At 34.9% G+C, this 144,179-nt stretch overlaps 5 protein-coding genes, 1 long non-coding RNA gene and 1 pseudogene across 17 annotated transcripts; 3 read left to right on the top strand and 4 right to left on the bottom strand.

The window, feature by feature from the left end:
- Window positions 1-10,196: 10,196 nt before the first annotated feature.
- LOC147383888 (calcium-dependent protein kinase 20-like) lies at window positions 10,197-42,504 on the bottom strand (annotated as a pseudogene).
- Window positions 42,505-50,910: 8,406 nt separating this feature from the next.
- Window positions 50,911-80,212, top strand: LOC147383886 (uncharacterized). 12 transcript variants are annotated; one of them, XR_015172754.1, is made up of 12 exons: window positions 60,453-60,725; window positions 60,960-61,044; window positions 62,426-62,541; window positions 63,197-63,324; window positions 63,809-63,972; window positions 64,116-64,186; window positions 65,461-65,575; window positions 66,150-66,258; window positions 66,365-66,475; window positions 77,689-77,761; window positions 79,655-79,843; window positions 79,977-80,212. XR_015172754.1 is itself a non-coding variant. In XM_086425924.1 (11 exons), the coding sequence occupies exons 1-4, from the start codon at window positions 60,715-60,717 to the stop codon at window positions 63,840-63,842; spliced, it is 258 nt and encodes an 85-aa protein (XP_086282050.1). In that variant the 5' UTR covers window positions 60,427-60,714; the 3' UTR covers window positions 63,843-63,972; window positions 64,116-64,186; window positions 65,461-65,575; window positions 66,150-66,258; window positions 66,365-66,475; window positions 77,689-77,761; window positions 79,655-79,843; window positions 79,977-80,212. The 12 variants fall into 12 exon arrangements, 8 of the variants coding, with proteins under 8 accessions (XP_086282044.1, XP_086282045.1, XP_086282043.1 ...); XM_086425924.1 differs by lacking the exon at window positions 62,426-62,541 and having other exon boundaries at window positions 60,427-60,725; XR_015172753.1 differs by having other exon boundaries at window positions 60,458-60,725; window positions 62,426-63,324; window positions 65,449-65,575.
- Window positions 73,672-77,719, bottom strand: LOC147383887 (calcium-dependent protein kinase 20-like). Its single transcript, XM_086426220.1, has 4 exons — window positions 77,675-77,719; window positions 76,141-76,287; window positions 74,420-74,653; window positions 73,672-73,825 (listed from the first exon to the last, which is right to left on the bottom strand). The coding sequence occupies exons 1-4, from the start codon at window positions 77,717-77,719 to the stop codon at window positions 73,778-73,780; spliced, it is 474 nt and encodes a 157-aa protein (XP_086282346.1). The 3' UTR covers window positions 73,672-73,777.
- Window positions 80,213-80,872: 660 nt separating the features above from the next.
- On the bottom strand, window positions 80,873-83,384 carry LOC147383885 (NAC transcription factor 29-like). Its single transcript, XM_086425915.1, has 4 exons — window positions 83,029-83,384; window positions 82,624-82,847; window positions 81,786-82,001; window positions 80,873-81,214 (listed from the first exon to the last, which is right to left on the bottom strand). The coding sequence occupies exons 1-4, from the start codon at window positions 83,183-83,185 to the stop codon at window positions 81,014-81,016; spliced, it is 798 nt and encodes a 265-aa protein (XP_086282041.1). The 5' UTR covers window positions 83,186-83,384; the 3' UTR covers window positions 80,873-81,013.
- Window positions 83,385-89,031: 5,647 nt separating this feature from the next.
- On the bottom strand, window positions 89,032-89,767 carry LOC147383884 (NAC domain-containing protein 72-like). The gene is made up of 2 exons (XM_086426219.1): window positions 89,570-89,767; window positions 89,032-89,430 (listed from the first exon to the last, which is right to left on the bottom strand). The coding sequence occupies exons 1-2, from the start codon at window positions 89,765-89,767 to the stop codon at window positions 89,032-89,034; spliced, it is 597 nt and encodes a 198-aa protein (XP_086282345.1).
- An 11,124-nt stretch (window positions 89,768-100,891) lies between these two features.
- LOC147383883 (uncharacterized) lies at window positions 100,892-102,401 on the top strand. Its single transcript, XR_015172757.1, has 3 exons — window positions 100,892-101,714; window positions 101,832-101,897; window positions 102,285-102,401. It is a non-coding gene; the product is annotated as an uncharacterized LOC147383883 (long non-coding RNA).
- A 13,543-nt stretch (window positions 102,402-115,944) lies between these two features.
- LOC147383882 (uncharacterized) lies at window positions 115,945-117,619 on the top strand. Its single transcript, XM_086426217.1, has 3 exons — window positions 115,945-116,427; window positions 116,816-117,424; window positions 117,557-117,619. The coding sequence occupies exons 1-3, from the start codon at window positions 115,945-115,947 to the stop codon at window positions 117,617-117,619; spliced, it is 1,155 nt and encodes a 384-aa protein (XP_086282343.1).
- The last annotated feature ends 26,560 nt before the right edge of the window (window positions 117,620-144,179 follow it).

Genomic DNA, 144,179 nt, shown 5'->3' with positions numbered 1-144,179 from the left:
ATCCTGATCAGTTTGGACTAGTTCAAAACTTGTCGAGTTTTAATCGAAACATTAGATTAATATCCTCTAATAATAGTTTGATCAAGTTCAGATTTGATATGAAATCTTACAGATCCCAAAACCTTGCTCCGTTTCGGTCCACGATTAAATGATGAATGGTATTAGATAAAATCTGACTCGCAAACTCAACATATATTAGTCATACATGAAAAAATAAAAAAACATAATTCCACAACGTTATAATGTCCTGTAATGTTTATATTATAATTTGAGCCAGACGTCGGTAATGTTTGAAGTGTTTGTAACCTTAAGAGTGATAAATAATAATAATAAGTTGGGATGCCAATAGCAGTTCTTGATTAAAAACCTTTAGGGTATGTTTGATTGCCTTGAATCTTGGTCCAACTTGGATCATGCTAAGACAATATATCCAAATCCATCGAGTCGTCCTGTTGGATCAGATTGAATTTCATTTCACATTAACGACATCCCTAGATTCGAATCAGTTGGGCAATGGACATTAAACTATATACAATCCAATTTTTCTTTTTTGTTGTGGGGGATATACTCCAAGGATTCAATGCCACTAAATTCAATATTGGGATGACTCTGATTTTTGTCAAGTTGCTTTAACAATATCAGACTTTTCTAGCCACTTTAAATAGACACAATGGAGAGGAGAAATAAAAAATTAACTTAGGGACTACTTAAAAAGAAATCCCTCCGTTAGGGTACTTTAAATCATGGTTTTAAAATTTGGTTTCGCGACTCGTCTTGTCCAGGCCCGATACTAAGTCGTCTCGGACGAGTTTTCGATACGTTTGAGACACCTCGTTCAAAAAATAAAAAAATTGAACATAAAGTATTAAATCTTGGTCAAAAAAGTGACTTGTGAGTTGGTCTCGTTCAACTCCAATATCGAGTTAACTTGGGCGATACGTCTTGGTTTTGAACGAGTTTTAAAACCATGTTTTAAATGGTGTTTCCATACTTATTTGGGCAATCAATGTACCCCTCCACGTTTTGGTGAATATTTGAGATACCCACTATGATGGCATGCCCCATGGTAAGCAAGTTCAAAATAAAAAATGATGTTTTAGGGTGAAATTTGAATGTTGAAGGCAATATATTTTTCCTTTTATATACTTCAACAAATTCCTCTTCCCAACTCTCTCTTTGTCATTGTAGATATAATTACCCATCAGCCACAACACGATTTGAATAACTCCCATTTCGATGCTTTTTCTCTTTCAAAGTGAAGAAGTACTCTCCTATCTCCAAATCTAATTAATTAATTAAACAAACTCTTTTAAAATACAACAAACAGAGAACATGGGACAACTTTGAAATTTTAAAATATTTTAAAAGGCATATATGGGAAGAGTTAGAATTGTAAAATATTTTAACAATTAACACACTTACTTGTTTAAAAACAATAATGTAGAATGTTAAGAAAAAAAAAACTATTAACAAACCCATCACTATAAGAACAGTCATGGGCGGAGATAGTAAGGAACTGGTGGGGCCAATTGCTTTCATAGAACTTTAAGACACCCATATATTTTCAACTAATTATATGCTCATTTGTCCTCACTCACTCACCTCTCTCCCCATTTGCTCCCACACCGTCAATTTTTCGTTGATGACGTTGTCTCTTGACCGGGCCTTCTCATATGCTAATTGAAAATGACCTAAATATCATTTTCTTCAACTTCTAATAAAAAACCTATGAATTTCTCCTTAAAACCATTCATCTTCGAGTTCTTTAACTATACAACTAACCATAGTTTGGAGTATTTAACTTCTTGAACTATTTCTTTAGCTAAGGAAACCGCATAGAGGAGAGGAGTCCTTATTTCTATGAGTTTTTCTCAGTACAAGTCCACATCATTTTATTTTATCTTTTTTGCATGGACTTGGGAGTAAACCTAGTCTCCCCTACCATATTACATTATTTAGATGAATTTTAAAGTCATATTTTTAGTGGAACAAATAATAATTAAGTTGATAATACATATAAGAAAAAAAAAATTATTATAATTATTTGAAATTTGTTTTTCATTTGATTCTTGAGATCCGGAACCAACATGTACTCGTATTTCTTGGTGGTTCTGATTTCAATTTCACTTATTTTAGAATTGGAACCAACCATAATCGGAAAAAAAATATGATGCTTATGATCTCTATGATGAGAAGGTCGTTCTCACAAAAAATCAGCCCATTCCGAAATTTCCAACCAAATCAACGTGGTTTACAAAAAATGGACGGTCCACGATTCTTTAACTTGTAAAGTAGAGTTAGAAGTTTCGGAATGAGCTGATTTTTGTTTAGGATGAACTCTTCGTCATAAAGATCACCCTTAAAAAAAATCAGCCAATTCCGAAACTTGTAATCCTTATTTTGAAATATGTTTGGTACAATGTTTGGCTCTCTTCAAGGTCTCCGATTATACATATATATTTCTTCAACTTTTATTTGATTATTCTTCTTCTTCTAGAGGTTATTTATAAAGAAGAAGAATAGTCAAATAAGAGTTGAAGAAAGTCTGTAATTGAAATCAGCTTAACCCATTGTAAATGAATTCCCGAGGAAAAGAAGATGTATCCTAATCCAAATTTGTAGAAGATAAGGCACAAATTTGTCAATTGATCAAATGGGTCTCTATTGAACCATGATCAGTTTTGGACTAGGTCAAAACTTGTGTTTTAATCAAAACATTAGATTAATATCGTATAATAATAGTTTGGTCAAGTTCAGATTTGATATGAAATCTTATAGATCCCAAAACCTTGCTCCGTTCCCAGTCCACAATTAAATGATGAATGGTATTAGATAAAATCTGACTCGCAAACTCAACATATATTAGTCATACATAAAAATATAAAAAAATAAAAAACAAAAACAAAAATAAAAAAAACGTAATTCCACAACGTTATAATGTGCTGTAATGTTTATATTATAATTTGAGCTAGACATCGGTAATGTTTGAAGGGTGTGTAGCCTTAAGAGTGATAAATAATAATAATAAGAAGTTGGGATGCCAATAGCAGTTCTTAAAAACCTTTAGGGTATGTTTGATTGCATGGAAAGTGACTTTCTATGGAATTTAAAATCCATGGAAAAATAGTTGTGAAAAATAGGTAAGGTTAGAAAGTCAAATTCCATTGTTTGATTTTACTTGGATAAAATCATGAAAAAAATATGAGAAAAAAGAAGAGGAGAAAAAGGGGGAGAGGAAGAAGAAGATGAGGAGGAGGAAGAGGGAGGGGGGATGATGTGGTAGCGATGGCGGTGGTAGTGGCGACGGTGATGGCGGAGGCGATGGCTACAGTGGCGGTGGAGGTAAATGAGGAAGAAGAAGGGAGAACGTGATGATAGTGGTGGTGGCGGAGGTAAGTGAAGAAGAAGATGATGAGGAAGATGGGGGTAAAACATGGTGGTGGTGGCGGAGGAGGTGAGAGAGAGAGAGAGAGAGAGAAGGTGGCCGGAGATGATGATGACAGAGACGGAGATGACAACAGTGACGACGATGGTGACGACGACAATGACGAGGTTAGTATAATGGTGGTGGTGGTACTATAGAAGAAGAATATATAAGTAGGGAAGAATTGGGGATGGAAAATATGGGTGGATTTCACTTTCCCACCCATATAGGTGGGAAAGTGAAATCCATGTTTTGGTGGACATTTTGATTGGGGTGGAAAATCAATTTTCATTTCCATGTGCAATCAAACATTTGAAAAATGTAATTTTCCATGGAAATTGATTTTCCACCCTGTTTTCCATGTGCAATCAAACATATTTAGGGAATGTTTGATTGCATGGAAAGTGATTTTTCTTGGAATTTGAAATTCATAAAAAAATAATGGTGGAAAATAGGTAGGGTTAGAAAATGAAATTTCATTGTTTGATTTTATTTGGATAAAATCATGGGAAAAATATCTGAAGAAGATGAAAATAAAAAGAAGAAGAAGAAGAAGAAGAAGAAGAAGAAGAAGAAGAAGAAGAAGGAGAGGAGGAGGAAAAAGAAGATGAGAGGAGAGGGAGAGGCTTAGGGCAGAGAAGGAGAAGGGGAGGACGTGGTGGTGGTAGTGGTAGTAGAGGCGAGAAAAATAGAAGGAGAAGAAGAAAAAGAGAGAGAGAGAGAGAGAGAGAGAGCGAGAGAGAGAGAGAGAGAGAGAGAGAGAGAGAGATGGTGATGATAGTGATGACGAGGTTGGTGTGGTGGTGGTGGTAAGGAAGAAAAAGATATGAGTAGGGAAGAAGAATATGATTTTTTGGGGATGGAAAATATGAGTTGATTTCGATTTCCTACCTATATGGGTGGGAAAGTGAAATCCATGTTTTGATGGACTTTTTAATTAGGGTGAAAAAATAATTTCTATGGAAAAATGTAATCAAACACATGAAAAATGTCATTTTTCATAGAAATTGATTTTCCACCATATTTTTCATGTGCAATCAAATATACCCTTAAAGTGGAAAATTTAAATTTAACAGCATTTGAGTGCAAAACAAATATGAAAAAGAGGAAAAATAATTTTCCATGATTTTGACACGAAAATTCCTTTCTCACCCCTCCCTTAAGAAAATAATTTGTCACATGACACCAAATTTGGATCTCATAAATCCCCTTATTTTTTATCTTAAAATTTGAAACTTTATCTAAACAAGGTTGTAGACACCCCATTTTTCCTTATACTGAGCCTGAGAGCATCAAAGACTTTTTGAGAAAGTATTCGACTCGAGTCGATTTTCGAATGATTGCAAGAACCAAGCAATGAGCCAACAATTTAATGGAATTTCTGCAATTTTTGGCCTGGTATGAAGGTAACTTACGAACATGCTTAATTTTTTTAGCCTGGCCATAGGTTGATCAATGGCCAAAAGAAAATTTTACACTGGCTATTGGTCACCTAAAGCCAATTCTATTGAAATCCAATGTGCACTCGAATTTGGGAAGGGTCAATTACCCTTTAACCCACCTCCTAATTCACTTTTCTTTCAAGAAAGCTTTCATTTTTTACCTTTTTATTCTTAATTCAATTTCATGACAAATCCACCACCAAGGTCTTCTTATAAACTTCTCTTTTCTTTCAACAATGACCCTTAGTCAATTTGGCCCCCACATGAGTGTAATTACTACCCTAACATCAAGTTGTTAGAACCTAATTTAGGTAATTTACACTTATGCCCCTAGGTCCATCCTCAATTCTAGGAAAGTCAATGTACTTAGACCAAGTTCTACAGGTGTTGACAATTTTGCCCAACCAATAGAATTCTTTAGAATTTGTGGGCAAAGACTAGATTACCCCTAAGTTGCTAGAGAGTTAATTGTACTAGATGACTTTAATACCCAAAGTCCTCATCAATATTTACATGCCATCTAGCCTAATTATCTAGGATTTAACCCAAAGCTACAGACCTAAGACTCTTTTACCTTCTTCAAAGAAGTTTCTAGAAATTAGGACCTTTTACAATCCTACCATCTTGATTATCATGATTAGTGAGACCTTAGGTGAGTGAAAGATCATTAAGTCCAAGGAGAGTAGAGGTCATTTGATCTTCCAATGATGGTTTTGTTGAGAATACTGAGAACTCTATGATTTGAGATAATTTTATTTCCAAGGGTCTTCCAAACTCCTATAAATAGGATCCCTATTTAAGGCAGAAATGAGAGGAAAAAGAAGAATCTAAATTTCTGTCCAACTAAGAAGAAGAAAAAAAGAGTTCAAATTTCCTTCCAAACAAGAGGACCTCAAAAGTGATTTAAAATTCTGTCCAAATTCTCTCAAATCTCTCCAAGCCTTCTCATTATCTCAAAACCTCTTTAAAATTCAAAGAAGCTCAAACCAAGGAGAGGAAAGAAGAAATAGAGAAGAAGAAAGAGAGAAAAAGAAGAAAACCAAGGTGGGGTTGAACCCCTTTCTCTCATTTCCTATCTACCTCTTCTTTTCCATTCAAACTATTGTATATCTATGCTTTATTGCTTATGATAATGTAGATTTTAAGTTTGTCTTGTGAGGCTTAGAGGTAGAGAGTAAGACTTCCTAGAGGCAATCTCCTCCAATTAGTCCTCAATAAGATCTCAAGAGCATTAGAGTAGTTTTTTTTTTATAACAAATTTTAAATTCTTAGAATAACTATTTTATTTTCATTGCAATTTAACTTCCTAGAATAAAACTTTGTTTCATTTCCTATATCAATGGCTTAAGGGCTAGAGGTTGTTTATAAAGAAGAAGAATAGTCAACTAAGGCACAAATTGAAATTAGCTCAATCCATTGTCAAAGAATGCCCGAGGGAAAGAAGATGTATCCTAATTCAAATTTGTAGAAGATAAGGCACAAATTGCTCAACTAATCAAATGGGTCTATATTGAACCATGGTCAGTTTGGACTAAATCAAAACTTGTCGAGTTTTAATCAAAACATTAGATTAATATCCTATAATAATAGTTTGGTCAAGTTCAGATTTGATATGAAATCTTATAGATCCCAAAACCTTGCTCAGTACCAGGTCCACAATTAAATGATGAATGATATTAGATAAAATCAGATTTGCAAACTCAACTAAAAAAAAAAAAAAAAAAACGTAATTCCACAATGTTATACTGTTTATATTATAATTTGAGCCAGACATTGGTAATGTTTGAAGGGTGTATAACTTTAAGAGTGATAAATAATAATAAGAAGTTGGGATGCCAATAACAGTTCTTGATAAAAACCTTTAGGGTGGAAAATTTTAAATTTAACAGTATTTGAGTGCAAAACAAATATAAAAAAATGAAAAAAATAATTTTCCATGATTTTGAAGTGGAAATTCTTTTCTCACTGCTCTCCTAAGAAAATAATTTGTCACATGACACCAAATTTGGATCTCATAAATCCCCTTATTTTTTACATTAAAACTTGAAACTTTATCTAAACAAGGTAATTTTGGTAAAATACTAATAAAATTAGAATCATCGGCCTCTAATCATGGTAGTTAGTTTTCAAAACTACAAAGTCATTTATTTTATTATATAATTTAATCATGATGTTAAATTACAAATAAATAGTTTTGACACATGTACATTTTCTCATATTACCTTCTAATTTAATAATTTTTAAAAAAGAAACACTTTCCGTACTAAGTAACATTTCAAATCTTACAAAGGCTGTTGAGTTCAAATAGATTACCAAACTGGCAATCCAACACCATATCGCTCTCTAGATTTCATGTCAAAACTCATATTTGAAAGATGAAAAAAGAAAAAAAAAGTTGTACTTGATTCAAGGTTTTGAAAATGGATGGCTATCGAACTCCCAACGAACTCAAAATTTAATGTTGAAAAATAAATTTTTTATTATCTTTAACTTTTTTGAAGCTCATATGTATATAGGGCAGCGTTCGGTAGACAAAATTGTAAACAACATTTTAAACAAAATTTTGTCTTATATGACTAAAAAGTCTTGGACTGGGCAGACTTTTTCTGAGAATGATCTATATGATATAGAGATCATCGTCACAAAAAATCAGCCCATTCCGAAACTTCTAAGCTCATGAAAAGTTTTTACAAACTAACAGTAAAACATTAACGGTTCACGATTTTTCAACTTATAAATTAGGTTAGAAATTTCAAAATAGGCTGATTTTTAGTGAGGATGATTTTCTTACCGTAGAGATCATCCTCACAAAACATTGGGCCATTCAAAAACTTGTAGCCCAAATAAGACAGAACATTTTGTTTAGAACTTTGTCTCTCGAAATATATACATATATAAATTTATATGTTTGACGGGTAAATTTATAGAGTTTTGTCTTCTACATCCTTGTGGGATCGGATTATATTTTTGGATGCCACAAGGTGAACTCAATGACCCTTGTGAGATTTAAAATCTTACCAAGTTTGTAAGGCTAAAATTACTAAAAATGAAATCTAAACAAAAAAAAAAACCTTTCTAAATGGGCCTATAGCCATACAAATTATCGAGAAAGTTGATTAAAATTAAAAAAAAATCGAAGTTGGCCTTACATAAATACGGGCCATTGATTAGAGAATGCCTATTATGATTTAGGTTTGAATTTTCGTAGATAAATCCCACAATGTAAATAAAATCGAGTGATCGACATATTAAGTATTAGACCCTACACCCAAATAAATGAGTTAGAATTATCAAAAATCAATTGAATCCTTAAAATTGGATTTGGACAAATTTAACCTTTAAACCAACTAATCAAATCTTTTAAGTCAAAGTTATAATTGGAAAGGTAAATTACCTTAAGTTTATAAATACCAAAGTCTCCCTCATTTGCAAGGAACTAGGTTCACTTTCTCTCAAAAAACAAAAGTTTTCTCTGAATAAGTTTTCAAGCTCTTTTCCAAAGTCAAAGTAAAGTTCTTCATGAGAGACTTGGAGTCCGATTAAAGAGAAGATCAAGTCTAAAGCCTTTCTCCGGAAACCAGAAAAGAAATCATTCTCAGTTGATCAAGCGAGAAGTCCAGAAAAAATAAAGCTAAACATACGTTACCGTCTTTATTTTTGTATTTGACTGTTAATCAGAGAACTATATTAAGATTTGTATATCCATTTTTATCAAATTAATATAATATCATATACAATCTTTTTACACATATCTCAAGGTAGATCTATGAAATTTATTGTCGATGAATTCAATTAAAATGAAAGAATACAAACAAATTGTACGTTTGATTTTTCATAACGTGCTCAAATAGACGAAAAAGTGCCTTGGTCAAAACAGAGAAGATTACAATCTCACCTTATGCTTAGTTACTTTAAAAAAATAGATAAATGTTAATTATCTTTAAAATTAATTTTTTTCTAATCCCTTATTATTAGTTAAAATAAAATATAAAGATGAATTTTACTACAATTATTTTTCTTCTAAATTGAAAAAGCATTATTTGATTGAGGGAGTTGGTTGTGTTGCCTTCTATCAAAGATTATTGAAAACTATAGAAAAAAAAATGCTAAAAAATCTCCAACGCATCGCACATAGTGTGAGACGATTTTGATTAGAACATTGAGTACAACACGTGCCACAATCACTAAAATTTGATAAATTCCTTAATCTCATTTTGTTTTTTTAATCATTTGCATCCTTCATAATTTAGATGAGGGTTACTATTGCCACACCAACTTTTACTAATGTTACACTAACATCTTTCCTTTATAGTCCAAAATGGCCTTGCAGTAAAGAAACATGAGTAGGGATGCAAATGGGTTGGGCTGGGATGTGCAACAAAACCCAAACCAAGCCCGACCTGCAACCCACCCAATCGGATTCAGTCTAGGGCTTTGCTCGGTCGACTTGGGACAATGACTACTAGGGCCTATTTTTGAAAATATATATCGAAAAGTCCCCTTTTATAGAATATGGTATGTAAGTTTTTAATTTCATAATATAAAGTAAGTAAAAATAGTTTAAATATTTAAATAAGAAATTGAAAAAGGGTAATTTGGTATTTTTTAAAAATTACTTCGAAAGCACTTAGACTAAATTTGAATAAAGTGAGTACTAGATGATCCATATTCTTTATGAGAGAATTTTTTGGTACATATTTTCAAAAACACAAGTCCTTATCGTCATTGTCCCTAATTTTGTGGGCGATTTATCAAAAATGTGTGATGAAAATTAAAAATTACTATATTGGCACACTAAGTGTGAGTCAGTAATTTTAGTTTTCATTTTCGGAATTAAACTGTTCTATAAACTCGTATAAGAACATGGCCCATTATGAGTTGATTTAACTAATTTTAGAAGTGGTTATGTTATTTTAGAGGAAATTTTAGCTAAATTCAACAAAAGTAAAACTTTTTTAAAACCAAAATTGGTGGTTTTTAAATAAAGCGGAACTAATCCAACAAACACAAAGTAGGATAAATCTTTGATCAAAAGGGGGTGTAAACCAAATTGAAATATTTACAATCACAATCAAAACCTCCCCAATCTTAGACTCTTTCTTTTGCAATCTCTCTTAAAACAAATAAAGATATAAACATTCAGACACACATTTGACATCCTCACCCAATCCTACTAATTTTCCAGAAAAAAAAAAAAAAACTAAATTAGTAGTCCCAAACAAGAAAAACGAAAGAAGGAAGAAGAAATAATTTTGCAATACCAACAAAAATAAAGGAATTTTTTTTCACAATTAGTTTTCCATTTTTTTTTTTCCGTGTTTCACCTAACCCTATATGTTTACTTGCAAAGATCCATCCTTCATTTACTTCAAGCTGAGACTATTGAATCGTTCTTGTGAATATTGCCTTGACGCTTTCCTCCAATCCGTTCCCGCTTTCATCATTGCGGTAAACTCCTCGTAGGTTATACACCCATCCTGCAAATTGCGGGAATGGGCTCATTATATATGTTACGATGATATACTCTTACGCTCGATATCGGGGACAATTGAACTATACATCACGTTGTCCTCACCATAGGAATCAAAATTGGAAAATTAATCCGACATAACAAACCACGTGAAAAGTTGGGCTAAAATAACGGTTGAATTGGACAATCAAAATTGTTCAACTCTATGTCAACTTTTCATGAGGTTAGAAATGTCTAGGTAATTGATTTAGAAAGTTCTTATTACTCTACCAACTTTTGCTAACACCACCCTAAGATGTGTGCTAATTCTTTGGTGACTTACATCGAGAATTACGAATTGCCACACCAACTTTCTATGTGAAATTCTTTGGTGATTTACATAGGAATTGGTGTGGCATTAGTAAAAGTTGGCGTGGCAATAGCAGCTCTCTTTACATATGAATTGGGGTGGCATTAGTAGAAGTTGGTGTGGCAATAAAATCTCTCTTGATTTATAGTCAAGATGATCTTCATTGTATGGAAACCTTATGTACAGTTCGATTGTCCAACATGATCTCCATAATCACCTCACAAACAAGAGATAAAAGATAACACTAATCTTGTCTGTGTCCACATCGTAGAAATAACATTGATGATGTCCTCATTGTTCGGGTCCAGATATCTCATCACATAGTTTATCAATTTCTATGTACCCGCTTTCATTTCTATCAAAGAATTCAAAGACTTTGTGAAGGTGAATGTAAGGGAAAATAATTGCGCCGTAATCTAAGCAGTGCACATGTCCAAATTGATTAAGTGCTACCATGCGTAGGTTAGCATATGAGTGTTGCCCTTCAAGCAACTAGGTCAAAGCAGAGATCTCCCTAGCCTGGTTTGAGGGGCAACACAATATTAAGTGAAACCAGGCTAGTCGAGCAGGGTAGACCTGGTTATAGAATAATTGTAAGTATGATATGCGCATGTCAATCCCAAAGATCTCGAAGGAGATCTTTGCAGAATAGTACGATCAATTCAAAAGATTCTTGTTTGGTAAACAACCTCACATAGTCAGGGGATATCATAGGATTACTACCCGGAAAGGGAAAAACCCTAATTCGCTGCTAGGGATTGTAAATAGCATAGTAAATACTAATGGGGATATCTTTTTTGGGGGGATCAGAGGTCTAACCAGTTTTCTTAGATTATTCATCCGCTTTTATAATTTGAGCATCAGAGTGATTTTGGCAGGTATCACATCGTTGCGAGGAGGGAGGTGATTGGAGAGACTTCGGATCAGTGAGGCAGATTCCATTAGAGTCATCTACCAGATTTTGACTACACAGTGATCATCATTATTGCCGATCTTTTAAGATGAATTGCAATCGCAACGAACTCTCCATAATCCAGAGTTCTATTCCCATCTATGTCAGCATGAAAAAGGCAACACTTATTACTTCACTATAAACAAATAGGTTCATTGGTTTAATAAAAAAAAAGAGCTACTACGGGCACTCCCAATTTTACTTATTACAACCCAATTTCTTAAATTATTTATCGTACCCAAATTAAAGATTAAGAAACACTCTTCAAACATTGCAAAGGTTTGGCTCAAACTATAATCTCAACATTATAACACTCGTTCAAACATTTTCAGTAGTTGTTTACAATTATGATTAGGCTCATATAAAATCCTAAACCCAAAATATAGAAATCTAGCCAAAAAAATGAGAGAGTTTCTATTGGCACCCCAACTTTTACTTATTCTCAACCATTTACTTATTTTCTTAATTTTAATTGGGGTGTAATAAGTAAAAGTTGGGGTGCCAGTGGCAACTCTCTTTAAAAATACCAACAAAGGTCTTAAATTGCATGTTCATTGTCCTTGAAAGCCGTCGTAGCAAGTAATTTAAAAAACATATTAAATATCATTGATAACATATTCATCAGTAAAGATGCTTAATTAAAAAGAATAAGATTTAGAAAATGACTGCAACTTGGGCGGGCAAAACCCGAACCCGCTGGGTTGAATCCGACTTTGGGTCATGTCTGGGCATAGTTAGCTTGGGTTCAACATTGAGTTTGGGCAAAAAAAAAAAAAAAAAAATGCCTGACTCAAATCGGGTTCGGTGTGGGCACAGGTATTAGCCGACCCGATTTACCCGAACTCGAACTTAATATGATTATAATTTAAAAATATTTCTTATCTTGATTTCTTTCACACCCATAATTCATATTTCAATATGTATGTTTTTGTTTATCTATGTGTCAAAATTAATGTATGATTATTTTCATTAGATAAATAATTGCATTGTTTTCAGTGTAATTCTATATTGTCATACAAATATTATAACTTTAAATGTTTTTTATTTTCTTGAAAATTGCGATTATTAATAGAAAATGATTATTTTAGTTAATCTTAAATTTGCTTATAATTTTATGTATATAAACTTTTGAAACACATTTTTAGGAAACATAATTGTAAATTATAAGTTCTTTTACACACCACTTATCTTTATATAAACGCTTTCTTTTTTTTTGTTGTAACAAAGGGAGAGTCCCATTAACACTCTCAAGTAAGCGTGATAGACTAATCTCCCTTAGGAGCCCCGCATGACATACAAGTTTTAAGGGGACGAACCCAAACCCATTTAAGTGCCCCACAAGGTGGTGGGCAAGGGATTCAAAGACAAGATCTGGGGAGCACACCTAGTCTTACCATCAAGCCCCACCCTGGTTGATTTATATAAACCCTTATTAATACTAAATTACCTAGCATTCATGAGGAATGAATTAAACCGAAAATCCAACTTGGCTAGGGTTCCAATTGAACATTTCATGCCCGAGGTCGGGGGGGGGGGGCAAGAACAGTCATATGCTCTCAAGCTACTAAAATGAGATAAAAAAGCCAGTAAGTAGAAGGAGGGGGAAAGAAAAGAGAGTTTCTATTAACACACCAACTCTTACTTATAACACACGAATTTTATATGTCAACAACCATTTAATTTCAGAAGGATTAGTGTGTTGTTAGTAAAAGTTGGTGTGCCAATACAAACTCTAAAAAAAAACTTTTTTTTGTTGAGTATAAAATGTTCCTTACAGCTTCCATAAACATCCGAACATCGGCATCAGGGATCTGATGGCCGATCTTATGCAGTCCAACTTTCAGCTCTCCAACGGTGATCTTACCATTACAGTTATGTCCATCATTTCGAACGTCTCCTTTATGCCCGCAACTTCCTCTTGTGACAAATGCTCAGTGATAACCTGCTGAAGTAAAATACAAAATCCTTTTTAAAGGCAACATCCAACAAAACCCAATTGGGCCACACAAAAAGCTATTTGGTAGACCAAGCAGAAGCCATCAGATTCTTTGTATCTTTACCCTTAAAGCTCTCTTTTTGAACTTGTTCATCACGCAGAATTGTTTGAGCCTTGCTTTCACTGTTTCGCCTACCCTGTGTGTGTGTGTGTGTGTGTTATGGGAGGGCGTAAGTTCAAACACTCCCCGTCATAAAAATAAAATAAATAATTAAAATTTTTACTATGTTACTGGTTGGGATGAAGATGCTCCCAAGACGTTTTCGGAGCTGCCCAGGCCTTCATCAATGATGTATCTTGGGAATAGTACAGGGGAGAAAAGAGGCCAGACATTTCCGGAGTTGCCATAGATGCACATCCCAAGCATATCCCTTGCCATAGATGTATCTTGGAATAGTACAGGGTTGTCGCTGAAGATTTCAGGAAAATTATAATCATAATTTGGCAAAACATTATCCAACTTCTGGGAATTGTACAGAGGAGGAAAGAGGGGTGGAACCTGGACAACGTTTCTGGAGCTTCCTGAGCCGTCATCAACCCACATCCCTGCACATCAACTCACGGGTTGTCGTTGATGTTTTCGGGGAAATTATAATCAGAATTTGGCAAAACAACGTTTCTGGAGCTGCCCGGGCCTTCATCGATCCACATCCCCTGCACATCAACCAACGGGGGGTTGTCGCTGATGTTTTCGGGCAAAACATTATTGAACTCTTGGGAATTGTACAGGGGAGGAAAGATGGGTGGTTCCTGGATGACATTTTCGGAGCTGCCCAGGCCTTCATCGACAGTGTATCTTGAATCACAACCTATCCCCAGAAAATAATTATCAACACGTGGGAATAGTCTGGGGTAGAAAACAGGCCATTCGTTTTCGGAGTAACCATAGATGCACATCCCTTGCACATCAACCAACGGGTTGTCGCTGAAGATTTCGGGAAAATTATAATCATAATTTGGCAAAACATTATCCAACTCTTGGGAATTGTACAGGGGAGGAAAGAGGGATGCTCCCCAGATGTTTCTGGAGCTGCCCGAGCCTTCATCGACCCACATTCCCTGTACATCAACTGATGGGTTGTTGCTGATGTTTTCGGGAAAATTATAATCAGAATTTGGCAAAACATTATCCAACTCTTGGGAATTGTACAGGAGAGGAAAGAGGGATGCTCCCCAGATGTTTCTGGAGCTGCCCGAGCCTTCATCGACCCACATTCCCTGTACATCAACTGATGGGTTGTTGCTGATGTTTTCGGGAAAATTATAAGCAGAATTTGGCAAACCAACATTTTTGGAGCTGCCCGGGCCTTCATCGACCACATCCCCTGCACATCAACCAACGGGGGGTTGTCGCTGATGTTTTTGGGCAAAACATTATTGAACTCTTTGGATTGTACAGGAGAGGTGGTCCCTGGATGACATTTTCGGAGCTGCCCAGGCCTTCATCCACCATAAAACTAGCTTTGACGACAGGGATCTCTTCATTAATTGATGATGGAGTATGTTTTTTTGATTTAGATTTGCTCTTGCGAATCTTACATATCACCCAGTCCTCCTCCAACTGCCCTTCCTAAAATATAAAAACAAAATTAAGAATGAAAGAAGCAATTAAGATTTTGTGTTCTATATAATATATAATTAATCTCATCATCATCATGAATTAATTACCTACTCAGATGAATAAAAAAGAATTAATATAGAGAGCAATGGTTAGTAATTACCTCCTTCTTGTCAATTAGTTCGTATTCATCCATCCACCAGTGGCTTTCATTTTTTCCTTTTATGTACTTCAACAAATTCTTCTTCCCAACTCTCCCTTTGTCATTGTAGATATAATTACCTATTCTCCTACTGCTCCAATACCCATCAGCCACAACACGATTTGAATAACTCCCATTTGGATGCTTTTTCTCTCTCAAAGTGAAGAAGTACTCTCCTATCTCCAAATCTAATTCATAGACATAGTTAACACACTTACTTGTTTAAAAACAATAATAACTACTAACAAACCCATCAATATAAGAACATACCAGAAAGCTGCTCAGGGTTGAGTTTGTAGATATTCTTTACAGGGATAATATCACAAGGTAACGTGCAATTTAAGATTTTTGGACGGAGATAATCGACTACCAACTCTTTCTCGGTTGGAACAAATCTGAAACCAGTAGGTATTTGAATTGTCATGTCTGATTGAAGATAGAGAAAGAAAATTCTCACAAAATCGGATGTTCAATTGGGATGATGAAGAACAAATTCGAGTATTTAACTTCTTGAACTACTTCTTTAGCTAAGGAAACCGCATAGAGGAGAGGAGTCCTTATTTCTTCAATGTTGTTTTCCATGGTATGTAAAGTTTTTTTTTTTTTTTGACTGAGCGAGCACCACCAGTTGCCCTTGTCAACACAGTCAACGGTGGATTCTTTTTATTTGAAAAATCATTGTTTGATTGAGGGAGTTGGTTGTGTAGCCTTCTATCAAAGATTATTAAAAACTATGGAAAAAAAAATGCTAAAAATCTCCGAAGCATTGCACATTGTGTGAGGAGACGATTGTGATTAGAATATTGAGTACAACATGTGCCGCCATCACTAAAATTCGATAAATTTCCTTAATCACATTTTGTTTATCATTTGAGTTTTAGTAATTTAGATGACGGTTACTGTGGAGGGTATTTCTCGGAGCGATTGAAACGTGGTAATTTTAGAAAGTCGTGACCGATTCTCCAAGTCGAGAGGAGAATACACCGAGCTACATCAAAACCAACCTTCGCAGCACTCTATAAGAGTAGGTAGGAGGCCTATGAAACCTGTCAAATCAGATGTGACAACCCCTATATATATATGGATGGCGTTATTACGACCCCATTACGACTCATCGTTTGTCTTATATAGGCAAAAATGTTTGGAATAGGCTGATTTTTTGTGAGAATGATCTCTGTGACGAGGGGATCATTCTGGCAACCCATTCCAAAACTTCTAACCCCATCAAAATTGATTTACAAAAATTGGACGGTCTAAAATTTTTCAACTTGTAAACATATATATATATATATATATATATAGGGTTGGGTTCCGTAGACCCCCATTACGACCCCCATTGCGACACACCATTTTGTCTTATATGGGAAAAAATATTTGGAATGGGCTGATTTTTTGTGATGATGACCTCTATGGTGAGGAGATCATCCTTGCCAAAAATCAGCTCATTATGAAACTTCTAGCCCTATGTTTACAAGTTGAAAAATTTGAGACCGTCCAATTTTTGTAAATCAATTTTGATGGGGCTAGAAGTTTTGGAATGGGATGATTTACTGCTAGGATGATCCCCTCATCACAGAGATCACCCTCACAAAAATCAGCCTATTCCAAACATTTTTGCCCATATAAGACAAACGGTGAGTCGAATGGGGGTCGTAATAACGCCAGCCATATATATATATATGGGTTGGGTTCTGTAGACCCTCATTACGACTCACCGTTTTGTTTTATATGAGCAAAAATGTTTGGAATGGGCTGATTTTTTGTGATGATGATCTCTATGGTGAGGAGATCATCCTTGCCAAAAATCAGCTCATTATGAAACTTCTAGCCCCATGTTTACAAGTAGAAAAATTTTAGATCGTCCAATTTTTGTAAATCAATTTTGATGGGGTTAGAAGTTTTGGAATGGGATGATTTTTTGCCGGGATGATCCCCTCATCACAGAGATCATTCTTACAAAAAATCAGCCCATTCCAAACATTTTTACCCATATAAGACAAACGGTGAGTCGTAATGGGGGTCGTAGGAACGCCATTCTATATATATATATATGGGTCAGGATCAAGGGCCATATGAAAAAACATATGTAAAAACAATGTAACATTTATAAAATTTCAAAATATAGGTTAGAAGTTTCGGATTGAGCTGATTTTTGTGAGGATGATCTCTATGATGAGAAGATCATCATAGAGAATGTGGACCGTCGATTTTTGCCAATTTTTTTTAATAATTTGTAAATCACTTTTGATGGATGTAGAAGTTTTTGATTGAGCTGATATTTTGTGAGGATGATCTTCTCATCATAGTGACCATCCTCGCAAAAAATCAGCTTAATCCAAAACCTCTAACCCATATTTTGAAAAACCATTGTTTTTTCATATGTTTTTACATATGGCCCTTGAACCGCCCCATATATATATATTCAACTCTTATTTGACTAATCTTAAAGAAACTCTGCAATTGAAATCAGCTAAATCCACTGTAGATGAATGCCTGAGGAAAAGAAGATGCATCCTAATCCAAATTTGTAGAAGATAAGGCACCAATTGCTCATCTGATCAAATGGGTCTCTATTCCACCATGATCAGTTTGGACTAAATCAAAATTTGTCGAGTTTTAATTGAAACATTAGATTAATATCCTATAATAATAGTTTGGTCAAGTTCAGATTTGATATGAAATCTTACAGATCCCAAAACCTTGCTCCGTACCCGGTCCAAAATTAAATGATGAATGGTATTAGATAAAATCAGATTCGCAAACTCAACTGAAAAAAAAAAAAAAACGTAATTCTGCAACGTTATAATGTTTATATTATAATTTGAGCCAGACACCGGTAATGTTTGAAGGGTGTGTAAACTTAAGAGTGATAAAATAATAATAAGAAGTTGGGATGCCAATAACAGTTCTTGATAAAAACCTTTAGGGTGGAAAATTTAAATTTAACGGTATCTGAGTGCAAAACAAATATTAAAAAACGAAAAAATAATTTTCCATAATTTTGAAGCCGAAATTCTTTTCTCACCGCTCCCCTAAGAAAATAATTTGTCACATGACACCAAATTTAGATCTCATAAATCCCCTTATTTTTTACGTTAAAACTTGAAACTTTATCTAAACAAGATAATTTTGGTAAAATACTAATAAAATTAGAACCATTAGCCTATAATCATGATGGTTAGTTTTCAAAATTACAAAGTCATATATTTTATTATATAATTTAATCATGATTTTAAATTACAAATAAACAGTTTTGACACATGTATATTTTCTCATACTACCTTCTAATTTAATTTAATCTTTTTTTTAAAAGAAATACTTTCCGTACTAAGTTACATTTCAAATCTTACAAAGGTTGTTCAGTTCAAATGGATTACCAAATTGACAATCCAACACCATAGCCCTCTAGATTTCATGTAAAAACTCATATATGAAAGATGAAAAAAGAAAAAAAAAAAATAATTGGACTTGATTCAAGGTCTTGAAAATAGACGACTATTGAACTCCTAATGAATTCAAAATTTAATGTTGGAAAATAAATTTTTTATTATCTTCTTTAATTTTTTTTGAAGTTTATATATATATATATATAGGGTCCCGTTCGGCACCCTAAGTTTTACCACACACTTTAACCAACGCGTTTTGTCCTACATGGGTTAGAAGTTTCGGAATGGGCTGATTTTTGGTGAGGATGATCTCTATGGTGAGGAGATCATCTTCACCAAAAATCAGCTCATTCCAAAACTTCTAACCCCATCAAAAATGATTTACAAAAAATGGACGGTCCACGATTTTTCAACTTGTAAACATGGGGTTAAACATTTTAAAATGGGCTGATTTTTGGGGAGGATGATCTTCTAATCATAGAGATCATCCTCACCAAAAATCAGCCCATTCCAAAACTTCTAACCCATGTAGGACAAAAAACGTTTGTTAAAGTATGTGGTAAAACTTAGGGTGCTGAACATTTCCATATATATATATATAGGACAGTGTTCGGTAGACAAAATTGGAGATAACATTCTGAATAAAGTTTTATCTTATATGACAAAAAAGTTTCAGAATGGGCTGATTTTTGTGAGAATAATCTATATGGTATAGAGATCATCTTCACAAAAAATCAGCCCATTCCAAAACTTCTAAGCTCATGAAAAGTTGTTACAAACTAACGGTAAAACATTAACGGTCTAAGATTTTTCAACTAATAAACTAGGGTCAGAAATTTCAAAATAGGCTGATTTTTTGTATGGATGATTTCCTTACCATAGAGATCATAGTCACAAAACATCAGGCCATTCATAAACTTGCAGCCCAAATAAGACAGAATGCTTTGTCTGTATATATATATATATATATAGGGTCGGGTTGCATAGACACATACAGCTATTCATAAAGCTACAACGTTTTTGTCTTATATGGTTACAAATGTTCGAAATGGGCTGATTTTTTTGTGAGGATGATCTCTATGGTGAGGGGATCATCCTTGCAAAAACTCATCCCCTTCCAAAACTTCTAACCCCATAAAAAATGGTTTACAAAAATTGGACGGTCTACAATTTTTCAACTTGTAAACACGGGGCTAGAAGTTTCATAATGGGCTGATTTTTGGCATGGATGATCTCCTCACCATAGAGATCATCCTCACAAAAAAATCAGCCCATTCCAAACATTTTTGCCCATATAAGACAAAACACATTGTAGCTTTATGAGTAGCTTTATGTGTATATGGATCCTAATCCAATTAATCAAATTAATGGGATCAAAATATTATAGTAAAACCTCATGATAGATAATATTTTTCGTGAAATTTATAGCATTCAGTAGGAAGAGAACATTGATTTTATTCGAAGAAGTGCATCTGGAAAGTGCTACATATAATTGGTCATGACTGAATACTGGGGTTTGTAAATCAATGCCAACATATCTGACTGAAAAGGTAACTTTGAAGATGATGGCACAAGCGATATTCTCGAAATAAAAACTAAGTGTTTGATTTATCTTCAGTTAGAATTGGACTTTCAATTATGTGTGTTGCACAACACACAACCATCAATCATGTTCCATTACAAAGTTCATCCTTTGGCGCAAATTTTTTTAACAACATTATTGGACATCTCACTTTGAGTTTGAGCGAGAGCAGAGGTAACCCCGGAGGATCCAATGAGGTCAAATACTTATTTGAATATTGATTAGCATTCATACAATCATTTGCAACTTTTTCCTCCAATTTGTTTGTTGCTAAAAATAGATAGACATTTTTCTTGGATATACATCTAAAGTCATATTGTTGATAGTATCGACATCAACATTACGCACTAAAAGAATTGTCCATTCAATTAGCTAACTTGTTGACACCATTCAAACTTCCTTCAAATGCGGATAAACAAAATCAATTAGCTCGTGAAGACTCCCCACAATTGTGCATTGATGAAGGTAATTAGATTGATTCTTCAGGTGTTTTTCCAATCTAAATAAAATACCAAAGGTAAAATTATCATTTTAATTTTTACAACGTAATTTGCATAAGAAATATTTACTGAAGAAATAAATATTACCTCTATCAAGAAATTTGTGAAAGTAAGATTTTCAGTATTGCCATTGTTCAAATGCATATTTTGCAACAAAGATAAAATCTGAACATGTTTCCAAACCAAATATCGTCTAAATGATGCAGTGATAATTTGTTCCTAAACCCCTATTGGTATAACCAACAAGATTTGTCAAAAATCTCCACCAAGAACGACTGTGATTCTACTAAATGAATTATTGTTACTATAATAAAAAGTATTTGATGGTAAGAATGGCTCATTTTTTTGGAAATAGGAGTTGTCACCTAAGTTTAGGTCTAGGAAACAAAATAACTCTAAATGGATCTAAAACAGTCCTCGGGTAAGACGCTGAGGTAAATAGTAAAGTTACAGGTTTCAGAAGGTGTTAGGCATCAAATTTACCTGATCGAGATGATCGATTTCTACTATGATCCAAGACTATCCTAAGGATAAGAGAACAAGACTAGGGCTAATGCTAATGTCCAATCATCATTATTATTTTATGCACAATTCTTAAGAATTAATTACAAAAATTGTGGTTTGAATCTCTTGTTAAAATGGGCTACCTTGTTGCATTATTGTTGTGGTGTGTAGTAGGTTGAAATATATACTATATACCCTGTAAAAAAAAAAAAAATACACCAATGCTGAAATGACTTAAAAATGATGTTTTCAGTCTAAATAATGATGTGCAGATATTGTAAACTCCCCAAAGATTTTAATGTCGGTGTGCCCATATCAGAAATGAATTTTATATCAGAAATGAATTTTTTATGATTTCTTGACCTTGAGAAATTAATTTTCTCAACCTTGAGAAATTAATTTTCTCAACCCAATATGTCACACCTTGTCCAAATTAACGTGAAATTATCCTTTCCTCATTGTAAGCACAAGTAATTATTAAGTCGATTCCAATACCACATGCTTGAATAAGTTACCAAGTTGGTTAAATATTGTATCAAACAAAAAATTACCAAATCGGTAAAAATCTATCTCAAGAAAAATAATTTCCAAGTTGATCTAATAACATCATATGCATGAACAACCCTTACCAATAGTAAATTACCTAGTATTAATGAAGAATGAATTAACTCGAACAACCCGACTTGGCTAGGGTTCGGGTTGAGCATTTCATGCCCGACTTTTCTCCTTAGTTGAGAAAAATATAATTGTGTGGGCCCCACCCATTATAGGAGAGACATTATGCTATGCGAGTTGTGGATCAATTATTGCTTGGGGTTGGTATGGTAAATAATAAGACTGAAGGATCAGGCTAGTGCAACTTCCTCTAATGACAAATGCTCAGCAATATTCTGTTGATGAAGTAAAATACAAAAGAAAAATCCTTTTTGAAGGCAACATCCAACAAAACCCAATTGGGCTACACAAAAAGCTATTTGGTAGACTAAGCAGAAGTCAACAGATTCGTTGTATCTTTACCCTTAAAGCTCTCTTTTTGAACTTGTTCATCACGGAGAATTATTTGAGCCTTGCTTTCACTGTTTCGCCTACCCAGTCAGTGTGTGTGTGATGGGAGGGCGTAACTTCAAACACCCCCGTCATAAAAATAAATAATTAAAATTTTTACTATGTTACTGGCCAAGACGTTTTCGGAGCTGCCCAGGCCTTCATCGACGGTGTATATCTTGAAACGTAGCCAATCCCCAGCAAATAATTATCAATCACTTTCGAATAGATGAGGGGAGAAATCAGGCCAATCGTTTTTGGAGTTGTCATAGACATTGTCAATGAATAATGATCATAATTTTGCAAAAAAATATCCACCTCTTGGGAATTGTCCAGGGTAGGACATAGGGATGCTTGAAGGATGTTTCCACAGCTGCCCAAGCCTTCATCGACCAACATCGCCTGCCCATCAGCCAACAGGTGGTTGTTGGGCAAAACATTATTGAGCTCTTGGGAATTGTGGACGACATTTTCGGGCTGCCCGCGCCTTCATCCACCGGCAAAACAATGTTTCTGGAGCTTCCCAGGCCTTCATCGACCCACATCCCCTGCATATCACTTTCAGGCAAAACATTATTGAACTCTTCGGAGTTGTCATAGACATAGTCGCTGAATAAGATTTCAGGACAGTTATGATCGTAATTTTGCAAAAAATTACCATTTCTTGGGAATTGTCCAGGGGAGGAAAGAGGGATTCTTCAAGGATGTTTCCCCAACTGCCCAAGCCTTCATCGACACACATCCCCTTGAACTCTTGGGAATTTTACACAGAAGGAGAGATGGGTGGTCCTCGGTGGACGACATCTCCGGAGCTACCCAAGCCTTCATCCACTGGCAAAACATTATTGAAATCTTGGGAATTACACTGGGGAAGAGAGAGGGGTGGTCCCTGGACAATGTTCCGGAGCTGCCCAGGCCTTCATCCACCGGCAAACAAGCTTCAATGACAGGGATCTCTTCATTAATTGATGGAGTTTGTTTTTTTGATTTAGATGTGCTCTTGCGAATCTTACATATCACCCAGTCCTCCTCCAACTGCCCTTCCTAAAATATAAAAGAAAATTAAGAATGAAAGAAGCAATTAAGATTTTGTGTTCTATGTAATATATATAATTAATCTCATCATCATGAATTAATTACCTACTCAGATGAATCAAAACGGTTAATAATAATTACCTCCTTCTTGTCAATTAGTTCATATTCATCCATCCACCAGTGGGTTTGATTCTTTCCTTCTATATACTTCAACAAATTCCTCTTCCCAACGCTCCCTTTGTCATTGTAGATATAATTACCTGTTCTCCTACTGCTCCAATACCCATCAGCCACAACACGATTTGAATAACTCCCATTTGGATGTTTCTTCTCTCTCAAAGTGAAGAAGTACTCTCCTATCTCCAAATCTAATTCATAGATATAGTTAACACACTTGTTTAAAACCAATCATGTAGAATGTTAAGAACAGCATTATTAATAAATTACAAAATATGCACATACCAGATAATTGCTCAGGGTTGAGTTTGTAGATATTCTTTACAGGGATAATATCACAAGGTAACTTGCATTTTAAGATTTTTGGACAGAGATAATCGACTACCAGTTCTTTCTCGGTTGGAACAAATCTGAAACCAGTAGGTATTTGAATTGTCATGCCTGATTGAAGATAGATAAAGAAAATTTCTCAGAAAATTGGATGTTCCGTTGGGATGATTGAAGATAGACCAAGCAGGAGTATTTAACTTCTTTAGCTAAGGAAACCTCATAGAGGAGAGGAGTCCTTATTTCTTCTATGTTTGTCTCCATGGTCCATAAACTGTCTACATGACTACATCCTTTTTTTTTTTTCCGTTGACTTGCGAGCACAACACAGGCAACGGTGGTTGGAACATTGAGCACAACATGTGCCTTATCGACACAGTAAAAGCTGGCCCTTGGTGGATTCTACTTATTTGAAAAATCAAATTTCTATTGAAAATAAGAGGATTCAGAAGAAAAATCTTGAAAGGGGAGAAAAGATGGTTCTTGGCTTTTTGCAACTCAATCTCTCAATGATTTAATATTTTCCTACTTTTAAAGACTCAGGGAGATAAGCATGGCTTTGAAGGGGAAATGGCATTGGAAGTTTGGGACCGACGAAAATAATTTGTGGTGATAAGTTGTAGAAAGCAAATATGGATCGAGTCAGACAGGTTGGGAAAGCGGACCAACTAGGCAGCCCCATGGTTGCGGGATGTGGAAAGGCATCATGAAGATCTCCCCTTTATTCAAAATGAGAATAAAATTCAAGTGGGCCAAGGCAACCGGGTAAGATTTTGGGAAGATATTTGGTGTGGCAACCAGTCCCTTATGGAGGTATTTCCACATTTGTATTCCATATCCTCAAAAAAAGGATGTCCAATCACATCAATTCGACGTCCTATGGGTGAAGAATGGGCATGGGATTTTGGGTTAGAAGAGGACTCGATGAATTGGAAATTGAAGAAGTTGGTAGATTAGTTGATGACACTTCACGTATCATTTTACATACGAGTAGAAAAGATGTGAGAGTATGGATGGGTAGTAAGGATGGAAGATTCTCGGTTCGTTCATTCTATCATTCTTTGTGCCATAATAAAGATGTTTCCTTTCCACACGTCTTAATTTGGGGGTCGAAAGTGCCGAAGTAAAGTTGCCTTCTTCACATGGACGGCGTCTTTACGAAGGATTCAAACAATGGACTTCTTGATGCGGTGTGTGATGTGCGGGGCAAGTTGCTGTGTGCTTTGTATGGATAATGGAGAATCATCGGACCATCTACTTATACATTGTAAATTTGTGCATGGTGTTTGGGCTCACTTCTTTAAGCTATTTGGAGTAATAACATGTTTACCAAAAACAGTAAAGGACCTCTTCACGTGTTGGTCGTCAATTGTTTTCGTGTTTGGTGGAACGATGAGATTGTTGTGGAGTATTACACCATTCGCAATTTGTTGGGGGGTGTGGATGGAGAGAAATAGGCGTATTTTTAAGGGGAAACAGGAAGATTGTACGACAACAATTATGTCCATCTTGGGTCTTATCTTTTGTTGGTCTAAAGTCTATAAGGAGTTTAAGGGAATTTTCTTTGAAGACTTTATTTTCAATTGGGATGAGATTTGATGTATTTCTAGTGAGTAGCGTCATATTTATAAGGTTTTGCTAGGTTGGTCACCTCAATTGGCCTAATGTTGTTATTAATGAAATACTACTTATCAAAAAAAAAAAAAAAAATTACTACATATTATATAAAGTTCTTCAAATTATTATCTAAATCATGCATTGAAATTTGGAGCTTAAAATGAGTAATATCTTCTAAAATTTTATTATTTAGATCAATTTTAAACTCATATTTTAGTGGAACAAATAATAATTAAGTTGATTATATATAGATAAGGAAAAAAAAATTATTATCATGATTTGAAATTTGTTTTTCATTCAATTCTTGAGATCCGGAACCAACTCGTAATCGTATTTCTTGGTGGTTCTGATTTCAAGGGTAAGTCTTGATACCATAATACAAGTCTTCTTCCATAATACATGTCTTCTTCCGTTGTGATTCCAACTTTGAAACTAACCACTTGCACCCCTACCAACCAACACACCCGACTCCTTCGCTCATTTTTTTATTTTTTATTTTTAGGGGTCGTTTCCATTTCAGTTTCTGGGAATTAGAATCATATTTTGTTTTTTTCAGTTCTAGTTACTGTCACCGAATATGAAGTTTATTTTGGTCCTTCTAACTCTTAGTTACTGAAATGACTTAAATACCGCTGTGTGATTCAGGTTTCATGGCCTATTAGTAGTAGTGTAATCTGTTGTCTGTCTTTACTGTTAAAGTTAACTAACACTTTTCTTCTTGTTTAATTTGATTTGTGGTGCAATTACAGCTATCGAAGATGACGGTCACACCTAAGATCTCAATCAATGATGGAAACCTGGTCGTTCATGGAAGACCATATTGAGAAATGTACCAGAAAACATTGTTCTGACGCAGGTTCAGGAGTTGACTTCAACTAGAAAACCCAAGCGTCAACCCACAAATAAAAATATACTAATTTTATGAATAATTAAAAATATTTTTTTAAAATAAAAATATTTGGGAATATTTAAAATAAGTAAAATTATATTAATTTTATGTTGGGGATGATTGACGATGATCATCATTAATTGATTTTTTTGTGTATAAGTCGACTAATGTAAGTTTTAATTTCATAATATAAAATATGTAAAAATAGTTTTAAACATTTAAATAAGCAATTGAAAGGGTGATTTTGATTTTTTTAAAAAATTACTTCGAAAGTCCTTAGACTAAATTTTTATAAAGTGAGTTCTAAATGGTCCATATTCTTTATGAGGGAATTTTTTGATACATATTTTCAAAAACACGAGTCGTCCTTATTGTCATGGTCCCTAATTTTGTGGGTAATTTATCAAAACAAGCCTTGAAAATTAAAAAATTACTCAATTGGCACACTGAGTTAAGTCCGAGTTGGTAATTTTAGTTTTGTTTTCGGAATTAAACTGTTCTATAAACTCATATAAGAACATGGCCCATTATGGGTTGATTTAGCTAATTTTAAAAGTGGTTATGCTATTTTAGAGGAAATTTTAGCTAAATTCAACAAAAGTAAAACTTTTTTAAAATAAAAATTTGGTGGTTTTTTAAATAAAGAGGAACTAATCCAACAAACACAAAGTAGGATACATCTTTGATCAAAAGGGGGTGTAAACCAAATTGAAATATTTACAATCACAAATCAAAGCGGGTGTAAACCAAATTGAAATATTTACAATCACAATAAAACACCCCCCCCCCCCCAATCTTTTAATTCTCTCTTAGACTCTTCTGCAATCTCTCTTAAAACAAATAAAGATATAAACATTCTGACACACATTTGACATTCTCACCCAATCCTACTAATTTTCCAGGAAAAAAAAATAAAAAAACTAAATTAATAGTCCCAAACACGCGAGAAAAACGAAAGAACGAAGAAGAAATAATTTTGTAATACCAACAAAAATAAAGGAATTTTTTTTCACAATTAGTTTTCCGTTTTTTTTTTTTTTTTTTCATGTTTTATCTAACCCTATAGGTTTACTTGCAAAGATCCATCCTTCATTAACTTCAAGTTGAGACTATTGAACCATTCTCGTGAATATTGCCTTGACACATTTCCAATCTCGTTCTCGCTTTCATCATTGCGGCAAACTCCTCGTAACTTATATGCCCATCATGCAAATGACAGGAATGGGCTCATTATATATGTTACGATGATATACTCTTACACTCGATATCGAGGACAATTGAATTATACATCAAGTTGTCCTCACCATAGGAATCAAAATCGCAAAAATTAATCCGACATTACAAATCACGTGAAAATTTGGATTAAAATAACGGTTGAATTGGACAATCAAGATTGTTCAACTCTATGTTAACTTTTCATTAGGTCAGGAATGTTTGGGTATAATTGATTTAGAGAGTTTCTATTACCATACCAACTTTTGCTAACGCCACCCTAAGATGTGTGTTAATTCTTTGGTGACTTACATAGAGCGTTACTAATTGCTACACCAACTTTCTATGTGCAATTCTTTGATGATTTACATAGGAATTGGTGTGTCATTAGTAAAAGTTGGTGTGGCAATAATAGCTCTCTTCGCATATGAATTGGGATGGCATTAGCAAAAGTTGGTGTGGCAATAGAATCTCTCTTGATTTATAGTCAAGATGATTTTCATCGTATGAAAACCTTATGTACAGTTAGATTGTCCAACATGATCTCCATAACGACCTCACCAACAAGAGATAGAAGATAACACTAACCTTGTTTGTGTCCACATCTCGGAAAATAGCATTAATTAATGACGTTCTCATTGTTCAGGTCCATCTCATCGGCAAAAAGATCACGTAGTTAATCGATTTCTATGTACCCGCTTTCATTTTGATCAAAGAAGGCAAAGGCTTTGTGAAGGTGATCATCATCATTGCCCATCTTTCTAAGATGAATTGCAACCTCAACAAACTCTCCATAATCCAAAGTTCCATTCCCATCTACATCAGCCTGGAAAAGACAGCACTTACTACTTCACCATAAACAAATAAGATCATTGGTTAAGAAAAATAGAGTTACTATTGGCACCCCAAGTTTTACTTATTACATCCCAATTTCTTAAATAATTTATGGTACCCCAATTAAAGATTAAGAACACACTCTTCAAACATTACGAAGGTTTGGATCAAACTATAATCTCAATATTACAAAACATTATAACACTCGTTCAAAGAATTTTAGTTATTGTTTACAATTATGAGTAGGCTCATATAAAATCATAAACCCAAAATATAGAAATCTAGCAACAAAAAAAAAAGAGAGTTTCTATTGGCACCTCAACTTTTACTTATTAACAAACATTCACTTATTTTCTTAATTTTTATTTGGGGTGAAATAAGTTAAAGTTGGGGCACCAATGGAAATTCTCTTTAAAAAATACCAACAAAGGTCTTAAAACTGCATGCTCATTGTCCTTGAGTGGGCAAAACCCGAATCCGCTGGGTTGAATTCGACCTTAGGTCATGTCTGGGCATAGTTAGCTTGGCTTCGACCTCAGGCTCGAGCAACAAAATAAAAAATGCCCGACTCAAATCGGGTTGGGTGTGGGCACAGGTAGTGACCAACCCGATTTGCCCAAACCTGAACTTAATATGATTATAATTAAAAAAAAAATTCTTATCTTGGTTTCTTTCACACTCATAATTCATATTTAAATATGTATGCTTTTGTTTATTTATGTATCAAAATTAATGTACGATTATTTTCATTAGATAATAATTGCTTTGTTTTCAGTGTAAGTCTATATTGTCATACAAATATTACAATTTTAAATGTTTTTTATTTTCTTGAAAATTGCAATTATTAATAGAAAATGATTATTTTAGTTAATCTTAAATTTGCTTATAATTTTATGTATATAAACTTTTGAAACACTTACACACCACTTATCTTTATATAAACATTTACCAATACTAAATTACCTAGTGTTAATGAGGAATGAATTAACTCAAACAACCTGACTTAGCTAGGGTTCGGGTTGAGCATTTCATGCCTGAGGTCAAGGGGTTGGGCAAGGGAGCGGGTTGATGCCCAACCCACCCGAGTTGCAGCCCTAGTACAGAACACAAATATAAAATAAAATAGTCACGGACTCACGGTAATGCGCTCGAGCTACTAAAATGAGATAAAAAGCCACTAAGCAGAAGGGAGGAGGGGGGGGGGGGGATAGAGCTTCTATTAACATGCCAACTTTTACTTGTAACACACCAATTTATATGTAGACAACCATTTAATTTCAAAAGGATTAGTGTGTTGTTAGTAAAAGTTGGTGTGCCAATACAATCTCTAAAAAAAATCTTTTTGGTTAAGTATAAAATGTTCCTTACAGCTTCCATTAACATCTGTATAAGGGCATTATTGGTATTTGAACCAATAAAGTCATATTCATGATTAAATAAAATGTTTTCTTTTAAAATGGTGCCTTCCGCGAAGTTTTGTATGACTGTCGAAGGTAGAAGCTAAGAACAAGGAACTTTCGCGCGAAAGGGTCGTCTTGCAAAACCATTATTCATTCTTGCAAAAACCTCTCATAAATACCAACAAAAGTTGCAAACAAATCCTCAAGGAGAGGCAAATCGAACAAAAAGTGCGATTACATTAATTTATAAAACACAAACCTAGTTTTACTTTTTTCCTTCCTCTTTTGGTATATAAGAACCACAAATGCCAACAACATTGTCTGTAGAACCATCTTTGGACCCAAAATACTATACTGTTTAATTCTGATTCCGCTGTATTCGTGGAGGTGAAGTTGAGAGTCTTACAGATTTAATTGGCCGTGTCATCTCTCCTGCGAACAGCCATGAACAATTTAGGAGGAAACTCTCCTCACTATCGTCTACACAAGAATGATTTGGAGGCTGGAAGCAGTAGGGACAAGGATCATGAAGTAGATGATGATGATGAATCTGGTTCGGACCCATTCTATATTGCTTCAACTAAGAATGCTTCGATTGAGCGACTCAAACGATGGAGGGTAAGTTTTTAATGGTTCGTCGATGAACAATTTAGGAGGAAACTCTCCTCACTGTCGTCTACACAAGAATGATTTGGAGGCTGGAAGCAGTAGGGACAAGGATCATGAAGTAGATGATGATGATGAATCTGGTTCGGACCCATTCTATATTGCTTCAACTAAGAATGCTTCAATTGAGCGACTCAAACGATGGAGGGTAAGTTTTTAATGGTTTGCTTTGATATCTTTTGTACAATTCAATATTGTTGTACTTGATTTTATTTGGATTTGATTGTGTTTTAATGGTAGGAATTCCACTTTGAATTGATCCCAGTCATTCCTAGTCACCGAACAATGGAAAAGGATGTGATCTGCTGTTTCCCCATCACTTTTGCAAGAAACAACAGAAGTTCGGTGATATAAAAGCTACTGGCATCGACGAACCATTAAAAAAACTTACCCTCCATTGTTTGAGTCGCTCAATTGAAGCATTCTTAGTTGAAGCAATATAGAATGGGTCCGAATTGAACCAGATTCATCATCATCATCTACTTCATGATCCTTGTCCCTACTGCTTCCAGCCTCCAAATCATTCTTGCGTAGACGATAGTGAGGAGAGTTTCCTCCTAAATTGTTCATCGACGATCCATTAAAAACTTACCCTCCATCGTTTGAGTCGTTCAATTGAAGCATTCTTAGTTGAAGCATATAGAATGGGTCCGAACCAGATTCATCATCATCATCTACTTCATGATCCTTGTCCCTACTGCTTCCAGCCTCCAAATCATTCTTGTGTAGACGATAGTGAGGAGAGTTTCCTCCTAAATTGTTCATCGACGAACCATTAAAAACTTACCCTCCATCATTTGAGTCGCTCAATCGAAGCATTCTTAGTTGAAGCAATATAGAATGGGTCCGAACCAGATTCATCATCATCATCTACTTCATGATCCTTGTCCCTACTGCTTCCAGCCTCCAAATCATTCTTGTGTAGACGATAGTGAGGAGAGTTTCCTCCTAAATTGTTCATGGCTGTTCGCAGGAGAGATGACACCGCCAATTAAATCTGTATGACTCTCAACTTTACCTCCACGAATATAGCGGAGTCAGAATTAAACAGTATAGTATTTTGGGTCCAAAGATGGTTCTACAGACAATGTTGTTGGCATTTGTGGTTCTTATATACCAAAAAGAGGAGAAAAAGAAGTAAAACTAGGGTTTGTGTTTTATAAATTAATATAATCGCACTTTTTGTTCGATTTGCCTCACCTTGAGGATTTGTTTGCAACTTTTGTTGGTATTTATGAGCGGTTTTGCAAGAATGAATCGTGGTTTTGCAAGACGAAAGTTCCTTGTTCTTAGCTTTACCTTGGACAGTCAAGGCACCATTTTGAAAGAAAACATTTTATTTAATCATGAATATGACTTTCTTGGTTCAAATACCAATAATGCCCTTATACAGATGTTAATGGAAGCTGTAAGGAACATTTTATACTTGACCAAAAAGAATTTTTTTAGAGATTGTATTGGCACACCAACTTTTACTAACAACACTAATCCTTTTGAAATTAAATGGTTGTCTACATATAAATTGGTGTGTTATAAGTAAAAGTTGGAAGTAATTCCTTACTTTGTGTTGAAAAACAAAACCAATGAGCTTCAATTGCCACACCAATTTTTACTAACAAAACACCAAGTTGTGTGCTAATTCTTTAATGGTTTCATATGAATTGGGGTGCTCTTAGCAAACGTTGGTGTGGAAATAGAATTTCTCATTGTAAATTGTGATAGGCTGGATTGTCAAACATATATAAACAGTTAAATGGAAGAACTGAATATTACCAAGTCTTTTGCATTTTCAGATACTTTAGGCCAATGGTCTCTCTTAAAATCTATAACCGAACGAATAATTGCTTGTGCAACTCCTTGTTCACTTTCTGCATGGAAACAAAAAAAAAAAGACGGATTTTAAGAGAAGAGAGCATTGCAAAATATCAGGATTAATATGCGCAAAATAGGGTACTAGCATGTTTAATGATCAATTATGCATTGATTTTGCCCAGTTACACTCAGTGAAAAAGCTTTGAATATTAGGTCACCTCTACAAAAAATTTACAAATTAAATTTGTGAGAACTGGACATTTTCAGATCTTCTATATCACAAGTAATTTATCGACAACAAGAATAGGGTGTAACGGATCTCAGATTGAAAAGACTTAAAATTAGCTTCAAACATATATCTCCAGATGATTCAAATGGTTAGTTCTGACAAGCATAGTGACTAAGTCGAGCTTCGGGAATAATTTGGCCAGAGTAAATTTCGACGAAAGTCGAAAAAATTTGATGTAGTTATAAAACGATCGGATAAATTAAAATATAAAAAATAAATAACATTTAAGTATAAAAATTATTAAAAAATGATCTAATATATTAAATGATAAAATAACACTTAAAAAATGCTAAAAATAAAAAAAATAATCTGTGATTCTTCATAAAGCCGTCAATTAAATCATGATTTTTTTTTAAAAATTTTAGAAAAAAGGTGATTTAATTGACAATTATTAAAATCGTAATTAAAAAAAAAATCACAGTTTTTTTGTCACTATAGAAACAAAGTACAAATGGTAATCTAGAAACAGTGGGCCTGAAAGATTTATAGAAACAAACCTGCCCAAAAAGGTCGGACCCCACAAAGTAGGATGTAAAGGATGACTCCAGCACTCAACACATCAACCTCTGGGCCGTAATTCCGTTTTAGCACCTCTGGAGCCATGTAGCAAGGGCTACCAACTATCTCAGTAAATCGCTCACCTGTAAAAAATGCCAAAACTTCATATTTGGTACAAAAACATAAAGATCGACACAATGACACCTAGTACTGAAATCACTATATAAATAGTTTAAGACATTACCAGGTTTAAAGAATACAGACAACCCGAAATCAATTGCTTTGAGGAGAGCCGTTTCCTTCTTGTTCGCAAACAAAAAGTTCTTAGGTTTAAGGTCCCGATGCATCACCCCATGCTTATGACACATCTACAACACAATAAAACAAACTCAATTATTCAAACCCATATCGGCACAGCACGTGCCAAACCCAATATTGCCAGAAACAAATTAAATGAGAAAAAACAACATTTACAATTACAAATCCAATATCAATATTTAGTAGAACCAAAAATGAATTTAACTGTGCGTGGCCCCTAACCAAGGATGGCATGCACAAATTGAGAAATGGTCAAAAAAGTTTGGGCTTAGACACATAGATGAGTTGGTTTGGCACATTGCAAAGCAACTTTGAGGTCATGAGAATTATTAACTGTGAGTGAGAGAGAAAGATTTCAAGTACATGAGAATTACGGACATGGAATATTCGAGATCCTAAGAATTAAATCCATCTCAATCACTATATAGCATCGAGTTGTGACGTGTCTAAGAAAGAAAGAAAGAAAAAATGCTTACTAGATCTATTAGACAATGTGAATCGTGGACCGTCCATTTTTTATAAACCACTTTGGATGGGGTCAGAAGTGTCAGAATTTACATAAAAATTATGTGAGTAAAAAACCACTCCCTGCACACACATGCACACAAAAGGATTCCTTAAATAAATCCAAAATAGAATATAAGTAATAGCACAAATAACATATGTATGATTTAGCTTGAAAATTTTACATTAAATCTGAAAAAATAAAATTAATGGGATCAAAATATTATAGTAAAACCTCGGGATGGATAATATTTTTTTTGCAGCATTCTGTAGGAAAAGAACATTGATTCTATTCGAAGAAGTGCATCTGGAAAGTGCTACATATAATTGGCCATGACTGAATACTGGGGTTTGTAAATCAATGCCAACATATTTGACTGAAAAGTACCTTTGAAGATGATGGCACAAGTGATATTTTCGGAATAAAAACTAAGTTGTCCGATTTATCTCTAGTTAGAATTCGACCTTCAATCATGTGTGTTGCGCAACACACAATCATAAAATTAATGGGATCAAAATATTATAGTAAAACCTCATGATAGATAATATTTTTCGTGAAATTTGTAGCATTCTGTAGGAAAAAAAACATTGATTCTATTCGAAGAAGTGCATCTGGAAAGTGCTACATATAATTGGCCATGTGTAGACACCCCATTTTTGCATCTGTCCAATTCTACAATTCGTCAACCGGTTGTTGTAGATTCCTAATGATGAGCATTAAAGAACTCGATGGTTTGTGAGTACTACTTGATTCCTTCTGTTTCTAGTTTCTTTTCATCCCTCTACTCGTCACGACTCGACATAGAAGTTTACGCACACTTAGGATCTACATCTTATGCCCGACTTAGCAAGCACATACGCATAGGTTCGCTACACAGTTCGATAAGTTAGAGACCTCACTACGCTAGGAAAATATGACTTTGTGACTTAGAAATAATCACGCAGGAACTGAAAGAAACCTAACACTAACATTTGTAAAAAACTGTAAAAATCACCAAAATGACAAAAATACCCCTCATAAATTTCAGACCCCTAATCCACTATTTAGCGGACGACCAGGGTCGAGGCGATTTCAGTGGCGACTTCACTAGGAACCATAGGGTCAAACTTGAACCGATCCAAGACTATCCTTAAGTTGACTTTTGCACCGAGTCAACCCAGTTGACTCAATGAAAATCTTCGATTAGGCTAGATTTTGTCATTTTTTTCAGTGGCATGTGATTATATATGTTTAATTGTTTATTTCTATTGATTGGATTGATGATTATATGTATTTGATTTGTATGGTTGGATATTTACGAAAAACGCCCCGGATGCACTTTGTTCCTTTGCACACACTCACGAGCATGCACACGCATATTTGCATCATGTCATGTCCTTATAAATCCAATAGTTGGATCTAAGCTAACCTGGTTCTTCGGGACACAGTGGACCCCCGTGAACGCTACAACTTCAGTACAGTACCTTCGGGTACATCAAACTGGAACATCACGTACTGCTTGACCAAGTAAAACTGGGATAATATATCGGTGTTTCGGGCTGAAGTGACCTAAGCTTTGTCCTGACCTAGCATCAATCATATAGAAAGCCTATAACTTAGGTGCGGTCCCACTAGGCCACGACTCGAATAGACCATAAGTGCTTCCGGATTGTCTTTCTTTAATATAACCAAAAGGTAAGTGGGTGGATCGATCCACACCGCTCAAATTGAACCCGCAATAACGGTCCAACCCAATAACATAACTATGAGATATACCGATCATTGTCTATTTTAACCAGTTAGCCCAATTAATAAATAGATCTCATGGATCAAAACATGGACTGATTAGACTAATTGACTTAAAAATAGTAGATGAAGTGATTCAAGTAGAATATTCAGATCTATTAGGTCGAATCGGCCCAAGTTCAAATATGTACATAGTCCTAAAATTTTTATTGGCCAATTTAATTCAATGGACTGAATATTTTATAATCAATAAGGTTGAGATTAATAGAAGACATATTAAGGGCTATATCGACTAGCACAACCTAGATTTTACTCTTGGAAGGTCATACAACCCTTAATCATAGTTAAATTTCTAAGATTCCTGATCAATTGACAAATTATCTTCATGCAATTTCTTGCTCAGAATGTGTCATCAGTTAAAGACTTTGAATCTAGGGGGTTAATCTAATAAACGTTATCAAAAGGGACCTTTAATTCTAATTGTTAAAACCTATCCTCGGGTCAGTAACAAATAATCCACTATTGATGGGGTTTCAGGATACTATTGCGCCCGAACATAAGCCTCCACTACCTAGTTGGAGTCGATAGTCAGGTCGTTTGGGAAGAACATCAGTACTAAGCCAACAATCAGAAATGACTTCAGAATATCTCAACATTGCCTAGTTGTTCTCTAAATATCACAGTGTCTCAGTCCTACTGGTTGAAAGCGATGTCTTGAGTTCTCAGTCTATACTCAAACTTGTTGTAGGTACTTGTCTTTAATTTTTCACTAGTCATGTGATTTGGTTTGAGTCTAGATTTCTTTTATTATCAATTTCGCAATGTCTTGTTTTCGTTGCATCTAGTCTAGCTCTTTTGTTTTTACTGAGTCAAGTCAATTTGTCAAGCTTGCAATGATGTCTATCGCCTCATTTGATTTAATGGAATAAAATAAATTTTTGAATACCTCGAGCGCATTAACGAATTAACTGATAATTTTACTTCAGGAGATGATCTTTTAACGAGGAACCCCTTCCCAAATTAAATAAGAATACGAAAGTAAGGTTCAACCTCTAATTGAGGAAGCAAAGGTCATTGACCTCGGAACAAAAAAATAATTTTCAATAAATTCAAATTGAAACTGACTTATCCCCATGTAGACACCCCATTTTTGCATTCGCTTGATCAATCAACTCGTCGACCCGATCGCAAAGGTTCCCAATGATGGATGTCTATTCCAATCCTTTATTTTGTTACCAGATATGTTTCAGAAATCCAGATGAGGTATCTCGAACTGACAAAACTTAGAAACCACGCTACGCTAGGAAAATACGACCCCAGAAACATAGAAATCATCATCTTGCAAACCAAAACAAAGCTTCACGATAAAAATCACTAAAATTACCAAATTACCCCTAACATCAAAAAAACCCTAGAGCCTGCATTACGCTTAGGAAAACCCACTCAAACACATTAAACAACAAATCGAAACCAAGTAAACCACTTCGCCAATTTGCACAAAATTTGACAAAATTACGAAAATACCCCTCATAAAGTTCACAATCATTTCATACAAAAAACTTCATAAATGACAAAAACCAACATTCCCATTAAATTTCTTACGAAAAAATGATTCCAAAACATCCTGAAACATTGAAAAACGACTTAAAACGTAAAAAATCCTCTCCGAGGGCAAAATGGTAATTTCACAATTTTCATAATTAAAAAATTCGAAATTAATAAATAAAACATTAAATAATTAAAGTAAAACATTAATAAAATTAATTTAAAAATTTGAACCTAAAAAATTGATCAATCGAACTTTCGGATAAAATTGTTGAGGGTTCGTGGGATATTTCTTTAAGGACCCCTCCATTTGGGGGTCCAAAGAATTAAAGATATTTTAGAGGGGGGTTCTCCAAAAATTAAAAGTAAATCAAGCAAGACTGAAGTCAAGGTATTAAAGTCAATTAAACAAGACTAAAGTCAAAATTAAAGTCAATTAAGTAAGACTAGAGTCAAATATTAAAGTCAATCTCATAAGACTAAAGTCAAAACCTGAATCAAAACCCTAATCTAAAACTAATCGAGTCAATCTCATAAGACTAAGGTCAAAACCCTAAATCAAAATCCTAATCTAAACTAATCAAGTCAATCTCATAAGACTAAAGTCAAAACCCTAAAATCCTAAAAATTAAGTCAAAACCCTAATTAAAATCCTAAAAGAAACCCTAATGCTTCTAAAAACTTTATAAATAGGAGCCTCCACACCCTATTTTCATATCAAAGAAAAAACCCTAGAAAAAGTAGGTAAAGAAGCCTCCATAACCTCCCCAAAACCCTAATTTTGAAGTCCCAACTCCTTCCCTAACACCCTACTCCGATTTTAGCCCAAAAAATACTCAAAAACCTCTCAAAAACATCCCAAAAATCTACAACAAATTCGAAGTACCCAGATCCAAGAAGGGGATACCTTACCTCGGAGATCAAGAATCAGATCCAGATATAGAACGAAGTAAGGAATACGGTACAAGGAGCCATTCTCACCAGATCTGAGGGAATAACACTTTTGCAGATCAAAAGGTAATTTTTTTTTTTATTTATTTTTAATCTAGGTTTGTCATTAGCAATGTAGATGTATTTGGGATAAGTAGAGACCGGCATTAGCCGGGCGGGGTTGGTGCCTAATACCTTCCAACCCCGTAACATGATCCCCGGATTCAGATTTCTATAGTAGATTAGTTCTTTTATCCATTGTAGGGTCAATTTGGTTCCTAGACCGTAATAACTAGGTGGCGACTCCCAAACCTCAAGGGTCAAAAGCGAATCCGCTCACCCCGCGGATCAAGGGCGCTTTCAGTGGCGACTCCACTGGGGACTATTGAGGATCAAACTTGAAAAATCCCAAGTATGTGAGCATTGCCAAGATGACCTAATTTTTTTTTATTATTTAGTTGGATTTATTTTATTTATTTTTTATCTTGATTGTAGATGATTTTGGGTATTGCATTTTTTTTCTCCAATTAAGGATCACTTTTTGATGACCCCTAAATAATGAAAGATTCAAATTGACCTATGAAAATGATTGAATGATGAAGGTTGGACAGAAATATTAAAACACTTTTAGAGAATATTATAGTGAGAATTAAGTCTGGGAGCCTTTAATAAAATATAGATCTCGTCGAGTAGATTAATTTAGAATCTGAGTTCACTCAATTTCGTTATCGGAAGCCTTAGATATCATCAATGCAAGTTCAATCTGTAAATTTGGAATTATTTCTGAATGAAAGTTGGGACAGCAACGTTAAAACTTTTTTACAGAACATTTTAGTGAGAATTAAGTCTGGAAACCTTTAATAAAACATAGATCTCGTCGAGTAGATTAATTTAAAATTTGAGTTCACTCAATTTCGTTATCGGAAGCCTTAGATATCATCAATGCAAGTTCAATCTGTAAATCTGGAATTATTTCTGAATGAAAGTTGGGACAGCAACGTTAAAACGTTTTTACAGAACATTTTAGTGAGAATTAAGTCTGGAAACCTCTTAATAAAACATAGATCTTGTCGAGTAGATTAATTTAGAATTTGAGTTCACTCAATTTCGTTATCGGAAGCCTTAGATATCATCGATGCAATTTTAATCTGTAAATCTGGAATTATTTCTGAATGAAAGTTGGGACAGCAACGTTAAAACTTTTTTACAGAACATTCTAGTGAGAATTAAGTCTGGGAACCTATTAATAAAACGTAGATCTCATCGATTAGATTAATTTAGAACTTGAGTTCACTCAATTTCGTTATCGAAAGCCTTAGATATCCTCGATGCAAGTTCAATCTGTAAATCTGGAATTATTTCTGAATGAAAGTTGGGACAGCAACGTTAAAACGTTTTTATAGAACATTCTGGTGAGAACTAAGTCTGGACACCTATTAATAAAATGTAGATCTCATCGAGTAGATTAATTTAGAACTTGAGTTTACTTGATTTCGTTATCAGGAACCTTAGATATCATCAATGTAAGTTCAGATTGTATTTTCCTAATTCACAGAAAATCTGAATTTATCTAATGTTGGCACAATTAATGTTCTTGAGAGTGAGCTCATCTCAACCATTGTCATTCTATCATCAATGTAACACCTATTGGAATCTCGATTTATTTTGGATCACCCAAAAGTGATCATTGATTGGACCTTAAAAATTATAAAAATTATGCTTATTGCAATGTTTGTTTGATCATTATCATATGCCATATTTATTGATTAATTTACCATGATCTTGCTTGAAATACATGATTGATGTTGATCGTAATGTTAATGTGCTTATGTGCTGGGAATAATGTGATCTTAATTGAATATTTATATGATTTGAATAATTTTGGTTTTGATTAAATGTATGATTGGTTTGATTGGATCCATAGGCCCATTTGTTTGAAAAAGGTCCCGGGCACACCCCACCCTGTTTTGCACACACCACATGCACGTTTACTGTTTTACTCACTTACACATCCCATTTAGCCAACGTGGCACTAGTGCGTGGCCCGATCTCTTCGGAGATGCGACGTCATTCATGAAACCCACAACTCCAGTCACGTACCTTAGGGTATATCAAACTGGGGGCATCAATACCATCTGATCAGGTGATTCTGAGAAGTATGTTGATGCACCCAGGCTGGAGCGACCTGAGCCTTTGACCTATTGTAAGCCACACAGTCACATGTCCCGATTGCCAACGTAGTACTAGTACGTGGTCGGTCCCCTCGTGGGATGCCAAACCATTTATGAAAGCTACAACTCTTGACTCGTACCCGTAGGTATAAAAGATAGTTTAAGTATATCAATTGCACTTCTTGGTCAAAACCGGTGCCTAAGCAAGATCTTGCCCCGCTGTACCCTACTGTATGAGGGGGATAGACTACGTCTATTCTAGACGAGAGGTATTTAAGTGGGCCTTTGCTCAGCATTGTGCGCCACCTCTCAACTGGAGATCAAACTGACTTTTTGACTTAGAGAAATGAATTGAGGTTTTAGATTATCACCTACACGGTATATCAAACCAAGTCACCACGTATCGAAAGGTATATAGGTGTGCTTAGGCAAGGGTGGCTAGATAAAAATGCATTGCACGTAGTAAGCTTAGAGTCTAGAAACCTTCCCAGTAGGTCACGACTCGAACTTATCTTGGATGTTCCCGGGTTGTTCATTGAATGGAATTTTATGAGACTTTGTGATTGATATGAATGTATGTGAATGATGAGATCAGAATGCATGTGAATGATGAGATCAGAGTGTATGATTGTCCTTAAGGATAAAAAATGTTATTTTTGAAAATTAAAATGGGTGCACCGACCCAATAAAGAATCCATCTCTTGCAAATGACCCAGCCCAACTCGATCCAACAATCCTGATGGACAGGACCATTTAAATCGAAATAGAAATCAAATTTTCAAAGAAGAAAAATAGTTTACAAAGGGAAAGTATTTTCCAGAAAAAATATTTTCTAAAAGAAGTGTTTTCAAAAAAAAAAAAAAGTGTTATTCTCTAGAAAAAATGTTTTCTAAAAAAAACGTTTTCCAAAAAAATATTTTTCATAAGAACAAGATTTTCCAAAAAAAAAAAAAATTCAGAAAATAAGGGACAAATAGTTTACAAAATGATTTATTCTTTCATAGAAAATGACTTATAAAAAAATCTATTTTTACATGGACCTTGGAAATGTACTAAAATACCTATGGATCTAGTTAGTTCGTAGTTAATCGATTGACCTATTTGGACTAAGTTTTTTTTATCAACTTTTACATGATCAAATGAATTAAATTGGTCGTATCACTTTGTCCATCGGACTTAGGTCATTATATTTATTTCTTATTTTGGTAAACCTGGTAATGATGAAGGATGCATCCAGATTTAATAAAAAATGAAATATTTTATTTGGTCGAAATTGCTCTAAGACATTCTACATCATCCTATTTTGTATCTTTACCTCGGTTATTCTGTCAAGTCATCTAACTTGCTGCCTAAGCATAGTCTCTATTATTTGGTCAAATCCTTTGCCCTTGTTGAACGTGATCTCTAATTTGTTTCCGAAGGATTATCAATCTTCAACACGGTTAATCTACGTCAAATCATGCAAGATTTTGTGAACCAGATGAATCATGCTTGTCAATGCCATCCGATAGGGGCATGCCAAGATAACGAAGACAGACATAGAAGGGATTCGACGACTAGAATCAATACTTCAAAAAAATATGAATTACTAAGCATGCCTAAATACGATGGAACTTCCTGTCAAGAACTCACATATGCTCATATGTTGGTGACATGCATATTCGAGATTTAGGAAGTGAACAAATGGCACAATTATTTTGCACCACTCTTAAAGGACCCGCTCTTGAATGGCTTATATTGTTAATACAGTCTCGATTTCATACTTGGGAAGAAATCATGGAAGAGTTTATGAAGCATTTTAGTCTGAAGGTCGCTAACTCAAATCCAACAAAATCGACAGTTAACGTTATTAAACAATCCAAGCCTAGAAGAAAGTTTGATAATCTCGGGATGACTTTGAGTATCGCCTTGAGGATGTTAATAACGAAAGGATTATTACAGCTAAATTCGTACCTAATGCCTCTCAAAGTAATGATGAAAGTCACCAGTTCTGCGAGTTTCACCAAATTTACAGGTCATTACATCGACAAATGTATATCTCTCCGCCATGCTATTCAAGACCTCATCGACGCAGGGAAGATAACCTTTAAGTGAAATATTGAGTCTGTTGGATAAAATATCATTTAGTTGTCCTAGTTTTTCCATTATTTCTTATCTCATTAATTTTCAAGTAGTGTCAAGTTTCAAAGAATATTTCTTTTTACAAGAGTCATTGTTCTAGGTTAATAATGGAATCCTTCCATTCCAATGAAATAAAAAGATTTTTCGATTGTCATGTGTGCAACAAGTCTTCAAATGTTGAAAATGAATTTGATTAAAAATTGAATCTAAGGATAATTCTTGAGAAGTGCGAATCAAAACTGTCCAATCCCTAGAAAAACATGAGAAAATAATGGACTTACTTAAGGAGTTCAGAGGTGTTTTCGCATGATCCTATGAGGATACGCCTAATGTGAACATTAATATTTTTCAACAATGAATCTTAGGTCTAATGATATGGGTACGACATATATCTCTAGAATCAGAGGTGATTCTGACAGTTCGAAGACACATCACATCGCGAGGGAGTCATGGTCAAGAGAGAGAAAATTTGGAGCGTGAATTACACTCAGAAGAACCAAATGTCACCAATGAGTAATCCATCAAATTGGATTAAACACTTCAAGATCACAGTGTTCAGAATTTACCATCCCAGGTGTTAAGGAAATGAACATTATAATGGATGCCAAAAAGTGGACATCAAGTAAGGGGCAAAAATTTTTCCTTTAGAAAAAATACTATCTCTAAGAGCCAGAATCAACACTATAAGAGAAGACCAGTTCAAGTACTCAATGTTAAAAATAAAATCACTCGTTTAGATATTTGATCTCAACTAGGGCAGATCAGTTATCATCAAAGAGACCGTATAAGGCAAAGCATTAACTAACCTCAATCAAATTATGTGATGCCCCATTTAAGGAGGCCTTTCTTTGATCGATGCACTTTTCCCAATCTCACCCTTTTTCAAAAAAAATATATATATATTTTCCTTTGCTAGCCCCTCTATCCAATATGAAAAGATAACCATTTTTTTTTTCAACCACACCAACCAACCAACCTAGGGGAGGGTATTTCGAACTACGTTTAGACCTGATCCCAAACTAAATTGGGGTACATAGACAACTTGAGAAGTTACTTCAATCCCGGTTCAAAAAAAAAAGATTTCTACTCCTAGAAAAAATGAATAAAGAATGGAGTATTTTTCTTTCATCCGAAGTATAGAAGAAAGAAAATCAAGAATGCCAAACTAGGGGCATTTTCTTTTTAAATAAAAAAATCAAAGAAAGAAGATACTTAGAAATGGAGAGTACATTAGACTAGGGGCATTTTTTGGGGATTTTGAACCATATATCCTTTCTTTCTAAACCTTCCTAAGCCCACCTAAAAAGTCCTCCTGGGTATTACGTAAAATGGTCAAGGGAAGTTTGTGTTATCGCTAATAAGGATCTCTTAATGAAGAAAAGTAAAAGCCTGCTAAGTTGAAAATCCGAAAAGGGTGACTTAGGCAAAAACTAAGGCGAGCTCGCAAGGTTGAAAATCTGAAAGGACAACTTTGGCAACAATCAGAGCCAAAAAAAAAAAAAAAGCTCGCTAGATCGAAAACCTGAAAAGACGATCTGGACAAAAGCCAGAGCAAGCTCGTTAGATTGAAAATCCGAAAGGACGGTCTAAGCAAAAAGAATAGCGTATGAAAAAAATTCCTAACCTGCTAGATTGAAAACCCAGAAGGGCAATTCTGGCAAAAGTTAAGCCACCATCAAAGAGGAATCCGAGAGGAGAATCTAAGAAACTTCCTTTAAGGCTCATGCCGCAGTAGAAAGATTAGACGAAGGACAATATCAAGGTCAAAACTCAGAAGACATCGAAATCATCTTTGATTTTCGAAGGAATGTTCATTAGATTAAATGATCTAAAAGGGAGAAAGACAGATTAATTTCAAACTTCGAAAGAAAAATTCAAACTTTCAATGTTCATCAAATTTTGAGTTTTCAAATAAAAATTACACATATGATGCTTTTAAGAGTCTCAGAATTTCAAAGGATGAGGTCACTTGAGTCAAGCATGTTTGTCTATTCTTCGTCATCTTTAAATAAAAGACATTTTTTTTATCTCAGTCGTAGAAGTTCTTGTTATGTTTCATGTGTTCGAATTGTCTGTTGAGCAATCTTGACCTAATAAAAATTAACCATCTCAATAAATCCAGATATTGTCAAACCAGGTTTATTAAGAAGAAAGAAATTCTGATTTAAAGATCATTTTGGAATATGTGCCTAAAGAGAATGAGATGCCTAATATGTTTTGAACAGAAGTTTTCAAGGTTTTTCTTTTTAAACTTTCTTTCCATTAGTGTTTATTCAATTTTTTTTTGGGATAAAAGTATCGCAAAACTGGTTGATAACTCAGATCTTTTCCCATAGATTTTCTCAACCTTTAAGTTTTATTCTACTCAGAATTTATTTCCCAGATTCATTCATTATTTTCATGATTCTTTCCAAATTCACTAATAATTTATCAGATTTATTCATTCCTAGATTCAATCATTCATTTCCAAATTCATCATTATTTCCCAAATCTGTTCATTCCCAGATTCAATCTTTCTTTTCCTTACTTTCTCTTTCCCAAGTTATTCATTTTTTCTTAGATTCATCCACTCTTTCCTAGATTTATTCATTTTGCCAGTTACCGCCAAGGGTTATCTTGGATTTTGCTCAGCCAGTTGCCGCCGAGGGTTTGCTCGGATTATGCTCAGCCAGTTGCCGCCGAGGGTTATCTCTGATTTTGCTCAGTTGCCGCTAAGGGTTATCTTGGATTTTGCTCAGCCAGTTGCCGCCGAGGGTTTGCTCGGATTATGCTCAGTTAGATGCCACCGAGGGTTTGTTCGGATTATGCTCAGCTAGTTGTCGCCGAGGGTAATCTCGGATTTTGCTCAGTTGCCGCCAAGGGTTATCTTGGATTTTGCTCAGCCAGTTGCCGCCGAGGGTTTGCTCGGATTATGCTCAGCCAGTTACCGCCAAGGGTTATCTTGGATTTTGCTCAGCCAGTTGCCGCCGAGGATTTGCTCGGATTATGCTCAGCCAGTTACCGCCGAGGGTTATCTCGGATTTTGCTCAGTTGCCGCCAAGGGTTATCTTGGATTTTGCTCAGCCAGTTGCCGCCGAGGGTTTGCTCGGATTATGCTCAGCCAGTTACCGCCAAGGGTTATCTTGGATTTTGCTCAGCCAGTTGCCGCCGAGGGTTTGCTCGGATTATGCTCAGCCAGTTGCCGCCGAGGGTTATCTCGGATTTTTTTTGCTCAGTTGCCGCCAAGGGTTTGCTCGGATTTTGCTCAGCCAGATGCCACCGAGGGTTTGCTCGGATTATGCTCCGCCAGTCGCCGCCAAGGGTTAACTTGGATTTTGCTCAGTTTCCGCCAAGGGTTATCTTGGATTTTGCTCAGTTACCGCCAAGGGTTACCTTGGATTTTGCTCAGTTTCCGCCAAGGGTTATCTTGGATTTTGCTCAGTTTCCACCAATGGTTATCTTGGATTTTGCTCAGTTTTCGTCGAAAGTTTTCTCGGAATTATGCTCAGTTTATGCTCAGATTATGCTCAAATTATACTCATATTTTACTCAAATTTATCTCAGATTTTAAATCACACACTTGCACAGTTGTTATATCAGTCAATGAGATTTTTTAAATTTAAGGATTTTACACTGCCAGTGAGAGCTCGCGCTCAAGGACCTGACATTTTCTTTTAGTTCGGGGAGAGTTTACCCTCAAGGATCCGAACACCCCGACGAATTACTAAATCAGGCTGCAAAATGAATTGTCACTAGCTTTGGCATTCAGATATCGTACTATCTACCAAAATAGATTTGCTATCTAGTTTGCTTCAACCCTCTGCCAAAGAGGAGCATCTGTAGACACCCCATTTTTGCATTCGCTTGATTAATCAACTCGTCGACCCGATCGCAAAGGTTCCCAATGATGGATGTCTATTCCAATGCTTTATTTTGTTACCAGATATGTTTCAGAAATCCAGATGAGGTATCTCGAACTGACAAAACTTAGAAACCACGTTACGCTAGGAAAATACGACCCCAGAAACATAGAAATCATCATCTTGCAAACAAAAAAGAAGCTTCACGATAAAAATCACTAAAATTACCAAATTACCCCTAACATCAGAACAACCCTAGAGCCTGCATTACGCTTAGGAAAACCCACTCAAACACATTAAACAACAAATCGAAATCAAGTAAACCACTTCGCCAATTTTCACAAAATTTGACAAAATTACGAAAATACCCCTCATAAAGTTTACAATCATTTCATACAAAAACTTCATAAATGACAAAAACCAACATTCCCATTAAATTCCTTACGAAAAACTGATTCCAAAACATCCTGAAACATTGAAAAACGACTTAAAACGTAAAAAAATCCTCTCCGAGGGCAAAATGATAATTTCACAATTTTCATAATTAAAAAATTCGAAATTAATAAATAAAACATTAAATATTTAAAGTAAAACATTAATAAAATTAATTTAAAAATTTGAACCTAAAAAATTGATCAATCGGACTTTCGGGTAAAATTGTTGAGGGTTCGTGGGATATTTCTTTAAGGATCCCTCCATTGGGGGTCCAAAGAATTAAAGATATTTTAGAGGGGGGTTCTCCAAAAATTAAAAGTAAATCAAGCAAGACTGAAGTCAAGGTATTAAAGTCAATTAAGCAAGACTAAAGTCAAAATTAAAGTCAATTAAGTAAGACTAGAGTCAAATATTAAAGTCAATCTCATAAGACTAAAGTCAAAACCCTAAATCAAAACCCTAATCTAAAACTAATCGAGTCAATCTCATAAGACTAAGGTCAAAACCCTAAATCAAAATCCTAATCTAAACTAATCAAGTCAATCTCATAAGACTAAAGTCAAAACCCTAAAACCCTAAAGACTAAGTCAAAACCCTAATTGAAACCCTAAAAGAAACCCTAATCAAACCCTAATGCTTCTAAAAACTTTATAAATAGGAGCCTCTACACCCTATTTTCGTATCAAAGAAAAAACCCTAGAAAAAATAGGTAAAGAAGCCTCCATAGCCTCCCCAAAACCCTAATTTTGGAGTCCCAACTCCTTCCCTAACACCCCTACTCCGATTTTAGCCCAAAAAACACCCAAAAACCTCTCAAAAACATCCCAAAAATCCACAACAAATTCGAAGTACCCAGATCCAAGAAGGGGATACCTTACCTCGGAGATCAAGAATCAGATCCGGATATAGAACGAAGTAAGGAATACGGTACAAGGAGCCATTCTCACCAGATCTGAGGGAATAACACTTTTGCAGATCAAAAGGTAAATTTTTTTTTATTTATTTTTAATCTAGGTTTGTCATTAGCAATGTAGATGTGTTTGGGATAAGTAGAGACCGGCATTGGCCGGGCGGGGTTGGTGCCTAATACCTTTCAACCCCGTAACATGATCCCCGGATTCAGATTTCTATAGTAGATTAGTTCTTTTATCCATTGTAGGGTCAATTTGGTTCCTAGACCGTAATAACTAGGTGGTGACTCTCAAACCTCAAGGGTCAAAAGCGAATCCTCGCACCCCGCGTATCAAGGGCGCTTTCACCCCATAAGAACATAAGGAGATGGTGAATTTATTCAGAAAATTCAAAAGACTTGTTTGTGTGGTCCTATGAGGATATGTTGGGTCAGCCAGCTGTTGTGGATTCCTAATGATGAGCATAAAAGAACTCGAAGGCTTGTGAATACTACTTGATTCCTTCTGTTTCTAGTTTCTTTTCATCCCCCTACTCGTCACGACTTGACATAGAAGTTTACGTACGTTTAGGATCGCTACATCTTACGCCCAACTTAGCAAGCACGTACGCATAGATTCGCTACACAGTTCGATAAGTTAGAAACCTCGCTACGCTAGGAAAATATGACTTTGAGACTTAGAAATAATCACGCAGGAACTAAAAGAAACCTCACGCTAAAATTTGTAAAAAACTGTAAAAATCATCAAAATAATGAAAATACCCTTCATAAATTTTGGACCCCTAATCCACTATTTAGCGGACGGTCGGGGTTGAGACGATTTCAGTGGCGACTCCACTGGGGACAATAGGGTCAACTTGACCCGATCCAAGACTATCCTTAGATTGACTTTTTCACCGAGTCAACCCAGTTGACTCAATGAAAATCTTTGATTAGGCTAGACCATGACTGAATACTGGGGTTTGTAAATCAATGCCAACATATTTGATTGAAAAGGTAATTTTTAAGATGATGGCACAAGCGATATTCTCGGAATAAAAACTAAGTTGTCCGATTTATCTCCAGTTAGAATTCGACTTCAATTATGTGTGTTGCGCAACTCACAACCATCAATCATGTTCCATTACAAAGTCCATTCTTTGGCGCAAATTTTTTTAACAACTTTATTGGACATCCCACTTTGAGTTTGAACGAGAACGGAGGTAACCCAGGAGGATCTAATGAGTTCAAATACTCATTTGAATATTGATTAGCATTTGTACAATCATTTGCAACTTTTTCTTCCAATTTGTCTACTGCTAAAAATAGACAGACATTTTTCTTGGATATACATCTAAAGTCATATTGTTGATTGCATTGACATTGTCACTACGCACTAAAAGAATTGTCCATTCAGTTAGATAACTTATTGACACCATTCGAACTTCATTTAAATGAGAAAAAACAGAATCAATTAGCTCTTGAAGACTCCCACAATTCTGCATTGACGAAGGTAATTGAACTGATTCTTGTAAACACCCCATTTTTGCATCTGCCTGACTTGGCGATCCGTTACCCGGTTGCTGTGGATTCCTAATGATGAGCACAAAGAACTCGAAAGCTTGAGAGAAGCATCCTTCTATTCCATTTTTTCTTCTAATTCTATTTCCTTCTTTTTCTTTGTCACGCGACATAGAATTACGCACGCTTAAGATCGCTACACCATATACTCAACTTAGTAAGCACGTACACTTAGGCTCGCTACACATTTGGACAACTTAGAGACCTCGCTACGCTAGGAAAACATGACCTCGAGACTTAAAAATGATCACGTTGCGATTGAAAGAAACTTCACGTCAAAATTCACTCAAATTGACGAAAATCGAAAAAATGACGAAAATACCCCTCATGAATTTCGACTTCCGAAAAGTCTTGAAAGTACCTCCATTGCACTCAGAATGAGATTTTGAGTCTAACGGGATCCAAATCATTGAAGTCAGAGAAATTTAGAAAAATCATAAAAATGACTGAAATGCCCCTTAACATCCAAATTTGACTTAGAGATCCCAATCCTTAGGAAAAAGCAATAAAAATCGAAACCCAATTAAAAATCCAATCTAACTAAAAATAAAGCTCAAATTAAAAAAATCAAACGATACAAAATTCAAACAATTAAAAGTAAAACTCAAAGTAAAAATCAAACAATTAAAATTTAAATCAACATTCAATCCAAAATTTAATCAACCCATCAACATTTAAATTAAAATTCGATTGAAATTAAAATCCAATCAACCAATTAATATTGAAATTAAAATCCAATCGATCACTCAAATTGAATTTAAAACTAAATCGACCAATCGATATTCAAATTAAAATACAAGCAACCAATCAAATTAAAATTTTAATTTAATCGACCAATCAAGATCGAAAAGTGAAACATAATTGACCCATTAAATTAAATTCAAACCAAAATTAAAAATTGTAACCTAAACCATCAACCAAAATAAAAAATTGAAATTTAATTAATAATCCATCAACGTACCATGGGTTGCGAAGCGTGGGATCATGATCCCATTCCTTTTAAACTCAAAAAGAGAGATATTCTCCCTAGTGGTTCGGTCAAAGAAAGAAGCAAATAAAATTAAAAAAGAAAAGAAATTAAATAAAATCATCAAAAAGAAAATAAAGAGAAAGTTTAGAAAAAGAGAAAGTAGAAAATGAACACTATAAAAAGAGAATCCCATGTTCTCTTGAAGAGGAGGCGGACAATTTCTTTAATCTTCAAAGAGGGGAGAGGTCTGACGTTTTTTTTGGAGAAGAGAGCTTTCTCTCTTGAAGGAGAAGAAGGCTGATATTTCTTGAACAAAACAACTAAGAGGAGAGGTCTTTCTTTTGACAGAGAAGGGACAGCAAAAGAAGAGTATTCTCTCCCCAAACATCCATCTTCTTCTTCATTAATTGGTCCATAGCCACCCCCACTTCGTCTGCACTTCATTTCCTCCATCCCATAGCAGCAACGTCCCTCAACCCCACTCTATTGCACCCCTTTTTTTTTTTGATTGATAAGCTGGGTTTTAAGGGACCCCTCCCTAAAAAGAAACACTTCTAACGAGTGTAGATACAAGATGAATCTTCTTCTACAATTCTTATAAGATCTTGAGGAATATTGGAAATATCCTGAATTATAAAAAAACCATTCGAAACAACCCCCAATTTAGCTAGATAATCCGCTGCCCTGTTTGCTTCTCTCCATTGGAATTCAAAATCACATTCGTCAAACTCTATTGCACCCCTTGCTGCAACGCCCAAGCCATCCACTCCATTGCAGCCCTTGCTGCAACTCTGCCCCCACCATCCTCTTCTTGTTTCTTCATCAACTCAACACCCTTTACGCTCTTTTCAACACTTCACAACACCCCCACATCTCCTACTCTTCCATACAACTAGCCTTCACCTTCACTCACCTCTCCATTAGAATTGCAGCAGCCACGTTCATGTGCAGCCATCTTCTCCTCCAAAAACTTCATTACAGCACCAATCGTGCCATCATCTTCTCCTCTTTGACAGCCACCATGACTGCCATTGATGTTGTCTTCATCACCCAATTGAATACAACCTTCTATCTCCTTTGCCCATATACCATTAAAACCATCCCCTACCATCACATTTTATTCTTCGTTTTAGCCCTTCTTCAACACCAAACGACCTCCACCTGCAGCCTTCATTACAATACCCAAGCCCCCACTCCATTACAGCCATTATAGTAACCCGTAACAGCTACATCGACGGCCTCACTGTAACAGCCTCTTAAGCTGTCCTCTTCTGCTCCAACACAGCCAATACCCCCTATTTTTGCTCTCTTTGATGCCCCGAACGCCCTCCATTGGCAGCCCCGAGTCAGTCTAAAATCAACCCCAATCATTGCTCCTTATCCTTGCAACATAGCCTCCATCAGCAGCCTCATCAGCCATGCCACTGACCTTCTCAGCCTTTTCTCTCATTGTCGAAAAATGGAGCAGCACAATACTAACAACAGCCCCACCTTCATAACCGCCAGATCCTCATCTCTTTGAGTTTCTTCTTCTTCGTCTCTATAGTGTGCACGACTCAGCAGCCACGCTGCCATCATCTCCCTCACGCAATCTCGTCTTTCTCACATACTTTGGCAGCGAGCAGTCGAGTAATTCTGAATGGATTCCGAGTAACCAGATTCTTGCACGTGGTAAGTGTATTTAATAGTTTATTTTATTTCTTTATTTTTTTTTTTTCTTTCTTTTCTTATTCTCCTTTGATCGTTATCTCATGCGTGGATGTTCTTGATGAGCGTTAATACGAGCATTTGCGTGAATGGACTCACTGATTTGTGTGCGTTAGAAATCTAAAATTGACTTGTTTTGATAAAATGGGTATTGAGTTAACTCGCTGATTTGTGCTCATTAGAAGTTTAAAATTGATTTTTTTATTAAGTTGCCACATGAGTTAACTCACTGATTTGTGTGCGCATATGGGTTTGAAATCAATTTTCTTTTTAATAAAATTGCCCCATGAGTTAACTCACTGATTTGTTTGTGCATTAGGAGTTTAAAGTCGGATATTTTTAATAAAATGAGTTGAGTTAACTCACTGATTTATAGTGTATGTGGGGGTTCAAGGTTGATTCTTTCCATACAATTGGCACGAGGCACTCGTAGCGATCCTTTGTTTTTCAAAATAAAAGTGAAAATTGCATGCTCATAGTTCTTTTAGAAAATTCATATTTGTGAGTTACCAAATTTGAAAACCCCATGTTCAGAATGTCTATCCTGAAAAAATCCTTGCTCATAACTTTCCATTTTGGAAAAAATCGTATTCGTGAAATCCTAATTTCTAAATTTATCATATGTGGTAATTTTCTATTTTGGAAATCATTTTTATAGACTTCTAATTTGGAACTCATTATATTTGGAAATTTCCATTTTGAGAAGTTTATTTTTCCAAGTTTTCAATTCGGAAGCTTTTTATATTTTTCTAAACTCTCAATTTAGGGAATTTCTAATTGCTAGTTTAGAAATTTTATGAATTTCCAAATTAGAAATTTCGTATTCCCCAACTTTCCATTTTAGAAGTTTTCACAAATCCCTATTTTAGTCAATTAGGAAAATCTTCACATATTTGGATTTGTAATTGAAATGTTGCCATGTGGACTTTGGAGCATAGGTCGGAATTAAGGTTTTTTCAAATATTTTCATTTTCATGTGGAATTCGAGAAATTATACGATATTTGGGGAATATTAGCCTTAAGATTCGTTTAGCATATGCGATATAATTTGATGATGATTGGACTATAATCTTGACTTTAGTCTCTACCCGTCGACCGTTGGATAGTTTGTACTGTAGTAGAGACCGATCATCTCGAACGGACGGGTTCGATGCCTAACACCTTTCGAAACTCATAATCTGACCCCTTACCCATTTTTCTGATTCGTGGACTGACCCGATCCATTCGAAGTCATTTATGATTCCTAGACCTAAACTAGGTGGCGACTCCCATTTCTCAAAAGTCCCCAATTTACCAATCGAACCCTTATTCGTCAATTTGGTGGAAAACGGGTCGAGACGATTTCAATTCTTCAAGTGTTTTTCCAATCGAAATAAAATACTAAAGGTAAAATTATCATTCTAATTTTTACAACATAATTTACATAAGAAATATTTATTGAAAACATAAATATTACCTCTATCAAGAAATTCGTGAAAGTAAGATTTTCAGTATTGTCATTGTTCAAATGCATATTTTGCAAGAAAGATGAAATCTGAACATGTTTCCAAATCAAATATCATCTAAATGATGTAGTGATAATTTGTTCCTGAACCCCTATTAGTATAATTGGCAAGATTTGTCAAAAATCTTCACCAAGAACTACTATGATTCTACTAAATGACTTATTGTTACTATAAATAAAAAGTATTTGGTGGTATGAATGGCCCATTTTTTGAAAATGAGAGTCGTCACCTAGTTTAGATCTAGGATCCAAAATAACTCCAAATGGATCAAGAATGGTCATCGGGTAAGCAACTGGGGTAAGGAGTGAAGTTATGGGTTTTGGAAGGTGTTAGGCATCGAATCCGCCCGATCGAGATGATCGGTTTCTACTATGATCGAAGACTATCCTAGGGACAAGAGAAGAAGACTAAGGCCAATGCTAATGTCCAATCATCATTATTATTTTATGTATAATTCTTGAGAATTAATTACAAAAATTGTGACTTCGAATCTCTTGTCAAAATGGGCTACCTTGTTGCATTATTGTTGTGGTGTGTAGTAAGCAGAAATACTATACACCCTGTAAAAAAAAAATACACTAATGCTGAAATGACTTAAAAATGGTGTTTTTAGACTTAAAAATAATGTGCAGATATTGTAAACACCCCAAAGATTTTAATGTTGGTGTGCCCATATCATAAATGCATTTTTTTATGATTTATTGACCTTGAGAAATTAATTTTCTCAACCCAATTTGTCACACCTTGTCCAAATTAACTTGAAATTTCCTCATTGTAAGCGCAAGTAATTATTAAGTCAATTCAAATACCAAATGCTCGAATAAGTTACCAAGTTGGTTAAATATTGTATCAAAAAAAAAAAATTACCAAATCGGGGAAGATCTATCTCAAGAAAAATAATTTCCAAGTTGGTCTAATAACATCATATGCATGAACAATTACCAAATTTAATTAATACCATTACATGTATAAATAATTACCAACCGGATTAGATTAACCTTATGTACAAATGGTTTACAAATTGATCCAATAACAACACTAGCATAAATAATTACCAAATCTTTTAAACATTATCATATGCTTAAATAATCACTGAGTTGGATAAATATTATCACACGCATGAATATCGTCATATTGATCAAATAAAAATTAATCAAAATATTCAAACATTGTCCCGAGCATGGTCAAATATCAAATGAACTCAAATGTCACCTTGAACACAAACGACATAATTCAATTTGTATGTTTACATACAGTCGATTTCGAACCACACAATCAGGGAAGGAGCCAGGATTTTGCTTGTGTGGGGGCAACCAAGTGTAGAATTTTTTTTTGTGGGGACAACTAAGAGTGAAAAAAAAATTGTTGGGGTAACTAAGATTGGAAAAAAAAATTGTGGGGGCAATAGTGGTAGATTTTTTTACCCACCACTAAAATTTGTTGCAATATCTCACTAATTTATATAGACTTTGAAAATTCTTGTGGGGGCAAGTGCCCCCACTGTAAATCCGCTCCGCACAGAATGATTCAAAGTCAAATGCAATTGGTTCATCGAAGGTATCCTTATCAATATGTCCAGATTTATAAGATTCTCAAGGACCCACTTAGTCATAAATGTAAGTGTGGAGGGACAAAATTGTTTTTCATTCGGATTGTTCATCTACACTATAAACACACATCCCAAGGCAGACACATGGTATTATTTGAAAAGTATTCTAGTTTATTAAGGAAGAATCCTAATTTAAAAGGATTATTCCCCCTTTTTTTTATGTAATTGATATTTTGGATAAGGGACAATGTGATCAATTGTAATTAATTAGGGTTAAGACTCTAATTAGGGTTTCTCTATTTAAAGGCTTGGAGGCCATTGTAAAGAAGAGAGGGGGGAGAGGGGAAAAATAGAGAAGAAGGTATAGGAAGAGGGAGAGGAAACTATGTAACCACGAGATTATAGTGAAATAATTCCCCGAGCCTGTGGACGTAGGCACATTTGCTGAACCACGTAAAAAATATTTTATGTTCTCTCTTTTTCGTTATTTTTTCATTATTTCTATGATTTGTTGGTGAATGATCTTGCTAAAAATTAGATATCGAGGTCTGCCACAAAATCGATTTCCATACTAAGCCAACCTGCATGTTAAATATATACAAGTGCATGTGTGCTATCCCCTTCCTTTTATATATATAAAAAAGAAAAAAAAAAAAGAAACAGAAGACCAATATGATTTACACCCCACTAATATATAGAATCAGATGTATGTACGTGATGAAGACAAGAGCTGAAACGTGGTTAAAGTCGCAAATTTCATACAATAAAGTGGCTACAGTTTACCGTTTTGGTAAATAGTCAGATATGTGATGCATGTTTGTGGTAAATTTTCCATAAAAGAAACCAAAGCTACGGGCATAATGCCTATGAAATAAACAAATGGGAAACGACAAAACTCAACACTTACTTCCTGCATGTGAGGATGATATTGACATTTATCCTATGACCAAGTAAACCCATTGAACCAATCACAAGAATCGGCTAATCATGATAGAGACAAAAGGACTGGCTTATTAATTGATGTCATTGGTTGATAATTATCAATCACTTGTGAATAGGTCGGGGTAGTAATGAGGCCAGTCATCTTCGGAGTTGCCATGGACGGACATCCCTTGCCAATCAACCAACGGGCTGAATTTTTTGGAAAAATCATAATCATAATTTGGCAAAACATTATTGAACTCTTGGTAATTGTACATGGGAGGAGAGATGGGTGGTCCTCAAAGGACGACATTTCCGGAGCTGCCCGAGCCTTCATGCACCGACAAAACATTATTGAACTCTTGGTAATTGTACATGGGAGGAGAGATGGGTGGTCCTCGAAGGACGACATTTCCAGAGCTGCCCGAGCCTTCATCCATTGACAAAACATCATTGAACTCTGGGGAACTGTACTGGGGAAGAGAGAAGGTTGGTCCCTGGACGATGTTTCCGAAGCTGCCCTGGCTTTCATCCTTGACGAAAGGGATATCTCCATTAATTGATGGATTAAGTTTTTCTGATTTAGATTTGCTCTTCCCATACATATCACCCAGTCCTCCTCCAACTGCCCTTCCTAAAATTAAAATAAAAAACAAAATTAAGAATGAAAAAAGCAATAAAGATTTTGTGTTCTATATAATATATAATATAATATAAAAATAATTTTACCTACTGAGATGAATCAAAGAGAATATAGAGAGCAATGGTTAATAATTACCTTCTTCTTGTCAATTAGTTCGTAATCATCCATCAACCAATGGGTTTCAACATATGATTTATGTTGATGATTTAATTTTTACTGGTAATGATGAAGTTATGATGTCTGAATTTAAAAGCTCTATGTTAAGAGAGTTTGATATGTCTAACTTGGGGAAGATGAGATTTTTTCTTGGGATCGAGGTGCTACAAAACTCTGATGATATTTATATATGCCAAAGGAAATATGCATTGGAGGTTTTAAGAAGGTTTGGTATGATGGAAAGTAATTTGGTGGGCAGTCCAATAGTTCCAGGTTCCAAAATGAGCAAAGACGGAAATGGAGACTTTGTTGATGAGACGTACTACAAGCAGTTGGTGGGTAGTTTAATGTATCTCACTGCCACGAGACCTGACATGATGTTCGTTATTTGTCTCATAAGTAGATATATGGCAAAACCAATGGAGATTCATCTACAGGCAGCTAAGAGAGCACTTCGATACTTAAAAGGGATTGTGAACTATGGAATTCATTATATGAAAGAAGGAGATGATGTGTTGTTGGCGTTTACGGATAGCAACTATGCCAGAGATATGGAAGACAGGAAGAGTACATCTAGTTACATGTTTTTAATGAGTTCAAGTGCTATTTCATGGTGTTCACAAAAGCAACCTATTGTGACTTTATCAACCACAGAAGCTGAGTTTGTGGCAGCTATAGTCTGTGCTTGTCAAGGAGTCTGGATGAAGAGAATTTTAAAAGAGCTTGGACATTCTGATGGAGGTTGTACTACTATGATGTGTGACAATAGTTCAACCATCAAGTTGTCTAAAAATCCAGTTATGCATGGTCGTAACAAGCATATTGATGTGAGGTTTCATTTCTTAAGGAATCTTACTATGGAGGGTACAATTGAATTAGTTCATTGTGGGAGTTGGGATCAGGTGGCGGACATAATGACCAAACCATTGAAGCTTGAAGTTTTACAAAAGCTTCGAAAGCTGCTGGGAGTATGTGAAATTTCTGATATAAACTAATTGCTTCACAACATTTAGTTTAAAGGAGGGAATAAATGAGTTTACTGCAGTTATTTTTGTTAGAATAAGTCCTAGTCTTTAGGGATATCTACTTGTATTTGAATTGTTCCAAGTTTCTGTTACCACTTGGCTTTATTTCCTTTAAGTGGGCTGCTTTCTCGTTTCTGTTAAGATCTGTATTGAATGGCTATTTAAGCCAAAGTTATTGTTAATAAAACGGAGTCATTCAATCCAGCTTGTTGTGTTTTTGTTCTTATTTTCATTTTAAATCAAAGTTCCCAACACAGACGGGTAGAGTCAGAATTGTAAAATATTATAGTTAACACACTTGTTTAAAAACAATGATAACCAACTAACAAACCCATCAATATAAGAACATACTAGAAAGCTTCTTAGGGTTAAGTTCGTAGATATTCTTTATAGGGATAATTGTAGGCCTATAAAGAACAGAGTAGAGGTAGAGTATAACACCTGTGAGTGAGGCATCATGATTAGCGAAGAAGGCTACATGGTCAACCAAATCTATTTCAGCAAATTTTGACACTCTATAGTCCTGAAGCCATGATGGTTGACGCTTGGTATGCTGAGGGCAAGGTTGCTGTTCACTTGGAGTTTGGTCCTCAATTCTAGGGAAGCTTTGCAAAGACGAAGATGGATTTGAGAGCTGATCTGTATCAGAAGCACTTGAATTGCTTTGAGGGTTGGCTGTAGTAAGGCTTTGGGGTTGCAACTCCTCAGAAATATGGAGATCATTACCAATGGCTGTAATAGAGCTTTCACCTTCATCCACATCAAAATCAGCAAGTATTTGCTGCCCCGAAGAAGTAATATTCCAAGGCCACATATGCGTTTCATCAAAAATGACATCTCGGTTGACGATACACTTCCGATTAATGGGACTGTACAGCTTATAAGCTTTAGAGTGTTCACTAATGCCAAGAAAAATGCATTTCTCACTCTTGTCATCGAGCTTTTTCCGCTTCTCATCTGGAATATGGGCGTAAGCAATACACTCGAATACTCGTAAGTCAGCAACGCTAAGCTTCCTTCTGTTCCATGCTTCTTGTGGAGTCATATTCCTTACAGCCTTAGTAGAACATACGTTCAATAAACGAACACTCCATAACACAGCTTCAGGCCAAAAAGTTTTTGAAAGTTTTGATATCCGCAACATACTACACACCATGTTGAGGATGTTGCAATTTTTCCGCTCGGCTACCCCATTCTGCTGAGAGGTGTAAGACGCCGTGAGCTGTCTACGAATGCCATGTTGTGCACAAAAGCTCTTGAAGGCATGTGAGGTATGTTCTCCTTTGCGGTCTGATCTGAGAATTTTGATTGGCAATCCAACCTCCTTTTTCACAAGGGCTTTAAATGTCTTAAAGATAGACAAAGCTTCCGATTTTGCCTACAAGAAATATACCCACGTTTTCCGCGTAAAATCATCAATGAAAGTGATGAAGTATCGATTTTTACCATTGGACTGAAGAGTAATCGGGCCACAGATGTCGATATGAATTAGCTCCAAAGACCTTTTTGCTCTCCATACTTTCCCTTTCGAAAACTTATCACGGTGTTGTTTACTAACAACACAGTCTTCACACAATGCTGGATGGTGGTCTATCTTTGGAAAGCCTTTCACCATGCCTTTGTGATAAAGAAGCTTCAAGGAATTGAAGCTAAGATGACCATATCGTAGATGCCATAACCAAGAATAATCATTGACGATTCTAGCAAGACATGGAAGATCATCAGAGTCTAAATGCAAGGGAATCAAACAATTCTTAGTGATACAGACCTGGGCAAGAAGGCGTTCTTGTGGATCTTCAATCCGACAAAGGCCAGTCTTAATGATGAAAGCATACCCATCCTCTTGAAGCTGACCAATACTAAGCAAGTTGCTCTTCAAATTTAGGACATAGAAAACACTCGAGATAGTTTGAGTACTGTGATCTTTAACCTGGAGTTTCACATCACCAAATCCCATAATTGAAACCTTTGAATGATCTCCAAACTTTATAGAAGTTCGAACGGCACTACAACATTTTTGATATATAACATCGGTTTATAGCTGCGGAAGACTATTTCAACTGCAATATGATATATTTTTTGCAGCGGATCATTTTATCCGCCGCTATAAGGACCCAGCATAGTGTAGTACAGTACATTTTTTACAGCAGATAATTTTATCCGCCACTATAGGACAGTATGGTACATTTTTTGCAGTAGATCATTTTATCCGCCGCTATAGGGACCCAGGCATAACGTAGTATGGTACATTTTCTGCAGCGGATCATTTTATCTGCCGCTATAAAGATAAGGCTTAGCACATATGATACATTTTCTGCAGCGGATTATTTTGTCCCCCGTTATAGGACAGTATTTTCGTAGCGGATCATTTTATCCGTCGTTATAGAGACCTAGGCACAACGTAGTATGATACAATTTTTTGCAGCGGATCATTTTATCCGTCGCTATAGAGATCAGGCATAACGCATATGATAAATTTTCTGCAACGGATTATTTTATCCGTCGCTATAGGAGAGTATTTTTTATAGTGGATCATTTTATCCGTCGCTATAGGGACTTAGGCATAGCATAGTATAATACATTTTCTGCAACGGATTATTTTATCTACCATTATAATATGATATATATTTTATAACGGATCATTTTATCCGTTGTTATAAGGAGCCCTGCATCACCAACTATACATTGTTTTTTAGCAGCAGATGATTTTATCTGTCACTTCACGCTCCATTTATTTACAAATGACAGCGGAAAAAAAAATTCCGCCGGTAAAAAATACAGAAAAAAGAGAAAAGAAAGCCCGCGATTTTTCCCTCTTCCCTCTCATTTTGCCCCTCATTCCTTCGTCTCTTTCACTCTCTCTCTCCAAGAACAGAGGCTATAAACGGTGATTTCTCCGGCAAATTTGTTAAGTTTCAGCCACAGAGTCTCTATTTCTCTCTCTGTGCTTCCATGGCTTTGTCCCTCGCCAAGCTCTCTTCTTTCCCTCTCGCCTTCTCCTCTATATTTGCGTCATGGTCACAAGGTAATCTTTCATCCATAAATCATCTCTCTCTTTATCTCTCTGATATTTCTATAAAACCTTTACACAGCTAAGCTAAGAGAAGAATGGAGAAAACAATCAAAACCCATTCCTCCAGGAGGCACTTATCCTACTAAAGACCTCTTCCTCTTTAATAAAGCTTCCAATCCAAAACCCCCTTCTTTTTTACTTGTAATTTTCTGTATTTTATCTCACTCTACTTCATTTCTTGGTCAGTCAATGTGGTTTGTGCGATACTTACTACATTGCCCATGTGAAGAACGCCTGCGCTTTCTTGGGTGATGGAATGTCTAGGATTGAAGTAAGATCTCAACTTCTAATTTAATTTAATTTTTTTTTCTTACTAGTAATTCTTTGCAAAATTTATCAATTAGGGCATATTTAGAATGACGGAATTCGCCACAGTGAGCGAATTATTAACATTGAGGCTGATTAATCTAACTCTTTTTTTTTGGCCAACAATTTGATTTTGAATTTAATAAATTTTTTGGCTGACAATAATTTAACTCTGTAAAAAAGGTTTTCTTTTTTTGGCCAACAACTTGATTTTGGATTTAGTAAATTTTTTGAAATTATTGAAGTTCTTAGAGAAGTGTGAATCTTTCTAAAGATGGTTGGAATTTTGGTGAAAATGGCACTTAATGTAGCTTTTACTTTATTTTCGGCCATCCGTTATTACTCAAACTTCAAGAAAATCTGTGAGGTTTTCACTAAATAGCTTTGGAATCAAGATCTGATGTAGTCCCCCCTCCTACAAAGGATTTTCACTAAATAGGAGTTTAGTTTCTCCTTCTAGAGGTATATTTTTTTTCTTAAGTTGAAACCCATCATTTTTGTTTTGCTGTTCTATTTTCCCCCCAATATTTGTGGGGAATTGTCACTGGCACTAGTTTGGATTGAAAGAGTCTGGTTATCTTTTCGGATGCCTTGGCCTCCAATCTTGATTGGCTTCTCTAATCTTTGATAATTATTTACACGATTTGATGGTTTCAAAGACAAAATGAGGTTGACCATTTTTACAATGTTGTTTCCCATTTTAAGAAGCTTGTTGAATCTATTCGGAGCTCTCCCTACTCTGTATATGAGTTGGTTGAACCTAATTTTGACTGGTCCAACTCATCCCTTCTTGGGATATCTATTCTCGGAATATGCTCCAACATGTCCTGGACCTAGCTTCTTATTTTTTTTGTAGATAAGGTTGATTAACGTGATACGGGATTCAAGCTTACCGGTTCATGGATCATGGTATAAATATTCAATTTGTAGTTCTGAATTTGTAATTGATCTGCTAACTACAATTGGAATGACTTCCATACCTTGGAGGTTGCATGTTTAAATAGACATGCATACTGGGAAAAATAAAGGTCTTTTAGATAGCTGACTTTCTACCCAACGGTTTTGATTCTTTTGCTGCTTGTAAATATTAACGGAGAAAAATTCATGGCATCCCCCTTGTATAAACTCTAATACAAGGAAAGAATGCCTATATAAGTTGCCAAATCTTATAAGTTTTTCACGAGTCTTTTCCAGATTTCAAGTAATGGATTGTCTTTAATGTTGTAAAAATGCATTGTCTCACTCTATCTCATCGTATCTCAAATTCCTCGGCTACTTTTTTAATTACCGTTTCAGTAAACTAGTACTTCTCCATTTTTTTATGTGTATCATTGAACTGGAAATAGATGGAAAAGATTCCCTTGGATGAAATGAAGAGAGCTAAGATCAGTTGGAATATCAGAAGAAGCTATTGGGGAATTACTTCAAGTTCTGTCTGTCAAGTCATTGTCCCAGTTAGAAGGTTTGCTGTTATAAATCCTTGATAGAGAAGCTATAAAGGTGATGTACTGTTTTATTTTTGGCTACTAGCAATTAGAGATAAAATCTATAAAATAAATCAGTTAGAGAACTTTAGATATATAACGAGGCCTTATGCAAATAGTTTTGTTTAATGCCTAGAAGTTGGGCACGCTCTTTCCACTACGATGCCTATATGAAGAGGGCTTCCTAATATACTTTCGTCATAATGTTGAACTTTCTTTTTTTCAAGTTGCCTGAAATTTTCTTTTGAAGTAATCGAGTGGTGATTGTTAAGATGCCCATTTATGCATACCAATATAGACATTGGTATGGGAAACATGACACAACTTATTTCAAGAAAAACAGGTCATGAATATGAAACTGCTAGTTTCACTAGTTGAAAATTTTGGTTATTCTAAATGGATTCAATTTGATGCATTTGTTGTCAGGGGCCTCGCCTATTACACTGGAATTGTTTTTGAGGTTAGATCTTGAGGGCCAGAAATCTATTACTGTGGTCATGGTTGACCACAGATATAATTCTGTTTGTAAAAGTTATTGTAACATTCAGAAAAAAATGATAATAGGGAAGGAAGGAGGAGAGCATCCACTATTTTTTCAATTCCTTCGTAAATATATAATTTTATTTGTTCAAGGATTTGACAGAGAAGGAAAGTTATGAGCCATTTGTGGTGGTGGGCGATATGATCGGCTCCTCTCTACATTTGGAGGTGATGATATTCCTGCTTGTGGCTTTGGTTTTGGAGATGATGTCATACTTGAAGTAAGAATATAACACCTCATACCTATTCTTCCATTAATGGCTGAAATTTTTTCGGGATAGAGTGAATACTGTCATTGATTTAAATTTTAATATATTAGGCCCTGTATGGAATCTTAAAAAAAAAAAATTCGTGGAATTCTTATTTCTTTAAAGTACTTCAAAAAGAATTTTCTAATGTTTTGGGATTTTCATATGTGACCTTGTTGTCTTCAGTTTCAAATTTCCGCAGTTTATTCTAAGGAGTCGTGATATTCCGACGCCCCCTCTCACAAAAGCCCCCCGACGTGGCATGGGCTAGAACCATAGATTTCCCCCCTCAGGATACACAACTGTACCTCCCCATAAATATGTGCAGTTGTGTATCCCGGAAAAAAAGAACCTATGGTTATAGCACATGTAACGTCAGGGGTGTCAGAAAATCATTATTCTATTCAAAATTCAGTTTCTGCTTGATGAATGATGATGGTGTATGGTTTTGTTTCAGTTGCTCTAGGAAAAGGGGCTTCTACCTGAGCTAAGTCCACAAGTAGAGAATATAGTTTGCCCATTGGACCAAGAGCTCCAAGGGGCAGCTGCAATGGTCACGACCATTCTTAGACAAAAAGGCCAAAGTGTCGACCTTGTCTTGGAAAACAAACCCCTTAAGTGGTATATTTGCATAACTCCACCCTATTTAATTCAGACGTTTTAAGATTTACGTTGATCTTGACCAACCCAAATAGAGTTTCCCCCGTTATCTGGTCCTTTGTTTTATGTTGTCTTTTATTTCTTTTTCTTTTCCCACTGAACAGGGTGTTCAAGTGTGCTGCATGGATCAATGCAGGAAGGCTGATCTTGGTTGGAAATTCCAAGTGGCAAAAAGGTATGGTTGGTGTAAAAATCCTCTTAACCAGTGAACAATACGAGGTTAAACTCGATGAACTGGAGTGATGTCAGTTCGATCTTTATTGATTTTGTATGAGCTATTTATTTTTATTTATTTCAATAGGTGCTTTAGAATTCATGGTAATTGTTGCTTCTTTGATGCGTTTGGGTAAACTTTGCATTATTTAAAAAACTTTACAAATGTCAAACAACGAATGACATATATATATAGGGTCCCGTTCCCCACCCTAAGCTTTATCCTACACTTTAACAAACGTGTTTTTTCCTACATAGGTTAGAAGTTTTGGAATGGGCTGATTTTTGGTGAGGATGATCTCTATGGTGAGGAGATCATCCTCACCAAAAATCAGCTCATTCCAAAACTTCTAACCCCATCAAAAATGATTTACAAAAAATGGACGGTCCACGATTTTTCAACTTGTAAACATGGGGCTAAAAATTTCGGAATGGGCTGATTTTTGGTGAGGATGATCTTCTAATCATAAAGATCATCCTCACCAAAAATCAGCCCATTCCAAAACTTCTAACCCATGTAGGACAAAACACGTTTGTTAAAGTGTAGGGTAAAGATTAGGGTGTTGAACATTTCCCATATATATATATATATACACACACACATATTTGTATTCATATATCTACAATGTGTTTTGTCTTATGTGGGCTAAAAGTTATGGATTGAGTTGATTTTTGGTGAGGATGATCTCTATGATGAGGAGATCATCCTCACCAAAAATCATCTCAATCTGAAACTTTTAACCTCGTCAAAAGTGATTTACAAAAAATGGACATTCCACTTTTCAATGTCTCCTTCGCATAGGGAGGGAAATGCTAGCACCTATTGTTGGGTGGGAGCTTGTTCGACCCTTCTACATGGCTAATGCCTTGGCCATTCAAGGGGTCAATCACCATTTGTTCTTTTGTTTTATGTAATTGTATTGTGTTTTTAGAACATTAGTGAATGGGCTTCACTTTTGGTACTACTTTTGTCTGTGTACTCACCATTTTGACAATATTCTCCAAACTCTAAATTGGTAAATTTTACAAACATCTTCAGGTAGAATGAATTTCAAATTTTAATAAATCAAATCTTAGTGTAAAGTCAAAGTATAGTCACTGTACTTATAAGAAATGAGTTTATTAGAGTTGAATGGCAGATCATAATTTATGTCGTTAAGCCTAGATAGTTCGGATAAGGACATATCATTTATCTAAATGCCCCTATTTCAATATTTATGTCAGTTTCATCCTCAGGTGACGGTTATGGAAGTTGAGGTTGGAGAGTGCCATTGAGGATGTGGAGAGACTGCTCAGTGTGTAAAAGGAAGAGGTTACCCCCCGATGGTGGCTGAAGGAAGAAAAATACAAGGTGAGTTTCTTTCTTTGTCTTTATGTCAATTTTTTTGTTTGATGTTCTATCGGTAGTTATAAAGCATACCATACCTCAAAATGAAATTGAAAATTTTGAAAGTTCAACACTTTGGAGCCATTTGGGTCATCACATAAGCAATTTTAGTCACTTGGACAACTCCATGTGATCAAATATGAATATCAAATCATCTGTAACAATGATTTATCAATAGTAAAATAAGTCGATAAATGATCTTATGGTGTCAAAATTTGCCAAAGGTATTAATGATGCAAGAATAGTAGAATAAGTCGATAATGTTTTGATGATCTTATGCCATTAGGCAAAATATGTTGTGAATATACAAAGTTAGATTGGGACTATGAGGGTTCCTTCAATTGCTAACTCTATTTTATAGTCGTATTTGAAACCAAAACACATGTATTGTGGTTCTAATTCTGGAAGAGAACTAGGCAGATGATGAATCTGGATGAACTATTTCAATTTATCCAAAGACCTATCGTATTGAACTGATAATACATATTTCATGTTGTTATAAATGTTGATTTTATTGGTATGTGAGTTGTGTATGTAGGCAATACAAGTTGGAGTTGCTAAAGTTCTTTCTATGATCTGCATCATTGTAGAAAATTGCACAATCATATTTGTTTGGTGATGTATGCCTTGTTTTAGATGAGATGCAGGTATAGTATTATATTTGAGCTTATTCCATCTTCTTGAGTGTGTAAATACCATTGTCTAAACCAACTATTTCTGATTTAATTTCACTGTCAACTGGTTGTTTTTCAGATTTAAGATTTAAGGTATTCCGTTTATGACATATTATGTGAGGAAACACCAAGAAATGAAGATTTATTTATTACTATTGTCAAACTTCTCACTTGTGCGGCACGTTATCAGGTTGGTTTCTTATATTCAATGATGTTTGGATTATTAGTTGTTCAATTTCATCAGTGGTAGGTGAAATTCTAATATTCATAGTATAGTTCTAATATTCATAGATCAAATATGCTTTTATTTCTCATTTTTGTTGATGTATATTTTTTTAATTAATATTAATTATCCCTCTATAATATTGCCTAGTTTGACATGCCAGGTTCTTATTCATCACCTGCATCACTAATTTGAAGTTTCATCGTTTTATGTTTGTTCAGTTTCTTTTACCTGATGTGTCATTTCCTTTATGTTGGAATGATGACTCAAAATTTATTTTTTCATTATTACTGTTAGAATATTTTCATAAAACTTTGAGTATCACCAGCACCCGAAGTTGTGCAAAATAATACTGATAAATGTTATGAATTCTTAGTGTTCCAGCTTTTGTTATAGATTTGTTTATAGTCAAGCAGTGTTGATCATTTTCTCATAAGCCACTTCCAGATTGCTGCTCTAGCTTAGGCGAATTGAATTGAATTTTTGGTAGATTTTGGTGGTAGTGGCAGGTGTAGTGGTGTGTTTATTGTATATTTGTTTTTAATGTATGCAGGTTGGAGGACATAGGTTTAAATGTATATATATATATATTAAACAAAAAGTGTGACCTATTGCAGCGGATATTAATATCCGCTGCTATATGTATTATTATTATTATTTTTTTAAATGATCTATTGTAGCGGATATTAATATCCGTCGTTATAATTGTTCTATTTTAATTTTTTTTTTAAATTGGCCTATTGCAGCGGAAATTAATATCCGTTTCTATATGTATTCTATTTGTTAAAAATTGACCTATTACAACGGATCTTAATATCCGCTATTATATGTATTATATTTTATTTGTGAAAAAATTGACCTATTGCAGCGAATATTCATATCTGCAGCTAAAGATATTACCTGCAACAGCAGAACAAGTTATCCGCTGCTATATTTAGCGACGGAGGCAACAACGTCGGGTCTTGGTTCCGCTGCTCATAGCCGCAATAGCTTTTACCGACGGAAAAAATACCCTTTAGTAGCAGAAAAATCCGTCACTGTACATAAAAAATGTTGTAGTGCGGTTTCATCCAAATTTGTAAACAAGGATCTATCTCCAGACATGTGATTACTTGAGCCACTATCTAAGTACCACATGTTAAAATGACTATCTTCTACGGCATGATAAGCCATTAAAAGAGCAACTTCTTCTTTTTCAGCGAAATTGGACTTCTCTCCTTTCTCTTTATATAACTTAGCCATACAAGTTGAATTGTAATGGTCATACCTGTGACACCCGTAGCACTTGATATTGGACTTATTACTGGATTTTGATTCCTGGACTCCTACATTGGGATTATCCCTGCCACGTCCAGCTCCATTGCCATGACTAGCACCTCTTCCTCGTCCCCGACCAAAACCTCTCCCTTTAGAATTTTTATGGCTCGAGAACAAGGCTTGTTCGGACATCTTATGTTGGCTCATTCCCTACTCATGAACCACTATAGAACTCTCCAATTCATCGATGGAGAGGGTATCCAAATCATTGGATTCTTCAATGGAACACATCACATATTCAAACTTTGGAGTCATCGACCGCAAAATCTTTCTCAATGATGACAATATCTGTCATTTTATCACCATGAATACGCATCTTGTTTGCAATAACCATCGTTCTTAAGAAGTACCCAGAAGCGGTCTCCCCAGATTTCATACGAAGAGTCTCAAATTCTGAATGAAGAGCTTGAAGATGCGCACGTTTCACCTTGGCTGTTCCATGATACTTTTTTTTTTCATAGAATCCCAGATTTCTTTGGAAGTATCTCTTGCTAGAATCGTCTCCAAAATCGACCAATCAATGGTTTGAGAAAGAAAATTCTTAGCCTTCAAGTCCTTCAGCCATCTCTGCTCTAACTCAGTTTTCTAAGCATTTGTCAATGCTCCTAGTGCTTCTGCATTTACTGGTTCACCGACACCAGATCAACAATGCTCCGATACTCCTTTGACCTCAGAAAATTCTCCATGAGCATACTCCAATGGTCATAGTGACCATCGAAACGAGGAATAGAGGCTTGCACAAAATACGCTCTCTCAGCCATTGAAACACAACAAAGTCGGCTGAACAACAACTCTCCTAGCTTGCTGAAATCACCAAACCTAGCTTTGATACCAGTTGTAGGCCTGTAAAGAACAGAGTAGAGGTAGAGTATAACACCCGTGAGTGAGGCATCATGATTAGCGAAAAAAGCTACATGGTCAACCGAATATCATCACAAGGTAACGAGCGTTTAAAGATTTTTGGATGGAGATAATCGACTACCAGTTCTTTCTCGGTTGGAACAAATTTGAAACCAATAGGTATTTGAATTGTCATGTTTGATTGAAGACAGATAAAGAAAATTTCTCAGAAAATCGGATGGGATGATGAAGAACAAGTTGGAGTATTTATACTTACTGAACCTTTTCTTTCGCTAAGGAAGCCGCATAGAGGAGAGGAGTCCTTATTTCTTCAATGTTTTTCTCCATAGTCCATGAACTGTCTACATGACTACATCCATTTTTTTTCGTTGACTTGCGAGCACAACCACTCGCCCTTACCAACACAGTCACAGCTAAGATGAATTTGCAGCTTTAATAATTTAGATAAGGGTTACTATTGCCACACCAACTTTTACTAACACCACACTAACATCTTTTCTTTATAGTCCAAAATGGCCTTGTAGTAAAGAAGCATGAGCAGGGATGCAAATGGGTTGGGCTTGGATGTGCAACAAAACCCAAGACCAAGCCCCAACCCAATCATATTTAGTCTAGGACTGGGCTCGGGGTACTTGAGACATTGACTATTAAGGCCTGTTTCTTGAACATATGTATATATATATGAGAAATGTTCAGCACCCTAAGTTTTACCACACACTTTAACAAACATTTTTTGTCCTACATGGGTTAGAAGTTTTGGAATGGGCTGATTTTTGGTGAGAATGATCTCTATGATTAGAAGATCATCCTCCCCAAAAATCAGCTCATTCCGAAATGTTTAGCCCCATGTTTACAAGTTGAAAAATCGTGGACCGTCCATTTTTTGTAAATCATTTTTGATGGGGTTAGAAGTTTTGGAATGAGCTGATTTTTGGTGAGGATGATCTCCTCACCATAGAGATCATCCTCACCAAAAATCAGCCCATTCTGAAACTTCTAACCCATGTAGGACAAAACGCGTTTGTTAAAATGTGGTAAAACTTAGGGTGCCGAACGGGACCATATATATATATATATATATATATATGGGAAATGTTCAGCACCCTAAGTTTTACCACACACTTTAACAAACGTTTTTTGTCCTACAAGGGTTAGAAGTTTTGGAATGAGCTTATTTTTGGTGAGGATGATCTCTATGATTAGAAGATCATACTCCCCAAAAATCAGCCCATTCCGAAATGTTTAGCCCCATGTTTACATGTTGAAAAATCATGGACCGTCCATTTTTTGTAAATCAATTTTGATGAGGTTAGAAGTTTTGGAATGAGCTGATTTTTGGTGAGGATGATCTCCTCACCATAGAGATCATCCTCACCAAAAATCAGCTCATTCTGAAACTTCTAACCCATGTAAGACAAAACGCATTTGTTAAAGTGTGTGGTAAAACTTAGGGTGCCGAACGGGACCCTATATATATATATGGGAAATGTTCAGCACCCTAAGTTTTACCACACACTTTAACAAACGTTTTTTGTCCTACATGGGTTAGAAGTTTTGGAATGGGCTGATTTTTGGTGAGGATGATATATATATGGTCCCGTTCGGCACCCTAAGTTTTACCACACACTTTAACAAACGTTTTTTGTCCTACATGGGTTAGAAGTTTTGGAATGGGCTGATTTTTGGTGAGGATGATCTCTATGATTAGAAGATCATTCTCCCCAAAAATCAGCCCATTCTGAAATGTTTAGCCCCATGTTTACAAGTTGAAAAATCGTGGACCGTCCATTTTTTGTAAACCATTTTTGATGGGGTTAGAAGTTTTTGAATGAGCTGATTTTTGGTGAGGATGATCTCCTCACCATAGAGATCATCCTCACCAAAAATCAGCCCGTTCCAAAACTTCTAACCCATGTAAGACAAAAAACGTTTGTTAAAGTGTGTGGTAAAGCTTAGGGTGCTGAATGGGACCCTATATATATATGGGAAATGTTCAGCACCCTAAGTTTTACCACACACTTTAACAAACATTTTTTGTCCTACATGGGTTAGAAGTTTTGGAATGAGCTGATTTTTGGTGAGGATGATCTCTATGATTAGAAGATCATCCTCCCCAAAAATCAGCCCATTCTGAAATGTTTAGCCCCATGTTTACACGTTGAAAAATCATGGACCGTCCATTTTTTGTAAATCAATTTTGATGGGGTTAGAAGTTTTGGAATGAGCTGATTTTTGGTGAGGATGATCTCCTCATCATAGAGATCATCCTCACCAAAAATCAGCTCATTCCGAAACTTCTAACCCATGTAAGACAAAACGCGTTTGTTAAAGTGTGTGGTAAAACTTAGGGTGCCGAACGGGACCCTATATATATATATATATATATAATATATATATATATATATATGGGAAATGTTCAGCACCCTAAGTTTTACCACACACTTTAACAAACGTTTTTTGTCCTACAAGGGTTAGAAGTTTTGGAATGAGCTTATTTTTGGTGAGGATGATCTCTATGATTAGAAGATCATACTCCCCAAAAATCAGCCCATTCCGAAATGTTTAGCCCCATGTTTACATGTTGAAAAATCATGGACCGTCCATTTTTTGTAAATCAATTTTGATGAGGTTAGAAGTTTTGGAATGAGCTGATTTTTGGTGAGGATGATCTCCTCACCATAGAGATCATCCTCACCAAAAATCAGCTCATTCTGAAACTTCTAACCCATGTAAGACAAAACGCATTTGTTAAAGTGTGTGGTAAAACTTAGGGTGCCGAACGGGACCCTATATATATATGGGAAATGTTCAGCACCCTAAGTTTTACCACACACTTTAACAAACGTTTTTTGTCCTACATGGGTTAGAAGTTTTGGAATGGGCTGATTTTTGGTGAGGATGATATATATATGGTCCCGTTCGGCACCCTAAGTTTTACCACACACTTTAACAAACGTTTTTTGTCCTACATGGGTTAGAAGTTTTGGAATGGGCTGATTTTTGGTGAGGATGATCTCTATGATTAGAAGATCATTCTCCCCAAAAATCAGCCCATTCTGAAATGTTTAGCCCCATGTTTACAAGTTGAAAAATCGTGGACCGTCCATTTTTTGTAAACCATTTTTGATGGGGTTAGAAGTTTTTGAATGAGCTGATTTTTGGTGAGGATGATCTCCTCACCATAGAGATCATCCTCACCAAAAATCAGCCCGTTCCAAAACTTCTAACCCATGTAAGACAAAAAACGTTTGTTAAAGTGTGTGGTAAAGCTTAGGGTGCTGAATGGGACCCTATATATATATGGGAAATGTTCAGCACCCTAAGTTTTACCACACACTTTAACAAACATTTTTTGTCCTACATGGGTTAGAAGTTTTGGAATGAGCTGATTTTTGGTGAGGATGATCTCTATGATTAGAAGATCATCCTCCCCAAAAATCAGCCCATTCTGAAATGTTTAGCCCCATGTTTACACGTTGAAAAATCATGGACCGTCCATTTTTTGTAAATCAATTTTGATGGGGTTAGAAGTTTTGGAATGAGCTGATTTTTGGTGAGGATGATCTCCTCATCATAGAGATCATCCTCACCAAAAATCAGCTCATTCCGAAACTTCTAACCCATGTAAGACAAAACGCGTTTGTTAAAGTGTGTGGTAAAACTTAGGGTGCCGAACGGGACCCTATATATATATATATATATATATATATATATATATATCAAAAAATCCCCTTTTTATAGAATATGGTCCATCTAAGACTCGCTCTATAAACATTAATCTAAAAATATTTTTTTAAAATAATTTTTTTAAAAAAATGTAAGAATTACCCTTTCAACAAATTGCAATTGTGAATTGTTTAAGAGGTCCACCTTTTGGTGAATATTTGAGATACCTTTATGTTTTAAATTTGATTTTTGGTGTGTAGGTAGACCAATGTAAGGTCTTAACACTTCAATCTCTGTGAATCAACTCAAAAACTCACTAGTCAACCCACAAATAAAAATATAAAAATATGAATAATTAAAAATAGTTTTCTAATATTTAAAAAAATATATTTGTGAATATTTTAAAATATATAAAATGTTTATGAATAATTTAAAATAAATAAAATTATATTAATTTTATGTTGGGGATGATTGAGGATGATCATGATCATCATTAATTGATTTTTCGTGTATAAGTCGACTAAAGTAAGTTTTTAATTTCATAACATAAAGTATGTAAAAATAGTTTTAAATAACTAAATAAGCCATTGAAAGGGTAATTTTGGTATTTTTAAAAAATTACTTCAAAAGTCCTTAGACTAAATTTTTAGAAAGTGAATCCTAGATGGTCCATATTTTCGAAAACACGAGCCCTTATCGTCATTGTCCCTAATTTTGTGGGCGATTTACCAAAACATGTGATGAAAATTGAAAAATTACTAAATTGCCATGCTGAGTCTGAGTCGGTAATTTTAGTTTTTGTTTTCGGAATTAAACTGTACTATAAACTCATATAAGAGCATGGTCCATTATGGGTTGATTTAGCTAATTTTAGAAGTGGTTATGCTATTTTTAGAGGAAAATTTAGCTAAATTAAGCAAAATTAAAACTTTTTTAAAACCAAAATTAATTTGGTGGTTTTTTAAATAGAGAGGAACTAATCCAACAAACACAAAGTAGGATAAATATTTGATCAAAAGGGAGTGTAAACCAAATTGAAATATTTACAATCACAATCAAAACCTCCCCAACCTTTTAATTCTCTCTGACTCTTTCTTCTGCATTCTCACTTAAAACAAATAAAGATATAAACATTTAGACACATGTGACATCCTCACCCAATCCTACTAATTTACCAGAAAAAAAAAAACTAAATTAATAGTTCGAAACACAAGAAAAATGAAAGAACGAAGAAGAAATAATTTTGTAATACCAACAAAAATAAAAGGATTTTTTTTCACAATTAGTTTTTTGTTTTTTTTTTTTTTTTCCGTGTTTCATCTAACCCTATAGGTTTACTTGCAAAGATCCGTCCTTCATTAACTTCAAGCTGAGACTATTGAACTGTTCTCGTGAATATTGCCTTGACGCTTTCCTCCAATCCGTTCACGCCTTCATCATTGCGGTAAACTCCTCGTAGCTTATATGCCCATCCTGCAAATTACAAGAATGGGCTCATTATGTATGTTACGATGATATATTCTTACGCTCGATATCGGGGACAATTGAACTATACATCAAGTTGTCCTCACCATTGGAATCAAAATGGTAAAAATTAATCCAACACTACAAATCATGTGAAAAGTTGGCCTAAAATAACGGTTTAATTGAGCAATCAAGATTGTTTAACTCTATGTCAACTTTTCATGAGATTAGGAATGTCTGGGCATAATTGATTTAGAGAGTTTCTATTGCCACACCAACTTTTGCTAACGCCACCTTAAGATGTGTGCTAATTCTTTGGTGACTTACATAGAGAGTTACTAATTGCCACACCAACTTTCTATGTGCAATTCTTTGGTGATTTACATAGAAATTGGTGTGGCATTAGTACAAGTTGGCATGGTAATAGCAACTCTCTTTCCATATGAATTGGGCTGGCGTTAGCAAAAGTTAGTGTGGCAATAGAATCTCTTTTGATTTATAGTCGAGATGATCTTCATTGTATGGAAACCGTATGTACAGTTCGATTGTCCAACATGATCTCCATAACGACCTCACAAACAAGAGATAGAAGATAACACTAACCTTGTCTGTGTCCACATCGCAAAAAATAGCATTGTTGACGTTCTCATTGTTCGGGTCCATCTCATCGGCAAAAATATCGCGTAGTTCATCGATTTCTATGTACCCGCTTTCATTTTGATCAAAGAATGCAAAGGCTTTGTGAAGGTGATCATCATCATTGCCCATCTTTCTAAGATGAATTGCAACCGCAATGAACTCTCCATAATACAGAGTTCCATTCCCATCTACATCAGCCTGAAAAAGACAGCACTCAGTACTTCACCATAAACGAATAGGTTCATTGGTTAAGAAAAAGAGAGCTACTACTAGCACCCCAAGTTTTACTTATTACATCCCAATTTCTTAAATTATTTATCGTACCCCAATTATAGATTAAGAACACACTCTTCAAACGTTACAAAGGTTTGGTTCAAACTATAATCTCAACATTATAAAACATTATAATACTCGTTGAAACAATTTTAGTAGTTGTTTACAATTATGATTAGGCTCATATAAAATCCTAAACTCAAAATATAGAAATCTAGCAAAAAATATATAAAAATGAGAGAGTTTCCATTAGCACCTTACTTATTCTCAACCATTCACTTATTTTCTTAATTTTTAATTGGGGTGTAATAAGTAAACGTTGGGGTGCCAATGGCAATTCTCTTAAAAAATACCAACAAAGGTCTTAAAACTGCATGTTCATTATCCTTGAAAGCCGTTGTAGCAAGTAATTTAAAAAAACATATTAGATATCATCATTAACTTATCCGTCAGTAAAGATGCTTAATTAAAAAAGAATAAGATTCAAAAAAGGGCTGCAACTTGGGCGGGCAAAACCTGAACCTGTTGAGTTGAATCCGACCTTGGGTCATGTCTGGGCATAGTTAGCTTGGGTTCGACATCGGGTTTGAGCAACAAAAAATAAATGCCCGACTCAAATCGGGTTGTGTGTGGGCACAGGTATCGGCCAACCCGATTTGCCCGAACTTGAACCTGAACTTAATATAATTATAATTTAAAAATATGTCTTATCTTGGTTTCTTTCATACTCATAGATCATATTTCAATATGTATGCTTTTACTTATCTATGTATCAAAATTAATGTATGATTATTTTCATTAGATAAATAATTGCTTTGTTTTCAATGTAATTTTATGTTGTCATACAAATATTACAACTTTAAATGTTTCTTATTTTCTTGAAAATTGTGATTATTAATAGAAATATTTGCTTATAATTTTAATCTTAAATTTGCTTATATATGTATATAAACTTTTGTAATACATTTTTAGGAAAAATAATTGTAAATTATAAGTTCTTTTACACACCACTTATCTTTATATAAACCCTTACCAATACTAAATTACCTAGTGTTAATGAGGAATGAATTAACCCAACTTGACTAGGGTTCGGGTTGAGCATTTCATGCTCGAGGTTGCGGGGTTGGGCAAGGCACCCTAGTTCAAAACAGAAATATAGAATAAAAGTCACGGACTCACGGTTATGCTCTCGAGCTACTAAAATGAGATAAAAAGCCACTAAGCAGAAGGGAGTGAGAGGAAAAAAAAAAAAAAAAGCTTCTATTAACGCACAAACTTTTACTTATAACACACCAATTTATATGTAAACAACCATTTGATTTCAAAAGGATAAGTGTGTTGTAAGTAAAAGTTGGTGTGCCAATACAATCTCTAAAAAAAATCTTTTTTGTTGAGTATAAAATGTTCCTTACAGCTTCCATTAACATCCGAACATCGGCATCAGGGATCTGATGGCCGATCTTATGCAGTCCAACTTTCAGCTCTCCAACGGTGATCTTACCATCGAACGTCTCCTTTATGCCCGCAACTTCCTCTTGTGACAAATGCTCAGTGATAACCTGTTGAAGTAAAATACAAAATCCTTTTTAAAGGAAACATCCACTACGTGAAAATCGTAAAAATTGTAAAAAAAAATTGTTGGGCTTCGCCCGACGAATTTTAAAAGCTCAATTTGACAGCCAAGGGCTCACGAAATCCAGAGAAATCTGCGCAACTTTTCTTCCCTATATCTCATCTGCGTTTTGTCCCCTCTCTCTCTGGTTCGCACTCCCTCTCTCTGCAATTTTTTCCCCTCTCTCTCTCTCTCTCTCTCTCTCTCTCTCTCTCTCTCTCTCTTTCTTTGTCTCCCTCGATCACATCTCGCTCTATATCTGATCGATCTCTCTCTGTATTTGATCTTTTGAACTCACAACACTAAAAATGATGGAGTGAAGATGAGATCTAGGGTTAACTGAAGCCTTAAAGTGATCTCTCGATAATTCCTTCAAGAGCACTGAAAACCCTAGAATTGGATCCCAACCTTCCACACCTCTGCAACCTAAATCTTCTACTAATTCTGATAATTTCACAACTTCTTCAATTTCGTTCGTTTTTTTACTCATTTTAGAGATCTGATTTAGTTGATTTGTCTTTCTGATTTCGAATTCGGATCCTAGGGTATCATGAATTCTTGTTTGGATTAGTTTTTGTATTAGAGATCCGCAATTGAGAAAATCGGTTGTTTCAAAACGATTCGGAATTTTGATTTTGTCTTGAAGAGACTACTAATTGATGTAATTTTGTTCCACTTATTTCAGGTTTTTCTTCAAGATATTTCCAGATCTAGAAGTTTAATTGTTGTTGAAATCTGGATTCTGAAACTTAGGGTTCATGTATTTATGTTCTTATTTGAGTATTCATAATATAAATAATTTTTGATGATATGTTGAACTTGGTTGGCTGTAAAATTTGGTACAACATGCTTGTTAAATTATTTTTCTGAAAAAATAAGGAAATTGTTACAGGAAAATAACTAATGTTATCATATGGTAGAAATATGCTTGCAATGCTTGATACTAGTGTCGGTGTTGTACAATCTTTGACCCACACATGCATTAGTAGTTAAAAAAGTGTGGCTTTTCTCTTATTCACAGATTTCAGTAGGAGTTTCCAATGTCCTTTAGGGCCCAAATTGCTAATCTAATTAATATAACACAATCAGAGTATTGTAAACTGATTGAACTACCACCCAGGAAGGTACTAGGAAGAATTTGGAACTTCATATCCTACATATAAACATCATATTAGCAATGAGGAGTTGAGAAAACATATGGAATTTTGAAGGCCAATCTTTCTAGAACATTTTGTATCATTAAATTTCCATCTCCCTTGTTTTCTAAGTGTTCACGGTGCTTAGCTCGTGTACCTAATCAAAGCTTTACAGTGATGGATCTTTCTAAGCTTCACACCTTCCTTTGCAGACCCTTGTGCTTGATGAATCTGCTGCCTCATATCTTCCTTCAGATACTGAATAGAGAGATGAAAAAAGAAGAAGTATGTTTCCTTTTGTTTCTCCTCTGTTTTGTTTTGATTTATGTATCATAATCATATTTATCTTTATAATTTTCTCACATTGGTATTTGTTTTTTTTTAATAGCTTCTTCTTGGGTTTGATGTGTTATTATATCTTGTAGTAGACTAGTTTAGATCACTGGAGAGAGTAGAATACACAATTCAAGTTCTAAGCCTACATTTTGCTTTATTTTTTTGGTGTGAAAAAATCCTTACATGTTTCCATGAGTTTAGACTGAGAAATGCATGAATAAAAGTTATGATTTGTTCAAAACCCAAATAGAGTTACTGATGTTCTATTCCCAAAATAAGAACTATAGGTACATTTGGATTTTTATTTATTTATGAAAATTGAGTTTTCTTTGACATTGCATTTGGGTTCTGCTTAAAAGATTAAAAATCTTCATCATTCTTCATTCTTGACAGGGCAATTGTAGATCACTAGAGAGTGTTATACAATAGCTCAAGTTCTCAGCTACAGTTTGCATATTTGGTTGAAATCCTAATAGAGTTATTGATGTCCTATTCCAAAAATAAGCACTATAAGTGATTTTGGGTTTTGCTTAAAAGCTCACAATAATGGCTATCAGAGCAAAGAGAAGTTTTGAACTTGAGTTTTCTTTCACATTGCATATGGATTCTCTGATTGCATTTGGGTTTAACTTAGAAGTTCACTACCTTTATTATTTCTGATTCTTGACAAGGCAGGCGGTTGTTAGGACATAGGTAGGGCCAAAATAGAAATGACATTGTGGCTTCAATTGGGAAGAGAAACCAAAATAGTCATTGAGAGTTTCCTTCAAATAGAGAAATTATAATCACTAAGATTTTGGTACAAAATGAATAGTTTTTGACTCTTTGCAACTGCTTTAAATTTGAGTTTCGAGCATGCTTTAAGGGATTGGTGGATCTCATGTCAAGTTGTCCTTTGGTGAGTCGAATTTGGCTAAACTTTTTTTAACTCGGTTTGACCTGCCTGTCTCACACTTATTTAGTTAAACTAGAATTTTAACTTGATTATAGATATGACTCAATTCCAACTTAAAGTAATTTTTATGTGACTCGGTCTTGATACAGCCTTTGGAATCGCTCAAGATTGGTTTGGGATCTTATGGAACAGTTGATTTGAGTCAGGATTAGTGCTGGACAATCTGAATCCTGATTCTGTTTTTATAAACCATGTGTTTTTGTTGTTGTTGTTGTATTGATAGTCTTAGTAATGACACCATTAATTAAAAGTAATGGCCAGGAAATTCCCAAAATGATCATTTTCATTACCAGAGTTCAATTATCCAGAAGGATGGAAAGATTGGAGGATGTTGTCCATGGAACTAGAGTTTGACGGTTAAAGTGGAGGTTCTTTTCAAGTGACGTGTAACCAATGCATCCCGTCCCGATCAAATCAAAAGAAAACTTTATAAGATGACACTAAGACGTGTCAAGCCTGTCACATCAGGGGTGTTGATTGAGTATGCCATGTGGGTCAGTCAGATTATCATGATTCTTAAAGAAACATGATAGGAGTAGACCCAATAGATGATAAACTATGGGATGGATGAGTGGAACAACTAGAAATGAATGCATTCTTGAAAATATAAAATATAGGAATAGACCCAATAGATGATAAACTATGGGAATGTTGATTGAGATTGCTCTTTCACATGTAATGAAAGCCGATTACAACCTCAATTAGAGGGAATGCGGAAGTTGAAGGTTCTAATTTCTAACAAGAGCAAGAGAAAGATGAAAAAGAAGTGGATTGCAGTAGTGAGATCTGAGATAAAAATACTCTTATATATGTTGTGTTTAGGGTGATGATGATTATTGTACTTGGCACATTCAAAAGTAATGAATGTTATAGTATTATTGTTGCAGGAAAATCTGATTAAAATTTATAAACTATACAATCATTAAGCATCTAACCATTACACCTCATGATGCTGCTGAATCTTGAGGCACCCGTCGACATGCTCTCCGAAGCTTCAATAAGTTTGCAGTTGAGACTAATAACATCAAAGTCGTGCTCACAGTGATATTGTTCGAATCCCGTGTCTCGGGAAAGAGGTGTGTATTTCTAATTATCTACGTTTCCTTTTTCTTCCACAAATGTCCATCTTAATTTGTCATACAATTTTCATGTGACATAATTCCAATCTTTTGCATCCCTGATAAATTCACTGTAAATGACGACGTGTAGGGTGGTGAGCGATGAGGTTCAAGTTGTTGCAGGGGTATGGAAGAGAGGAGGGAGAGAGTAGTCCTACTGTTTCCTCGAATCTTCCTTCAGATATACTAAACTGGATAGTAAAAACAATTTTTTTTTTTGTTTTGCTCCCTTTCTATTTTGTTGTGGCTTCTGTGTCATGTATATATTTATTGTTAATTTTCTCTCTATGGTTTCTTTTGTGCTATATAATTAGGTTCTCTCTCTTAGTCTAACTGATCTTCAACTTGAATATTATTTTTTCTAATAATATATTTTTTTTATGGAGAGGAAGATTCATACTTCGAGGTGCCAATCCCATCGAACCAAAGCAACCTAGGAATGAGTGAACTATAGAAAACAGGTATAGGTGGAGACACAAAACCATGTAGTTGACTTGCACAAGGTCAAGTAGGTGGGATGAATGGCAAAGACAAAGAGTAAGGAGATGTCTAACATGGAAAATTTTGAGGTCCAGGCTTTTAATTTCCCATGGGTAGCATTGCATGTGTCTGGTATGATCTCTGTGTACTGACTAGCAAAGGGGAGAAGGTTGCCCTCAGCTGACGGGTTGAGGGCGACTTATAGGATGGGGCCAAATTCAAGCAGGAACTACCCTTGATGTCCCACCCTGCCCCATCTAGAGAGACAGAGAGAGAGAGAGAGATGGCTGCTAGGAACAATTTTGGTTATGTTGAGAAGGATACATGGATTTCTTATTATGTTGTGTAGTTTATCGAGTGATTTTTCTTTCATATTTGAAATGTTACGAAGATTTTATTTTTCTAGTACTAATATGCTGTACATTAAGAAAAAATCGATTGAGATGGTTTGTTCACCAACAAAGGTTGAATATTGTCCCAAATTAAAGGAGTGTACAAGTTGTGAAAGTTTTATAAAGAATGAGAGGAAAGCTCAAAAGAAAGCAAATTGAGATAGTAATGTTGGATATGAACACTTGCAATCAGGTTCTGTTTTTTTAAGTCCATTCTCCAACAATTTGATAGTCCAGGGCCGTCAAAAAAAAAATTCTACAAGAGAATATTTGACGGTAGGGTCCGCCAAATATGGGCCTTTTTCACATAGTGGTCGCTGCTGATGTTTTCTGGCAAAACATCACTGAGCTCTTGGGAATTGTAATAGGAATGAAAGCTGGTTGGTCCCAGGTAGAGTTCGCAGTCGACATCATTTCTGGAGCTGCCCAGGTCTTCATCCATACATGTCTTCATAAACTGCAAATCAAACAACAGGGGGAGTTGTCATAGCCGTGTAGATTTTGGGACAATTATAATAGAGAAATTTACCAAAACAGTAAGGTTTTATAATTAATTACCAAAACGGTAAATTATAGTAATTAATTTTGAAAATGGTAATTTTACCGTTTTTGAAATTAATATTTTTTACCAAAACGGTTAAAACAGTCAAATGTAAATTTTTTTTACCCGAAAATATCATTTTTTGTTTTACATATGTATTTACCATTTTAACCTTAGAAATAAATTAAAATCCAACTAAATCTTTCTCTTCTTTTTAACCTTCCCAACCCTAAATGGAAATGTGAAAGAGGAGAGGATTTTTTCGTCATTTTAGTCAAAAAATAAAAAAGGGTATTTTCGGTAAAAATATTTACATTTTACTGTTTTTATCATTTTGGTAAAAAATATTAATATTGAAAACGGTAAAATTACCGTTTTCATAATTAATTGCTATAGTTTATCGTTTTGGTAAATAATCGAAATGTGGTGCATGTTTTGGTAAATTTTTTTTTTGATTAAGTATAATCTAGTGATGGGAATTATTCACTTGTTGGGAATTGTCCAGGGGAGGAAAGAGGGATGCTTCAAGAAGGGTGTCGGGCAAAACATTATTGAGCTCTTGGGAAATGTTCGGGCCTTCATCGACTTGGATCCCCTGCAACTCAACTGGGATCTCTCCTTTAGTTGATGAAGTATGTTTTTTTGATTTAGATTTGCTCTTGTGAATCTTACATATCACCCAGTCCTCCTCCAACTGCCCTTCCTAAAATTAAAATAAAAAAATAAAATTAAGAATGAAAGAAGCAATTAAGATTTTGTGTTTTATATAATATATATAATATAAAGGCAAATTTACCAAAACATGCATCACATTTTGACTATTTACCAAAATGGTAAACTGTAGCAATTAATTCCGAAAATGGTAATTTTACCGTTTTTGGAATTAATATTTTTTACCAAAATGGTAAAAACAGTTAAATTTAAATTTTTTTTACCGAAAATACACTTTTTTATTTTTTTAACTAAAATTACGAAAAAAAATCCTCCTCTCTTTCATATTTCTATTTAGTGCTGGGAAGATTAAAAAGAAGAGACAGATTTCATTGGATTTTAATTTATTTTTAAGGTTAAAATGGTTAATACATATGTAAAACAAAAAAGGGTATTTTTGGTAAAATTTTTTTTTACATTTTACTGTTTTGGTAAAAAATATTAATGCCGAAAACAGTAAAATTACCGTTTTTGAAATTAATTGCTACAGTTTACCATTTTGGTAATTTATTATGAAAATTCTACCGTTTTGATAAATTTCTCTAATATATAAATAATTTTACCTACGCAGATGAATAAAACAGAATATAGAGAGAGCAATGGTTAATAATTACCTTATTCTTGTCAATTAGTTCGTATTCATCCATCAACCACTGGGTTTCATTTTTTCCTTTCATGTACTTCAACAAATTCTTCTTCCCAACTTTCTCTTTGTCATTGCAGATATAATTACTTCTGGTACTGCTCCAGTTCCCACCAGCCACAACACGATCTGAATAACTCCCATTTGGATACTTTTTCTTTCTCAAAGTGAAGAAGTAAACTCCAATCTCCGAATCTAATTCAATTAATTAAACAGACTCTTTTTAAAATACACCCAGAGAGAGAGAGAGAAGTTGGGACATTTTTAAATATCTTAAAAGAGATCTAAGGGCGGGCAGAGTTAGAATTGTAAAATATTATAATAGTTAACACACTTACTTGTTTAAAAACACAAACCCATCAATATAAGAACATACCAGAGAGTTGCTCAGGGTTGAGTTGGTAGATATTCTTTACAGGGATAATATCATCACAAGGTAACAGACATTTAAAGATTTTTGGACGGAGATAATCGACTACCAGTTCTTTCTCGGTTGGAAGAAATCTGAAACCAGTAGGTTGTTGACTTGTCATGTCTGATTGAAGATAGATAAAGAAAAGAAAATTTCTCAGAAAATCGGATATTCAATTGGGATGATGAAGAACAAATTCGAGTATTAATTTATAATCTAGCTAAGGAAGCCGCATAGGGGAGAGGAGTCCTCATTTCTTCAATGTTTTTCACTTTTGAAAGCCGCGTAGGGGACAGGAGTCCTCGTTTCAATGTTTTTCACTTTTGAAAGCCGCGTAGGGCAGAGGAGTCCTCATTTCAATGTTTTTAAAATTTTGTTTTTTACCATACGTCTGAAAAAGACAGCACTGAGTACTACCCATCAACATCAGCCTGAAAAAGAAATCAACCATAATTATAAATAATAAAAAAAATAGTATTATGACCTCAAAATTTACATATTATATTATAGAGAAATGTTCAGCACCCAATCATTTGCCCAATCATTTTTGTCTTACATGAGTTAGAAATTTTATAATTTTTGGTGAGGATGATCTCTCGTAAAAAATCAGTCCATTCTAAAATTTCTAACCCCATCACAATACTTTATAAAAAATGGACGATCCACGATTTTTCAACCTATAAACATGGAGTTAGAAGTTTTGGAATAGACTGATTTTTGCTGAGGTGATCTCCTCACCATAGAGATCATCCTCACCAAAAATCAGCCCATTCCAAAACTTCTAACCCATGTAAGACAAAAATGGTTGGACAAATTGTTGGGTAAATGATTGGGTGCCGAACAGGACCTTACATTCTAATTTCTTAAATTATTTATCGTATCCTAATTAAAGATTAAGAACACATTCCTCGAAAATTATAAAGGTTTGACTCAAACTATAATGGCAACATTATAATACTCATTAGTAATTTTTAGACCTGTCAACGGATATGTATCCGATCGGATACTACTATATCCGAATTCGAATCCGAAAAAAAAATACTATTCGAATTCGAATTCGAATCTGATCGGATATCCCTAATAAACATTAGAATTCGAATCCGAAAAACATATCGGATATCTGATAATATCCGATTCAAAAAAAAAACCTGCAAAATACCATCGTCTTCGATCTGTCGGAGTTCGCACAATCGAAACCCCCGAAAAATCACTCCGACTGGTTCGGAGAGAGAGAGAGTGAGTGAATATGTACCTGTAATCTCGTCGGCCGGAGAAGATGTGTCGGAGTTTGCACGGTCGAAACTCGAAACCCTCAGATTTTATCCTAAAAAATCATGACTGGTTCGAATCAGATTGGAGAGAGAGAGAGAGAGAGAGAGAGAGAGAGAGAGAGAGAGAGTGGTACCTGATGATCGTCGGCCGGAGAAGACAGTGTTGCGGAGTTCGATCGAAATTCATCGTTCCGGTTCCGAATCCGTCCCTGTGGTTTGTCTCGTCTGGTTAGAGAAGATGAAGTTTAAAAGAAAACATTTCGTTGTATAACACGAATATGCATCACCATATATACATATGTAAAACTTTTGTTGTAAAACATAAATACATGGTATATATATTATATCGGAGCGGATATTATTGAATCGGATATCGCGATATCCGAATTCGTATCCGAAACGCATTCGAATATTTAAATGACATCCGAATCCGAATCCGAAATCCGAAAATTTCGGATAATATCCGATTTTTCGAATTCGAATTCGGATTTCGGCTATCCATTGACACCCCTAGTAATTTTAGTAATTATTTACAATTATGATTAGGCTCATATAAAAATTCTCCACCCCAAAGAGTCAGTTTTAGTGGCTTGTCTGGTCCTGGACATCCAGTTAGATGTCATCCATATTCGACAACCATTTTGTCAATTTTCCACCCCAAAAGTCTAGAAATCGTGCCTCAGTCATTTTGGTAATGTGTGTTTGTCAACCACCAAGGGAGACTTGCCTTTTGATATCTATCTATAGATATTAAAAGTAACATAGAAGTATAGGAAATAGACAGTTCCATAAATAACTAGTAACCACTAAAATTTTATTAAATACATCGACCTCTTATTAATGAATAATGAAGAATTTATGGAAAAGATTACGTTATTCTCCACAATTACAATTTTGCTTATTTCACATGTATTATAAAACTTCAAAAGAGGACACATTTCTAAATATATGATGAGTCTTGTTTTCTGATTCCCCCTCAACTCTCTTGACATGGCATGTGCATAGAATCATAGTTTTGTTATTTTTTTTAAGGATACACTACTACACATATTAAAGGGGATGCACAATTGTGTATCCCAAGAAAAATTATGATTCTATGAGTATTCCACATCAAGAAAGTAGAAGGAAAGTATGTCATAGGGGGAGTCAGATTATAATTATTCATATATGATATTCAAACAGTTTTTGAATGAAAAAGAGTTTAAAAGCATTTATTGCAATTAAATAATCGTTCAATGTATGTTTGAGAAGAAATTTCAACTTAGGGGAAATGTTGAAATGATCATAAACAAAAGAAAAGCATGAAATTTCAACTTAGGGGGAATGTTTGAGAAGAAATTTCAGTTTTTTAAAAGTCAAATTTCTATTGAATTAACTTTAGCTAATTTTTCACTTTTGAAAGGAAGCCGCATAAGAGGAGAGGAGTCCTTATTTCTTCAATGTTTTTCACTTTTGAAAGGAAGCCGCATAGAGGAGAGGAGTCCTTATTTTTTCAATGTTTTTCCTCCAGGAAAATGCTGAAATGACACAGAGTATTTACTGTTGAATCGCAAAAAGGCGTTCGACATCTAAACCTAGAATTTCGGTGAAAGAAAGTATTTTTAATTATAATTTATAAATCCTTCTCATAATTGAAAAAGTTGACTGACTTTTCGAAATCCGAATCCACTTAACATTTGTCGTTACGTTTCATTTCATGATTCCATCAATTTTCTTCTTGACTGATCTCTCAAAATTGATGAAAATGGAGTTTTTAGTTCAGAAACGAACAGATCAAGAACTTGATTTTTCTTATCTTATTTTTTATTATTAGAAAATCAATTTCATGTAGAAAAAATTCTTGATATATGGCTATTTTTACTACAGCCAAGCCCAAGACCAATGTAATTGTTTTAAGGCCTGAAAACAATTCTTGATATATGGCTATTGGGCCTAATAACAACAAAGCATAACAGCAATGAGGTGTAAAAGCCCATTGGGCTAGTATGTGCGTGACTGTTCCGATACTGGAGTGAAACCAAGAGAAGTTGTCTTTGCAAGATTCAAATCTTACTAACTTAGTAAGAGTCAAATCTTACTAAAGTTGTTGAGCTCACACATATGACACACCCAACGTTGAGGGCCAAATAATTGGGCTCAAAGAAATCGTTGATGGGATTAACTTTTCTGTTATGGTATAGCCCATGAGGAAGGAAGAAAGAAAAATGTAGTCTTGAACTTGTGGACTTCAAAGGCTAATACATGGGCCACGTTAGTTTGTTTTTGTGAGCTTAATTGAAATTATCCGATGAAGTAGTCTTCAAGGTGTGGGCTTTGAAAGCCAATACATGGGCCACATTGGTTTGCATTGGATGGAGTTTAAATGATAAATATCATGACCAATGGTTATCTTGCGTCACGATCAATTTTAATTTGATCTTCATCAACAAGATCATCATAGTAAATACTCGTCCAAAATCTTTGATATTGAAACTAAGAGGGGTTCATAGTCAAGCAGCCCAACAATTATTTCTAAGTGCTCTGAATGAAGTATTGATACTACCTTCGGGTACATGCATGTACCAAATATATGGATTTAATCTCATGTATCTCAACAATGAGAAAGCTAAGTATACTAGGGTTATGCATCTTCATGTGGGTTAAATTGTTCGTAAGGATCACCCATCCTTTAGTGAAAAACGTCTTACTACAAGGTTCCAAAAACACGTGGCAAATCCTTCTAAACTCGAAGCTTTCACGTGTTAGCCGACATAATCAAGGATACCTCATCCTCAACCTCGCATTCGATGATGCATCCTTGAGGGGGCATTTGTAGGCACCAAAATTTTGAGGAGGCCTTTACAAATTTTATAAATAAAAATCCCTAATTTTATAATGGGTCTCAAATCCAAATTGAGTTCATTAAATGGGAACGTGCCTCTTACAAGCCTGGATTTTGGGCTTTCGCAGATAAGGCCCATGATCTAAATAAAAATCAAGTGATCCACATATTAAATATTGGGCCTCAAACCTAAGTAAATGAGTTTGGCCCAATAATGATCCATAGAATCCTTAAAATTGGATTTGGACAAATTTAGCCCTTTAAACAAATCAATTAAACCTCTTTAAGTTGGGGTATAATTGGAAAGCTAAATTACCTTAAGTCTATAAATACAATAGCCTTTTTCATTGTGAGGGGATCTGGATCACTTTCTCTCAGAAGACAGAAGCTCTCTCTCTAGAGAAGAAAAAGATCTCAAGTCATCCTCTAGAGACAAAGCAAGGTTCTGCAGAGATCCGGACTCCGACTAAAGAGAAGATCAAGCATAAAGCCCTTCTCCGGAAGTCAAGAAAACATTCTCAACCTATAAAACGCGAAGCACGGAGAAAAAAAGATTTACAAAAGCCTTTAAAGAAGATCAAGCACAAAGTAAAGACAACGTCAAAGTATCCTTCTCAACTGATAAAGCGCGAAGCTCGGAGAGAAGAAAAGCTACATACGTCATCATCACTATTTTGTACTTGACTGCCAATCAGAGGAAACACTGAGATTTGTATCTCCTTTTCATCAAAAATCAATAAAATCATTTGCGATCTTAATTTCACGAATCTCGCGGTAGATCCGTGGAATTTTATTGTCGACAGGGATGATTGATGATGACCATGATCATCATTAATTGATTTTTCGTGTATAAGTCGATAAATGTAAGTTTTTAATTTCATAATATAAAGTATGTAAAAATACTTTTAAATATTTAAATAAGCAATTGAAAGGGCAATTTTGGTATTTTAAAAAAATTGCTTCGAACGTTCTTAGACTAAATTTTTATAAAGTGAGTCCTAGATGATCAATATTTTCAAAAACACGAGTCCTTATTGTTATTGTCCCTAATTTTGTGGGCAATTTACCAAAACATGCACTGAAAATTGAAAAATTACTAAATTGCCACACTGAGTCCGAGTCTGTAATTTTAGTTTTCGTTTTCGGATTAAACTGTACTATAAACTCATATAGGAACATGGTCCATTATGGGTTGATTTAGCTAATTTTAGAAGTGGTTATGCTATTTTTAGAGGAAAATTTAGCTAAATTCAACAGAAGTAAAACTTTTTTAAAACTAAAATTTGTTGGTTTTTTAAATAGAGAGGAACTAATCTAACAAACACAAAGTAAGATAAATCTTTTGATCAAAAGGGGGTGTAAACCAAATTGAAATATTTACAATTACAATCACAATCAAAACCTCCCCAATCATTTAATTCTCTCGACTCTTTCTTCTGCAATCTCTCTTAAAACAATTTATTTTTTTTGATAAATAGTATTGTATTCATAAAAAAAACCAAGTCGGTCGAGTTGACCAACCGGAGAAGGCCTTACAAAAGAGAACTATTCACGTACAAACTGACACAACCCATCCCACTTGTACAACAAATCCTCAAAAAATAGGCCCCTAAATTCCTTATGCACTTTAGACCAACAAAAGATGAGACCTAAAATGGACAGAATCGTGTCTTTGACCAACAAAGCTACGGGCATTATGCCGACATAATAAACAAATGGGGAACGACAAAACTCAACACTTACGTCCTACATGTGAGGATGATATTGACATTAATCCTATGACCAACTAAACCCATCGAACCAATCACAGGAATCGGCTAATAATGATAGAGACAAAGGACTGGCTTATTAATTGATGCCATTGGTTGACAATTATCAATCACTTGTGGATAGGTCGGGGCAGAAACGAGTCCAGTTGTCTTCGGAGTTGCCATAGACGCCCATCCTTTGCCAATCAACCAACGGATTGTCGCTGAAGTTTTCGTAAAAATTATAATCATAATTTGGCAAAACATTATTGAACTCTGGGTAATTGTACATGGGAGGAGGGATGAGTGGTCCTCGGAGGACGGCATTTCCGGAGCTGCCCGAGCCTTCATCCATCGGCAAAACACCATCGAACTTTAGGGAACTGTACTGGGGAAGAGAGAAGGTTGGTCCCTGGCCTTCATCCTTGACGACAGGGATATCTCCATTAATTGCTGGAGTACGTTTTTCTGATTTAGATTTGCTCTTCCGAATCATACATATCACCCAGTCCTCCAACTGCCCTTCCTAAAATTAAAATATAAAAACAAAATTAAGAATGAAAGAAGCAATTAAGATTTTGTGTGCTATATAATATAATATAAAATAATTTTACCTACTCAGATGAATAAAAAAGAATATAGAGAGAGCAATGGTTAATAATTACCTTATTCTTGTCAATTAGTTCGTATTCATCCATCCACCAGTCGGTTTCATTTTTAGCTTTCATGAACTTCAACGAATTCTTCTTCCCAACTTTCTCTTTGTCATTGTAGATATAAATACATTTTCTCTTTCTGATCCAACGGCACCCATCAGCCACAACACGATTTGAATAACTCCCATTTGGATACTTTTTCTTCATCAAAGTGAAGAAGTAAACTCCAATCTCCGAATCTAATTCAATTAATTAAACAGACTCTTTTTAAAATACACCCAGAGAGAGACAAGTTGCGACATTTTAAAATATCTTAAAAGAGATCTACGGGCGGGCAGAGTCAGAATTGTAAAATATTATAATAGTTAACACACTTACTGATATGTGCCACTTTACATACATGCTACGCACTCACCAGACTACAAGGACTTGGTCTAATTTGTTTTAGTTATTGTTGGTTGAGTCTGCTATTGAGTGGCATAGTGGGTGGTTGAGTCTGTTATTGAGTTCTATTATTGAGTCTGCTATTGAGTGGCATAGTAGGTGGTTGAGCCAGTTATTGAGTCTGCTATTGAGTGGCATAGTGGGTGGTTGAGTCAATTATTGAGTAAGCATGAGTGGCATAGTGGATGCCATTCTTTTTCCTATTCTTTAGCATGTCCTGTTCCCTGTTGTTACTAGTGTATGGCTATATATAGCCTGAATGAGTTCACTAAATTTATGTTGTTATTATTCATCAATCAATCTTCTCTTTCTCCTATTCTCTTTCTTTATTTAAAATTCCTTCTTATCAGTGGTATCAGAGCAGGTTCGGTCATGGACACTCGCGGTAAAACAAATGCAGAATTTCGCAACGATGTCAACCAAATCTTGGCACAACACGAGAGCAGTTTCGATCAGGTGAACGCAGCCTTACAAGCAGTGTTAACCGAGCTTCAAGCTCTTCGAGCCTCCCGTAGCCAAAATAATAGCCCTCTCGAAACCAACCCATTTGCACGTGATGAATCCTCACACTCACATACTTCTCGTTCTAACACTATCAATGACCACCCTCATCAACACCTCAAGTTGTCCTTCCCAAAGTTTAATGGAGACGACCCAACTGGATGGATTTACAAAGCAGAACAATACTTTGAGTTCAAGAACATTGCATTAGACCAACAAGTTCAGTTGGCCTCCTTCCATTTAGAAGGCATCGCCCTACAATGGCATAGGTGGTTGACGAAATTTCGCGGACCACTCACATGGGATGAGTTCACCAAGGCTGTACAACTTCGATTTGGTCCAACCGACTACGAGGACCCGTCAGAAGCTCTAACTCGTCTTAAACAAACCACAACCGTAGCAGCCTATCAAGAAGCTTTTGAAAAGCTTTCCCACCTGAAAGCGCCCTATATCCGCGGGGTGCGCGGATCCGCTTTTGACCCTTGAGGTTTGGGAGTCGCCACCTAGTTATTACGGTCTAGGAACCGATCAATGACTCTAAACGGATAAAAACTAATCTAAACCAAAAAAACTGAATTCGGGGATCAAGTTACGGGGTTAGAAGGTGTTAGGCACCAACCCCGCCCGGCCAAAGCCGGTCTCTACTAAATTCCCAAGTAAATTACATTGCTAAAACCTAGATAAGAAAATAAATAAAAATAAAAGGTTTACCTTTCCGATGGCAAGGACTTGATTCCCTCAGATCTGACAAAAAGAACTCTTTGTACCGTGCTCCCTTACTTCGTTCTGCTTCCGAATTTGACTTCGGATCTCCGAGGCAAGGTATCTTCTTGTTTTTGAATCTGAACTCTTCAATTTCGTTGTGGATTTGAGGGTGTTTTTAGAAGGCTTTTGGGTGTTTTCTAAATTAAAATTGAAGGAGGGATGTTAGCTAAGGAGTTGAGGCTCCAAAACTAGGGTTTATGGGGGGTTAGGGGAGCTTCTAGACCTACTTCTCTTAGGGTTTATAATTTGATACGAAAATAGGGTGTGAGCACCTCTATTTATAGATTTTTTTAGGGGTTGATTTGGATAGAGTTAATGTTTAATTAGAGATCTTTTAATTAGAGTTGTGTTTTAATTTGACTTGTTTTAGGTAGAATTGTGTTTTAATTAGAATTGTTTTAGGTAGAATTGTTTTTAAGTTAGAACTTTATTAGATAGAGTTATTATTTAATTAGAATTCTATTATGACTTTTGGTCTTATTTGATTGACTTTTAATGTTTTGACTTTAGTCTCAATTGATTGACTTTTAATATCTTGACTTTAGTCTTGCTTAATTGACTTTAATTTTGACTTCAGTCTCACTTGATTGACTTTAATACCTTGACCTTAGTCTTGCTTGATTTACTTTTAATTTTTGGAGAACCCCCCTCTAAAATATCTTTAATTCTTTGGACCCCCAAATGGAGGGGTCCTTAAAGAAATATCCCACGAACCCTCAACAATTTTGCTTGAGAGTCCGATTAATCGATTTTTTAGGTTCAAAATTTTAAATTAATTTCATTAATGTTTAAATTTAATAATTTAATGTTTTTTTATTAATTTCGGAATTTTTTATCATGAAAATTGTGAAATTACCGTTTTACCCCCGAAGAGGACTTTTCACATTTTAAGTCGGTTTTTAATGTTCTAGGATGTTTTAGAATCGATTTTTCGTAAGGAATTCAATGGAAATATTATTTTGTGTCATTTATGAAGTTTTTTGTGTGAAATGGTTGTGAACTTTATGAGGGGCATTTTCGTAATTTTGTCAAATTCTGTTAAAATTGGTGAAATGATTTATTTGGTTCCAATTTGTCATTTTATGTGTTCGAATGGGTTTTCCTAAGCGTAACGTAGGCTCTAAGGTTGTTTTGAGGTTAGGGGTATTTTGGTAATATGGTAATTTTTAGTGATTTTTATCGTGAAGCTTCTTTTTGGTCTGCAAGATGATGATTTCTATGTTTCTGGGGTCGTACTTTCCTAGCGTAGCGTGGTTTCTAAGGTTTTGTCAATTTGAGATACCTCATCTGGATTTCTGAAACAAATCTGGTAACAAAATAAAGCAACGGAATACACATCCATCATTGGGAATCCTTGCGATCGGGTTGACGAGTTGATTAATCAGGCGGATGCAAAAATGGGGTGTCTACACCACCGAGTTGATGGCCTGCCCGAAAATTTTCTAATTGGTTGTTTTATTGCAGGACTCCGAGACGACATTCGCATAGACGTAAAAATTAAACAACCTAGAACCCTGGCAGATACAATAGGAGTGGCTCGACTAATCGAAGAACGCAACCAACTGCAAAGGAGACCAAACCAGCAACTCCGTTCCCAACCAGCCTTCTTGACACCAAAGACCTCACCCAACCCAATAGCTGGTGTGTTAGGACCTCCACCAACCCAGCGCATGAACCAAAGTTCTAATACTCAACCAGCAACCTTCCGCCGAATTACCAATCAAGAGGCACGAGAACGTCGAGAGAAGGGGTTATGTTATTATTGCGACGAGAAGTTCATTCCAGGCCATCGTTGCGAACGACCGCAATTATTCATGATCGAAGATTCAACCCATCCGAGCATTGAGGATGTCGAAGGCGTTCAACCAGAATCGGAACATCATGAAGCTATACCTGAAATTTCTTTCCATGCAATTGCTGGTGCCGAACACCCACAAACCATACGCGTCTTTGGCAAGTTGAAAAACAAGAATGTAACGGTGCTAATAGACGGTGGCAGCACTCACAACTTCATTGATCAGGCTATTGTCTCTAAGTTCGGGTTACCAGTAATCCATGATAAGAAATTCCAAGTTATGGTTGCTAATCGGGAGAAGATAGAATGTGTTGGACAATGTCGAGCGCTTACCCTCACCATTCAAGGACTTTCCGTCACCGCCGACTACTACATTCTTCCTGTCGCAGCATGTCAGTTGGTATTGGGAGTGCAATGGCTTTCAACTCTCGGACCCATCGAGAGTGACTACAAGCAGCTAACCATGAACTTCAACGTGGCAGGAACTTCCCACACCTTCCAAGGATTGGGACGAACCGACATCGAGGCCTTAACCGACAAAGAATTCAATGGAATACAAGGCACTGGGTTATTTTTTCAAATAATTCCTACCAACATCAGCAACCAACCAAATTCCTACCCACCTGAAATGGGCCAACTCTTAGCTAAATTCTCTCAAGTATTTGAATCACCTACCCGCTTGCCTCCGAGACGATCACATGACCATCGCATTCCATTGCAGCCAACTGCGGGACCAGTAAGTGTGAGGCCATATAGATACCCCTATTACCAAAAAATCGAGATAGAGAAAATGGTAAAAGAACTTTTGCAATCTGGTTTGATACGGCCAAGCCACAGCCCATTCTCGTCTCCAGTTCTGTTAGTAAAGAAGGCAGATGGAGCCTGGCGATTTTGTGTGGATTACCGAGCTCTAAATGACATCACAGTTAAAGATAAGTATCCAATTCCTATTATCGATGAACTATTAGATGAACTCCACGGCGCCAAATTTTACTCCAAATTGGATTTACGGTCGGGATATCATCAAATCCGCGTGCAAGAAGATGACATTCCTAAAACCGCATTCCGGACACACGAAGGGCATTACGAGTTTATTGTGATGCCATTTGGCCTCACTAACGCACCAGCAACTTTCCAAAGTCTCATGAACGATCTCTTCCGTCCCTATCTTCGGAAATTTATTTTGGTTTTTTTTTATGACATTCTAGTGTATTCGAAATCATGGCAAGACCATCTCACACATTTGCAAATTATTCTACAGATCCTATCAACTAATAGTTTATTTGCAAAAGAGTCGAAATGTCGATTCGGCGTTTCACAGGTCGACTACTTGGGTCACATAATTTCGGAGCAGGGGGTATCGGTTGATCCAACCAAAATACAAGCTGTTATTGAGTGGCCAACACCAACATCAGCAAAAGGGGTTCGTGGGTTCCTCGGTTTAGCAGGCTACTATCGAAAATTTATCCGTCATTTCGGATGTATAGCAGCTCCTCTAACCCGTCTCTTGAGCAAGGAAGGATTTCAATGGAATGAGGCAACAGAGATGGCCTTCAAACAATTAAAAGAGGCATTGACATCACCACCAATTTTACGCCTTCCCGATTTTACTCAACAATTTGTGATTGAATGCGATGCCAGCGGAATCGGACTCGGTGCAATTCTTACCCAACAAAATCGACCAGTGGCGTATTTTAGCGAAGCATTGAAAGGTTTGGCCTTGGCATTGTCCACCTATGAGAAAGAAATGTTGGCTATCGTCAAGGCAATCAAGAAATGGCGTCCTTACTTGCTTGGGAAACCATTTACAGTTCGCACTGATCAAAAAAGTCTCAAGTACCTACTGGAGCAACGAATTACTACACCAGCACAAACACGATGGCTGCCAAAAATACTTGGTTATGATTACGAAATAGAGTATAAGCGTGGGCCTGAAAATCAAGGTGCAGACTCTTTATCACGTGTAGTTGAATTCCAATTTTTATCCATCTCTCAACCACGTGCAGATTGGTGGCCAATGCTTCAAAAGGAAGTCCAACAAGACTCATTTTATGAAGAATTATTACAAAACCCCTCTCAAGCCGCCCACAAGCTGCTCCAACGTGATGGAGTATGGTTCAAAAGAGACAAAGTTTATTTGAGCCCCACCTCACCCTTGATTCCGAAGATAATGGCTGACTGCCATTCGTCGCCAATAGGTGGGCACTTTGGGTTTCATAAAACCCACTCCCGTATCAAACAAAGTTTTTTTTGGTCTAATATGCGCCAGATGGTGAAGGAATTTTTGCAGCAATGTGATGTCTGTCAACGGTTCAAAATCGATTGTATGAAGTCGGCGGGGTTGCTTCAGCCGCTACCCATCCCTACTCAAATGTGGACTGATGTCTCAATGGATTTTATTGAGGGGTTACCATCTTCTAATGGATATACTGCTATCATGGTAATCGTCGACCGATTGACAAAATATGCTCACTTTGTAGCCTTGAAACACCCGTTTACCGCTGTAATTGTCGCTAAGGCATTTGTTGCCAACGTGGTTCGCCTGCACGGTATTCCGACATCAATCGTTAGCGACCGGGACAAGGTGTTTATTAGCTCTTTTTGGCGAACATTGTTCCAACTGCAAGGAACCAAGTTGTGTATGAGCTCAAGTTATCATCCCCAATCCGACGGTCAAACTGAAGTTGTCAATCGAACTTTGGAGCAATATTTACGATGTTTTGCAGGTGACCAACCACGGAAATGGCTCGAATGGATTCCCTGGGCTGAGTTCAGTTACAACACTTCAACTCACTCCTCCACCAAGATGACACCCTTCGAAGCTGTCTATGGTATTCCACCTCCAAGCCTACTGGCTTATGTTCCAGGCACTTCCCGCGTCCAAGCAGTGGATGAGTACCTACGTGACCGAGATGCCATCCTACGTGAGCTGCGACATAACCTTCTATTGGCTCAGGATCGGATGAAATGTCAGGCGGACCAACACCGGCGTGAGGCCTCATTCCTTGTGGGAGATTATGTGTATGTAAAACTCCAGCCATATAGACAAACTTCTGTGGCTTTTCGAGCCTCCATGAAACTCGCCCCACGTTTCTTTGGTCCATACAAAGTCATTGAGAAAATTGGTCCGGTGGCTTATAAATTGGCTTTGCCTCTTGGTTCTCAAATTCATGATGTGTTTCATGTCAGTTTGTTAATGAAGCATTTGGGAGCAGTCACTCCAACGTCTACCCAACTTCCCCCTATCTCAGATACGTCAACTATCCTTCCACAACCCGAAGTTGTCTTAGATAGACGTGTGATCCGCAAAGATAAATACCGCCCAAAATCTGAAATCCTGGTGAAATGGGTCGGTGTACCAGCAGACGACGCAACTTGGGAGAATGAATGGCGTTTCACCAAGTCATATCCTGATTTCATCCTTGTGGACAAGGATCCTTAAGCGGCGGGGAATGATATGTGCCACTTTACATACATGCTACGCACTCACCAGACTACAAGGACTTGGTCTAATTTGTTTTAGTTATTGTTGGTTGAGTCTGCTATTGAGTGGCATAGTGGGTGGTTGAGTCTGTTATTGAGTTCTATTATTGAGTCTGCTATTGAGTGGCATAGTAGGTGGTTGAGTCAGTTATTGAGTCTGCTATTGAGTGGCATAGTGGGTGGTTGAGTCAGTTATTGAGTAAGCATGAGTGGCATAGTGGATGCCATTCTTTTTCCTATTCTTTAGCATGTCCTGTTCCCTGTTGTTACTAGTGTATGGCTATATATAGCCTGAATGAGTTCACTAAATTTATGTTGTTATTATTCATCAATCAATCTTCTCTTTCTCCTATTCTCTTTCTTTATTTAAAATTCCTTCTTATCACTTACTTGTTTAAAAACAATAATAACTAACTAACAAACCCATCAATATAAGAACATACCAGAGAGCTTCTCAGGGTTGAGTTCGTAGATATTCTTTACAGGGATAATATCACAAGGTAACGGGTATTTTAAGATTTTTGGACGGAGATAATCGACTACCAGTTCTTTCTCGGTTGGAACAAATCTGAAACCAATAGGTACTTTAGTTTCCATGTCTGATTGAAGATAGATAAAGAAAATTTCTCAGAAAATCATATGGGATGATGAAGAGCAAGTATTAATTTATACTTACTAACCTTTTCTTTAGGTAAGGAAGCTGCATAGAGGAGAGGAGTCCTTATTTCTTCAGTGATTTTCACTTTTGAACCGAGGAGTCCTTACTTAGCCAAGGAAGCTGCATAGAGGAGAAGAGTCCTTATTTAACTGTCTACATGCAACGTTTTTATTTTTATTTTTTTTCCGTTGACTTGCGAGCACAACTGACCGCTCTTTAGCAACACGGTCACAGCTAGCCCCACTTATTTAAAAAATAAATTTCTATTGAAAATAAGGGGAACTAGAAGAAAAATCTTGAAAAAGGGAGAAGGGATGGTTTCTTGCCTTTTTCAACTCAATCTCTCAATGACTTAATATTTTCCTAGACAGAGGAGAGGAGTCCTTATTGCCGCAGCAACTTTTACTAACACCACACTAACATCTTTTCTTTATAATCCAAAATGGCCTTGCAGTAAAGAAGCATGAAATGAGTTGGGCTCGGATGAGCAACAAAACCCAAGACAAAGCCCTGACCCAATCATATTTGGTCTAGGGCTGGGCTCGGGGTAGTTGGGACATTGACTACTAAGGTCTGTTTCTTGAATATATATATATATATATATATATATATATATATATATATATAGGGAAATGTTCAGCAACAAACATTTTGACAAACATTTTGGCAAAACATTTTTCAAAATATGGGTTGCAGGTTTTGGAATGGGCTGATTTTTGGTGAGAATGATCTCTACGGTGAGGAGATCATCATCACCAAAAATCAGCCCATTCCAAAACTTCTAACCGATCAAAAATGGTTTATAAAAAATGGACGGTCCACGATTTTTCAACCTGTAAACATGGGGCTAGAAGTTTTGGAATGAGCTGATTTTTGATGAGGATGATCTCCTCACCGTAGAGATCATCCTCACCAAAAATCAGCTCATTCCAAAACCTCTAACTCATGTTTTGAAAAATGTTTTGCCAAAATGTTTGTTGCTGAAAGGGACCCATATATATATATATATATATAAATACCCAAGACCAAGCCCCGACCCAATCATATTTGGTCTAGGGCTGGGCTCGGGGTACTTGGGACATTGACTATTAAGGTATGTTTCTTGAATATATATATATATATGGGTCGGGTTCTTACGAACCCTATTGCGACTCACATTGCGACACACCGTTTTGTCTTATATGGGCAAAAATGTTTGGAATGGGCTGATTTTTTGTGAGAATGATCTCTATGGTGAGGAGATCATCCTTACCAAAAATCAGCTCATTATGAAACTTCTAGCCCCATGTTTACAAGTTGAAAAATTTTAGACCGTCCAATTTTTGTAAATCAATTTTGATGGGGTTAGAAATTTTGGAATGGGATGATTTTTTTCCAGGATGATCCCCTTGTCACAGAGATCATCCTCATAAAAAATCAGCCCATTCCAAACATTTTTGCCCATATAAGACAAACGGTGAGTCGCAATGTGAGTCGTAATAGGGGTCGTAATAACGTTATTCTATATATATATATATATATATATATATATATATATATATATATATATATATATAAATCCCCTTTTATAGAATATGATCCATCTAAGACTCGTTCTATAAAACATTAATCTAAAAAAAAAAAAAAAATTTAACAATTTTTAAGAAAAATGTCAGAACTACCCTTTCAACAAATTACAATTGTGAATTGTTTAAGAGGTCCACCTTTTGGTGAATATTTGAGATACCTCTATGTTTTAAATTTGATTTTTGGTGTGTAGGTAGACCAATGTAAGGTCTTAACACTTCAATCTCTGTGAATCAACTCAAAAACTCACTAGTCAACCCACAAATAAAAATATACAAATTTTATGAATAATTAAAAATAGTTTTCTAATATTTAAAAAAAAAATATTAGTGAATATTTTAAAATATATAAAATGTTTATGAATAATTTAAAATAAATAAAATTATATTAATTTTATATTGGGAATGATTGAGGATGATCATGATCATCATTAATTGATTTTTCGTGTATAACTTGATTAATGTAAGTTTTTAATTTCATAATATAAAGTATGTAAAAATACTTTTAAATATTTAAATAAGCAATTGAGAGGGTAATTTTGGTATTTTTAAAAAAATTGCTTTGAAAGTCCTTACACTAAATTTTTATAAAGTGAGTCCTAGATGGTCCATATTTTCGAAAACACGAGTCCTTATCGTCATTGTCCCTAATTTTGTGGGCGATTTACCAAAACATGCGATGAAAATTGAAAAATTCCTAAATTGCCACACTGAGTCCGAGTCGGTAATTTTAGTTTTTCTTTTTCGGAATTAAACTGTACTATAAACTCATATAAGAACATGGTCCATTATGGGTTGATTTAGCTAATTTTAGAAGTGGTTATGCTATTTTTAGAGGAAAATTTAACTAAATTAAGCAAAAGTAAAACTTTTTTAAAACCAAAATTTGATGGTTTTTTAAATAGAGAGGAAGTAATCCAACAAACACAAAATAGGATAAATATTTGATCAAAAGGGGGTGTAAACCAAATTGAAATATTTACGATCACAATCAAAACCTCCCCAATCTTTTAATTCTCTCTCACTCTTTCTTCTACATTCTCTCTTAAAACAAATAAAGATATAAACATTCAGACACACATTTGACATCCTCACCCAATCCTACTAATTTTCTAGAAGAAAAAAAAAAAAAAAAAAAAAAAAACTAAATTAATAGTCTCAAACATGAGAAAAATGAAAGAATGAAGAAGAAATAATTTTGTAATACCAACAAAAATAAAGTAATTTTTTTTCACAATTAGTTTTCCGTTTTTATTTATTTTTTTTTTTTTTCATGTTTCATCTAACCCTAACCCTATAGGTTTACTTGCAAAGATCCATCCTTCATTAACTTCAAGCTGAGACTATTGAACTGTTCTCGTGAATATTGCCTTGACGCTTTCCTCCAATCCGTTCCCGCTTTCATCATTGCGGCAAACTCCTCGTAGCTTATACACCCATCTTGCAAATTACGAGAATGGTCTCATTATGTATGTTACGATTGTATACTCTTACGCTCAATATCGGGGACAATTGCACTATACATCAAGTTGTCCTCACCATAGGAATCAAAATCGCAAAAATTAATCCGACATTACGAACCACATAAAAAGTTGGGCTAAAATAACGGTTTAATTGGGCAATCAAGATTGTTCAACTCTATGTCAACTTTTCATGAGATTAGAAATGTCTGGGCATAATTGATTTAGAGAGTTTCTATTGCCACACCAACTTTTGCTAACGCCACCCTAAGATGTGTGCTAATTCTTTGGTGACTTACATAGAGAGTTACTAATTGCCGCACCAACTTTTTATGTGCAATTCTTTGGTGATTTACATAGGAATTGGTGTGGCATTAGTAAAAGTTGGCATGATAATAGCAGCTCTCTTTACATATGAATTGGGATAACTACGTCATAATAGGTATAAAACGACTCCAAATTTGCGGAAAAAACGATGGAGTTAAGTAATCATTTTTTAGCATCTGATAAAAACAGACGCTGCCATAAATCTACACAGATTTCACTCGAGTTTGGGTCGGATCGTCCGTAGTTTTGCATTCCACACCCACGATCACCCGCGCATACCCATAACGAATTACCTTCTCTCTAACTCCATGTTCTAGGGTTTTACTTCATTTCACCTTTCTCCTTACTTCCATATCTCTCAGACGCAGTCGCAATCAGGTTTAAAGTCTCTAGGGTTTTGATTTCTCTCACGCAATCGGTTGAACTCTCTAAGGTTTCAATTTCTGTCGATTTCTTTAAGATTTTCTCTCAGATGCAATAGGATTTCAGTTCTCAAGTGCTTCGATCTCTCTCAGGAGAAATCGGATTTCAACTCTTTGGGTTTCGATCTCTCATAGATTGGAAGCTGAGTTTCTGCTAGGGTGTTCTCACTCTTCAAGGTATGATCTATATTGGTTTTGATCTCTCTCAGGCGAAATCAGATTTCAACTCTCTAGGTTTCGATCTAGATAAATCCCTGCAATTTAGGGTCTTAATTGATACAATTAATAAATAAACTCTTCAAATTAGGGTTCTTGTTCCATCCATTAATCGATCACTTCAACTAGTTTCGCATTGATTCTGAAGTAGACGAAGATTTGATGAAATCCCCCATGACAAAGTTGTTTTTGCTCTGTTTCCTTGTCTACACTTCTTTGAATTTCATCTATGTTGTCTCCAAGTCTGAAACGCAACTGACCAATCAAATAAAAATAAGTTTTAGGAGCGAGAGGCGACTGACATCCCTAGGATATCCTGATATGTAAGTTCAATATCTCTTTTTCAAGTTTTAGATTATTTTTTTGTCGGAACAACCTGATCAAATCGTGAAAATCCAATCAAATTATCATCGATAATTGTTTGTTCAGTGTTCAACTTAGCTTTTGGCATAGAGTTCCACCAGCAATATGTGTCAACATCAAAATATACTGTATCTGAAATTATGTGTCAATTGAAGGTCTGATCATTTGTTGAGTAAATAGCAAATGCTTGCTTGCATGAATTATGGATGATATTTACCAAAAAATGAGAGAAAAACTATGGATAATGATCTTACATATCTACTTATTGGCAGAATGCGATAGATGAAGAGCATTACCATGATGCATCAAGGCTGTGTAGGCTTACAGGAAGCGGACTGGTAACTTACCTTATCACAAGTACTTGTAATCTTCTTTATAGCATACTAAGTTATAAGCTGCTACTGTTTTCTTAGGCAGTTCTAGTACACTGAAACACCCAGAAAATAACTAATGAATTTTCTGGAGTTACTTATCTCCTTCAATTTTTACTTAGTGACCAGAATGTATTAAAAAAGTAAAGAAATGCATAAGTATTGGAAAGTGGATATCCTCTACCTATGTATGGTCTTTTTGCACCACTTTAACATCTTATTTTTAGGTTCTATCCAATTAAAACCATCTTGCAACTGTAATGAGATTCAAAAATTGCATGGAAGTGTTCACTTATTTATTTTTCCTATAAAGTTCTAGAATTGGTTGTATAACTTGATTGTATTTAATTGCAGATTCCACTTGGGGTTATCTTGGCAATCCCACCCTTCAACTATCTTGTCAACCTTGCTATCTCTAAAATTGCCCCTGCTCTGATAGCTGGAAACTCGCTTGTATTTAAGCTTCTAACTTAAGTAGTTTACATTAAAAATAATCTGCTTTAAGGCAAAAACATGACTGTTTTAAGGCATAGATGTTCTTTTTATCATAGTGTTATAATAAAAATAATTTTATAGTTCCATTTGATTGGTTCTTGCCTGAATTGGAAAGAAAAACCGATCGACTTCGAATAAATGTTGTGTTTGTGATTTTGTAGAATTAGGTAATGGAATTCTGATCTATCTCATATTTGGTAGAACAAACACGTGTAAAAAGTTTGCATGTGTTGGATTCCCTTGTCCGTACATTTATTCTTGTATCATTTATGAGTTTATTAGAATCTCATTTTTCAATCTTTTTTTGCATCACCATTATTTGCAGTTTGTTATTTACTAAATTTGGTGCTTGATGCATATGTGTGACTTATTAATCATTGATCCATATTTTCAAAAATACGAGTCCTTATTGTTATTGTCCCCTAATTTTGTGGGCAATTTACCAAAACATGTGCTGAAAATTGAAAAATTACTAAATTGCCACACTGAGTCCGAGTCTGTAATTTTAGTTTTCGTTTTCGGAATTAAACTGTACTATAAACTCATATAAGAACATGGTCCATTATGGGTTGATTTAGCTAATTTTAGAAGTGGTCATGTTATTTTTAGAGGAAAATTTAGCTAAATTCAACAGAAGTAAAACTTTTTTAAAACTAAAATTTGTTGGTTTTTTAAATAGAGAGGAACTAATCTAACAAACACAAAGTAGGATAAATCTTTTGATCAATAGGGGGTGTAAACCAAATTGAAATATTTACAATTACAATCACAATCAAAACCTCCCCAATCATTTAATTCTCTCGACTCTTTCTTCTGCAATCTCTCTTAAAACAATTTATTTTTTTTGATAAATAGTATTGTATTCATAAAAAAAACCAAGTCAGTCGAGTTGACCAACCGGAGAAGGCCTTACAAAAGAGAACTATTCACGTACAGACTGACACAACCCATCCCACTTGTACAACAAATCCTCAAAAAATAGGCCCCTAAATTCCTTATGCACTTTAGACCAACAAAAGATGAGACCCAAAATAGACAGAATCGTGTCTTGACAATCCTTTTGTTTCCTCTTGAAGATGCGCCTATTCCTTTCGAACCACACCCCCCAACAAATTGCAAAGGGTGTAATGGTCCACAACCACCTCTTTGTGCCGCCAAACGCATGGCCCATTGACGACCAATCAAAGAAAATATCCTTAATTGAATTTGGTAAGCATGTTGAAACCCCATACAATTTAAAAAAATGAGTCCAAATGCGATGTGAGAACTTGCAATGTATTAGAAGGTGATCCGATGATTCTCCATTTTCCATACATAACATGCAACAACTCGCCCGATCCTCACCCGATCTTTAAAACAAATAAAGATATAAACATTCAAACATTGACATCCTCACCCGATCCTACTAATTTTCTAGGAAAAAAAAAACACTAAATTTATATATAGTCCCAAACACGAGAAAAACGAAAGAATGAACAAGAAATAATTTTGTAATACCAACAAAAATAAAGGAATTTTTTTCACAGTTAGTTTTCCATTTTTTTTCCGTGTTTCATCTAACCCTATAAGTTTACTTGCAAAGAGCCATCCTTCATTAACTTCAATGATTCAAAGTTAAATGCAATTGATTTCTTCCAAGGTATCCTTATCAATATGTCCAGATTTATAAGATTCTCAAGGACCCACTTAGTCATAAATGTAAGCCTACCAGCATGTTAGATATATACAAGACGACTGTATGTGTGCTGTCCCCTTCCTTTTATATATAAAAAAAAGAAGAAAAAAAGAAACAGAAGACCAATATGATTTACACCCCCATCAGATGTATGTACGTGATGAAGACAAGAGCTGACACGTGGTTAAAGTGGCAAATTTCATATAATAAAGTGGCTACAGTTTACCGTTTTGAAAAATAGTCTATATGTGATGCATGTTTCGGTAAATTTGCCATAAAATAAACCAAAGCTACGGGCATTATGCCTACAAAATAAACAAATGGGGAACGACAAAACTCAACACTTACTTCCTGCATGTGAGGATGAGATTGACATTAATCCCATGACCAACTAAACCCATCGAACTAATCACAGGAATCGGCTAATAATGATAGAGATAAGGGACTGGCTTATTAATTGATGCCATTGGTTGACAATTATCAATCACTTGTGAATAGGTCGGGGCAGTAACGAGGCCAGTCGTCTTCGGAGTAGCCATAGACACCCATCCTTTGCCAATCAACAACCAACGGATTGTCGCTGAAGTTTTCGGAAAAATTATAATCATAATTTGGCAAAACATTATTGAACTCTGGGTAATTGTACATGGGAGGAGGGATGAGTGGTCCTCGGAGGACGGCATTTCCGGAGCTGCCCGAGCCTTCATCCATCGGCAAAACACCATCGAACTTTAGGGAACTGTACTGGGGAAGAGAGAAGGTTGGTCCCTGGCCTTCATCCTTGACGACAGGGATATCTCCATTAATTGCTGGAGTACGTTTTTCTGATTTAGATTTGCTCTTCCGAATCATACATATCACCCAGTCCTCCAACTGCCCTTCCTAAAATTAAAATATAAAAACAAAATTAAGAATGAAAGAAGCAATTAAGATTTTGTGTTCTATATAATATAATATAAAATAATTTTACCTACTCAGATGAATAAAAAAGAATATAGAGAGAGCAATGGTTAATAATTACCTTATTCTTGTCAATTAGTTCGTATTCATCCATCCACCAGTCGGTTTCATTTTTAGCTTTCATGAACTTCAACGAATTCTTCTTCCCAACTTTCTCTTTGTCATTGTAGATATAAATACATTTTCTCTTACTGATCCAACGGCACCCATCAGCCACAACACGATTTGAATAACTCCCATTTGGATACTTTTTCTTCATCAAAGTGAAGAAGTAAACTCCAATCTCCGAATCTAATTCAATTAATTAAACAGACTCTTTTTAAAATACACCCAGAGAGAGACAAGTTGCGACATTTTAAAATATCTTAAAAGAGATCTACGGGGGGGCAGAGTCAGAATTGTAAAATATTATAATAGTTAACACACTTACTTGTTTAAAAACAATAATAACTAACTAACAAACCCATCAATATAAGAACATACCAGAGAGCTTCTCAGGGTTGAGTTCGTAGATATTCTTTACAGGGATAATATCACAAGGTAACGGGTATTTTAAGATTTTTGGACGGAGATAATCGACTACCAGTTCTTTCTCGGTTGGAACAAATCTGAAACCAGTAGGTTGTTGACTTGTCATGTCTGATTGAAGAGAGATAAACAAAAGAAAATTTCTCAGAAAATGGGATGTTCAATTGGGATGATGAAGAACAAATTCGAGTGTGTTAATTTATACTCCAATTTGAACCATTTCTTTAGTTAAGGAGTCCTTATTTTGGAGAGGAGTCCTTATTTGGGAGCACAACCCCAGCCGCCTTTAAAATGAGTAATATCGTCTAAAATTTTATTATTTAGATGAATTTTAAACTCATATTTTTAGTGGAATAATTAAGTTCATAATATTATATATGGGAGCGGTTTAGCAGCTCCTTATGGTGCCACACATGGTGCCATGCATTTTTTGTAAATTACTTTTGATGGGGTTACAAGTTTTGGAATAGGCTGATTTTTTGTGAAGATGATCTCTGAGATCATCCTCACCAAAAATCAGCTCATTTTGAAACTTCTAACCCAAGTTTATAAGTTGAATAATTGTGAACCATCCAATTTTTGTAAATCACTTTTGATGGGGTTAGAATTTTTGGAATAGGCTGATTTTTGGTGAGGATGATCTCCTCATCATAGAGATCATACTCACAAAAAATCAGCTCATTCCAAAGCTTGTAACCCATGTTTTGAAAAATACATGGCACCATTTGTGGCACCATAATGGGGCTGCTGAACCGCTCCCTATATATATGGGTCCCGTTCAATGGCTATCTTTTTGACAAAATATTTTTCAAAACATGAGTTAGAAGTTTTGGAATGGGCTGATTTTTGGTGAGGATGATCTCTACGGTGAGGAGATCATTATCACCAAAAATCAGCCCATTCCAAAACTTCTAACTCCATCAAAAATAGTTTACAAAAAATGGACGGTCCACGATTTTTCAACTTGTAAACATGGGTTAGAAGTTTTGGAATGGGCTGATTTTTGGTGAGGATGATCTCCTCACCGTAGAGATCATCCTCCCCAAAAATCAGCCCATTCCAATACTTCTAACTCATGTTTTGAAAAATATTTTGCCAAAAAGTTAGCCATTGAACGCTACCCTATATGTATATATATAAAGAGAGAGAGAGAGATAGAGAAGGAAAAAAATAAATTATTATCATGATTTGAAAATTGTGTTTCATTCGATTCTTGAGATCTAGAATCGAAGCATACTCGTATTTCTTGGTGGTTTTGATTTTAAAGGTATTTTTAAAAAGTGAAAGTGTTGAAAAATGCTAACATACCTATGAGGTCTTGAACGTTAACATTTTATTTTTTTATCTCTTATTTTTTTATTTATTTCTTAAATAAATATAAGAAAAAAAAATGAAGAAATGACAACGTGGAGAGTAAAAGAGAGAGAGAGTTGAGAGGTTGGGGAGAAAGAGGGGTCAATTCCTCAAGATATAGAGCAGCTGAATTTTTTTATTTTATTTTGCTCAATTGTTCTCTCGTGATTTATTTATTTTTATTTTTTTGAGTGGGGCGTTATTATTTTATAATGTCTTTTGTAAAGTTTTCAGTCTCTTATTTTTTCAATGTTTTTTCATTTTTGAACCGAAGGAGTCCTTATTTCTTCAATGATTTTCACTTTTGAACCGAGGAGTCCTTATTTAGCCAAGGAAGCCGCATAGAGGAGAGGAGCCGTTATTTAACTGTCTACATGCCACGTTTTTATTTTTATTTTTTTTCCGTTGACTTGTGAGCACAACCGGCACATGGTCACAGCTAGCCCCACTTATTTAAAAAATAAAATTTCTATTGAAAATAAGGGGAGCTAGAAGAAAAATATTGAAAAAGGGAGAAAGGATGGTTTCTCGCCTTTTTGCAACTCAATCTCTCAATGATTTAATATTTTCCTACATAGAGGAGAGGAGTCCTTATTGCCACTCTAACTTTTACTAACACCACACTAACATCTTTTCTTTATAATCCAAAATGGCCTTGCAGTAAAGAAGCATGAGCAGGGATGCAAATGAGTTGGGCTCGGATGTCCAACAAAACCCAAGACCAAGCCCCGACCCAATCATATTTGGTCTAGGGCTGGGCTCGGGGTACTTGGGACATTGACTACTAAGGCCTGTTTCTTGAATATATACACATAAAGCTACAACGTGTTTTGTCTTATATGGACAAAAATGTTTGGAATGAACTGATTTTTTGTGAGGATGATCTCTATGGTGAGGAGATCATCCTTGCAAAAAATCAGCCCATTATGAAACTTCTAGTCCCATGTTTGCAAGTTGAAAAATTTTAGACCGTCCAATTTTTGTAAATCACTTTTGATGGGGTTAAAAGTTTTGGAATGGAATGATTTTTTGCAAGGATGATCCCTTCACCACAGAGATCATCCTCACAAAAAATCAGCCTATTCCAAATCTTTTTAATCATATAAGACAAAAATATTGTAGCTTTATCAGTAGCTTTATGTGTCTACGGAACCCCATCCTATATATATAGGGTGGCGTTCAAGGGCCAACTTTTTGGCAAAACATTTTTCAAAACATGAGTTAGAAGTTTTGGAATGGGCTGATTTTTGGTGAGGATGATTTCTATGGTGAGGAGATCATCCTCACCAAAAATCAGCCCATTCCAAAACTTCTAACCTCATCAAAAATAGTTTACAAAAAATGGACGGTCCACGATTTTTCAACTTGTAAACATGGGTTAGAGATCATCCTCATCAATAATCAGCCCATTCCAAAACTTCTAACTCATGTTTTGAAAAATGTTTTGCCAAAAAGTTGGCCCTTGAACGTGACCCATATATATATATATATATAAATCCCCTTTTATAGAATATGGTCCATCTAAGACTCGTTCTATAAAACATTAATCTAAAAATATTTTTTTAAAATAATTTTTAAGAAAAATGTCAGAACTACCCTTTCAACAAATTGCAATTGTGAATTGTTTAAGAGTTCCACCTTTTGGTGAATATTTGAGATACCTCTATGTTTTAAATTTGATTTTTGGTGTGTAGGTAGACCAATGTAAGATCTTAACACTTCAATCTCTGTGAATCAACTCAAAAACTCACTAGTCAACCCACAAATAAAAATATACAAATTTTATGAATAATTAAAAAAAGTTTTCAAATATTAAAAAATATATATATATATTAGTGAATATTTTAAAATATATAAAATGTTTATGAATAATTTAAAATAAATAAAATTATATTAATTTTATATTGGGGATGATTGAGGATGATCATGATCATCATTAATTGATTTTTCGCGTATAACTTGATTAATGTAAGTTTTTAATTTCATAATATAAAGTATGTAAAAATACTTTTAAATATTTAAATAAGCAATTGAAAGGGTAATTTTGGTATTTTAAAAAAATTGCTTCGAAAGTCCTTACACTAAATTTTTATAAAGTGAGTCCTAGATGGTCCATATTTTCGAAAACACGAGTCCTTATAGTCATTGTCCCTAATTTTGTGGGTGATTTACCAAAACATACGATGAAAATTGAAAAATTACTAAATTGTCACATTGAGTCCAAGTCGACAATTTTAGTTTTTGTTTTCGGAATTAAACTGTACTATAAACTCATATAAGAACATGGTCCATTATGGGTTGATTTAGCTAATTCTAGAAGTGGTTATGCTATTTTTAAAGGAAAATTTAGCTAAATTAAGCAAAAGTAAAACTATTTTAAAACCAAAATTTGATGATTTTTTAAATAGGGAGGACCTAATCCAACAAACACAAAGTAGGATAAATATTTGATCAAAAGGGGTGTACACCAAATTGAAATATTTACAATCACAATCAAAACCTCCCCAATCTTTTAATTCATTCTTGACTCTTTCTTCTTCATTCTCTCTTAAAACAAATAAAGATATAAACATTCAGACACACATTTGACATCCTCACCCAATCCTACTAATTTTCCCGAAGGAAAAAAAAAACCTAAATTAATAGTCCCAAACATGAGAAAAATGAAACAACGAAGAGGAAATAATTTTAGAAGTGATTGTCGCTGATGTTTTCGGACAAAACATTATTGAGCTCTTGGGAATTGTAATAGGAATGAAAGCTGGGTGGTGGTCCTAGGTAGAGTTTGCAGTCGACGTCATTTCCGGAGCTGCCCAGACCTTTATCCATACATGTCTTCATAAACTGCAAATCAAACAACAGGGGGAGTTGTCATAGCCATAGTCGCTGTAGATTTCAGGACAATTATATAATCATAATTTTGCAAAAAAATTATTCACTTGTTGGGAATTGTCCAGGGGAGGAAAGAGGGATGCTTCAAGAAGGGTGTTGGGCAAAACCTTATTGAGCTCTTGGGAACTGTTCGGGCATTCAACTGGGATCTCTCCTTTAGTTGATGGAGTACGTTTTTTTGATTTAGATTTGCTCTTGTGAATCTTACATATCACCCAGTCCTCCTCCAACTGCCCTTCCTAAAATTTAAAAAAAAAAACAAAACAAAACAAAACAAAATTAAGAATGAAAAAAGAAATTAAGATTTTGTGTTTTATATAATATATATAATATAAAGGCAAAATTTACCAAAATATGCATCACATTTTGACAATTTATCAAAATGGTAAAGTGTAGAAATTAATTCCAAAATCGATAATTTTACCATTTTCGGAATTAATATTTTTTACTAAAACGGTAAAAATAGTAAAATATAATTCTTTTTTACCGAAAATACCCTGTTTTAGTTTTTGACTAAAATTACGAAAAAATCCTCTTCCCTTTCATATTTCTATTTAGTGTTGGAAAGATTAAAAAGAAGAGAAAGATTTAATTGGATTTTAATTTATTTTTAAGGTTAAAATGGTAAATACATATGTAAAATAAGAAAGGGTATTTTTGGTAAAAAAAAATTTACATTTTACTGTTTTTCGTTTTGGTAAAAAATATTAATGCCGAAAACAGTAAAATTACCGTTTTTGAAATTAATTACTACAGTTTACCATTTTGGTAATTTATTATGAAAATTCTACCGTTTTGATAAATTTCTCTAATATATAAATAATTTTACCTACTCAGATGAATGAAAAGAGAATATAGAGAGAGCAATGGTTAATAATTACCTTATTCTTGTCAATTAGTTCGTATTCATCCATCAACCAGTGGGTTTCATTTTTTCCTTTCATATACTTCAACAAATTCCTCTTCCCAACTTTCTCTTTGTCATTGTAGATATAATTACTTATTCCCCTACTGCTCCAATTCCCATCAGCCACAACACGATCTGAATAACTCTTATTTGGATACTTTTTCTTTCTCAAAGTGAAGAAGTACACTCCTATCTCCGAATCTAATTCAATTAATTAAACAAACTCTTTTAAAATACACCCAGAGAGAGAGAGAAGTTGGGGAATTTTAAAATATCTTAAAAGAGATCTACGGGCGGACGGGCAGAGTTAGAACTGTAAAATATTATATTTAACACACTAACTTGTTTAAAAGCAATAATAACTACTAACAAATCCATCAATATAACATACCAGAGAGCTGCTCAGGGTTGAGTTGGTAGATATTCTTTACAGGGATAATATCATCACAAGGTAACAGGCATTTAAAGATTTTTGGACGGAGATAATCAACTACCAGTTCTTTCTCGGTTGGAAGAAATCTGAAACCAGTACGTTGTTGACTTGTCATGTCTGATTGAAGATAGATAAAGAAAAGAAAATTTCTCACAAAATCGAATGTTCAATTGGGATGATGAAGAACAAATTCGAGTATTAATTTATAATCTCCTCTAGCTAAGGAGTCCTCATAGAGGAGAGGAGTCCTCATTTCTTCAATGTTTTTCACTTTTGAAAGCCGCGTTGGGGAGAGGAGTCCTCATAGAGGAGGGGAGTCCTCATTTCAATGTTTTCCAAATTATTATTTTTGTTTTTTCTGAACCAAACCCATCTACATCAGCCTGGACAAGACAGTACTCAGTACGACCTATCAGTACTTCACCATAAACAAATAGGTTCATAAGGTTAAAAAAAAAAAATTAGTATTGTCACCTCAAAATTTACTTATTACATCTTAATTTCCTAAATTATTTATCGTATATTAATTAAAGATTAAGAACACATTCCTCGAACATTATAAAAATTTGACTTAAATTATAATGTTAACATTAGAATATTCATTCAAATAATTTTAATAGTTATTTATAATTATAATTAGATTCATATAAAAATCCTATATCAAAAATATAAAAATTTAATATAAAAAAAATAAGAGAATTTCTATTAGCATCCTAATTTTTACTTATTCTCAATTATTCATTTATTTTTTTAATTTTTAATTAGAATGTAATAAATAAAAGTTGGAGTGCCAATGACAACTCTCTTTAAAAAATACCACCAAATGTCACCCTAGCACAGTAAATCCATGTACATAGAACGACTTGTACTCACAAAACAAGGTTACTCCATACACATTGGCCCGAAGAAGGTTCTAATGGCTTGCCAGGTCCTAGACATCCAGCTAGATGTCATCCATATTTAACAATCATTTTGTCAGATTTTCTACGCCAAAGAGTCAGGTTTAGTGGCTTGCCTGGTCCTAGACATCCAGCTAGATGTCATGGGAGACTTGCCTTTTGATATCTATCTATAGATATTAAAAGTAACATAAAAGTACAGGAAATAGACAGCTCCATAAATAACTAGGAACCACTAAAACATTATTAAATACATCGACCTCTTATTAATGAATAAGAATTTATGAAAAAGATTACGTCATTCTCCACAATTACATTTTGCTTATTTTACATGTATTATAAGAATTCAAAAGAGGATACATTTTTTAATATATGATGAGTCGTGTTTTCTGACTCCCCGTCGACTCTCTTGACATGGCGTGTGCTTAGAATCATAATTTTTTTTTTTAAAGGATACACTACTACACTTATTAAAGGGAATGCGCAATGGTGTATCCCAAAAAAAATTATTATTTATGAGTATTCCACATCAAGAGAGTAGAAGAAAGTATGTCACAGGGGGAGTCAGTTTATAATTATTCATATATGATATTCAAACAGTTTTTGAATGAAAAAGAGTTCAAAAGCATTTATTGCAATTAAATAATCGTTCATTGTATATTTGAGAAGAAATTTCAGTTATTTTAAAAGTCTAATTTCTATTGAACCAACTTTAGCTAAGGAAGCCGCATAGAGGAGAGGAGTCCCCACTACGTCATATTGCGGATTTGGCGACGCCCCATTTGCGCTAAAAATGACTGCTAAAGGCAGTCGTTAATTGCGACAGTTGTTAACCGTCGTTTCAACGAAATAAGTAAAATTTGGGGTGCCAACAGCCACTCTAACAAACATTTTTTTTTTCAGATCGTCTCTCTCGCTCGGTTCTCTCTCTCTCTGCTCTTATCTCACTCTCACTCTCGCTCTCTCTGTCGAATCCGTCGCTCTTCTTACTCTCTCTCGAATCTGTCTGTTACTCTGTCTCTCTGTCTCTGTCTGTCTCTCTCTCTCTCTCTCTCTCTCTCTCTCTCTCTCTCGAATCTATCTCTTTCTTACTCGACGCTATACCGATTTCAATAAGTTTGAAGTCGTCTTCTTCTAAGTTCCGATCTAGAAGGTAAATCGATTGGAGTTTGATCGAAAGACCTGCGCTCGATCTCTCACTACAAAATCTGTGATTTTGATCGAAGGTTTTAGTGATTTAGGGCAGAATCGATCGGAGTTTGATCGAAGGTTTTAGTGATTTGTTCGATCTCCCTCCATTTGCTTGGTTTGTGATCGAATCTTTAGGTATGTTAAAGTTTTTTATTAAATCTCTGATTTTCCTTAATTAATTTAGGGTTTCAAATGTTTTCTTCAATGTTAAAGCATGTTTTAGGGTTTGGTTATGGAGTTTTATATCATGATCTAGCTGTTATATCTCTTTAATTTCAGTTTTGAACATGAGTTCTTGCCTTTCTTACCCTTCTTTAAGCTCAATTTTAGATCTGATTATCTTTCATATTCATCAATTTGAGTCTGTTTGGGAATCGAAACTTTATTTTAGATCAATTTGTGGTGTTTGTGTGTTGGTGTGCCAAATATTGATCAGAGAGGACATGTAAGTGTTGCAGTGCTGAATCAAATCATTCTTTATAGAATGGTTTTATTCATTTTCTTCATGAACGATGTTATTGTGAGGTACCTAATATTCCTAAGTTGGACTTCAAGAGGCTAAATCAAGAAAGAGGGTGAGAGTTTTACTGTGTATTTGGTAAAAAGTCTAAATGAAACTTTATTTCCGTTTTGTTTAATTTCAAATTTCAGACTTTAGAACTGAAATTTATAAGTTTTGAACCAATGATGGGGAGATGCTGGATAAAACTTCTGAAGTCAGATATTTAGTTTCCAGACTTTAGAAGTGTTACCAAACACAATTATCATTTTGATTGCTCTGTCAGTTTTTTTTGGTAGCAGAGAGATTTCAGATCTTACAACTTATCATTGTTGATAGTAGATTGTTAGCTCTTCTTGTAGGTAATTACCATTTACCAAACCACATAAATCCTTGGGTTCTGTGTGTTTGTTTCTTTGTTTTTTTTTCTTTTCTTTTCTTTTGTTTATGTACAATAGACCTCTATTGCCACCATAAAGTATTTATATAAAATCGAGCTCAAAACCTTTTATTTCCTATGATGGGTAATACCAATTTTTATTTTTGTTTTTCTATGTTCCAAGAAAATAAGCCTATTTACTTTGGGAATTTTTTTTTGTATTGGAGGGGGTTGGTGTTCAGGTGAAGCTGAACTTCGTCTACCCAGAGAGTGCAGGGCATAACATGGAGGAGGTAATGAGGGTGGTGGTGTCCCTGCAGGAGTTTGACCATGATTTAGGTTTAAAATCTCCCTTGATCACTTGTTACTTATTGAACACTAATCTCTCTTAGCAAGAAAAGAAATAGGCATACCAATCACTTTTCATTAATCTGCTACATGCTCTATAAGACTGAACTCAAGGATAATACTATATAATAAAATAAAAATATGAATAAACCTAAAAGGGTGCTAATTTTTTCTAATTCAACCTGACAAACTAACTCAAAATAAACATGTGCAGTTGTGTATGCTGAGGGAAAAAAATCGACTGTTCTTGCATGTGCCATGTTAATGAGTTTTTTAGTTAGTTTGTCAAACTAACCAAAAACAGTGCTGATTTTTTATTTTTATTTTTTACTTACTTAAAAGTAGACTTGTGTTTGATCTCAACAAAAGATGTTCATTTTAACAACACATAAATGACAACCACAAACAATCACTCCCATATATATGGTGTCAGCCCTTTGTGAGACCATAATGTCTTGGTTCTCTCTAAACCATGTGTTTTTATTATGTGTTTGGATACCCTATCTGATGGACCCATCTAAGCTAAATATACTGTCACATGTGACTTTCTATTGTGTCTTAAAAAGCCAAAACTTCTTCTAAGTCTTACACAAACGACTCTAAATCCCACTTACAAACATAAACAAATCAAATCCTTTTTAACTCTTCTTTTATTCTTCAAACACACTTTATATTGGTCTTTTTATAAAGCCCATATTCACTTTCTTCACAAGTCACAATTGCTTTAACTAGGTAAATTTGAAATGTAGACAAAATATAACAAACATTAATGTGGGACTTTACTTGATTGGCTGCATAAGCCCTTTTAGGAGCGCTATCAGAGTGCTCCAACCCAAGATACTGCTCCCACGCTCCATAAACATCTCTTCTCTGAAGGCAGATGGATAAAAATAAGAACATGTACCAAATATAAATTCTAACATAGAAACAAAACCATGGTTTAAAATATCATATCGATTGAACGTTTCGGTTAATTAAAAAACTGATATGTTATCAGCCGATACATCCAATACAACCCAATACATTCCAAAAACATTCAAAGTTTCAGAGTCAATGAGCTCTAGGCATTATCCGCGGTCCTTGTCATCCTACCTTCATTTCTGTCATGTATGAATAAAGGATGAAAGATTGCATCAGTTTGACAAGATCAGAATCATTGTCAACAGGAGATGGATATCAACTTTATATTCATCCTATTCCACAGCTCTAGGTAATCAACAGGAGATGGATATCAACTTCCATTTCATTAAGTTTGGGTAATATATTATCATACAATAACTCACTTTATGTGGGTTTTTTCTTTAGAATAGTATTTGATATTTTTAATTATTGACGTTTATTTTACTTATTTTACCTTTATTTTAGTTTTTTATTTATTTTTCACAATAATAAATTTATTTTTATTTCCATCTGTAGAAAATGTCTTCCTCGTCTACGCCCCCAAGTAAAGAATGGATGACGGCACCAAGACAATCTGTTGAATACTTAGAAGGAGTTAATTCATTTTTTAGATTCATAAGAGATAATACCCATAAATTGGGGAGTGATGATTGGTATTGTTGTCCTTGTGTTAAATGTCGTAATCTTTTAAGAGGAAAGAAAACACTTAAGGATATTCATACACATTTAATATGTGATGGTATAGATACTTCCTACACGACATGGATCTATCACGGAGAAATTCCCATAAGTGATGTCAATATCGATATTGGTCCGTCTATTAGTAATCGTAATGAAGATGCATTCCCAAGAATGGTTGAAGTTAATGACGAAGAAGATATTCAAGTTAATGACGAAGAAGATGTTCAAGTTCATGATGATTTACCAGAGGATATTCAGTACAAGAAATTGATAGAGGATTCGATGCAACCTTTATATCCGTTTTGTCGAATTGAGAAAACAAAATTATCCGTGACAGTTGATTTGTTGAGCATGAAGGCTAGACATCAATGGTCTAATAAGAGTTTCTCAGAGTTGTTACAATTAATTAAAAAGATTTTACCTTATGAGAACACTTTGCTAGATAATACTTTCACTACTAAGAAGATGGTCAAATCTTTGCGTATGAAGTGCGAGATTATCCATGCATGTCGTAACGATTGCATACTATACTGGAGAGAACATGAAAATAAGGATAGTTGTCCTACGTGTGGTGAAAGTAGATGGAAACCGATAAACGATTTGAAATCGAGAAGCTCACGTTTACCGTGGAAAAATTAAGATATTTTCCATTAACACCAAGACTACAAAGAATGTACAATATACCGTGGATTGCAGAGAATATGACATGGCATGAAGATGTGGGTTCAGTACCGAATGAATTAAGTATGCGTCATCCAAGAGATTCTTTCTGTTGCAACAAGTAAATCGTAAGTGGGACACATTTGCTGTTGAAGCACGTAATGTTCGATTAGGACTTGCAACAGATGGATTCAATCCTTTTGGGAACAATAACAATTCTTATAGTTGTTGGCCTGTTATGATTGTCTCGTACAATCTTCCTCCATCCCTATGCATGCGAAAGAAGTTTACAATGTTAACATTATTGATTCCTGGAAAAGAAGGTCCTGGGTATGATATTGATGTTTACTTACAGCCATTGATTGCGGAATTGAATGAATTGTGGTCTAGTGGAACAACAATATATGACTCTCATAAAAAGAATAATTTTACAATGAAAGCAATTTTGTTGTGGGCAATACATGATTTTCCTGCGTATGGTCATTTGTCGGGTTGTAGGACTGCAGGAAAGTATGGTTGTCCTGTTTGTAACGAAGGGACAGAGGCATTGTGGCTAAAACATGGAAAAAAATTTGCTTATATGGGACATAGAAGATTTCTAACAAATCCAAGACATATTTTCAGGAGTCAAAAATCACAATTTAATGGAAATGAAGAACATAGAAAACATCCTCAGCGTTTGAGTGGTTTTGAGGTATTAAAAAATATGGAAAATATCCAAACAAAATTTGAAAAAGTACTAGGCAATAAGCGTAAAAGGCCTATAGATGAAAATGAATCATCGGCATGGTCTAAGAGATCGATCTTTTTTTATCTTTTTTGGTAGAGGAAGCCCAAGTTTGTGGACCTGTTAGATATCGATGGATGTATCCCTTTGAAAGGTATGTAAAAAGTTTTATATTCTGTATATATTTCTATATTTGTATTAATAAGTTTTAACGCCAAGTTCTAATATTCGACGACATATGTATATCAGGATGATGAAAACGTACAAACGATATGTACTAAATCATACATATCCAGAGGGGTCTATTACTGAGTGTTTCCTCATGGACGAGACAATGACGTATGCCATGAATTACATGTCCAATGATAGAAAAAGATACCAAAAACAAGTTTGTGAGAAACTAATGGATGCTGGTAGTGAAGGACCTTATCCTATTGATAAAAAAGGGAAGGTTTGCATTCTTGAAAATGTTCAATACCAACAAGCACGTAAATAGGTACTTCGCCAATCGCCTGAAAATGCTGAGTGGGAAAGGTATATACAATTTAATTTTCTTATAAACTTGAACATTATGTTAAAGATTATATAACACATTCACTTTACTTTCGTGCATAGGAAGTATGCTACTTATATTCAGAGCCACACATTCGACAATCAAATTCGGAGAGGAAATTTACGACAAGAAAAGGCAATGGATTACATTCCTTGGCTCAGACAACAATTACAAAATGAACCAAATTGTCCTCTAAAAAGACTTGTTGATGGGCCAAAGTTTGAAGCCATTTCATATAGTGCATATTCAGTAAATTGATATATTTTTTGTACAGCAGATTCAGAAATGAATAAAACAACACAGAACAGCGGGGTCTCTATGAAAGCTATAACTAGTTTTAGGTCAAGTGTCAGGGATACGAATTTGGTGAATGAAGAAGTCACTTACTATGGCATTGTGAAACAAATTCTAGATCTTGATTATCATGACTTTAGAGTTACAGTATTCTATTGTGATTGGGTACGTATAGAAGACGCAAATGGATATGCAGTTGATCCAGAAACAAATTTGATTTATGTTAATTTTAAAAGATTGATAAAAAAATGCAAGAGAAACTGATGAGCCATTTATTCTTGCTTCTCAAGCAACTCAAATATTCTATTACAAAGATCATAGTAGACCCATGGATGATTGGCATGTTATCTTGGAAGTTCCAAAGAGATTGAATCGAGACATGAACTCTTATGAAGACCCCTTTGTATTTGAGGCAAGAATGAATGAAGATGTTTTAACAACAACATTACGAAATGATATCATAGAAGATGATAACATAGAAAATGATGATTGACAACGCTTGTAATCAATGGTTTGATATTTTGTTTATTTTTAACAAATCAATTTTATATGCATGTTAATCTTAATTATAAATGTATATAATTTCTTATAATTGTTGTATTTATTTGACAGGTACTATGTCAAGCGATAGATCATCTGCATCTATTTCTCATGGGTTTACTTCTCAGAGTATGTTATTAATTATTGTGTTTTGTATTTCTTATTAGATGTTTGATTTTGTAACTTATCAACTATTTGTAACAGGTGCACGTATTCCTGTGAAATTTAGTATAGATGGACAACCTATTGGGAAAAACTCAAACAAATTATCTACATCTATAGGGCGTGCTGTGAAAACTTATGTATCGTCGATTTATGTCAAATGGAGCAATGTGCCTAATGATTTTAAAAATCAAATGTGGGAAGTTATAAAGGTGGGTTTTTTTGTCTATTTGTTCTACATATTTGTTATTTTGTTTATTTGTTATGCATATTTTAACCGTTAATTTAAAATAATTTATCTTCTTTGCAGAATACATATGCTGTTTAAGATGAGAATAGATAATGGGTCCTTAAAAAGGCCAATCTCTTATGAAAAGATTGGAAAAGTTACCTTCGTTGTGAGGTATATGATAAATATAATACGGATGCAGAAAGAAAAATTCATATACCTCCATACGTGAAGAAAGAAGATTGGGAAATTTTTATTGACGAGTGTTCGAGACCCGAGGTGTGCAAACATTGAGGCATAATGGGAAAAAAGCTAGGAAAGCACAAAAGACTACACACACTTCAGGCCGAAAGGGACAAGCAAGGATTGCCGAAGAGTTGGTAAGTTTATACTATAAGCATAAATTAGTAAACATATTAATTGTTTCTAATGTATTTACTTATCTTATTTACAGAGAGAAAAAAAATCATAATGGGGAGATCACAAGGACAGATGTCTTTTTTGCGGCCCATACTAAGAAGGATGGGCTTGATAAACAACAATTTGTAAGAATAATTAATTAATTTATTCATTTGATATTAATTGCACCAAGAAATTATTAAATTAAATATTATTTTTTATTTATTATTCAATTAATTTGTAGGAAGCGATTGACAGGATGATTGATACTAATCCCTCTAGTGTACATAGGGATTTGGACCATGATCCAGTTGCAACAGTATGTGCATTATTTAAACTCTTAATTAGTTTATATAATGTCTCTTGAAAGTATTAACATTACTTATTTATTATTATTATTTTTTGAATAGATTATGGTCATGATAATCGAGGTCTTGTGCGAGGCATGGGTCTTGGTGTTTCCAAAACCTCCATGCATTATACGACTTCATTAAAAAAAGCCTTAAAAGATCAACAACCATCACATCAAACATTCGAGGCTAACTTGGAGGCTAAGTTTAATGCTAAGTTTGAAGAGTTGACAAAATGATTACAAGAGGAGTCTAGAGCACACAAATTATTAGAAGAGAAATTGTTTTTTTATGCCCAAACTGGAACATTGATGCAACCTTCCTTTAATATTGGAAGTTCTTCTAAAGTATAAATTTTAATTTAATTAAATAGTAGATTTCATTCATATTAATTGTTTGAATTTATAAAATATTTATATTGCATCTATTGTTTTGCAATTTTATAGGCAAGACACGATACAACACAGCAAGATGCACAATCAGATCGATCAACTGCGCAAACAGCTAGAGGCCGTTGTAAGCTACTCCGTATACGATAGCCGTGTGATCTTATTGCCATAGGGAGAGTGACATGTGTGTATGCTACTGATCCAGATTGTTACAATGTCATTATTGATGATATCCTTATTGGGCGTGTGGAATTACAAAGTGGGGAAGGAACTTTTGAAGATTTGACAATCGGAGATGTCACTGAATGGCCCAAATTCATGACACAATTTTATTGATGAAGAAATGGAAAAAAGGTAATTTAATTTCGCATATGCAGTTACATTATTCCTTATTAAAAAGATATACTTAAATGTTGTGTTGATACAAATGCAGATGCAGAAAGAGATCTAATGTCAGGTCGAGAGTTAGACTTTAATTTTTGGTACATTTAGTTTTTAGTACATTTAATTTCACTACATAGACTTTTTACTTACGTATGTTTTATGATTTCTTTTATAACTATTTTTGTTGTTGTTAATTAACCCCTTTTTAACTCCGCCAATGTAAAATTATATGTTTTACATTGCCGGTCCCAAGCCCGGATAAAGGAGGAGGGAAAAGGATGGTACCAAGGAGGAGGTAAAATTATATGTTTTACATTTAAAATTATAAATGTTGTTTCTTGTTCCCAGTGTTCTTCAAACATTTCTGATTGTATATTACTTTCTTCAATCAGGGCCAAGATATTTACAAGTCGTGAATCTCGACATGATTATAGAAGACAGTTTGTGGTCTTTTTCACATTTAGGAAATATAAATTGACTTTGGGATTTTGAGCATCCTCTAAGCTACCCCGAAAAGTTTGTACGATATATCTGACATCAAATTTGCAGTGGTGTGGATTTATAAAGTTAATGCTTGGTTGTCATGGATTTAGCTTTGTTGATTTTTAATTGAATACTGAGGAGAATTGTGTGGAATCTTGACCCTGTATTCTTGAATCTTTTCAGGTGAAGGCAGATCTGTGTATGTGAGAAATTTACCGTCTACCGTTACAGATTCTGAAATTGAGCGGGAGTTCAATAACTTCGATGGAATCAAGCCTGAAGGAGTGGCCATCAGGAACCGCCAGGTCCATTAACTTTGCTGCCTTTATTTTTTACTAGTGTCCCAAAAACCTTACCAAACCTACCACAGCCCATTTAACTGATGAACTAGTTCCAAAACTGTCTGGATGAACGTTGGCACTGAATTTGTTCAGAAGCAACTCCCAACGTAAGGTCTTTTGAACCAGCACTTACTCCCCCAAATTTATCGTTTTGAAGTTTTTATTGTATTACAGGTATCCAAGATGGTGATAAACCAATCATCAACCTTAAGGTATGCCATTCTTAGAAATAATTTTTGGTAACAGAGGAGGTTGACAATTTACTTCTAAATCTCAAATTTCATAATTCCACCTATCCGTGTTAGATGTTGCACACATTAAAACAGATTTTAACTTCATCAAGGCAATCTATTATCAATATAGCTAGATTGTTACTTGTTAGGACATTTGATCAGGGTATTTTTTAAGCTTGCTAATCCAAGACATGGATCAATTGATCAATGTGACCAAGCCTCTAAAACGTGTGCCGTGTTTGAAACATGTAGGTGAGGAAGTAAGCGTTAGCTTTAGTATTTGAGTTGTTTTCATGTGTTGCATAGACAAACTGGAAGGAGAAGAGGAGATAAGGTTCTCTACCTTATGATTAATAGCTAAATCATTGTGTCCAAAATTGATGCAGGGATATTTGCTTGGCTTCAACAGATACTAAGTTCGATCAAAACTCATTAATCTCATATGTTCATGGTATGGCGCTTCTCTCTGATGAACTTTATGAGGTAAATCAATTTCTTATACTCTTATCTAACAATATATTATCAAGGTTGCTAGTGAACACAAATACAATTATAAGAAAAATTATTGTTTACATCGTTGTTCCTAGTCGACAAGGAACAATTGTGGAGAAGAGTATGTCAATGTAGATCCCAGCAATGCATTGTGTCTTAGAGGTCAGGGTAACCAATTTCAGTTCTAAGTATTACAATTCTCATGGTTCTGACAGCTTTAAGCTGATATTTGTGGTATTGCATTTACAGTCTATTTCACAAGTTAATAAAGCGCACATTTTGGAGCCCAAGTGTGTGTTGGTATCCCCGAAGCCAAAAGAGATGATAGGATATAGGAGATCACTTGTTGAGAATTCAAGCAAAATTTTATTGAAAAATAAATGATTTTAAATTATTGAAAAAAAAAATGGTTTACTTCTCAAAACTATTGTCATTTGTGAAAAATAAATAAAAAGACTAATAAAAATTAGGGGTTTTGGCAGAATAACAACATGTTTTCAAGAGAAATTGAATACATTTGCCTTCACTATTAATATTTGCGTAGTTTTGATATTATGATATTATGATTCTCTGTAGGCATCATCTCCAATACAGCTTGGTGGACGGCAAGTACACATTGAGGAGAGGAGGCAAATGGCACCAGCACATATCGTGGGGGAAGTATGTGCCTTTTATCCCTAGTTCTCTACTATTTGCAGCCTTTTTTCAGTGTACACATCTCTTTTTTTTTCTTTCTCTTTCCCATAGGCCTTTTAAAAAAACATGCCACAACATCATAAAATTTGGTTATCCAGACCTAACTTTTAGAAGAAATGATCTTTGGTCTCCCTCTGAGTGGTGGTATATTTGAGCACCTTTTCTTGAAGAACATGAGTTTTTTTGGTAAGCAACCTGGTTAATGACACTGCAACACTAGATATTGATGGTCAAACTTCTCTATTAATAATTAATGTAGGGAATTCTACCACTAACTTAAATGTGTGACTGCTTTGTATAACTTCTAATCTCAATGTTATATTGAGAGTCTAATCACCAATGGTCATAAAATACACTTATTTGTTTGCCTTCCAAGTCTTATAAATGCTGGATTTAGTCTTCTAGACAAAAGGAAGAAAAGATATGCTAACAAGGGTCGGTATGTCCCATTTCCAGTGGATCCCACAACTAAATTCAAAAACAACTTGATTGAATGATTTCAGCCATCTCAACCCCAATGAAAATTAATCAATAATGAATGTTACAGATTTAATTGACGTATAGCTGGTAATGTAGACGTATTAATCTGAATTGCACATACACTCACGACATCTGGGGTGCCTGTATACACTTCTTGCAACAAGTCTCTCTTGAACCTTGTAATGGATAATGGAATTGTATGAGAACAGCATCTGTTTGCTGTAAGGGGAATGAAGAAATTCAAAGAATAAAAAAGGAAGAAAAAGAAAAAAGAAAGATCGAAAATATACTGTAGATTTTTATGTTTTTTGTGGGGGTGGGGGGCATATTTGTTGCGGGTAAGACTTTTGGGGATAATTTCAGTATCATTAATGGGCTGTGGTATCGAATGTTGCAAAACGAATACATGATATAATGTTTCCGAAAGATGATCCTTATTGGTCAACAAATTCGTCATAGGCTCTTTTTGCTCCTGAAAGCGCCCTCGATCCGCGGGGTGCGCGGATCGGCTTTTGACCCTTGAGGTTTGGGAGTCGCCACTTAGTTATTGTGGTCTAGGAACCAAACTGACTCTAACATGGATAAAAAGAACTAATCTACCACAAAAAGTCTGAACTCGGGGATCATGTTACGGGATTGGAAGGTGTTAGGCACCAACCCCGCCCGACCAATGCCGGTCTCTACTTATCCCAAATAAATCTACATTGCTAATGACAAACCTAGAAAAAAAAATAATAAAAAAGCTTACCTTTGATCTGCAAAAGTGTTATTCCCTCAGATCTGGTGAAAACGGCTCCTTGTACCGTGTTCCTTACTTCGTTCTATCTCCGGATCTGATTTCTGATCTCCGAGGTAAAGTATCTCCTTCTTGGATCTGGGTGCTTCGAATTTATTGTAGATTTTTGGGATATTTTTGAGAGGTTTTTGGGTGTTTTTTAGGCTAAAATCGAAGTAGGGGTGTTAGGGAAGGAGTTGGGGCTCCAAAATTAGGGTTTTGGAGGGGTGTGGAGGCTTCTTCACCTACTTTTTCTAGGATTTTTTCTTTGATACGAAAATAGGGTGTGGAGGCTCTTATTTATAAAGTTTTTTAGAAGCATTAGGGTTTGATTAGGGTTTCTTTTAGGGTTTCAATTAGGGTTTTGACTTAGTCTTTAGGGTTTTAATTTAGGGTTTTGACTTTAGTCTTATGAGATTGACTTGATTAGTTTGGATTAGGCTTTTAATTTAGGGTTTTGAATTTAGTCTTATGAGATTGACTTGATTAGTTTAGATTAGGGTTTTGATTTAGGATTTTGACCTTAGTCTTATAAGATTGACTTGATTAGTTTAGATTAGGGTTTTGATTTAGGGTTTTGACTTTAGTCTTATGAGATTGACTTTAATACTTGACTTTAGTCTTACTTAATTGACTTTAATTTTGACTTTAGTCTTATTTGATTGACTTTAATATCTTGACTTTAGTCTTGCTTGATTGACTTTAAATTTTTGGAGAACCCCTCTCTATTATATCTTTGATTCTTTGGACCTCCAAATGGAGGGGTCCTTAAAGAAATATCTTGCGAACCATCAACAATTTTTCTTGAAAGCCTGATTGATCAATTTTTTGGTTTAAATTTTATAATTAATTTTCTTAATGTTTCACTTTACATTATTTAATGATTTATTTATTAATTTTAAAATTTTTAATTATGAAAATTGTGAAATTACCATTTTGCCCTCGGAAAGGATTTTTTACGTTTTAAGTCGTTTTTCAATGTTCCAGGATGTTTGGGAATCAGTTTTTCATAAGGAATTCAATGGGAATGTTGGTTTTTATTATTCATGAAGTTTTTTGTATGAAATGGTCGTGAACTTTATGAGGGGTATTTTCGTAATTTTGTCAAATTTTGTGGAAATTGGCGAAGTGGTTTACTTGGTTTCGATTTGTTGTTTTATGTGTTTGAACGGATTTTTCTAAGCGTAATGTAGGCTCTAAGGTTGTTTTGATGTTAGGGGTATTTTGGTAATTTGGTCATTTTTAATGATTTTTATCGTGAAGCTTCTTTTTGGTTTGTAGGATGATGATTTCTATGTTTCTGGGGGAGTATTTTCCTAGCGTAGCGTGGTTTATAAGTTTTGTCAGTTCGAGATACCTAATCTGGATTTTTGAAACATATCTGGTAACAAAATAAAGCATTGGAATAGACATCCATCATTGGGAACTTTTGCGATCGGGTCGACGACTTGATTAATCAGGCGGATGCAAAAATGGGGTGTCTACAGATGCCCCTCTTTGGTAGAGGGTTGAAGCAAACTAGATAGCAAATCTATCTTGGTAGATTAGTGCGATATCCGAATGCCAAAGCTAGTGATAGTTCATTTTGCAACCTGATTTAACAATTCGTCGGGGTATTCGGATTATTGAGCATAAAACTCTCCTCGAACTAGAAAAATGTCAAGTCCTTGAGCGCGAGCTCTCACTGGCAGTGTCAGATCCTTGAATTTTAAAAAATTCTCTTTGACTGATATAACAACTGTGCAAGTGTGTGGGCTAAAAATCTGAGATAGATTTCAAAGAATTTGAGTTGGAAATGAGTCAAATCTGAGCATGAAGTAAATATAAACTGAGCATAATTCCAAGAAAACCCTTGGCGGCATCTAAGCATAATTCCGAGAAAATCCTCGACGGTAACTGAGCATAGTTCCGAGAAAACCCTCGGCGGCATCTGAGCATAGTTCCAAGAAAACCCTTGGCGGCATCTGAGCATAGTTCCGAGAAAACCCTCGACGGCATCTGAGCATAATTCCGAGAAAACCCTCGGCGGCATCTGAGCATAGTTCCGAGAAAACCCTCGACGGCATCTGAGCATAATTCCAAGAAAACCCTCGGCGGCATCTGAGCATAGTTCCGAGAAAACCCTCGGCGGCATCTGAGCATAATTCCAAGAAAATCCTTAGCGGCATCTGAGCATAATTCCGAGAAAACCCTCGGCGACATCTGAGCATAATTCCAAGAAAACCCTTGGCGGCATCTGAGCATAATTCCAAGAAAACCCTTGGCGGCATCTGAGCATAGTTCCGAGAAAACCCTTGGCGGCATCTGAGCATAGTTCCGAGAAAACCCTCGGCGGCATCTGAGCATAATTCCAAGAAAACCCTTGGCGGTATCTGAGCATAATTCCAAGAAAACCCTCGGCGGCATCTAAGCATAGTTCCGAGAAAACCCTCGGCGGCATCTGAGCATAATTCCAAGAAAACCCTTGGCGGCATCTGAGCATAGTTCCGAGAAAACCTTCGGCGGCATCTGAGCATAATTCCAAGAAAACCCTTGGCGACATCTAAGCATAATTGACAAATGAATGAATGACTTTTGGGAAAGAAAGAATGAATTTGGAAAAGAATGATCAGAGTGAATTGAATAAATCTAGAAAATACTGAATCTAGAAGAGAAATGATCGAATCCAGGAATGATTGGATCTAGGAATACCATATTAGTTGATCTCTGGATGCAGTCAAATGTGAGATCCGAAGTGCTTTTGTTTGAACCTCAAGGATTTATCCAAAAGTTTTATGAATTTAAAACGTGAGTTTTTATTTCTTTTGAACCTCAAGAGTTTTTTGAAGAACTGTTATCAAGAGGGTAACCTTAAGTTTGGAGTTCTCATTATTTTTTTAGGATTAATATTGCTCAAAAACAAAATGTCCCTAGTTTGACAATAAACATGGCATTGAACACATCATTAAAAAATGCCCCTAGTATAAGGGGGGAAATTACATATCTAGAGGAAAAAGAAAAAATGCCCCTTGTATGAAGGTTTGAAATATTTGATTACCACAAACGCAATAAAGATCCAACTTTTAATTTTGATTAATTTTATTAAAGATTTTGAGTCAGGCTCAAGAGAACAAAATATTTCCTTTTGAGACTCATCATAGAATTCACCATTCTCTCCATTGGTTCACTTGGGGAAGTAAGAATTTTCAGATTGATCGTAGACAAGATACTTGTGGCTTCTGAATCTATGCCTGGTTTAAGCTGAGTATTGAACTTGATTATTTAGATTTCTGATGTTTCAGCTCGAACTACTCTCAGCTTGGGATTTTCTTCTGTTTTTTTTTTTTTTTTTTTTTATTGCTCTAATTTTTGCCTAGATCGCCTTTCCAGGTTTTCAATCTATCGAACTTTGCTCTAACTTTTGCATAGATCGCCTTTTCAGGTTTTCAATCTAGCGAGCTTTTTTTTTTTCTTGGCTCTGATTGTTGTCAAAGTTGTCCTTTCAGAATTTCAACTTTGCGAGCTTGCCTTAATTTTTGCCTAAGTCGTCCTTTTCGGGTTTTCAACTTAGCAGGCTTCATCATTTTTTTTTAATCTTTTTCTTTTCCTCTGACCTTCTAGAATTACTGTCTGATCATGTTCTACTACCCTCCTTGACCTTTTCATACGGTACTTAGGAGGACTTTTATAGGTAGGCTTGGGACTAGGCATAAAATGAAAGGGATTTTGAGGCTCAAAAACCCAAATGCCCCTTGTGTGGCATTTCATTTAAACTTTTTCTTGAATTTTTTTTCCCCATTCTTTTGAATTTTTTCTTTTTAGATTTTTTCTTCATCGGGGAATCTATTTTTTTATTTTGGTGTGGTCGGGCCTGAAGTAACTTCTCAGGTTGCCTACATACCCCAAATTTTTGGGATCAGACCAAAACGTAGTTCGGATTTTTCCCTCCCCTAGGTTAGGTGATCGGGCTGAGAAAGAAAAAGGCATAATTTTTATTTTTGAAATGGCTGCAAAGGGGTTGAGAAAGGATATGTTGAACTGGGTAACTGGGTAATATAATGATTGATTCGGCCAAAGATGGCCTCCTTAAATGTAGTACCGTTTGATTTGGTCAAGGTTGGTTGGTTCTGGTAGTTCACCTCCATCATGATCTTGAAGTCTGACGAATTTTCCAGACAGTATTTCCTTAATGAATGAATTTCTCCAATTTAGACTTTCTCCTATAGTCGATGAGGAGTGCTCAATTTTCTTTGAAGTCTGATAATTAAATCTTTGACTTGTAAATGATGAGCTTTGACCTTCTTGTCAAATGCACAGGTGACTCTTTTTAGATAAGCTTGCACGTGGTACAGGGCTTTAACTCGTTTTCTTCGATCAAGTTTAATTCTTCATACTGCTGACGAACCCAATCTGTTTCTAACAAATGATTTTCTAACAAGATCCTGAGAGACGGAATTTCCATTTCAACTGGCAAGACTGATTCCATGCCATACACTAAGGAGTAAGGAGTAGCTCCAGTAGAGGATCGAATTAGAGTTCGATATGTCCACAGCGTGAATGATAATTTTTCTGACCAATCTCGATGTTATTAACTCATTTTCCTGATGATAGTCTTGATACTCTTACTAATTACTTCAACCGTTCCATTGATCTGAGGACGGTAGGAGGATGATTTGTGATTCCGGATCTTCAACTTTGAACACAGAGTAATGATTTATGCTTTGAAGTACGACCCATTATCAGATATCAATTCAAAAGGTACCCCCATATCGACTGATAATATATGATTTGAAACTCAAGATGTAGTGAGGATAGCACTGATACATTTTTATAACATCTTCTTTGATTCCATTGATATAGACGAGTATCCATTCCATGTTGAACAACACCCAAGCTTGTACCTAGCATACCTTCATATGATCACACGAACAAGTCTTTTGAAATTTCTAAGTCAATTCATTATCCCTTCGTGTTCCTTTAGGGATAAGATGGTTTCTATTTGAATCTCTTTATGAATTATTTTTTGTTTCGAGGTCAAAGACCTTTCCTTTCTCGATTAAAGGTTGAGCCCGACTCTTATCTTCTTATTCAAAAACGAAATCTATCAAATTATTAGTTAATTCGTTAATGCGCTCAAGGTATTCAAAAATTTCTTTTATCCGATCAATTTCAGATGGGACAACAGACACCTCTATAGACTCGATGAACTAACTTGACTCAATAGGAAAGAGTAGACTCAATTAAAAGAAGACATGACCTTACTGGAAAAAAGGACTCAGGTTAACCCAAATGACTCATGAAAACTCAAGACAAGTACCCACACGAGTTTGATTAGGACTGAGGACTGAGATATTGCTTATAACCGGTAGGATTGAAGCACTATGATCTTCAAAGAACAACTGGACGATGTTGAGAAATTTTGAGGTCATTTCTGACTGTTGATTTGATATTGACGTTTACTCTAACTGACCGGATTTACAACCATAGCTAGACGATGGACGATTGAGCTTAGACACAATGATAACCCTTAAACCTCTTTGAAGGTGAATTTAACCAATTTCAGTGTCACCCCCTTGATAACATTTTAAATGAACCCCGAGATTTTATTAAATTTGTGCACCAATCCATTAAACAATTCATTAATGTAATGATTATTCATAAAAATAATTTTATTGCACTCTTGAAAAATATTGACAAATAATGTTTTCATTGAATAACAACTTTCACAAACATATTTCAATAATTTTTCATGCAAAAATAGATTTTTTGTAAACCAATTTTTTCTGAATTTTTTTTCTTTTGAAAAATATTTTCTTTTGGAAAATATTTTTTCTCTGAAAAATAGTTTTTTATTTGGAAAGCATTTTCTCTTGGAAAATCTTGTTCTTATGAAAAATATTTTTTGGAAACGTTTTTTCTAAAGAATAACACTTTTTCTAGAAAACATTTATTTTGGAAAATACTTTCCCTTTGTAAACTATTTTTCTTCTTTGAAAATTTGATTTCTGTTTCGATTTAAATGGCCCGGTCCATCAGGATTGTTGGATCGAGTTGGGCTGGGTCATTTGCAAGAAATGGATTTTTTATTGGGTCGGTGCACCCATTTTGATTTTCAAAAATAACATTTTTTATCCTTAAGGACAATCATACACTCTGATCTCATCATTCACATACATCCATTTCATCATTCACATACATTCTGATCTCATCATTTACATACATTCATATCAATCACAAAGTCTCATAAGATTCCATTCAATGAACAACCCGGGAACACCCACGATAAGTTCGAGTCGTGACCTACTGGGAAGTTTCTAGACTCTAAGTTTACTACGTGCAATGCATTTTTATCTGGCCACCCTTGCCCATGCACACCTATATACCTTTCGATACTTTGTGACTTAGTTTGATATACCGTATAGGTGATAATCTAACCTCAATTCACTTCTCTGAAGCCAAAAACAGCCAGTTTGATCTCCAGTTGAGAGATGGCGTACAATGCTGAGCAAGGGCCTACTTAAATACCTCTCGTCTAGAATAGACGTAGTCTATCCCCCTCATACAGTAGGGTACAGCGGGGTAAGATCTTGCTTAGGCACCGGTTTTGACCAAAAAGTGCAATTGATATACTTAGATTATCTTTTATACCTACGGGTACGAGTCAAGAGTTGTAGCTTTCATAAATGGTTTGGCATCCCACGAGGGGATCGACCACGTACTAGTACTACGTTGGCAATCGGGACATGTGACTGTGTGGTTTACAATAGATCAAAGGCTCAGGTCGCTCCAGCCTGGGTGCATCAATATACCTCTCAGAATCACCTGATCAGACGGTATTGATGCCCCCAGTTTGATATACCCTAAGGTACGTGACTGGAGTTGTGGTTTTCATGAATGACGTCGCATCTCCGAAGAGACCTGGCCACGCACTAGTGCCACGTTGGCTATATGGGACGTATAAGTGGGTAAAACAGTAAACATGATTGTGGTGTGTGCAAAACAGGGTGGGGTGTGCCCGGGGCCTTTTTCAAACACGTGGGCCCATGGGCCAGATTATGTCATCACATATGGATATCAAATGAATATTGATCAAGAAAATAATTCCAAACCCATCACATCGAAGTTAAGATGAAATCAAACACATCACAAATATATCTGTCAAGATCATGGCAAATCAATTAATGAGCATGGCATATAATAATTGATCAAACAAACATTGCAATAGGCATAATTTTTATGATTTTTAAGGTCCAATCAATGATCACTTTTTGGTGATCCAAAATAAATCGAGATTCCAATAGGTGTTACATTGATGATAGAATGACAATGGTTGAGATGAACTCACTCTCAAGAACATTAATTGTGCCAACATTAGATAAATTCAGATTTTCTGTAAATTAGGAAAATACAATCTGAACTTACATCGATGATATCTAAGGCTCCCGATAACAAAATAGAGTGAACTCAAGTTCTAAATTAATCTACTCGATGAGATCTACATTTTATTAATAGGTGTCCAGACTTAGTTCTCACCAGAATGTTCTGTAAAAACGTTTTAACGTTGCTGTCCCAACTTTCATTCTGAAATAATTCCAGATTTACAGATTGAACTTGCATCGATGATATCTAAGGCTTTCGATAACGAAATTGAGTGAACTCAAGTTCTAAATTAATCAATTCGATGAGATCTACGTTTTATTAATAGGTTCCCAGACTTAAGTCTCACTAGAATGTTCTGTAAAAAAGCTTTAACATTGCTGTCCCAACTTTCATTCAGAAATAATTCCAGATTTACAGATTGAACTTGCATCGATGATATCTAAGGCTTCCGATAACGAAATTGAGTGAACTCAGATTCTAAAGTAATCTACTCGACGAGATCTATGTTTTATTAAGAGGTTCCTAGACTTAATTCTCACTAGAATATTCTCTAAAAATGTTTTAATATTTATGTCCAACCTTCATCATTCCATCATTTTCATAGGTCAATTTGAATTTTTCATTATTTAGGGGTCATCAAAAAGTGATCCTTAATTGAAAAAAAAAATGCAATACCCAAAATCATCTACAATCAAGACAAAAAATAAATAAACAGAAAAAATAAATAAAATAAATCCAACTAAATAATAATATAAAAAAAACTAGGTCATCTTGGCAATGCTCCCATACTTGGGGTTTTTCAAGTTTGATCCTCAATAGTCCCCAGTGGAGTCGCCACTGAAAGCGCCCTCGATCCGCGGGGTGCGCAGATCGGCTTTTGACCCTTGAGGTTTGGGAGTCGCCAACTAGTTATTGTGGTCTAGGAACCAAACTGACTCTAACATGGATAAAAAGAACTAATCTACCACAAAAAATCTGAACTCGGGGATCATGTTACGGGGTTGGAAGGTGTTAGGCACCAACCCCGCCCGGCCAATGCCAGTCTCTACTTATCCCAAATAAATCTACATTGCTAATGACAAACCTAGAAAAAAAAAAAAGCTTAACTTTGATCTGCAAAAGTGTTATTCCCTCAGATCTGGTGAAAACGGCTCCTTGTACCGTGTTCCTTACTTCGTTCTATCTCCGGATCTGATTTCTGATCTCCGAGGTAAAGTATCTCCTTCTTGGATCTGGGTGCTTCGAATTTATTATAGATTTTTGGGATATTTTTGAGAGGTTTTTGGGTGTTTTTTAGGCTAAAATCGAAGTAGGGGTGTTAGGGAAGGAGTTGGGGCTCCAAAATTAGGGTTTTGGAGGGGTTGTGGAGGCTTCTTCACCTACTTTTTCTAAGGTTTTTTCTTTGATACGAAAATAGGGTGTGGAGGCTCTTATTTATAAAGTTTTTTAGAAGCATTAGGGTTTGATTAGGGTTTCTTTTAGGGTTTCAATTAGGGTTTTGACTTAGTCTTTAGGGTTTTAATTTAGGGTTTTGACTTTAGTCTTATGAGATTGACTTGATTAGTTTAGATTAGGCTTTTAATTTAGGGTTTTGAATTTAGTCTTATGAGATTGACTTGATTAGTTTAGATTAGGGTTTTGATTTAGGGTTTTGACCTTAGTCTTATAAGATTGACTTGATTAGTTTAGATTAGGGTTTTGATTTAGGGTTTTGACTTTAGTCTTATGAGATTGACTTTAATACTTGACTTTAGTCTTACTTAATTGACTTTAATTTTGACTTTAGTCTTATTTGATTGACTTTAATATCTTGACTTTAGTCTTGCTTGATTGACTTTAAATTTTTGGAGAACCCCTCTCTATTATATCTTTGATTCTTTGGACCCCCAAATGGAGGGGTCCTTAAGGAAATATCTTGCGAACCATCAACAATTTTTCTTGAAAGCCTGATTGATCAATTTTTTGGTTTAAATTTTATAATTAATTTTCTTAATGTTTCACTTTACATTATTTAATGATTTATTTATTAATTTTAAAATTTTTAATTATTAAAATTCTGAAATTACCATTTTGCCCTCGGAGAGGATTTTTTACGTTTTAAGTCGTTTTTCAATGTTCCAGGATGTTTTGGAATCAGTTTTTCGTAAGGAATTCAATGGGAATGTTGGTTTTTGTCATTCATGAAGTTTTTTGTATGAAATGGTCGTGAACTTTATGAGGGGTATTTTCATAATTTTGTCAAATTGGCGAAGTGGTTTACTTGGTTTCGATTTGTTGTTTTATGTGTTTGAACGGATTTTTCTAAGCGTAATGTAGGCTCTAAGGTTGTTTTGATGTTAGGGGTATTTTGGTAATTTGGTCATTTTTAATGATTTTTATCGTGAAACTTCTTTTTGGTTTGTAGGATGATGATTTCTATGTTTCTGGGGGAGTATTTTCCTAGCGTAGCGTGGTTTCTAAGTTTTGTCAGTTCGAGATACTTCATCTGGATTTTTGAAATATATCTGGTAACAAAATAAAGCATTGGAATAGACATCCATCATTGGGAACTTTTGTGATCGGGTCGACGACTTGATTAATCAGGTGGATGCAAAAATGGGGTGTCTACAGCTCCAAATTCTTGACTCTCAAGCTTCCAAGTAATTTTCCATTTATTCTCATCTAATTGTTTATGATTGCTTGTTTTGCAAAGTAAAAGTATCCTTTATAAGAAATTATACATGTAGCTTTGGTGGAAACCTGGTAGCTTTGACAGAAACCTGGCGTAATAACAATTACTACCAGGGAAGGAATTTATTTTTATTTATTATTTATGAGGAACCGAGTTATCCGGACCTCTTAGAGCTCCCGACTAATAATCAGGGCATGTGCAGTCCCCTCCCTCCAGGGGTGGCCACTAAGGGAGGATTCGAACTCAAGACCTCTGCTTCCTGAGGCGTGCTCTTGTCCATCTTACCAACCACTAGATGATTGATCAAGGATGATCAGTAGTTCCAAAATTAAGAAGCCACAAAGTTAAGCTTGAGTCATTATATAATTCTGCATAGATAAATGTAATGCTTACATAAGGCAATTGAAGTTTGGTGTGCTAAAAGAACTTCTAAACATCAGTGGGTGGTGCCTGATACTTCTCTAGAATATTATTCATTGGTTGTTCCCAATGTGGGCAAAACCTTATGACCAGACACACGCACAATTGTGAAAACACTGAATAATGTACTTTGACATTGTTTTACCATCACCGTCAAGCTTTGCTTCAACCATAGATCTTTGATGAATTTGGCTTTTATAAAGAGCTGTAAATAGTTTTTCTGGTTTTGTATGCAGAAAACCAAATTGCAGATTGATGGTTACTCATGACGACTATAGCATGATGTCCAGGCTACCAAAGGAGAGAACTTCAGTGGTAACCATACTTAGAAGCCCAGTTGATCGTGCATTCAAACTTAACTTCAGCAACACAAATGACTGGAAGGATACGCCCAAAGAGTAATGGAGTAAGTACGTTCGAGTAGTTTTTTTCAAGTCAATTTATCACAATTCTTTATGAAGTTTGGGAAGCAACAAGGAACCATCCAATATATATATATACCTCTCCTTGGTGGGGTCAGAACTGACTTTTTAGGAACATTTGTTTTCTTTGCCAATAATATCAAAACTAATGGAAGAAAATGTAAATAAATCTAAGTTAATATGATAAAAAATATCTCCTGCAAAGTCACAAACAGCAACAAAAGATGGCCAAAGTTAAGGAGTTGGTGGAGGCCATTTATGCAAATAACAAAGCTAAATTTATTTCCTTAATCGAATCTAACCCAGATTTGCCTAAGGAACTTGCAGTCGCAATTGAAGAGAATTCAGATAATTGGGTGGAGTTAGCCCTATTCACTTTGTTGCAGCAAATGGTGATGAGGAGATCCTCAAGAAACTGGTGCAACATATGCCCAACCTATGCCAGCTGAAAGGTACGGATGATCACCGAACCCCACTCCACTGGGCGGCCAGTACAGGGAGAATCGATAACATGTTAATAATTCTCTTGGCTTGTCCGGAAGCTATTCAAGACGAAACAGTCTCGGGTAAAACAGTTCTTTATATTACTCTGGAGCATAAACACTGTGATGCGTTTGAATGGTTGTTAAGAGAGTTGAAGTAGATGAAACAAGACGGATCGGCATGGTAACATGCTCCTGCACTTTGCAGTTTCCATGAAACTACTCCAGGTAACTTCTTATCTGTCTATCTCTTAATTTCTTGTGATGTCTTGTAGTCTGCAACTCTCTTTCTAGTATTACCATCCTTTTTTCCCCCTTATTTTCTTAATTTTCTTGATTTATTACTTGTTATTTGTAATATTTTATGGATCTTTTTGTTTCAGTGTCCGTGGTATCTTCACAGCCTTTTACATCGACAAGTGTTGAGTCCTCATCATTTGCCGAGAAGTCTTATTCAATTTTCCTGGATACGGTGTCAAAGAAGTTGGAGGAGGATTGCTGGGTCATCAAAATACAGTTATGAAAGAGCAGCCAGAGAATTGTCAGATCAGCAAAGAGAGTTCAAACTATAACAACAACAGTAGAGAAACATTAATTTGTTGTGACATTGTTGGGTCTTCAATTGGATCTCACACATTCTTTTTAATAAAAACATTATTACATTGGTCTTCAATTTGCACTTTTTAGCTATTGATATATATTTTTTTTAAATTTATAAAAAAAAAAAAAAAACGATAGTCAGTGAGATGAATTTGTAAATAAACGACTGTCAAAGATAGTTGTTTTAACTGTCGTTTTTTCTGACTGTCAAAAATAGTCGTTTTTCCCGACTGTTAAGTGTCGTATTTGCTGACTGTTAAGTGTCGTTTTTCCCGACTGCCAAAGACAGTCGTTTTTTTCCGACTGTCTGGGACAGTCGTTTTTTCCGACTGTTTTGAACAATCGCGCAATAAAAAACCACTCCTTTCAAAACGACCCCATTTGCGACTGTAGCAGCAGTCGTTTTTGGCGCAATATGACGTAGTGCCCTATTTCTTCAATGTTTTTCTTCCAGGAAAATGCTGAAATGACACAAAGTATTTACTGTTCAATCACAACAAGGTATTCCACATCTAAAAGTATTTATAAATTATGATTTTATTGTGATATAAAAGTTGTGTGGAATTACGTCATTGGCCTTTCAACATCACGTAGGCTGGCCAGCCAACAACTAACGTGAGCCATGGGGAGGTCGTGGAACTTCTCGTGAGCTGTTGTGTTTGTGGCTTTGTTGAAATGACTTAAATACGACTGTGTTGTCTTTGTTTTCTGATAAAGTTAACTGACACTTTTCTTCTTGTTTTGTTTGATTTGCCGTGCAATTACAGCTATCGAAGATGATGATCACAGTTAAGATCTCAACCAATGATGGAAGCCTGGTGGAGACAAGACACTACCCTCTATTCGGATCAAGAGATTCGTCCTATTATCGACTGTTGACTCAACAACACCCAAACCTTCGATGGTCGACATGACCCTTAATTTGTGTGGCATCATAGAACTCAAATGACCATATGTAGGTCAATTTTGGTGGGGCATGGAACTTCTATGAATGAAACATTGAACATCTAAATAATTAGGCAAAAACCTTATTCACACAAGGACAAGAGATATTTTTATAATTTAAATTTAAATAAAATTAGAAATTACCAATAGATTTCAATTAGAAATTATAGTGTATTTTAAAAAATTCTAGAAAAAACAAATTACTTTTTAAAAAAAAAAAGAAAAGAAAGGAAAGATGTGTGAATATAAAAAATTGGCATTTAATAAAGTGGCTAGACAATAATGCAAATTTAGTGTTTTATTGGCCTAAGGGTGGTAGTATTATGGTATTTTTTTTGTATTAATTTTCTAGTAATCAATTTTTAGGTATCTGTGATAAGTGGGGTTTGAAAGGATTTACATTTTAGTGGGCTATTATAGGTCTCACTAGTGCCAACTCAAGGCTTACCTCCCTAGCTATCACATAGGGCTGGCAATGATCCAAAATATACCTGAAGCTTGAATCTGTCCAAATCGATTCGATTAAAAAAATATGAAAAATTAGATTTGTAGGTCAAATTTGGATTGAAATCTTAGATCTAATACAATTTCGGATCGGATATGGATGTACCCCAATTTGTTCTAAAAAAATCCGATCTAAATATATTTTAATATTTTTTTATTCTTTATTTCATATAAATACAAATAGATAACACATTTTTATCTTTTTGGTTTCCCTATATATTTGTAGTTGAAAAGTGAATTTTTTTTTAATTTTAATTTTATATGATTTTATATTTTTTGAACATTGATAATTTGAAAATAAGGCATGTGTCTGGATCGGATCAAATCGATTTCATATTGAAAGCTCCCTCAATCCGCAGGGTGTGCGGATCCGCTTTTGACTTTTGAAGTTTGGGAGTCGCCACCTAATTATTACGATATAGGAATCGAACATTGACGCTAAAAGGTAAATAACACTAATTTACGAAAGAAAATATGGGTCCAGGGATCACGTTACGGGGTTGGAAGGTGTTAGGCACCAACCCCGCTCGGCAAACGCCGGTCTCTACATTTTTTCAAAAACGATTATATTGCAAAATAGATCAAAACAATAAAAAAAATAAAAAATATTTACCTTTACGAACGCAACGGTTTCGTTCCCTCAAATCTGATGGAGAGATCCCTTGATTAATATTCCTTGCTTCGTTCGGTCATCGGATTCGCTTTAGATCTCCAAGACGAAGTACCTCCTTCTTAGATCTGAATTTTTCTGATTTATTTATGGATTTATGGGTGTTTTTGAAAGGTTTCTAGGTATTTTTTGAGCTAAAGTTGGGGTATAGATGTTAAGTAAGGAGTTAGGACTTCAAAATTAGGGTTTAGGGGAGGTTAGAGAAGCTTTTTGATCTACTTTTCTTATGATTTTTTTTCATCAAAAAATAGGTTGTAAAGACCCTTATTTATAGATTTTTTTAAAGAATTTTTTAGATAGAATTAGAGTTAGATTATATTTCTTTTAGATAGTTTTAAAGTTTAATTTGAATTCTATCAGATAGTTTTAGAGTTTAATTATAATTTTATTAGATAGTTTTAAAGTATAATTAGAATTCTATTAGATAGTTTTAGAATTTAATTAAAATTCTATTACATAGTTTTAGAATTTAATTAGAATTCTATTAGATAATTTTAGAATTTAATTAGAATTCTATTAGGATTAGGGTTTTGACTTAAATCTCACTTGATTGACTTGATTTTAATATTTTGACTTAAATCTTACTTGATTGACTTTAATTTTAGATTTTGACTTAAGTCTTACTTGATTGATTTTAATTTTAATTAGGATTTCACGTTACATTAATTAATATTTTAATTATTAATTTTAGAATTTTTAATTATTAAAATTATAAAATTACCGTTTTTCCCTCGAAGATGACTTTTTACGTTTTAAATCATTTTTTAATGTTTCAAGATGTTTTGGAATCGATTTTTCGTAAGGAATTCAATGAGAATATTGGTTTGTGTCATTTATGAAATTTTTTGTGCGAAATGGTCGTGAGCTTTATGAGGGGCATTTTCGTAATTTTGTCAAATTTTATAAAAATTGGCGAAATGGTTTATTTGATTTCGATTTGTTATTTTACATGTTCGAAAGGGTTTTCCTAAGCATAATGTAGGCTTTAGGGTTGTTTTGATGTTAGGGGTATTTTGGTAATTTAGTCATTTTTTTTAGTGATTTTTGTCGTGAAGCTTTTTTTTATTAATTGATGATGGAGTATGTTTTTTTTTATTTAGATTTGCTCTTGCGAATCTTACATATCACCCAGTTCTCCTCCAACTGCCCTTCTAAAATATAAAAACAAAATTTAGAATGAAAGAAGCAATTTAAGATTTTGTGTTCTATATAATATATAATTAATCTCATCATCATCTCGTAAATTAATTACTTACTCAGATGAATCAAAAAGAATATATAGAGATTCCAAGGCCAGGCCTGAGCAATGGTTAATAATAATTACCTCCTTGTCAATTAGTTCGTATTCATCCATCAACCAGTGGGTTTGATTTTTTCCATTAATGTACTTCAACAAATTCCTCTTCCCAACTCTCCCTTTATCATTGTAGATATAATTACCTATTATCCTACTGCTCCAGTTCCCATCAGCCACAACACGATATGGATAACTCCCATTTGGATGTTTTTTCTCTTTCAAAGTGAAGAAGTACTCTCCTATCTCCAAATCTAATTCATAGATATAGTTAACACACTTACTTGTTTAAAAACAATCATGTAGAATGTAAAGAACAGGATTATTAATAAATAAATAAATAACAAAATATTCACATACCAGAGAGTTTCTCAGGGTTGAGTTTGTAGATATTCTTTACCGAGATAATATCACAAGGTAATGTTCATTTTAAGATTTTTTGACGGAGATAATCGACTACCAGTTCTTTCTCGGTTGGAACAAATCTGAAACCAATAGGTATTTGATTTGTCATGTCTGATTGAAGATAGATAAAGAAAATTTCTCAGAAAATCGGATGTTCCGTTTGGATGATGAAGAACAAATTGGAGTATTTATACTTAACCATTTCTTTAGCCAAGGAAACCGCATAGAGGAGAGGAGTCCTTATTTTTTTTTCTTTTTTTTTTTTGATAACGAAGGGTATCCAGGCTATGCCCCACTACGTGAAACGGTGCGTAGTTCACCAAGGTTTTTTATGGGTAGTGGGATTCGAACTTGAGATCAAAGAAGGAGCAGACTCCTTGACCCCAAGTCGATACCATTCAGCCACCCCCTTATTTCTTTGAGTTTTTCTCAATGCGTGTCTACTTCACCATAGATGCTTTTTCACGAGATACAAGTAAAAAGCATCTGCAGTTATGTGTGCACCACCACATCATTTTTGTCAACTTTTTGTCTCCGTTTGTGTCATTCCAGCGTCTACATCATTTTCCTTTTTCTTTTTTTTCCATGGACTTAGGAGTAAACCCAGTCTCCCTTACCGTATTATATTATTTAGATGAATTTTAATGTTATATTTTTAGCGGAACAAATAATAATCAAGTTGATAATATATATAAATAAGGAAAAAAAAATTAATATCATGATTTGAAATTTGTTTTTCGTTTGATTCTTGGCATCCGAAACCAACATGTACTCGTATTACTTGGTGGTTCTGATTTCAATTTCACTTATTTTAGAATTCGAACGAAAAATATGATGCTTATGATCTCTATGATGAGAAGATCGTCCTCACCAAAAGTCAGTCAATTCCGAAACTTCTAACCCCATCAACATGATTTACAAAAAATGGATGGTTCACTACGTGAAAATTCCGAATTTTAATCAAAAAATTTGTTGGGCCTGGCCTCACAAATTTTAAAACTCAAAAACGACAGCTTGTGGACCATGTTTCCAGTCTCACCCTCACAGTCTCTCTCTCAATCTCATCTCTCTCACTGTAGCTCTTTCTCTGTCTCTCACTATACTCTCGAACGACCTCTCTCTTTCCATCTCTCTCCCAATCTCACCATCTCTCTCTTGATCGATCGTCCTCTCTATCTCTCTCTCACAGTCTCTCTCAAAGTGACCTATCGACTTTAGTCCGCAAAGGTTTGTCTCTCCTCCATTGACAAACCCATCAAAATCTCTTCTCTATTTGATCTCAAGATTACGTTTAGGGTTTCATGTTTTTTTAGGTTCGTTAATAGAGGTATCAATCTGTTTCTGGTTTTTCCTGCAGTGGTTGTCCATCTTAGGGCAATTGGATATGTTCCGATACTTAAGCAAGCCAAGTTCAAGGTATTTATTCTTCCTTTCCAAATTCATATTTATCTGTATATCATCATGATTCATGATTGAGGTTTACTTTTGCTTCCATTTTTCTTAAACTGTCTTAGAATTTGGGATGCTTGAATTTAATTTTTGGAACCCTAGAATCATTTATTTCTCGATTTGATAGTTGCAATTTGTAACAATCGAAAACCCCTGGATAGATTCCAACAAAACCTTGATTAGATTAAAAATCTATTAATTAATCCGATTGTGGTAATTAGCTGATCAATTTAAATTGATCTTGAAAATTTTCTAGACTGGATCATTAGAAATTTCATTAATAATGTGCTTATGCCTGCTAATAACTATTGGATTGGTAGATAGTGGGATCGGACAAGTTTGCCAAAGTAATTGAATTTCTTCGCCGACAAATTCATCGAGACACATTGGTAATGTTTTTTTTTTTTTTCCTCTCTTTTGTTTTTCCTGAAAATGTAGTATAGTACCAATCACCAATTCTAATCCTAACTAATTTTCCTTCACTCAATAGTTTGTGTATGTTAACAGTGTATTTTCACCTAACCCTGATGAATTGGTGATTGATTTGTATGACGTAAGTTCTTGCATCACTTTGACTTAATATGAGATCACAACATTATTTTCTCTATTTGCTTTTCATATATGTATTTATACATGTTGGTGAGCTTTTGCTTTTCATGCTTGATATGTGGAGGTCGAGTAGACCAATCTAGAATGTATAGAATTTTTTTAATTTGTTTTTATTATAAAAAACCTTGAATTCTTCAAATAACTTTGAACAAAAAAAATGCAAAGTCTTTTATACTGATAACCTAGTTGATGGTAAGTTTCTGAAAGGCTTCTCCATTTTCTTTAAAGTATGTGTTATTATGATACCCTATTAAAAGAAAAATCAAATTTAAGGAAACAGTTTATGTTGTGGCTTGAGTTTCTTTCCTCCTCCCTTTACATCCCCTATTTCTTGATAGTAGTGCATAGTCGTTTGAAAATTTCATTGTTATTTTTCTCATGCATTTTTCTGTGCTAAAATTGAGACCTAAATAATTTCATATTTTACCAATGTAAATCATGCTTAAAATTGAATCTAATGACCAAAATTGCCTGTGGGCTAAATTTTTAATTCAAAATATTCAATCCTTCTTTATGATAGAATATATCAAATTATTCACTTAATTCGTAATTATACAAGGTATATAATTTGATATATATTCTATCTTAAATTAAATTTTATGATAAAACTATTGGTAAATTATGAATAATTTGATATTTTATCCTAATTAATTATATAAATATAATAAAATTTCCTGTGGGATAAAATTTATTATATTAAGTATAATTAATTACAATTGATGTCTAAATAAATTTTATGTTATCCTAATTAATTATAGTTTTATTTAATTAAAGATGTTGTGGCTATTCTCTAATTAATTAAAATTATATGGATCACTTAGATATTATTCATTTATGCTTAAAAATTATTTTGCATAAAATATTAACTGAGCCCAACGTGTCATTATTATGCATAATCAATCTTATAATTTCAAGCATAAATATTCATCAAAAAAATTTGCATAATTAATTTAAGCAGAATAATTAATACATGCAAATATATATAAATATGAATAAATTGCATACAATTAAACAAACTGAATATCATATGCAAAATAAATAAATAAAAGGTATGCATGAAGCTAAATAAATGCCTAAACAATTTTTAAAATTTATTTTATTTTATTTTATTTTTATAGAAATTGGTCTTCTTCAACTTTCAGTCTATTCGATTTCTATCTGATTTGTATCCGATTTCTATCCGATTTGGATCTGATACAACTCATCAGATAAAAGTCCAAAAGATTGTTTAAAAATTACATAAAAATTAGAAATCTAATTTCTCAATAATTTTTCGATGTTCCGATTTCTATCCGATTTCGATCCGATACAACTTAGCAGCCAAAATCGGTCTCCAAATCAACATTATAACATTAAAAAAAATTGTTTAAAAAATACATAAAATTAGAAATCTAATTTCTCAATGATTTTTAGCTCCAGTATGTATCAAAATCAAATTTTAAATTAAAATTTCAACCAAAAACAGAAAAATATATATATTTTCGGATACATAAAAATAAAAATTAAATTATCAAGGCAGAGATTTAGATGGGCTCTGACACCAAATGAAAAAAACAAAAACAAAAATAAATCTATAAATCTATTCTCTAAATAAATGCGGAAATAATCTGAGAATCGGAATCTAAAAAAATTGCCCAAAAACTGTATGAAATACATAGCTCCAACCATTGATTTTTTACTGTTACGCTGCGGATCTTTCGATCTTGATTTGGTACTTCCAAAACTCTTATTCACTCCTTAGATGGTGTAAAAATGAAAGAGATTGAGAAGTTTTGGGGACCAAACGGTTCTTTTTATAACCAAACTTGGTCGAGGCTTCATTCAAGCACTCGACCACGTTTTGGTTCGTTGCCACACCCATATCTAAAGTGGGTTACATTTCTTAACTATAGGAAACGTGATGAAGCATCGTGGACCACCTCATGAGCTCCGAAAATGGTGGTTCTAAACCATCCACGTAAATCGAGGCTAACAGGGTGATCCCTGGATGACATTTTCGGAGCTGCCCGGGGCTTCATCCACTGGCAAAACAACATTTCTGGAGCTGCCGGGGCCTTCATCGAGCCACATCCCCTGCAACTCAACTAACGGG

Source organism: Akebia trifoliata, chromosome 15 (assembly GCF_017979445.1).
Source record: "Akebia trifoliata isolate Shusen 1 chromosome 15, ASM1797944v1, whole genome shotgun sequence".
NCBI classification, from domain to species: domain Eukaryota; kingdom Viridiplantae; phylum Streptophyta; class Magnoliopsida; order Ranunculales; family Lardizabalaceae; genus Akebia; species Akebia trifoliata.
Note: the sequence above shows the minus strand (reverse complement) of the source record. Positions and strands in the feature narration are given on the sequence as shown.

Excerpts from the sequence above, each read along its gene's own strand:
- LOC147383886 (XM_086425919.1), top strand. Across the intron at positions 63,325-64,115 it reads GAGATGATGTCATACTTGAA|GGTGTTCAAGTGTGCTGCAT; the intron begins GTAAGAATATAA and ends CCCACTGAACAG. Across the intron at positions 64,187-65,448 it reads AAATTCCAAGTGGCAAAAAG|TTTCATCCTCAGGTGACGGT; the intron begins GTATGGTTGGTG and ends TATTTATGTCAG.
- LOC147383887 (XM_086426220.1), bottom strand. The coding sequence starts at position 77,719 with ATGAGGCAGCAGATTCATCAAGCACAAGGGTCTGCAAAGGAAGGT. Across the intron at positions 76,288-77,674 it reads AAGGGTCTGCAAAGGAAGGT|GTTATCACTGAGCATTTGTC; the intron begins GTGAAGCTTAGA and ends TTACTTCAACAG. Across the intron at positions 73,826-74,419 it reads GCGATGTGGACACAGACAAG|GATGGGCATATAAGCTACGA; the intron begins GTTAGTGTTATC and ends TGTAATTTGCAG.
- LOC147383885 (XM_086425915.1), bottom strand. The coding sequence starts at position 83,185 with ATGACAAGTCAACAACCTACTGGTTTCAGATTTCTTCCAACCGAGAAA. Across the intron at positions 82,848-83,028 it reads CAACCCTGAGCAACTCTCTG|ATTCGGAGATTGGAGTTTAC; the intron begins GTATGTTCTTAT and ends TAATTGAATTAG. Across the intron at positions 82,002-82,623 it reads AACTAATTGACAAGAATAAG|GAAGGGCAGTTGGAGGAGGA; the intron begins GTAATTATTAAC and ends TTTTAATTTTAG.
- LOC147383884 (XM_086426219.1), bottom strand. The coding sequence starts at position 89,767 with ATGAAGAAAAAGTATCCAAATGGGAGTTATTCAAATCGTGTTGTGGCT. Across the intron at positions 89,431-89,569 it reads AACTAATTGACAAGAATAAG|GAAGGGCAGTTGGAGGACTG; the intron begins GTAATTATTAAC and ends TTTTAATTTTAG.
- LOC147383882 (XM_086426217.1), top strand. The coding sequence starts at position 115,945 with ATGACGGCACCAAGACAATCTGTTGAATACTTAGAAGGAGTTAATTCA. Across the intron at positions 116,428-116,815 it reads TTGATTTGTTGAGCATGAAG|TATGCGTCATCCAAGAGATT; the intron begins GCTAGACATCAA and ends GAATGAATTAAG. Across the intron at positions 117,425-117,556 it reads AGCGTTTGAGTGGTTTTGAG|AGGAAGCCCAAGTTTGTGGA; the intron begins GTATTAAAAAAT and ends CTTTTTTGGTAG.